Source organism: Amblyomma americanum, chromosome 3 (genome assembly GCF_052857255.1).
Source record: "Amblyomma americanum isolate KBUSLIRL-KWMA chromosome 3, ASM5285725v1, whole genome shotgun sequence".
Classification (NCBI taxonomy): domain Eukaryota; kingdom Metazoa; phylum Arthropoda; class Arachnida; order Ixodida; family Ixodidae; genus Amblyomma; species Amblyomma americanum.
Window position 1 is genome coordinate 119086107 of NC_135499.1, and position 144179 is coordinate 119230285.

Sequence of the window (144179 nt, forward strand, 5' to 3'; positions counted from 1 at the left end):
AGACCAGTTCGGAGGTCCTCAAAGGCCTGCTGTTGCTCCAGGTCCAGAAGGACGGTTCTGCACAAAACGCCGATAATAGGCGCAGGGACCCAGAAAGCGGCGCACACTTCGCTTATCGGGGGCACAGGAAAAGCAGCCACGGCGGCTGTCTTATCGGGGCGGTAGCTAACCCCTTTAGCATCTAGGTGGCGGTTAAACTAATGATTGGTCTAGCTACCTGGATCGTACAAATTTTAAAGGTGGCAGCATCCCAGGGCAGTGGTGCTCCACTTAACCGCTGCAGTCCTGCGTCAGGATTGGCATGAGGTCTCCTAGGAATCTATGAATGTTATATGTCCAGCACATTCTGGCAAAAGTTTTGAAAATTAGAAACTTGTAAGATACTTGTCTGGAAATTATAAAGGCAGTGGTCTATTCTTCTGATATGTAGTAAAATAATTTCTTAAAGTGTTTCCATCGATCGCATCGAAAATTTAAGACTACCCTAGAAAACCATACAGGAACACGTTTGACGATAGGAAAATCGTTAAAAAACTTCAAAACTGCGGTCAGGTGATACGTGCATACATTAATTGCTATAATTATATCTTAATAATATAAATATTAGCGTTCATAAAAGGTTTCTCTCTCGAAAATGCTTTTATCCATAATTTCTGGGCACGTGTAGAGAAAGGCCAATTATATATTTTTAGGCATTAACTCATTACCAATCGGTTCACACTCTTAAGTTGGAGCCTGGGTCCCGTTAGGGCGAAGACTGCATTCACGAAGTTTGCGCGCAGATCGGATGTGGTGCGGCGGCGGTTACATATAGCCATGCAGACGTTGAATCGCTAGCTGCGTGGCATGGGGTTACAGCACGTAGCAGTGCACGGCGACGGCACTCACAAACTAAGAGATGGGCTTACGCCTTCTTATATGTAAGCAGTCTTAATATCTATGCCGGCTTTTTTGTTAATTTATTTATTTATAGTTTGGCTCGGTTTCAGCCACGGCGGCGACGCGGCTCCGTCCGCGAATGGGTGCTTAAGAGCTGCGCTCGCTCTGAAACTGCATCTACAATTCGTTCGCCTTGGAGAGACCCGAAGAGGTCGGCTGCTGCTTCAAGGGCTACGAACTAAGGCTCATAGTCACTTCTCTGCAGCCCTTCGCAGCCTAAGCACAGTGGATTTGACAGTCACGGGACGCAGATCTCAGCAGAACGAGCCGTGGTTTTAAGATGGCATTCACTGCCGCCTCGACATTCCAGGCTAACGCACAAAATGTTCGCTGCATCGCGCGGAAGAACAAACCCTGGATCTTGAACATCTGCACAGCGTCTAAAATGACCACATACATGTTTACAATTATGGTTCTGTGAGGAGGAATCAACAGTCCAGCTGCATTTGTAGTGCCTGGCCTTCGTCTCTCTTGGGCTGGGAACCTGCGAAACGTAGTGCCCTCTGCTTCGGATGAATTACTAACCATTGCGACGCCACTTAAACGTCTGTATTTCTGCACAGCACAGAGAGTTCTTATTTGGCCTGAATCAAAGTCTACACTACAGCGCCTGACAAAACGGACTCCCGATAATAAGTTCCGCCTTTATGGTCTCACTTGTCAGAAGAAGCTCTAGTTGATAGGGTATACAATTTGCTTCCAGTGGCTACCATCTCACGTTCAAGCCACTGTCAACACGGTGGAAGACCTTCTTGCCCAGCGAGCCAGGCCATATCCATCTTCTGTGGCTGCGCCTAAGGATGAGATTTTCACTAGGCATTTAGTGGTGGAACACTTTTCTCCACTTCGGCTGCCGTTTCACCTCTTTTGTGTTATGCAAGGCTTGTCGCCCGACAGAGGCACTCTGTTATATCGACTGCGTTCGAAACATAGAACGTTTCGCTAATGTTTATAGTCGTTAGAGGTGTTTTTTTACGCAATGCCTTCCTACAGTTGTGGAGGTGAGAAAGTTTGCTAACTTTTGTACCTCTTGCGTATGCGTAGACCCCCGTAATGTAGTCGTGTTCCTGAAATTTAAACCTCGTACTGTAGAATAAGTTATTTTGCCACTCTATCTAAAACAATACAGTGGTGAGAAACGTACCGTACGAGACCGGTGGTGGCATTACTGCTGTATAAATCTCAAGCACAGAAAACAGTTGAACCTGCAATCCAGTGAAATTTCCGTCATCTAGGTTGCAGCATTACAAATAATTGCCAAAACAAGGGTACCGGCTTAGTTAAACATTCGGTCGGAGCGAGAGAATGGGCCGCATTCACGCTCGCGCTTCCTAAGGTGTCGTTCAAGAACGGCTGTGTCAGCACGAACCTCGTTCGAGACTGCAGTTCCGGAAGTTTACGGTTCGCCCAGTACGCGTTCTCGCTATCATCGCTCTCGATACTGCGAGGTGTTCGTCTCCCGTGGTTCCTCGGTCCGGCTACGCCGCCGATCGGCTTCTCTTCTCGGCGGCGAGCAGAACTGAGCGAAGCGACCGCGGCGATTTTTGTCCGCATGACCCGTAAAAATAAGGCACATCAGCGGCTGCGCCATTCGGCCGCGCTCGATTTTCGGACGGTTATTTCGTATCACCTGCAATCCGCAAATGTATTCCTCAATTTGGTTCCTTTACCCGAGCACCTATCCTCCGAGCGGTTGCTGCTCTAACTGGAGGGAAACACAACGGACTAGACCGCCTCACATGGCCGATGGACTTCGCAGGCCGATAGAGATCGGTGGATGGCATTGCGCAGCGCAATTGTGATTCAAATCTATTTCTCTGTCCGCAACAGCGTCCCTTCATTTTTTTCCTCTTCTTTTCATCGCTCTTCCTCGGTCGCCAATAATGTTTTTTCTTTTCTATATCATTTCTCTCCTGGCCACCTTCTTTTAATCTCTTCTTTGCATGTCTCTGTCGAGTGCAGCATCCGCCTTTGCCGCCCCTCCCCGCTTCCCGTTTTCCCCCACTGCCGCACTCAAATTTGTTATTTCAGCTTTCTCTCCTGGCCACTTCAATCGGTGACTATTTAGAAGCTTCATCCACGTGGCGGCTCGGGATCCACCACGTATAGCGGCTCTTGCAGTAATCTGCAAATTGTTTGGATATATGCTATAATTACAGTTCTAAATCCCATCCTCTCTCCTGCTTGCGAAACATAAAGTACTGGTGACCATTAAAAATGGCTAGCTTATTCGAGCAGTAGTGTAATTTGTATGTCGTATGGGTGAGTTATCTCCTAAGCAATATCATATGCGCAACAGGCGCAACCACTATTACAGCAAAGATGTGACCAGTATGCACTGCACAGGTTTAAGGTGGTACCGCCAACAGGAAGCGGCGAAGCTTGCCTGTGTTGCTGCTGACTGACATCAGGGATAGTGTCTGGACCGCAGAAAAAGAGACCTGGATTTTGTGGGCAGTAATACTGTTATTTCCAACCGCAGATATTATGGAGAAGATAGAGGACAAAATCAAATGGACAGCGTATTACATTGTCTTCATTCTTTTCCAGAAGTAACGAGGTGTCTAGACTGGTGATGTCAGTTCTCTCCGGCCAGTCAACGATTGAGATCGCTCCGATCATGTGACATCACTACATTACAGCCAGTCATTTAGGAAAACTTATGACTACTCATCTTCTTCAAAAATGAGGATTTTTATGCCATCGCATTAAAAGCCCTGCGATAGCGTTGACATGAACCCTCACTGACTGCTGGCCCAGGGCTAGCCACATTCATCCGAGCGTGGTGGAAAAAGCAGAAGCTGCTGACGGAGAAGTGGAGGGAGAGTAATAATGCCGTTGTTACACAGGCAGAGTTAACCGCGGTTAACGTAACCATGGTTATGCGTAACTACGGTTGACGTTTGTTACACTGCATATGAAACCACGGTTACGCCGCTAACCGCGGTTGCGGCGAACCGAGCTTCGCAACCTCAGTTAGCTCGCTAACCGAGAAGATGACGGCGTCCGTGGAGGGAGTGTGCGAGTCGGCAGCGTCGGCGTCCGCGTGCGATAAACGCATGAGCTGGTCACCCCCAACAACAGAGAGCCTAATCAGGCTATTGGAAAGTAATTTGCGCCACCTGCGAGGGACGGCACACAACGCCATGGTGTACGCGGCGATTACGGCCGAATTGAACGCCGGACTTCCGTCATGCGTGCAGCCCTTCACCGTGAAGCAGGTTCGCTTGAAGGTGGATGACCTGAACAAAAAGTACCCGTAGGTACAAGAGTATATCTTGTGGCCCATCTAACACGTTTTGCTGGTTGCTGTTTAATTTACGCGGAGCTAACTGGCAACAGGAGCAAATTTTTCAAGCGGCCAAACTTTGACGGTCGCCCTAGTGCTGGCTCTTTTGTTGTGTTGCATGAGTCTGAATATTTACCTCAGTTACCGCGTTCGTCCTGTCTTTGACCTGGGTGAAGCAACGCATTGTGCAAGGCAGCGTTGAAGCAACGCATGGTGCAAGGCCGTGTTTAAAAATATTAACAATAGTAAACAATTACGCCAAACTGGTCCCTGCCGGTTCCGCTGGGATAACGCTCTCGGCGCAGGTTAACTAGCGCTGCATTGCATGCGGTCAAAGCGATTGGAATGTAAAATCGGGGTTGAATGTCTCGAAAAAACAAATGTACTATGAGGGAAGGTGCAGTGAAGAGCTCCGGATTAATATAGACCACTTTGAGTTTTCCAGCGTGCACCGAATCGCACAGCACACGGGCGCATTCTGCGTTCCGCTTTCATCGAAACGCGGCCTCTGGGGCCGGGATCAAGCTCGGGTACTCCGCTCATTAGCCGAGTGCCATAGCCACTCAACCAATGCATTAAGATGTAATGCTAGGTGTTACTGCCAATATGAACGTTTAAGACATAGTGTCATGTTTTGCTTCCGTTTCTACCTATTTGTTTGCCTGATGCTCAGCAAGTATGCTTTCACATTTTTGTTAACATAGCACCAATCGGTTCTAAAGGAGGTTGTCTCTACAGTGAGTTTTCTTTTTTTCTTAGGAAACTCAGGCGACAAGGTAAGACAATTGGCTCAAAAGATATAGAGTGGGAGCACTATTTGAGCCTGCACAAATTTTTGGGCGCCCTGGCGACCAACGACGACCAGTTGGTTGAGAAAAGTTTCCAGGTATTCAGCATTTATGACCTAATTTTGAGTGTATTTTGCTGCCCTAATTAAATAGGGCTGGAATATTTAGCACACAATGCCAGAAAGTATGCATTGCTTGACTTTTTTCTTTATAGTGATGGCTCGAATATTACTGAATAAGAATGCTGGCACCAAATACTTTGTGTGGTATTTGACTGCACATTTAATTGCTAATAACGTAATGGCTGATATGTGATGGAATGGTTTGGTTTATGGGTGTTTAACGTACCAAAGTGACTCAGGTTATGACGGATGGCATAACTGAGGGACCCTGGAAATTTCGACCACTTGGGGTTGTTTAACCTGCACCAACATCGCACAGTACACAGACCTCTAGAATTTCGCCTACATCGAAATTCAGCCACCACAGCTTGGATCGAACCGGCGTCTCCAGGTGAGAAGCCGAGAGCCATAACCACTGGGCCACCACGGCGGCTATGAGATGAAATAGACACTAAAATTAAGCACCAAGTGGCAGCCACCCTCGGTGCATTATATTGCTAGGCCATTGATATTTATCTTATTTAAAGTGCTTGCATGTGTCTGCATAAGCAAATGAGGCGTCATGATTGTGTTAAACCCTAATCCAAAGTTTTGATTGTGCAGGTTGAAGCAGCCACAGATTTTGCAGAAGGTTCCCAGCTGCTGGCCAGTTGGGATGGCCCCGTCGCTGCGGCCAGCACAGATGGTGGGGATGTGGGAGGCGGAAGCAGCAGCACCATCCCTCTTCCTTTAAATTCCACTAGTGCAACAGAGGCACGAGGCAATGTTGCAGTTGAAGACAGTGCCACCACCAACGAAAGGAGAAAGCGACCCGCTACTTCCATCATGCAGCAGCTGCTGGATTTGCATAAGCATGAGGCTAGCACTGCTGGAAAAGCAGCCAAAAATCCAGAAAGCTGATGAAAAAAGGCTTAGAATTACTGAAAGAGTCGAATGAATTGCAAGCTGCTATGCTAAAGCTCATGCAGCATCATTTTGCTGCAAAAGCAAATAAAGAGCAGTAATCAGCGACGAAAGCATCATTTCACCTTTATGACAAGGACTTCGAGCAGAGAAGTTGCCATTTTGGAGCATGCATTGATGCAAGTTGGTTTGCTACTTAGTTTTAATACGTAGAAGCAGCTCGAGTAGCAATACCCACAAAAGTCAAAAAGAAAGGAATGTAACAGTGCAGTAACACACAAGTGAGACTTAAAGCGTTACTTTTTCAGATGACAAGTGCTTATCAAATATGCCGACCAGTCACGTATCTTCATTTTTGGTTTGGTTTTAAGAGAGTCACCCGCCGCGGTGGCTCAGTGGTTAGGGCGCTCGGCTACTGATCCGGAGTTCCCGGGTTCGAACCCGACCGCGGCGGCTGCGTTTTTTTGGAGGAAAAACGTCAAGGCGCCCGTCTGCTGTGCGATGTCAGTGCACGTTAAAGATCCCCAGGTGGTCGAAATTATTCCGGAGCCCTCCACTACGGCACCTCTCACTTCCTTCTTTCACTCCCTCCTTTATCCCTTCCCTTACGGCGCGGTTCAGGTGTCCAAGGACATATGAGACAGATACTGCGCCATTTCCTTTCCCCAAAAACCAATTATTTTTATTTTAAGAGAGTCAAAATGCCAAAGCGACACAGGTTATGAGAGCTGCCGTAGTGGAGGGCTCCGGAATTTCTACTACCTGGGGTCGCTGAGCAAGAGCTCTTTCTGCTGAAGGCGCGGTCTTGAAAAGCGGCCGAAAGGCTTGCTCAGCATTCATTTAGTGCGGCATTAAAAAGCATCTTTTTTGCTCGTGATGTTTAGTTTGCAGGCTCTCATCTTGGGCATTTTGGCTGCTACTGGTTTGGGTTCCTTGGCTGACCGTGCTTGATAAGACCTGTAGGAACACTTCACAACCCTAACCAACTCTGACTTCAGTGCATGTGCACGTGCATTTTTGAGCGCACCTCTCGGCAAGACTAAGTGGTGCACAAACCATTTGTACTTTCTGGGGAGATGTTGGCACAAACACGCAGTGTTTGGTGCGATTGGAGCTGCACTTCTACCACTGAATTTGTAGTTGCCACTGAAAACTGTGCTTAGATCTCTAGGCTTTTTATACAGAAATACATGTAAACAGTTAGAGTTGCATTAATATTAGAAATGTTCAAACACGCTACACAGAGAGAGGATGCCATTAGTATCCACGCACACACACAAGAAATGCACAGCTGCTGATCTGTTCTTTGTACACAGTGTGGGTCACTGCTGTAGCACAAAAGATGACAATAGCCAGTCTCAAACATCCTTTATCCCAAAGTACACTGCACTTCTGAATGGTTCACCCAGTGCGAGCGTCACAGATGTGGAGTTTGAGAGCACAGCATAAAGAACAATGGGCGAGATCTGCACACCGAAGTTGGCAGAGGAAATTCTTGTACCGGTTTTAGTTGCCAGCAAGGAATGCGGCTAAAGCCTTTCGGACTTCTGCGCCATCTGGCTCAGGGCGGTTAGTTGTGCACTGTGGTTGAGGCCTGCTTGCATCAATGGTGCGTGCAGTGTCAATCCAGACTGTGTCACATCTATCACCGAGGTCTTCACAAATATTGTGCAGCACACAGCAGGCACGGATAATGCGTCTCGTATTACCGATCTTGTTTTCCAGGCGTCTGTGTAAAATTCTGAATCATGCTTTTAAGCGGCCAAATGCATTTTCCACTACTCGTCTCGCACTAGACAAGTGATAGTTGCGAAAGAGAACCTGTAGCTCCTGGTAGAGGAAAAGCCTTCATCACACCCTTTTGAAGCGGGAACGTTTGATCAGCAAACAGTACAGGGCCAACTGTTACTCCATGGAACGTTTTTGTTTCAAGCCTGAACAAGTCGCTTGACAAAATCTTCACTAGTTTAGACTTTTGAAAAACATCAGCATCATGGTTTCATTCCGGATGTGCCCACATTTACATGTGAACTTATAGGAGTGGTCTACCACAGCCAATAGTATTGTGCTATACCACCCTTTATAATTGTAATAGTCACACGCTTGCTCTTTGGGTGGGCACACTTCTATATGACAACCGTCTAGAGCTCCCACACCTTGGGGGAACCCAGTGAGAGCTGTTAACTGCCTCATGTGTTCTGCTAATTCATATCGTGCCGGGAAGCGCACGAAACGCGGCTCGAGGACACGAACAACAACTTGGCAGAACTCGCGGGAGATTAAGTTCACGGAGGAACGGCTGACTGACACCGAAGAGGTTGCCCACTTTTCTATCTTCCGCAGATGACGCCAAGCGGTACGTCGCGGTGGCTACCCTTTTTTCCAATGGGATGGCTTTACGCTTGTTGGTGTCAACGCGCCTCATACACTCGCAGATACCCAAGGCATAGCGGAAGGTGCTTCGAATCATTCTAAACTTTACTCTGAAGTCTTCATCCGAAAGGTGAGTCTTGGTCGTCTCCCACCACGATGGACCCCGCGGATATGACCACAGGCGCCTGTCACGCGAACACAGTCGCGCAGCAATCACCATAAGCCGTTTACACCGTCTTTTCGCTCTTTTTCGCACGGCGTCCAACTCCTTAGCTTCACTGAAGGGGTTGCGCGCTCCGATTCGCCGCTGTTGCAGCAATACCTGTTGGGCCCCCATAGAAGAAGCCCAGAATGCTCCATCGTCATCGCTGCTTTCTACTGTAACCCCAAGCGAAGGCTTGCTCAGGGCCATCGCCGCTCATAGAACACTACCTGCGTCAGTCACTGCTACACTCAACGCGCACGAAAACCTCGGAGCACAGTTTATCAGAAGCAATTGAAAACAACGCAGCAGATGCAGCTTCAGCTGCTGCTACGCCCCGGGTTCGAACCCGACCGCGGCGGCTGTGTTTTTATGAATGAAAAACGCTAAGGCGCCCGTGTGCTGTACCCGCCGCGGTGGCTCAGTGGTTAGGGCGCTCGACTACTGATCCGGATTTCCCGGGTTCGAACCCGACCGCGGCGGCTGCGGTTTTATGGAGGAAAAACGCTAAGGCGCCCGTGTGCTGTGCGATGTCAGTGCACGGTAAAGATCCCCAGGTGGTCGAAATTATTCCGGAGCCCTCCACTACGGCACCTATTTCTCTCTTTCTTCTTTCACTCCCTCCTTTATCCCTTCCCTTACGGCGCGGTTCACGTGTCCAACGATATATGAGACAGATACTGCGCCGTTTCCTTTCCACCAAAAACCAATTATTATCGCCCGTGTGCTCTGCGATGTCAGTGCACGTTAAAGATCCCAGGTGGTCGAAATTATTCCGGAGCCCTCCACTACGGCACCTCTCCTTCCTTTCTTCTTTGACTCCCTCCTTTATCATTTCCCTTGCGGCGCGGTTCAGGTGTCCAACGATATATGAGACAGATACTGTGCCATTTCCTTTCCCCAAAAACCAATTATTATTATTATTATTATTATTATTATTATTATTATTATTATTATTATTATTATGCTACGACGCAGCACAGGCAGTACGAGAAAAGCAATGTTGAAAGACTTGTTTTGCGTGCCGCCCATTTTCGCGCAATCCAGAAACAGCTCGTGTTACGAACTATTTCAGACGATATTTCTTCTACCCGAAACATATTTTTGAATAAAATTATGTTTCGTAAGAGATATCTTGTAAATTACGCGCATATGTGCATACGGCAGTCTATTCCGCCGATCTACAAGTCAGTTTGTCTTTTTCAGCCAAGGGGGCGCTACTTATCCTAGCCGAGAACGCTGGCGTGCCGTGTAACAACGGCGAACCGCGATTTTAGGTAACCGCAGTTAAGTTCGGTAAACGCGGTTACGTTAACCGCGGTTAACTCTGCCTGTGTATCCAAGTTATTAGAGTGTCCAGGAGGCTGTTGTGGGCTGGCGGATAGCACATTTGGGCGATCCACATTAGCCGACTGTGTAGTACATGTCCGGAGGGCAGCGCAAGGACTAGAAGTAGGAGCTGCGTTGATGGGTGATGTCGCATGTTCGTTCTAAGAGCGAGAACATATCTGTTGGTCCCTCCCTAAAGAGTATAGCGTTCAACCTCGAGAATATGTGGTGGGATGGCGGGCACATGAGGAAGATTTCGCGGCGTCCGTGTTAGCATTCCGCGGTGAAGTACATGCTGACCCCGTCCTTCGTTATGGACCCAACGATCCGTTCAGCATCTGCAACTCAAACTCGTTGCGTTTCCGGGCGCATTCTGGAGGAAAAATGAGTGCCCTAGCGTCAGATGATACGTTGCCAGCAGGCGGAGATAGAAAGTGCGGCACTTGTAGCTAGTTCTGCGCTTTTGTTGAGTGTGCCTCGTTGGAATCGTATGCATTCTTTCTATCAGTCTAGAATGTTGATGGCTGTTTCGGTGGTCAGCTGGGGGACAAAGTGTATGCATCTAGCTTTGAACAGCACCTCCAGATGTGGGGCTGTGCTGGCGTAAACTTTCATGGTGCCACTTCTCTAGGAGACACTGGTCTCTACCATCGCACGACTTTCCCCCGTGCCCTAGTCGCTGGTACCGGTCTGGGCGTAGCGCGCGCGCGGCCATGTCTCGTCAGCTGTAGGGCTTCTGGATTCTGCGCGTGCGGGCTTTTCTTCGAGATTGATGTCAGTCATGGGTCATATTTATAGACACAAAAGCAACGTAGGTCCGGCCACCGTCTTGACAGTGCCTGTGTATGTTACTTTTTTCTCTGTTCCCTTCTTCGCGCTGTTTCAGCGCTTCCGTTAAGTGCCAACAGCCCAAGCCAATAGTTTATCGCCGCAAGTGGTATTTTTTTCCCGATTAGTCCTGTCGAACTCGTCGCCTAGGCATGATAGTATATCCCATCTCTTGGAAGTGTAATGTTGCCTTTGCAATTTGTTCTTTGGGAGTGCGCTTTCAATTTGCGGTGTCCAGTAAGGAAGGGCTTGCACTTTTCTTGGAAAACACGGTTCAAGAACCACCTTCCTTTAATGCCACTACAGTAACGTCGACCCCAGTGTTGAAACAAAGGGCAAGAATTATAATAAAGGTTACATCAACCAAGTATATATAACTGGTTCATGACAAGAAAATGGCAAACAATTCCCTTCTCTGGTACTTTCAGAGCACCATTGTATCAAAGTTCTCACGTTAGCCTTCCGAAGAGGGCACTTTGGTTAATAACTGCAAACTCTTAAAGCATTCTTGTGTTTCAAAGCCCTTTGATTGAATTCATACGTGAAGTCAACTTCTAAGATGTCGCGCGGAATGGAAAGCAAAAGAACAGCCTGGTAACTCACACATCAAAGAAGAAAGAAGCTAATGCCCTATTTGGACTATAAACACTGGTGTTGCCATTACGTTATTGAGAAGATTTTTGCACCTTTAGCTGCTCCTATCTTTTTTGTTTAATTTTTCAGAATACACTTACAAATTGCGGCGTTGTCGTTAACCCTACTGTGATGCATGACCGATGCATGAGCAATCACTTACTGCATTTGTTTTTCCTTCCTTTTCGCTCTTGGTGGAATGTATCTAGAGTGTGAATGACCGATTGGGAAAATACGCGAGAAGAAAAGGATTTAACGCTTCTTATTCATATATAATTGAAGTAATATATCACCCGGAACGGCATTCTAGAACAACAGCTTAACTTTTCTGGTGTCGGTGGCATTATTAAACACAAAAAAGATACATTCTTGCCTACTGTGAACATCTTCAATTGCTGCGCGCTCGCTATTTAACTGCGCGTCGAGAGAGCCATACGAAAAACCAGTCGAGGTAAGCCTCCGAAGGAAAAGGAATGGCTGTTCTCGCAGGGCTGATTTTGTGCACACTTATTTTCAAAGCATTTGCCACCGAAGCTGCCGTTACTTGCCCAGAACCCAGAACTGCTGAACAGAGCATAACCAATGGCTACCAGGTAAGCAAATGTTCATGCCTCTTATATTACACTTTTTGTGCTGATTTAAATTCGCGAGCTAGAAATGCGCGAAGCTTTTGATGAAGGGATCCACCACAGACCACACATGCCATGAGACTGTTGCGAAATGAAAAGATCGCGCCTCGTATTGTAAAAATTGCGCCCTGAAGTACCAACGAAACAGGTATTTATAATTTTGTATTGGTATTGAAAATGGCACAAAATCCCATCATGCGCAGTATCTCCCCATTATCAGGGTATCCCACCACGTGACGAAATGTCGGTAAAATATCGCTGATTTTTTGAACTGAGCAGTGCTTTTTCTTTTCTTCCACGGGCGTTCGTCAGACTTTATTATAATTTACACTCTCTCAAGTGTCTCCTTCGATGGACAACAATGCTGCGTTCACATCATCGACCATGCTCTGTTAGCTTTTTTCACTCGATGGCGCAACAGTGTTTTGCATTTCTTAGATGCAGCGGCGATTATGCTCCACCAGAAATTTCGTCAACGACTAGAGCATCACTGAGCCGCGACAGGTTGGCGTGTGGAAGAGCAAACGTCTGGACAAGTTGCTGCAGATTCATGATGAAGAAATAGCGCACACTTGGACTGGACACAGAGTACAAAAAGGTTGGTGAACAGAAAGGGAGACACCACCACGGGCGCTGGTAGTGTCTCCCTTCTTGTTCTTTGTGTTCTGTCCAAGTATGCGCTGCTTTTTTCAGTGTTTGTGTGGAAAACTAAAACGGTCGATAATCTGTACAGTAGATATCTGGCGGGTGAGGTATGTACTTATTTTTGGTGCAGAACTTTCGCTGATACGCAATCGCCATTGCGGTCACTAATCATGTTTTCCAGCTTCCGGATACATAAAAACGGTCCCATGCGCCAATTGAAACATTCTCAGTAAAAAAGCAGCTTGGACAGCAAGCTTGCACCAAAAGTAGCGTTGTGCCTAAAATTACAGAGTGCTTAAAATTCACTGTTTTGTACATTTAATGATTTGCTTACTAATGTTCCGAAATTGGAACGTATGAAGCTCTCGTATAATTTGCGATGATTATGGAAAACATCGCAACAATAATATTTGTACTGTCTTGTGGAAGTCCCACAATGGGCAAGAATACGAAAAGCATGGACGAGGAGGTTGAAGTGTGTTGGCCCCATTCGACCATTCAAAAGTCTGAATTTTTGGTTAAGAAAACCAGGGGCGCAATCACGAACAATTGCTGGAATGATGAGTGCACGCGTGCATATAGAGGACGGAAAGCAGCCTGGACGAAACTTCTGATCAATCAATGCCCGAAAAAATTGGTTCGATTATAAGTATTTTGCAGCAACATTTAGGCACACTGTCGCCCATGAAAATGAGAAGTGTAATTCAAATCATTATGATTTCCTCTCGCAATCAGGAAATAAGCGAGGTTTTCTTAATTTAATGAGGCGCAAAACAGTGCTTCCGCCGGCTGTCAACAATGAATCCCTCGTTCAATCTCCTGCTGACACCGCAAAGGCCTAAGAGGACATTGTGTGTGGTCTAGAGCTTCACTTTACATCTGCTCTGCCTTCTCCAGCTATATTCACATGCACCTCAAGTGATTTCATTGAGGTCTTTATGCCTGAGCTGTTGCAAATTGTTCTGCCCTTATCCCCAGCGGCTCCTGGCCCCGATAAGGTTACTTCATTTATGATCAAAATTTTGTTTAATTAATCTCCTGAAAACCTGTTGGCCCTAGTTAACCGTTCCATTAAAGGCTTTTGAATACCTGATGAGTGGCGTATTGCTGAAATAGTTCCATTGCTTAAAAAGCAAGGGGAGGGCTTAACTTTAGACAATATACGCCCTATTTCGTTAACATCAAACCTTGTGAAATTGGTGGGAAGGGTCCTTCTCAGCCGCGTCGTGTCATTCATTTCAGAAAATGCTGTATTGAATCCATGTCAAATTGGTTTCAGGCCAGGTTTTTCAATTTGGTGTGCTCACACTGACCTAGAGAGTCGTATTAAATTAGCTCGCAATAGAAAATATTTTGCTGCGCTTGTCACCTTGGATGTCAGTAAAGCATACGACAGCGTTGAGCACTCGAATCTGTTACTCAGATTACAGGAACTCAACTTCCCAAGCTATCTTGTAGCCTGAATTTTTGCTTTTTTGGAAAGTAAAAATGGTGTTTCCTCAAGGAGATTTCAACAGAGAAGAGGTGTACCAACGGGATCAGTTCTCTCACCTGTTCTCTTTAACATTTTTGTAAGCTCAATTACGTGCACTAAAATTGTGAAAACTTAGGTGTATGCCGACGATCTTGCATTTTTTGCATCAGCAGGTTACATTCACACCTTTATCGAACTCTGCAAAGTTGAATTAATGTTCTTGACAACTGGTTAGGAAGAATTCCTCTGTCTCTTAATGTCAAGAAATCCGCATTGTGAGTATTTCCGGTTTCTGTTCCTGTAATTATCTGCCTGGTCTGTACAAATAACATAATACCTCAAGTTCAGACGGTGAAGTTTCTCGGTGTAATATACGACTCTACTCTATCCTGGCGGCCACACATTGGGCAAGTTTCTGCCAAACGAGTTCGGGCCATTGGCATCCTGGACAGGCTTTGCAGTGCTAGGTCAGGCATGAGAAGGCATACACTTGTGATGATTTATAAAATGTACGTCCACCCAATTTTGGAGTTCGGCTGTGTTTTATTCTCAGGAGCTCCTGCCTATAAACTTCTCGCTCTTGTGTTCTTGGAGCGTGAGGCGTTGCTCCTCTGTCTGGGGCTTCCAAAATATGTCGCCAATGCTGTTCTGCACTTTGAGGCGCGAATGCCTTCGTTATCAGCTAGGTTTCGCCTTTTAACGGTTCAAACATTTTTAAAATTGCGTGACTCACCTCTTCACGCCTCCAGTTTAATATTTCTTAGTTAACCTCCAACCGTTTTAGTGCTGCCTGGTCTCGTTTTCGCACTCCGCAGATATGTATCGTGCAGTCCCTCCTTGATCCAATAAACATTCATTTCACAGATGTCCGCAAAATGTATAACAACTCATCTTCTATCCAGATTGAATTCTATGATATTTTTCCATGGAATGCAGAGCTCCATCCCTTTCCTCTTCTTCAGGGTTTGTTGCAGGACCACCTGAGGTCATTTCCCTCTCATTTTCTTATTGCTACCGATGCCTCGCCGGATCGCAAGAAGGCAGGTGTGGAAATTTTCTCGCCTTCACTGGGTTGGTCTTTTTCTCTACGTCTTCCTGACTTCACTGCAATTTATCTGGCTGAAATATTAGCAGTAAAGTTAGCCTTACGTAAATTAGAAACTACCGTTTCCCAGCTCGTGGTTAGGACGGGCTCTCTGTCCATTTGCTCTTCATTATACTCACCCACTGAGTCTCGGGCATCACGCCTCCTTAAGTTCCTGATTCCGCTCCATCTAAATTCGGTAAGGTTGCTTTGGGTACCAGGTCTCATGGGATTTTATTTAAATGAAGTTGCAGATTCCTTAGCAAGGACCTCTCTCTGCGGCCTAATTATTGCTGTCCTGCCAAGCTGTGCATATATAGCTGCGGTGAGGCTTCGCAACTACACAATAATTCAGAAATTTCCTGCCTCGGCTCTTACATCATCTCCCGAATATCACCACCTTCGGCATCCGTGGAGTAGCAAAGACTGTCGCTCGCGCTGACTAGAGGTCTCTTTCACGCGTTTGCATTGCCGGGTTCCCTTTCTAAATTTCTCCTTCACAGATCTGGCCTGGCGGTTTCCCCATTGTGCCCTTTTTGTGCCGAACCTGAGACTATAGATCACTTGCTGCTGTCCTGCCGCCGCTTCTCTCATTTGAGGAAGCCCCTTTTGCAAATTATATTTCATCAACTGGGTTTGCCTGTGTCCTCCGCGGTTGTTCTTTTCATTGGCGCTTCTTTGCTTGGACGAAGCGACGGGAGTGTGCGCTCTGCTGGGCAAAATTTCCTTCAAGAAACGCAGGGACGCCAATTTTAATTTCTTTTTCCCGCTCTCAGTCAGTACGACATTTTAACATTACAGGGATTGTATACTATTATGCACATTAAGCCATTGTCTCGTCTTCGATCTCCAAGTTAACAGAACCCCTGTCCTTGCGTCTTCCAATCTATTAGCCTACATACTATTACCGCTCCTTTTCCCGTCAAAACTTTCCTGCATCCAGTAATTAACCACCTGTTTTGGTCACTCCCCCGCAGTGGGTATGTGCCAGCATTGCTTGAGGCCAAGATACCTACTTAACTACCGTTTGACCCTGCTTTGCGGCACCTGGGTTGCTTCCTATTCACCGGGTGTTACTGGCCTGCTAGACCAGGTAGAACGTCTTTGTAGTGACGTTACGGTTGTAACATTGTGCTGCAGGATCCAGGTAACGATCATAAGGCCCTCCCAACGGCGCAGCTGCAACTGGAGCCTCTCCGGAGTCGTCGCCTTGCTGGCTTGGGACCGCGGACAGGCTCCATGCAACCAGGCGATCAGCCATTAGTACTGCGATGTGGCACTGAGATATAGGCTGCATACGGCCTGCGGGCGCCGCGAACGGTTCTTTCCAGCACTATCGGGGGCCTCGTAGTTTGGCGGGAACGGCAGGCGAGGACTTCGACGAGTCGTTCACCCACTACCAATGTGTGAGCCGCTGTAATCAATGGGACGCAGCCGCTCAGCTTGCCTACGTGATTTTGCTTCTTGCTAATAATGTTCACGTCTGTGTTGAGAAACATGAGCACTCTCTCATGTCCTGGAAAGGCTTCAATAATTGTGGCAATGTTTCGGAGACAGTCTCGTGCAACAAAGTGGGAGGAACAAACCCCTGCACATCGGGATCGGTTACCAGGCGAAACCTGCACAATGCCATATGTTCAAGGGAAATTAATTTAGACATCTACAGAAGGGAATTGCCTACAACGTTTATAATTTTATGATTGCGAAATAAGACTTTGGAGCGGTCTCAGTTCTCATTCAGCATGTTCGCACATTCAATATGCTCAACACTCGTTGCGTTACGCCCACATTTGGCCGTCTGGACGAGGTCCCAACTTTTGCCAGAGTTAAAGAGAGCTTCATGGATCTGTCATCAACGATCCGACAGATCATGCGCGAGGAACGCCAGAGGTTAGAATGCCATCGCTGCTCAGGATCAGTGCCCTCTGACCGAGTTGCTTCCCGAGGGGCTCCCTCCGTAGTCCCCTTGATGTCCGGGCTGAGGTCAGTGAATGCCGCTCACAATGATGCCTTTCTCGATGGCCACGCATCAAGGTTCGTTGGCCGTGGTAATCAGACTCCCTGCGACTCATCCCCAGCTGACTTCCAATCCCACCATTATCCGAACAATGAGTAGAGTTCGCGACCACCTGCCCGCTTATCCTGGCGGGCAGGTCTTCTCGGGAGCAAAGACGTCGTCGCACCGCTCCTGCGTTTCACCAACACAGCATCGAGGGGCACATCGCTCACTACTGCCGCCGCCATTCCCACACTAGCTACGAGCGACCGGTAAACCGTACTTCACTAAATGAATCGAACTACTATTTGCGCAACGACGGCCAACGCAGGCGCTCGCGACATCTGACTGCAGTTTCTCTACCGCCTTCCTTGTCTGTACGCTGTTCTTCGTCACCGCGGCGGCATTTCCTATTGCCTTGGCCAAGGAACCGGTCAGCTCGGCTGCTGGATGTGAGACCGTCTGAAACTCTGCGCTGCCTCCATAAATTCCTTGATGAGTCATTATGTCAAAACACCCTGTTTATCTGGTTGTCTACGATGTGCCTGCAGTGGTTTTAGTGCAAACGGGCGCAACCATCTTCATTATGGGTTTATCGTATAGGAACCTAATAACCGCAAAGTTATGTTTCTTTGGGATCAAAAAATATCATCTTTCATGGCTCGAGCGGCGAGCTGTCGCGAACTATTGAGATGTGCAGTGTTACGGTGCACCTCGGCGGATTGGCATTCAAGGCGGAGTTTGTTGTGCTTCCGAGATGTACACATGTCGTTATTCCGGATGTCAATTTTTCGTGCCTATCTTGGGCTACTGTTGACAGCCATATTAAGGAACTCTGCTTTGACGGTCCTCTTTCGTCTGGACTCTTAGAAGATTCGCTAGGTCGTTTGCAGATCCGGGATACCAGTGCCTCCTCGCTGTCTGTTATGTGCGTCGCAGTTTTGTACCATAGCCTTACTTCCGATACCTTTGGTGCTGAAATGGCGCCGCTCTATTCTAACTGCGCCGAGAAACTCATTTTGGCTCCGCATGGGGTAGTGCCAATGTCCCAGGGTTGCGCACGAATGTGGCCATCAATTATTTTCCTCAACATGCGGTTTTGCCTGCTAACATGCAGATTGCTACGTGTAAACAAGCAGGTGCTGCGTCGGTGGGTTTGGTTTAGGACGCACCAGGCGAAACTGTTTCTGGTCCATCCGCTTGCTCTTAGTTCTTTTGCATTATTAGCAGATCCCTGAAAGTGAACAGCGTGATGCCTTGGGGGCGTTGCTGGTTATGTATTCGTCCACCTTTGAATTTGTGGAGCTCAGCGGTTCTCTAAGCTGCAGCAGCCCCGTTCCTCATTCACTCGTCACGCACACCAACACGTTTCCACGGCGACCTCTTTGAGGACGTGGAAGATTGCCTCTATCACTATGACCTTGTAATCGCCTAGAATGACTGAAACGTCCGCCCTTAGTTTCAGAACGTATACTATGGTTTTAAGGACTCCACCTAGATCTGGATCGAGAACCATGAGGCGGCCCTCCGTCCATGGAGAAATTTCGTAGTCAGCTGCTGCGTGAATATGGCAGCCCTTAGCGAAAAGAGAAAGCCGAACAGTCCATTCAGTGTCGGATTCAGAGGTCCAACTAGAGCAACAAAATATCTGTTGAGGACATGAACAGACTTCTTCGGTGCGCTGAACTGACCATGGCCGAAAATAAATGGTGTGGTGCATAAACCTCGTAATTGTAGATCAGCTGTTTGCACGTCTCTTTCACAGGACACCTACCACTGTAGATAAGTTTGTGCGCTAAGCGACCACAATTGAACAGGCAGTCCAGCAACGGGACTTTCAATATGTCATCACGCTGCACTTTCACGCATTGATTGTCATGGCCTGGCACTTTGGAGAGCGACGATCGTCTCAGCGAACTCGTGTGCTGTATTGCGCCCAGAGAATTACAACGTCATGCTGTGCCCCTCCAAGCACCTACTGCTGGCGTGTTCAAGATTATGCCTGATGAGATATGGCATGTGATGCAGCCAATAGTGCCTCCACGTCCTGACCCTCCTCCTCTGTCGTGCGCTGAAGCACTGCGCTCCCCTTTACCTACTCTGAGCCGCTTTTCTTCAAAGCCCGAACCACCCCGGGAGCGCTTCTGAACCTCAGAACCCCAAGACCAGGCCTGGCAGCCAGAGACGGAAGGCAGCCATTTTGTGGTACTCTGACAACCACCGTCCCCTCTGTTATCATAGCGGAGAGACAGGCCATCTGTTTCGCAACAGTTGTTACCGCCGGATGGGCTCCAGAGTTTCACGGTTGACGAACCTCGTACTCTTTATGGCGAACGCCGGCAACAAATTCAGGGGTACCTATCGGCAATTCCCTTCCTCCTATTCGTCAACCCGACAGTTGCAGTCGCCTATTCGTCGACGTTTTCCATCTAACTTTCCTGTGTATTCAGAGCCAGCTCGACCCGCTCCTCCAGCCCGCGTTGCCGAGACTAAGACAGCGAATTCAGGGGGTGCGGCCGCTGTTGATCCCACTTTCGAACATCCTCCACCGACGCCCAGTACTACATCGACCGCCTCGCTGACGTTCTTTGACGGTACAGAAATCTTTTTCGCCCACCTATCCGTGTTATGCGGTGATATACGGAAAATAAAGAGCTCTAAAATGGTGTCTTGAGGAACACGTACCATTATGACTTATTGTACTGACTAGCAATGCATAATTACCTATCCTAAGCAATGTTGGTATTACTGTTTTCTAGAACAGACGAGATTTTGCTTATTTTTCAGCCGTTCGAGTGTTGTGCTGAACAATAGGGACTGGGTATGCGTTGTTATTGTAACAGTAGAGCTGTAAAGGTTTCGTCAAAATTTTAAAGTGGGGTAAGGTAACTTGTAATAAGTCTAGTGGCCCTCCTCTAGGAGTCGTGGTAGTCCTACCTAATAGAGTGTTGTGTGGTCTAGAGACAAATCCCCGAGTTTTAAACCTGACTAAGGTCACGCTTTCAATTAGACGGAGCACTTCTTTTTAAAAGACGGAAAGTCACTGTTTGCGGGGCATTCATGAAAGCTGGCAGCAAAAATGTCAAAAAAAGTTGTTAGTTTCGCTGTCTTACTTGCATATTCCTCTTTGTCATAAAGTTGTAGCGTTTTCTTAGCCTTGTTGGTTTTGAACATACTGGAGTGAAGGGAGGCGCATCTTAGCGTCATCACTTGGGAAAAAGGAGAAAAGTAAGCATAGAAAAGATCTTGCGTGTGTTCTTACAATGAGGTCGAAAACACGGAATGAATAACCAGTAATGCGGTTATGTTCTGTGAGTGCTTTAGCTAGACCAAAACCAAGATACATACTGCAAAATGAAAAATATATAAGAATGACAATTTGATGATTGTTAAATTGTGTAAGAAATTAAGACTCTTGAGAACCTCAGACCACGAGTCAAGGCTCCATATTGAGCTATTGGGCTCTGTGCATGAGCTCTATTTATTACACAGCCGAGCATTGAGCACAGCTTTTTGTTCATGGTGCCGAGAAAGCCACTGCTTCCATCCGAAGAAATGCTTGTATCGGCACCTATACTGTGCAGTCGCTAATGAAGCTGAAGCTGGAGGGATACACCAGAACCAAACACGTCAGCAGCCGTTTTGGCAGGGCAGCGTTCTCCTGACCTCTTCAAACCGGCATAGAGTTTCTCCAGTGGCTGGACATACTCTTAGAAGAATTTTTAAATGTGACAGCACTTCAAGCGCTGCTGCCGTGTACCTCCAAATCAAATACAAAATTACAGTAATATCAGAGTTTCTTTTTCCTGGCTCGAAGCAAGTATTTCACTGCGGATAAGAAGAGATTGATCTGAAAGTGTTTTACTAATATGTCGAAGAATGTTGCTGAAAGCAGGAGGGTCAGTCCAGCAGAACAGAAAATAATTTGCATAAAAACTCACCGAAATTGCTAAAAAAACGCATGGCACGTTAATAACCTGTCTCACGCAAACTCCTTAATCTGACTTTCATTCGGCTCTAGCTTTTACAGGGGCAAGGCCTGTACCGTTTGACACACATAAATTTCGCGGACCGGGAATATGAATATCGTTGTATCTCTGCCAGTACGATCGAGAAGGACGAGAGCAAGCATCAAGTTACAGTAATGGTACAATTTATGGCTTCCAGTTCAGAAAACTCGTAAGTTGTTTTTCAATTTGACATTTCTATAGCACGGAGAGAAATGCAGTCGCATTTTAGCAACTATTGGAAGCTTCTTTGAAAGCTCAGGGCGTGCTTTAATTATTCCTTGTTTTATCGCGCAAAAAGAACGGTACAATAATTTACTTTCTGAAGCGCTGTCTCTATTTCATATGCTTTCATACACAGGTAGAGCAATTTTGGATGCTGAATTATAAGATTTTCGAGTTTGAAGCTTTCCTTCTCGAAATCTATGCTCTGTGAAAAAAAAAAATTGAATGTCCTGCTTAGAACAGCTTACAAGAAAAAACACATAAATGCAAAGATTTTTAGGTAATAAAACGAAAAGATCATATTTATAAATTCTTTTACCCGTCTACCCTCTAACCCTAAATAATTGATAAATCATTCTGAAGGTTGTGGTGGATATAAAAGTTACTTCACAAACCAAGGGCTAAGACAAATCAGTTTGCTTTTCCGCTTGTTTGTGAAAATCGGAATAGAACGATTTTACTGGCCCTTGAATGTTTTAGGAAAAACCCCTACTGAACAAGCAGAAAGTAGAGTAGTGATAGTGCTCCTTTGGCGCCACTGGAATATGTTTCCAGGAACGCTGTAGGATTTTTATCAGCTTATATGTTGCCCGCGATTGAGCATCACCCATGAAAACTTTATTTACTAAAGAGGACACTCTGAAACTTGGAGCGGAAAACAGTACGGATTTCCTGGCATTAATGTGTCAGGTGTATAATATTTTGAAAAATTATGAACACAGGAATTAAGATATTATTAACCTTAAATCTCTAAAACTCTTAATAAATTGATCACCAACCTACCGCAAAACATTTAAAGCTGTTGCCCTGCCTAATGAGTAATCATGATGGCGTGTTAATTTGTTGCCCGTACTTATTCGAGATTATTTGATGTTCACTGAATGCGCTCGTACTAACTCCATCTGTAAAGGCAAATTTATTTCTATCTAACGGAAGACTAGTCGTCTTTTTAGCTATCCTGCGCACGGATGCACCAAAAGCACGACAAGAAAGCTTCGGATTTATTTCATCAAACTCACTATTGTAACGTTAGCAATAATGAGAATATCAAGACCATAACTTGCAAAAACGTATTTTTATTTGTTCACGTGCATCGGCTCTTATGCTAAAATCTGCAAAACATATATGTTGACCGTGTAAAACTAACTGAGTAACCTTTAGGGAGGGCTTTTTCCTCTAAATGGATAAGGTGTAACGCCCTTAGATACGGACGGGAAAAAAGACAACTTTATGCCAAGGGGTTAAATCATACTCTTTGCATAGTCTGTTATCATAGAAGTGGGATTTATCTGCGATGGTGGACAGCATTGCACTTGGCCTCCTAAACTATTGGGTTAAACTGGCAGAGCGGCATGCTATGCCTATGTTCGTGGTAAGAATAGAACGTTCATGAGAATTTTGTGAATATGTGCCTCTAATCACAGACATTCGGAATGCACCGACATGTATACTATGTATTCCAAAAAAAAAAATTGAACTCGAAGAGCTTTTAGAGGCATATATTTACTCGCCGGGTAATTATGATCATACCATTGCGCGCTATGGTTTCCTAAATTTAAGTTTCGATAGCGTGGCAGCTAGTGTAGACGTAGAGCTGTGGCCTCGCGTGCAAGAGGGCCCCGCTCCAAATTCCCCAGCGAGCGCAGTTCTCCTCGGGATAAAAAAGAATCCACGTGTTCATTGATTTACATAACCTTCCCCTGGTCACGGACTGACCTAGTTGACTAGAGCCGACAAAGCACTCCATTACCTAAACAGGGCTTCGCAACCATTTTGTGGTTCCTGGACACAACCTCCAATATGAATATCTCAAACTAACCCTCGTCCATCAGTCCACAATGGCTTCGATGTAACTGACCACTGCGACAACTGGCCCGCGACGCAGCGTAGGGTGCTAAAAACTTCTGCCATCTGACAGGCCGCCATTCGAAACTGCACCTGGAAACTTCTAACGCCAGATCACGACCTAATGAGGACAGTGTAAAAGAGCTGATCCAGCAGCTAGCGGGTATTCAATGCGTGCTCATGGGGCTTACTAAGGCTTGGAGGACATGGCAGGCTAAAGGAATAAAGGACTAAAGCGCTATAGGGCGGGCACATACAGTGTTGTTGCGGGATAGGGGACAGACTAGAACAAGGTGCTTTGTTGCACAGTTTCATTCTTTTGTTGTTTTGTTTTTCGGTATGAGGGCAAAGGTATTCGGTGCAGAGAAAACGAGCCGTGCTCCACGGCGACTCGTAACTTTTTTTCAAATTGTCAGCCACTCGATGCACAAAGGGCATCAACGCTAGTCTTAACTCTCCTCGAGGGACCTCTAGCCTAGCTCTACCAGTACCAATCTTTGTGTTTTTTTGGGAGACTTTCGGCCACCGGTGTCACGAGCGAACGGGGCACCCGGCTGCAAAGTACATAGCCAGTAATTGACTGAAACTCCCCCGCATTTTGTGCGAGCATGGCTTTCTGAGTGCCGATTCAAGGAAACGCAAAATAATTCCACGTGTGAGCAATTTAGAATGAGGAGAATCAAATAGCAGTAGCTTCTTTTTTGCGCAAAAGTAATACGACCAAAATACCCGATCAACTGAGAACTAAAGCCCAAAAACAGGAATAAATTATGGTTAGGAAGTTCATGTGAGAAATGCAGGCCTTTTTCATTCTCTCTAATGAAGATAAACACTGTCCACGGTTTCCTTAGGGTGTTAAAGCATCCTTTAGGTAAAACAATCATAAAATCATCGCTATACGTAAAAATTTTAAAACACCTTGTTATTGAGTAAAAGTAGCTGTAGGGCTTGGTTCACCTCAGATAACATATGTGACTTTGCACATATGCCACACAGAACCCAAAGCGTATACCGCATTTTGCAGAAAAGAAAAACTGCTGTAAAAAGTGATAAAAGCAGATGCAATTAAACTGTGGTAACGTTAAAAAATTATCAATGGAAACACCAGCTGAGTTCTTAAATGAATTCGGGCCATTTTATATAACGCACCCTCCAACAGCTGAGAATAAGGTGGCATGAGGAACAACGCACACTGGAAAGCACTCCCAATATAAAATTGGTTTCAAGAAAGTCATAAATTTCACCCGTGTTATTACTCGAAAACGAATCCCTTACATGCTGCTTGGACAAATGCTTGTTGAAATGCATGCTAATATTTTTCTGCCAAGTGCTCTCCTCAGTTACAATTGTTCTAAACGGCATGCCTTGCTTGTGAGCTTTAACAGTATGCTGCTTGACTGATATTTCATAGTTAACTTTTTAAATATTACAATGAGCTTTTTAATTATCGAGAGGCTTGTAGCCCACCATAATTGATATCCATATCAGTTTTACTATGTCGAAAGCGCGGTTACGCTCGGCGCTGTCGCCCAATAAATTTTGCGGGCATCGCACCAAATAACATGCGCTTTCGAGAAGCGTACATGCAAAGCAACCTCTCCAGCGCAGGTAACTCGTCCAAAACAGCCAACTTTGTTGCGCCACAAAGCCGAGGATAATAGCGTTTTGCAAATTCTAAAAACTGATATGGATACTACTTACGGTGGGCATACGCCTCTCTGTAATTATAAGATATGAACAGTAATAGTTAAAAGTTGACTATTTTGAATTTTAGTTCCCCAGCCTGCTAGTTAACTCGCCTTAGTTTTATCTGGTGTACTTAATTGCTGAGAATGCCACAACGAAAAACGCACACTACTAAATTAAAAAGCCAGTGTTTAAAAAGTGTGTGCAGTCTTAGGTCAACCACCCTGTATGCCAGGTGTTACCGAGAAGGCGGCGACTAATACTAAAAAATACCGATAGTCACCTGGTTGCAATGAGCGATTTGTAGCCACCCGTTCCTAATAACCTTACATTTTTTATAGTTTTGAAAATGCTATTAATTTCGCCGCTGTGGCTCAACTAATTTGGGCCATTTCTCCCACCATTCGAAAGCTGTTCATTTAAGGGAGGGCGCAATGTGACGTGAATCAACACGCGACCCTCCCTGAGGCACGTGCAACCTGACATTCTCTACCCGCCCGCGCTGGAGTAGCGTAATTGCGAGGAGCGGGGCGGGGCGCACTGCAGCTGTGGCGGAGCTGTGCTTGTGGAAGGTGCATAATTGCAGTTCTCAATTTTGCCTCAATTCTGCACCAGTTAACAAAAATGCAGTGCCAGTGCAGCGCTAGCTCTTGCGGCATCAGCGTAGACTGACGCTATTGCTCTCGGTGCAGCGGCCAAATCGAGTGCAAAATCCGTAAACATTCGACTCCTGCATTCGCGAGCTGGTGTTTGTCTCGTGGCTTCACATATGGGAGTTATTGTGCCAGTTGTATGGAACGCTGTGCATTTGTTCGAAGTGGCACATCTCGTGGAGCGGCTATGAAATTTGTTAATTTTAAGAAGTGCTTAAGAATTTGACACCGCCCTTTCTCTTGCGTTGTGCAAAGTGGATCAAAAAGACACTCACCGAGTCAACAACTACTTTGAAGAGTCAACAAATTTAAATTAATGAGGTTACCCAGACTTCTGCTGCAGGCAATATTTGGCAGTTTATATACGTGATTCTGACTGTTGCTGTTCTATCCGAAACGTGACTGCGTTTGTCAGCCAATTACAGAAGGAAAGAGCTGCCTGATAATTTGGACATTTTTGAACTCAACAACTCGAGTTAACTGTCGGCGGACGGTGCCGGCAGAGGTCTCTTGCTATCCTGTAATTGGGGGGGGGGGGGATTATGTCGCAGTGAGTCATCACAAACGTTGCGATCCTCCACGATTTAATACGTAGATGATCGCCTATTGCGTGCATCACGGGTACATAGAAAAAGCATCATCGTGCTGCGTGTAATAATGCATTCCACACAAAAGAGAAATGATGTAAAGCAATGTGCGAGGGTAGACAGAAGCGTCAGAACACATACGCAGTGTGCCGACGCCAGCCAGTCACGCGCGTATACAGGCACGTACGCGCACTGTTATTTCGGCTGTTTGGTGAAAGCAGGCCGCAAATGATGGTGAGTCTAGCACAGATATGCGGTGATCTCAAGCACTGTCTAAACGTCCTTCACTAATGAAAGCATGGCAGCGGAGCCGTCGGCTGCTTTTCTGCTACGGAGGGCGCCAAGCACATTGCAGTACTTGCACGCGAAGGTTTGGTTCAGTTTGGTTTATGGGGGTTTAACGTCCCAAAGCGACTCGGGCTGTGAGGGATGCCGTTGTGAAGGGCTCCGGAAATTTCGACCACCTGGGGTTCCTTAACGTGCACTGACATTGCTCAGTACACGGGGCTCTAGAATTTCGCCTCCATCAAAATTCTACCACGGCGGTCCGGATTGCAGCCGTCGCCTGTCGCGTCAGCAGCCGAGCAACGTAACCACTGAGCCATCGCGGCGGCTCTTGCATGAGAAGAGAATTCGCCCGGCGGATAGTGCAGAAGAACTCGCGCAGCACGCAGTAAAGTTGAGTAGCGAAGTGCAGGTGGTTCTAGCTGCACTTTCAAATCGAGTTCAAGTGGTGCGGCTCCTGAACTGGTGCAGAAAATGCAGCTAAATCGAGGAGACCTGAAGTGTAGAGAGATTTTGATTTACATAAATGAAATTTCTGCTAATATAATGTCTACCACCAGGTTGTTTGCCCAATGATTAGTTATCTATAATTATGCTGATTGCCTGAAGTTGCAGTCTCGTCTACAGAAACTGGACGAACGGTGCCGCTCTTGGCAGATGAGAATTAAGGAAAAAAGCTTAGCTAATAGCTTTAGTAAACGCGTCAATATATTGCTCTTTAAGTACACGATTAACAACGAAGTGATAGAGGCAGTAGGTTCCTGTACGTACCTGGTGGTCTACCTAACGCTCGACTTACCGTGGACTGTTCACATTGAAAACATGCTAGCCAGCACCTACAGAACACTCCGATCCATTCGCCGCTCAGTTCATAAAGCAAACATGGATATTAAACGCGTCAATCTATTGCTCTGTAAGTATACGACTGAAAACAAAGTGATAGAATCAGCAGATTTCTGTAAGTACATGGGTGTCGACCTAATCCCCCGCCCATCGTGGACTGTTCACATTGAAAACATAATAGCGCGTACCTACACAACACTCGGATTCATTCTTCGCTTATTTCATCAAACAAACAGGGACAAAAAGCTTATTGCTTATACTTCATAAGTCAGCTCTAAAATAGACTATGCGTCTTTCATACGGAGCCCCCATCACGTGCTAGTGCGATCGAAAGAGACGGGATCAACGCAGCACTTATGCCCTTCGCTGTTTAAAACTATTTTGATCACGCATTTACCTAAGTGTTAAAAAAGACGCTAGAGCCGTCCTAGAATGCATCACGGACATCTCTAGCGTCATTTTGCTACCACCGAAGTAAAAGCTAGATGAAAACAAATCCACACAGCGGAGTGCCTAAGGCTTCGCTCTGTTCGCCATTTCTTTCCATCGTCCCTGTCCACCTTATATACAAGCTAGAATCTCTACAAAATATGGCTGCCCAAATTATCTCACTTCAAAATTCACCTAGCGCTGGTATCTCTTCTTAGACTTAAGCTCTACCTTCTTTCTTTAGACAGTAGACGCAAAATATCGCATCTCTTGTTCAACCGTAAGATTTATCATAATCCGTCTACCTACACTGCAACGCATATTACACCAGCTCCTCAAATTTTCCATCGTATTGACCACAACTTTAAACTTAAACCTTCGTTTTCACGCACTGAGCTAAATCGGTTTTCATTGGTGCACTTAGCCGCAAGAGAATGAAATCGGTTACCGAAGGAGATCGCCGAGACAACAAACCCTGAAAAGTTCAATTCATAGCTTGATGATTGTGTCGCAGCTGGGACACGAAAAATATGTGCGCATTTTTGCTTTTGTCTTGAAAGTTATTCCTCTCCGTTCTCAAAAATGTTCAGAGTTCGTCGGCAGATATGAGATGTTTTGCTTTTATATGTTTTACATCATCAATTTATGTGCTTACACAGAAATGCGACTCCTCTTGTAGTTTGTGATAATCTTTTCTTTTTGTGCGATTTATGTCTTCCACCTCCTCCTAATGTAATGCCCTGTTATGGGCTCTTAGGGTAAATAAATTAAGTGAATTATGATTGACGTCACTTTGCTCTCTCCTGCAAGCGCACGGTGTTCGAATGGCGCGAGGAATGGCTAAAATATGTTGACTCACAGCGGTGAGGGTAATCGCGTTTTCTAAATTCTAAGAACTGATACGGCTCTTAATAAGGGTAGGCTACAAATCTCTATTTTAAATCAGATGCCTATAGTAAACTGTTAAAAAGTTAACTATAGTAAAGAACGCCTTACACGCCTTACAAGGCGCTGCGTCGCGAACAACTAGCGGTACAGTCCGGATCCAGGATAGCGGCAACAGTCAGTCCAGAGCACGCGCAAGTGTCGGACCATTCAGCGCTTGTCATCGTTTTCGTTAAGCGCAAGCCGCTGAAGGTTCCGGAGCAGACAGCCAGTTCTACAACTTCCCCTGGGCGAAAAGGCGCCATCTTGGCGGCATAGGGCGATGTGACGACGGCGGGGTCGCAGTATGGTTTGAGGCGGGCCGTGTGGACAAGTTCACGACCTCGGCAACGGTGATCAGTAGACGGCGTAAGAGGTCCGATGAGGTAATTGACGGGGATGTCTGCTGAAGATTGCGGTAGGAGCCCTGGTACTTGCTATGAAGTTTGGAAGAATGGCCAGGACTTCAAAAGGGTACCCATAGCCAAACCAAAAAGTCAGGAAGGTAAGCGGGAACAAGTTCAGAGTGATCACGGGTGCTTTTCTACTTCTGCTGGACGTGACATGTGTAGGACCGGACAAGCTGTTGGCACCCTTCAGCATAAGTTGCGGCTTGGGAAAGCGTCGTAAATTTGGAAGCATCAGGGCAGTATGGCAGAATGGTGTCCATTATGCAAGAAGACTCACGGCCATACAGGAGAAAGTACGGAGAGAATGCGGTGGTGGCTTGAGCTGCGGAGTTATTAGCAGAGGTGAAGAAAGGTAGAACGCGGTCCCAGTTAGAGTCACCGGAAACAACACTCATTGCCAGCATGGCGCCGAGGGTGTGGTTAAAACTCCAAACCATGCTATTTTTCTGTGGATGGTAGGCGGAGGTGGGGCGGTGACCGATTTTGCATTCCTGAAGGACAACTTCTACAACTTGAGAGGAAGGCGGTACCTCTATCACTGAGCAGCTCTTTTGGAGCCCCATGGCAAAGAATGATGTGATGGAGGATGAAGGAATCAATGTCGTGGAGTGTAGCAGATGGTAAAGGCGACGTTTCAGCGTAGCGTGTAAGATGATCGATGGCAACAATGACCCATCGGCTGCCGGCTGATGTGGTGGCAAGAGGGCCGTGCATGTCAATGCTAAAAGCTCGAATGGCTGGGCTGGGCAGGGCAGCGGCTGCATAGAAGCTGAGTTTCGGCGAGGTGACTGTTTTCAGCGCTCGCATTCGGGGCAGGACTGGATGAACTGGCGAACATAACGGTACATCCCACGCCAACAGTACAGATGTCGTAGGCGGGTGAATGTTTTAAGTAAACCACCGTGAGCAGACTGAGGAACATCGTGGTAGTAGAAACAAATGACGAAGCGCAGATGGGTCGGAATGACAAGCAGCCACTTGCTACCACCCGCGAGGTAGTTCTGCCAGTAAAGAAGCTCGTCTCTGATGGCCAAATGATGTTACTGGCGACGGAGAGCACGGGAAGGAGGTTGTTACGATTGGCCAGATAAGAAAACCAAGAGGCAAGCGATCCTGGCGTCTCTGCGTTGCACGGAAACCATATCAGCGGGCTCAAATGGCAAAGAATACAGTACGGATATTTAAGGAACTGCCTCAGGTGACAGAGAAGAACGTGAGAAGGCATCATTATCTGCATGTTTGCCGCCGGAACGATAGAAAACGTGAATGTCGTACTCTTGGAGTAGTAGAGCCCAACGCGCCAGTCGACCGGAGGGAATTCTCAAACCGGACAGCCAGCAGAGGGCGTGGTTATCAGTAACAACGTCAAAAGGGCGCCCGTTCAATTGGGGGAAAATTTAGCGATTGCCCAATGGATGACTAAACACTTGATCTCGGTGACGGAAATGCTGGCTTCTGCTTTTGCTTGTGTCCGACTGCTTTTTCCCGTTTTTTTTATTCTGCTAGAATAATTCAGTAAAACTTCTTTTTGGGCTAGTTGGTGCATTGTGAACCAAGGAAAAGGAGCAGCGCACAAGCATGCAACCACACAAGAAGAAAGGACAAGACACTAGCGCTGTGTCACAATAATGTTTCTCGCAAGCGAGAGGACTGGGAAGCATTATTTTTCTTTCTTTTTTCTCTGCGCATGTCGTAAGCGAAACATATTCCTCAAAGCCAGGCTTGCGCTGAGCGAGTGCTGCACCGACGCCAACGCCGCTGGCATCAGTGTGCATTGCCGTGGGATAACGACGGTCGAAATGGCGCAGGATTGGTGGAGTCTCCAGAAGGCGACGTAGTGTCCTAAAGGCTTCGTCACAGGTGGCGACCAGGCCGAAAGGTCGTCGCTGGAAAGGAGCTTGGTCAGGGGGCAATGATGTGGCAAGATTGCGGAGGTATGGCGGAAATAGGAGCAAAGGCCGACGAAGCTGGCGAAGAGCATGACGGTAAATTCATAGAACCCGTCGGGTGCGGCGAAAGGGGGATTTGGGAGTCGGTCTCTGCAATGAGCACCTGCCCGTAACTGAGCGCCCTGCAGTCAGGGGGAGGCTTCGTCGATAAGAGGAAGAGGGTAAACGTCCATGCGTGTAATCTTCTTCAGACGACGGTAGTCGACGCAGAACAGGATTAAACCGTCTTCTTTCTTGAGCAGCACCACCGAAGGTGCCTATAGCTGGGCGACGGCTGGATCAGGTGGCGCTTAAGCATGTCGGTCAACTGTTTGTCAGTGATACGGCGCTCAGGGGCTGACACGCGGTATGGACGTCGGCGCAAAGAGGCATGGATGCCAGTGTAAATACAGTGGGTTAAATTTATTGGGCGGCACAAGCAAGGTTTCTCGTAGTCAAACGAAGCTTCAGAACGGTGTAGGACGCGACAAGTTGGGCTCGTTGAGTAGACGTCAGGGTGGCGTCGGCGGATCGGTGAAAAATATCGAAACAAGAAAGATAGGCGACGGGAACAGGCGTGATGGCGCTATTGTGAAGACCGGCCGCGCTATCGACGAGGGGGTATGACGCGGCTGGATCCAGCAAGGCGACATCATCAAGCGATTGGCCACGGAGTAAAGTGGTATGGAAGAGAACGGGTTGGACACATGAATAGGGTTTCCACCACGAGTAATTGTCAGCACGGCATGAGGCACCAACATGGATTTCATCTCAGCGTATCGTAAAGAGGGCTTATAAATTACAGTTGCGTAGGAGAGAGCAGCACAAGAAAGGGGCAACAGCACAGAAGAGAACGTCTGTGTCCTCTGAGACGACCACAGAAGCGGCAGCAGCAGCTTTACGTCCAAGGGAACGTCACTGAAGGGCGATAACTCAAGGTGAGCACGGGCGCAGTTAATAACGGCGTGATGTGTGGAGAGGAAGTTCCAATCAAGGATGACGAACGAGGACGATGAACTCTATTGTGCATGGAATGTCCTCGAAAAGCAGGCGGGCGGTGGAGGCGGCTAATGCTCGAATGTCATGAGCGCTGTCGGTGCGTAGAGGAGCGGCACAAAAAGACGTCGTCGCCTTTTTTAGTCCGCGACAGAGGGTATGACTCAGAACGCAAACGTTGTGGGAGTGTCGGTGTCATCAAATGCTTCAACGACTACTGCCTCAACGAACACAGAAATAATATTTCCGGGCACGGAAACAAGTCTTGAGTGAGTCGATATTGGCGCAGTTGTTGCCTCGGGAAATGCGGCCGTTAATTTCCACGTGGACGGCGGGTTGGCGGTGGACCATCGGAGAACGGGGACGACGGCCAGGAGACAGCGAGCGGTGGCAGCAGAGATGGTGACTAGGAGAAGAGGAATCCGGAAGCGGGACATGTCACGCTGGCGAGTAGCACCGTGGAAGGTCTTTGTCACCACTTCGCGCACTTTTGCGTGCACTCCCAGACACCCTTAGAGCGTGTGGGGGTAGTGGTATCGGCCACAAAGGAGATGCCCTCGATTCAGCGTGGCAAGCTCAGCCGGAGACCAGCTACCAGGTGACAAGGGGGTTGGTCGTTTGGTCCCCAGCTTTCGCCGGTCGCAATCCAGAGAATGGGTCGCAGCCAAATGTTCACAAAACAAAACAAATTTTATACAGCTAAGAGACACTACAAAGGATTTCACTATTACACGTACGATCACATACAAAGTGATTCACAAATACCATGCAACGCGTGCAAAGAAACACTTGAGAGAGATAACAAATCAACAAAATCTTTGCACCTTAAGTGCACTAACACAGAGAGAGACAAATAAACAAAACACAATTTGTTCACCGGGCACTGCGACAGTCCGACGACTTGAGGAGCATGACGGGGCCGATCCTCAGACTGGCGCACGTTGTCTCGCTGGTCCGGGCTGGGCGAGTGGTGTTCTCCCGGGAGTCGAGCGGGCGCGTTTCTCGGAAACTTGAACGGTGGCTCGGGCTAACAGACGGCGGTTGCAGCCCCTCATTTATAGGCGCGGACCGCGTCTGTTTGTTCTTCGCGCCGAGGCAGGCGCGCACATACACGCAGCTTCAACCGCACAAACTCCTCCTTCTTTCGCCGGGCGCGCGACCCCATTGGTGAGCGCGAAAACCACCTTCTAGAACAATCGACGTCATTCGCGGCACGCTGAGTCATCGGCGCCAGAGCGAAGGGGGGAGGGTATCCCTTGGCGCATGCAAGGTTACCCTTTTTCCGTCGACACAAGCAATAACTTCTCCAACATTCGAGAAAAATCGACGCCGCGCGGGGCGCAGCACCGGCGAGCTGAGTGGAAAGTTACGCAACCCCCGAAATTCCTTCCCCGCTGTTTTTTTTTGTTTTATTTTACCGCGCGCGGGCGCGATTGCTTACGCGCAGCGCCGGGTTTTTCAAAGATGCGCCGAATTTTGTGACACTGCCCTTCCTTTAAGAATACTGTGCAACAATATTCACAAAAACACAAAATTCGTGCGCACATGCTTGCGCTCACAATCTATATGGCGAATGCCAGAATAAACACATCAGTAAAGTGATGTCTGCACGCACACCACACTTGACAAGCGTCAATATTGACTTCAATACATGCCGGAACTCGGCAACACATTTACACAACGCAAAGAGCGAGCACATAAGTTCAAGGCATTCCAGCGCCTATGTTTGCAAATTCGGCGTATGCAGTCGGTTCGGCATAAACTTGCCCCGCTCGAGATTTCGGAAGCGTTGGAGTTCGCTTTCTAACGCGACTCTGGGTTTTCCTCCTGTCGCGTGTTCTGCTCGTTTTCCTCTTTCTACAGTTTTCTCTTCCGAACGCGGTTCTGGCTCTGTTTCGTACTCGTAGTCCTCTGAGTGTTCCTGCTCAGACTTCGAACCCTTCCTCTTTTCCTTCGGCTAGGGCGTCTGTTAGGAACAGCTTTTAGGCCAGTTCGCTCATGTCGCTTGCACTTGTGTGTTTCATCTCTGCGCGTGCTCTTCTGTATCCGCTTCCACACGGAGTCGCTTCTGAAAGTTGGGCTCGTTTGTCGCACCCTTTTTTTTCATTTTGCTGTGATGTTTTTGCAGCTTGCTTGCACCCGACTCTGCTTTCTTCATCTAGGTTCTCTTCTGTGCCTTGCCTCGTGTAGCGTGCTGAGGGCACGGCTCACCAGAGGTTGGAGGCGCATTCTCCTTTGTTTTCAATTCAGCTTCCGGTAATTCGTTCTTGGGCTCATCGGTTTCAGTGCAGCCGTGCTTCATTGTTTGTACTGCTCTTTCGCCTTTCTCACGCTCGCTACTGCAAGAATCAGAAGTGCAGCACTCTGACTTCTCAGTGAAGCTTCTACTTTCTTCCTCAAGTTCAGGCGCCTGCTTTAAGGTCCCATCTGACTGAAGTGTCAGGTTGGCCTGCGCCACACTGCCTACTACGTCAGTAGCAGCCACACCCTCACTTTCCTGAGAAAGCGACAATCCGGTCTGGTCTTCACTCTCTCTAATTTCAGCTGCAGGAACTGGCCATTCCTCGACCAAACCATCACTAGTGGCACTCGTTACAACCTCCTCCGTGCTTGCTCACAACTCAACAGGTTAGTCTTCCACCCGGCCTCTCCGGGGGTAAGCTCCACTGGCTCCCTGACGTTGTTCAAACGCCGAACTTCAGCAAGCTTCTTAGCAAGGATTGCATACTCTATTTGAAATTCTTTTTCTCGTTCTTCTCGTTGTATTTGTCTCTCTTTCTCGGCGGCTTCTCTAGCACGCTGTCTTTCTCTCTCTCTTTCATCTCAAACCTCATTCCATTTCTGATCCACCCACTGAACAAGTTTAGCTCCCTTCAGACCTTCCTGAAGGCCAAGCTCGGCTATATCCTTGAGATTCATACTGAGCCTGAAATTTTCAGGTGCAGCACATAACCTTTGCTCTGTGGACCTCTCCAACCACTTCAGCGCGGCACCTCACAATATCGCTCTGCTGCTAAACACTCGTTTACGACCTCATCGTAACCCCCTTCCGACTCTTTCTCCGTTCTCTGAGCTCACAAAGCACCAAACGTCCTGCCGCGGACGCCAGAATGTCACCACTTCGCGCACTTTTGCGTGCACTCCCAGACACCTTTAGAGCGTGTGGGGGTAGTGGTATCGGTCACAAAGGAGATGCCCTCGATTCAGCGTGGCAAGCTCAGCCGGAGACCAGCTACCATGTGACAAGGGGGTTGGTCGTTTGGTGTCCAGCTTTCGCCGGTCGCAAGCCAGAGAATGAGTCGGAGCCAAAGGTTCACAAAACAAAACAAATTTTCTACAGCTAAGAGACGATACAAAGGGTTTCACTATTACTCGTACGAGCACATACAGTGATTCACAAATAACATGCAACGCGTGCAAAGAAACACTTGAGAGAGATAACAATTCAACAAAATCTTTGCACCTTAAGTGCACTAACACAGAGAGAGACAAATAAACAAAGCACAATTTGTTCACCGGGCACTGCGACAGTCCGACGACTCGAGGAGCATGACGGGGCCGATCCGCAGACTGGCGCACGTTGTCTCGCTGGTCCGGGCTGGGCGAGTGGTGTTCTCCCGGGTGTCAAGCGGGCGCGCTTCTCGGAAGCTTGAACGTCGGCTCGGGCTAACAGACGGCGGTTGCAGCCCCTCACTTATAGGCGCGGACCGCGTCTGTTTGTTCTTCGCGCCAAGGCAGGCGCGCACATACACGCAGCTTCAACCGCACAAACTCCTTCTCCTTCTTGCGCCGGGCGCGCGACCCCATTGGTTGAGCGCGGAATCCACCTTCTAGAACAATCTAGGTAATTTGCGGCACGCTGTCATCGGCGCCGGAGCGAAGGGGGAGGGTATTCTTTGGCGCACGCAAGGTTACCCCCTTTCCATCGACACAAGCAAAAACTTCTCCAACATTCGAGAAAAATCGATGCCGCGCGCGGCCATACCTCCCGCGGCGCAGCACCGGCGAGCTGAGTGGAAAGTTACGCAACCCCCGGGGTTCCTTCCCCGCTGTTTTTTTTTGTTTTATTTTACCGCGTGTGGGCGCGATTGATTACGCGCAGCGCCGGGTTTTTTGAAGATGCGCTGTATTTTTTGACTGTCGTACGTGTGCTGATGCCTGCAATCGTCCTGACAATGGTCACGACTGCGACACAAACAACCACGTGGCAAGTTACTCCATGGCGTAGAAAATAGAGTGGTTGTGCTGTGTGAGCCAGGGGTTCAGAGGCTGCGGCTGTGATCATCGGCTGGTAACAGGACGATAAGTTGAGGTTGCAGGTCGCTGGGGTTCTAACAGTTGGTGAGGCGGCCTATAGACAGGGGCAACAGGTGAGGGTCGCGACCGCACCCCAGCATAAGCGTACGTTAGAGGAGCCGCCATCAGGGGTGGCTGAGAAGGATGTGGTAGGACCTCAGCGAGCTGCTACTTTATGAGACACTGGAGGTTGAGAGTGAGCGACAGCGCAGGTACAGGCGAGCATGTAGACAAGGAGAGCAGGCATGCCACTTCCTCACGGAAAAACTGGCGAATGTTATGCAGAAGCGATTGGTGGTCCATAGCACCGTCCCCATGGTGAACCAAGCTAGAAATTTTGGCCTTTTGAAGGCTGACACGCCCGGTGGAAACACGCTGTTTGCGCAGATCATCGAAGGTTTGGCTGTTTCTGATAAGATCGCACACAGTCCGGGTTTTTTGGCGACGAGTATCTAGAAGGCATAATGTTCATTGCCTTTTGATAATTTGTAAGATCTTGTCGGCATTTTTGATCGAAGGGTTGATATCGTTGCAGAGGTCCACGAAAGCTTCTATAGTATAACTGGTGAAGCTTTCACCGGTATATTGTGCCCGACATCAAAAAAGCGTAACTGGGCTTGAAGTTCGCGCACAGTGGGACGGCCAAGACTTCTGCCAGGCTGCTTTTGACAGCCACCCAACTGTAGATGTGAGCCTCGTGGTTTCGAAATCCACCGATTGGCAACGTCGCTCAATTAAAAGATAACAGTTGTGAGCTTGAATCTGTCCAGTCGTTTATTGTATGCGCTTACGCGTTCATAGGAGGCCAACAAATGCGCCACAACCGTGTCATCTGTGCCGCTGAAGATGGCTGGGTCATGCTGCCGCGCTGCGCCGGATGTGAAGACAGCTGACGGAAGTGGTGACGCAGGTTGGGTGACGGTCTCAGGCCTTGCGAAGGCGGTAGGCAATGCTCGGCTGCGAAGCTCCAGGCCGAGGGGATCGTTGTCACTTCCACCACTAGCAAAAAGAATGTCTTACAAGGTGCTGCGTGGCGGACAACTAGCGGTACAGTTTAGATCCAGGGTAGCAGTAGCGGGCAGTCCAGAGCTTGCACGAGTGTACGAGCGTTCAATGCGTGTCTGTAGCTAAATGCCGGCCGCTGAGGGTTCCAGATCCGAAGGCCTGTCTTCCATAAGTGTTGGAATTAATTTAAATAACTTATTATTTAACATTATTCACCTATTTTTATGTCCGTCTATGCTAGTCCTCTTAGTACTATTCTGCAAAAAGCTTCTCTTTAGCTCCATAAGTGTTGGAATTAATTTAAATAACTTATTATTTAACATTATTCACCTATTTTTATGTCCGTCTATGCTAGTCCTCTTAGTACTATTCTGCAAAAAGCTTCTCTTTAGCTCCAAAACAATATTATTAAAAATTAGTACCCGGCTTTCGTGAAAAACGTGGTACATCTTGTTGCAAGCGAGATGACTCCTTATCATTTATTTGTATATTTTTTTCTCTCCTCAAGGTACACCTATAACCGAACCTTCCAATTTAAAAATGAACCTGAGGATTTAAATACCATGACCAGCGTTGAACCTACCGGTAAGAAAATCTCTTCTCTCGAATAGTTGCTGGCATTGCCACTGAGGGAAAGGTAACAGTTAACAACATAAAAGGAGCGTCGGTCAACCTGGAATACCCTGGAATATGCAGCAGCCGTTTGGGATCTGTACATACAAGCAAACATAATCATAAACTTGAAATTGTTCAAAGAAAATTGGTTACATTCATTTATAATTCGTATAGGTTAAGACCATCACCGTGCCTTCGTTAAGACAGAACAAACCTAGAAACAATCCAGGAACGAAGACGCCGCGAGAGACTGAAATATATGCACTTAATCTACCATGGTGCAATGAGACTAAAAAGAGAGCAGTACATCCAAGACGCCTGTCGAAGCCCAAAAATCACATCATTATAAATAAATTGCAGACTCTACTTGCAGAACTGATGGTTTCAAAAATTCCTTCTGTCCGCGAACCGTTCGAGTGTGAAATATTCTGAGCCGCGTTGTCATGGAAAGTCCCACACTCGAGCATTTTTTGAAGATGCTTGGCGATCATTTTTTATGAAATTTGGTTCTTCCTTGTCATTGCTTGTCAACGTGAATTTTCCTTGTCAACGTGCATTTTATGTTGCACCCTGTTCTTAACTTTTTTAACTCTTAACTGAAATTCATTTGAATAACCAATATTGCGTATATAGGAAGCGTTTCTTCTGTATAAATACAGCTAAATAAAAGTGGAATAACAATCATGGGCAGCGTCATGCTAATGATGGCTATTCCAAGAGTACACGTATTTTCTGAGGCCTGTTTTCTGCTCCTTTCTTGTTTGTATCCTGTGAATATTGTTCACTACTGTGCCAGTAATTTAATGACCGAGAACATATAATGTTTCACTGTTTAGAACTTTCCATTGTCATAATGTTTTTCTAATGGTCGGGAAACATGTATTCCGCAAAGAATTTCCCGCAGGTACATATAAGCTGCCATTTATTTAATCCTAGGTGTCTCTCCTCTATCTTACAAGTTCTTGTCTGCGGCACCAAACTGCATTGTCCTTAAAGATATCAGCGTTACACCATGGCGTTCCGGTAAGTTACACCGATATGTGAAATCGCATTCTATGAAGCATGCAGATGAAGTTCGAGCCTCGTTATGACATATGTCATACTTCGATGATTTTTTATTCTACAGGAATGTAATAATTTAAGCGAAGAGTTTGAAGTTGCGTGCTCCTTTGCAAGTGTACAATGTCAAATCGTGAAAGGAAAGAGCGATGCAGCGGGCCGCATTGCGCCAGTGCGCTTTTTGAAGTAGTTTCTTTGACTCTCTGCGTTCGACAGCACATAAGATACGCGCTAATAAAATCGGCTCTTCCAACACAAATAGTAGCTGTTTCCACCAAGTGTGGGTGCTTTTTTCACGTAGATAATTTACGTAGGTAAATAGCCTGGCCGGTAGTCAATGATGAATCCTGAAGAATTGGCACTGCAGCTGTCAGCAAGAACGGTCCAGGAGCAAACACGAGCCGCCCACTTCTTTCACGGAAATCTCTGTTGCCCTGTTTAGCGCTGACGGCATCAGCCCCCCCCCCCCCCCCCCCCTTCCGTTCGGGACGCATCGACGCGATGCAAGGATGCCGTGGCAAAGGTCAGTGCTTCCTAGCGTGGTAAGTTAGAGGCGGACAACGTGTACCACCTCAGAGCGCGTGCGTCGACGGAGTTCGGGCGTCTCGTTTAGAACAACCGCATTGTTGAGCGCGCCGACGCGACGAACCACTCGATAGAGACCAACATAACGGCGCAGGAGTTCTTGTTCAGTGCATGACGTCGGATCAGGTACAAAACCCAAACAAGGTCGCCTAAGAGAAATTCGGCGTCTATTCAGCGCAAGTTGCAGCGGCGCGCATCGCGGTCTTGCTGATCTCAGAAACGCACCCTGGCGAGCACCTTCGGGTCGTTGGCGAAAAGCGGCATGTCGTAACTTATGTGGTCGTCTAAATGGGGAAGCATGGCGTCGGGCGTTGTCGTTATCGTGCGTCGGTAAACTAGAGAGAATGGTGTCTTGGTTGGTGGTTTCTTGGACGGCGGTATTGTACGCGAACGCGACATAAGGTAAGACGTTGTCACACATTTTATGCTATACGTCCAAGTACATCGACAGCACGTAAGCAAGTGTCTTGTTGAGGCGTTCCGTTAGTCCGTTTGTCTGGGGGTTGTAAGCGGTTGTCCTGCGGTGCTGCGTGCGACTCAGAACAACAATGAGATGTATTTGCTCAGCCGAAAAGACGGGTCCTCGACCTGCAATAAGAACCTCTGGTGCGCCGTGCCGCAAGATAATCTGATGAACGAAAAATTTGTTGATCTCGATGGCAGTGCCACTGGGGAGAACTGCCGTTTCCGCGGAGTGTGTCAGGTGGTCCGTAGCTACTACAGTTACCCTTTTTCCAGAAAATTTGATGCAGGAAACGGCTCTGAAGGCGTCTGATGGTGGCGCGTGCACTTTTAAGCAAGTGATGTACGGCTCGGCCATTCGGGGCAGTGCGCTGTTGGCCGGCGTAGCCGGTGGGACGGAGGGCGTTCTTAAGGGCGTCGCCGTCAACAGGGGCTTCTAGAGCTGGGTGCACGAGAGAGCTGGAAAGGCAGTTGGCGTCTAAATGTGTACGGCCTGACTTCTACGTCACAGTAATATCACATTCCTGAATGAATCCGCTCTATTTTGAGAGGGCCGCTAAGGGATCCCGGGCGCTGGCTAGCCAATAATGTTATGGTGTGTCACGACTTTGAAAGGTCTCCAATAGAGGTATGGACGGAACTTCGAAGTTGCCCGTACGATATCTAGGCATTTTTTTTCTGTGGCAGAGTAGTTTGCCTCCGTATTGGGCAAAGCCGGACTTGCGTAGGCAGTCACTTGTCGATTCTCCTCCTGAATCACAACAGCGCCCAAACCAACAGTGCTCGCAACGGTGTGTACCTTTCGTCCGGCAGTTTTGTGAAAATGCTCGAGAACGGGTGGTGCATGAAAGAGACATTAGAGTTTATGAAGGAGTGCTCCTGCAGGATAGGACCAGTTGTCGGCAAAGTTGGTGCTAATCTATTGTTGTTGACAGCACTTAAAAACACGGACAGAAGACAGACAACATGGAAGACATCAGCGCCTGTCACGTCGTCTTCCATGTTTTATGCCTTCTGTCCATGTTTTAAGCGCGGTCAACAAAAGTGGTTCTGCGGGATACCCCAGGTGAGCGGCAGATCAGCCTTGGTGAAGCGGGTAAGCGGTGCTGGAATTTTTGAGAAGTGTTTCACGAACCGGCGGTAATATGCACATAAGCAGAGGAAGTGGCGAACTTCTTTCAGGTCACTGGGCAGCGGGAAACTCGCAATGGCAACGTATTTCTCTGTATCCGGAAGTATGCCGTCCCTTTTGGCTACGTGGCGTAAGAACTTCAGTTCTTCGCAAGCAAATTGACATTTTTCGGCTGTAAGTGTAGGGCCAGACGACATTATAGCTTGCTAGACCACGTCGAGTTAACGAAGATGCTCCTTGAAATTTGGAGCGAAGACAATCACGTCGTCCAGGTATACACGATAAGTGTGCCACTTAAGATCAGCGAGAATGGTGTCCATGACCTTTTGAAAATTGGCTGATGCGGAACAAAAACCAAAAGGCATGACCTGGAACTCGTATAATCCGTCTGGTGTGATAAAAGCCGTCTTCTAGCGGTCCCTCTCGCCGGGCTCGATTTGCCAGTACCCGGAATTCAGGTTCATGAAAGAAATATTCGGCGCCGCCGAGGCGATCCAAGGCGTCGTAGATTCTTTCCAGATCTTTTTTGTGACGTTGTTCAGGCGACGGTATTCGATGCAAAACCTCATTGTGCCATGCTTTTTCTTTAGAAAGAACACAGGGGATGCCCACGGGTTACGAGATGGGGGTAATCGTTGGTATCCAGCATTTTCTTATCTTAAGCCCTGATAGCGACGCGTTCCTTAGGGTAAACGCGATAATTGACTGACGAAGGGGATGGACAGTGTCATCAGTAATAAAGCGGAGCTGTGCAAGATGTGTGTGTCTGACGCATGCCAACGATGCAAAGAAGCTACGGTAGTGGTTGAGCAGGCTCCGAAGTTCTTGGCGGTGGCGATTCATGTCCGCATACGCGACGTAGTTCTGCTCAGTAGAGCCGATGAATGCAGTTCGCAGCGCGCTGGTTAAAGTATGCGAGCACTTCGTTTCTTTGGTGGCTTCAAGATACAGTCACAGTCACCCACATACTCAGTAGTTGGTTTTCAATGCTTAATTGGCAAGCAAGACATGAATCTTCCTATCCGCGAGGAGAACTGCCTGGGCATCAGAAATGCCTGTTTGCTGAAGCAAAACCTGCTTGCACTCGACGACACCTTCTGTTGCTCGGAGTATCACTGTACCGAAAGTCACCATGACACTAGAAAGTGACGGCCGGCTCACGTGCGCGTCAAACATGTGTAGTGCAGCTGGCAGTGTGCTATTGATTCAGATGGCACAATAAACAAAAACTTGACAGCCTTCGCCTGCATGTCGATGATTGCACCGTGTTCCGTTAGGAAGCCCATACCGAGGATGACATTGCGGGAGCGATGGGGTAGCAAGACGGACATTTCCAGGAATGTTTCTCCTTGCACTGTGACTCGCGGCGCGTACTCTGGCGGTACGTGTCTGCGGTCCGTCCCAACTGGTAGTAACCGTTTTGTGCGCCGCAGCAAACTGCCCACTAAGTATCTACAAGTGCGGTAACGTCGGTTGCTTCGAGTGTGATCTGTAGGTTCGGCAGTGGGTTGCGTGGTGTTTCGACAATGTTGAGGTGTTCGGTCGCGGGTTTGGTGATACGAAGGAGTGCTACGCCGGAGATTGGCGTCTGACTGACGGCGGGCGTCGTCGGGTCATTGTGGTGTCTGGTCGACCGATTTCTGAGTCGCCTGGAGCTCCGTGTTGCACGGCAGTAGCGGAGAAGTGCCGGGCTTCATTGGAGGATCTTTGGCTGCGTCGTAGAGCAGCCGCACTTCTGGAGGCTTCTGGGTCTAGTTTCTCCTAGGGGGATGTTGAGATTGGTTCCGCTGCCCAGGAGAGCTGTATCTGCTAGGCGGGGGGGGGGGGGGGGGGGGATTGCGAGAAGCGGCTGGGCCCGGGATCGACCTGCTCGATCTCCCGCGGCCTGTGACCAGACCGCGGACGGCGTGCATCGAAACAGTATCCTCAAAGACCCAGTACCATGTACAGACAGCGGCGACAGATGTGCCCAACTTCGCCGCAATGGTAGTACAACGGCCTGCTGTGTGCGGTTCGCCAAACGGCAGTCAGTCTAAGACCTGCACGCTGCACTACATTCGGCCTCGAAGGTGAAACACGAACGGCTGGTGGGGGTGGCTCGTAGCGCGAGGGTTGGCGGTGCCACGTAACGGATTGCAACGACGGTATAACTTAAGATCTGGGGAGGCGAAGTGGCTGTGATGACTGGCGAGACGCCCTGTACCTGCTGCGCTTCTTCCTGTACGACACCAAAAACGTTGCGGTCCACCTTCCCTAGCCAAGCCTGGGCAACTTCATGTGGAAAGCCGTACAAACGAGGTGGGTCCCGCGGATGGTGAAGCAAAACTTATGCTGTTAATGCTGCAGATCCATTGTGTCAACGCTGACGCTTCTTGTAACCTTGTGGTCAGGGAGAGGTCCGAATTGGGGAAGCAGGCCTTTCAGTCAGCGACTGGCCAGATGAACAGGTGCTTCTACCGTTGGTGTGCGTCCTGGGCTGGATTCCCTGCTTGTAGGGGGCTCCGGTACATGAACGCCATACCCGTCACCTACACCAGATGTCCCGTAGGCCATTTACGCAGGTAAATGGCCTATTTACGTATATAAGTAGCCTTGCATTGAGTCAAGGGCAAAGACCGTAGAATTAGGCACCGCAGCGCTCAACAAGAACGGCTCAGGAGCAGACACGAGCCGCGCACTTTTTCCTCGGAAATCTTAGTTCCTGTCTTCAACTTTGGCGGCACATTCACACCAGCAAGACACCTCGGGGATGTCGTCGCCTTGATTTTCGTTCAGCGTGAAGCAATGAGGCCAGAGAAGGCCGCCATAAAAAACTATATGTCAGCGTAAAGGTAACAGGCAAGATGCCCAGAGGCATGAAGCACCGTTCATTGTGGTTAATTCCGTCACGTCTTGGTCGGCGCATAGTTTAGTTTTCTAAAATGTAAACATCGCAGGTTTAAAAAATTCACAGCCTATATTATCGCCAATAGCAGATGTAATCACTAAAGGCAATGCAGGAACGGCGTACCGTGTCCCAGGAAGGCTCATAGATACTGATAGCTACACACTACTATTTGGTAACGTCCCTCATCACCCGGTGTTCTTCTCTTAGCTTTTCTTCGCGGGTCACAGCGCGCCCAGATTTCTTTGCCGCATTTCATGTATGGCGACCCGCATGATCAGCAGTTGCCGAGTTCCGTAGAGGGGATGGTGCCAGCGGAAGCTACACCGAATTCTTAGACTCTCCTCGGCCGGACACCATTGTAGCCGCCTCGGTCTACCATCACGTCTAAAAATTGATAAGAGCTGATTACTCCAAAGGCTGATGGCTAGAGGCACTGTACTAATGCATAATGTATTGACGGCAACCCACGCGGTGCTCTCTCCTCGCTGATTCAGTGCCGCCAGGATTGCACGTGCGTCTCTCGGGCTGCAGTGCAGAACTTGGGTTCCTTCGAACTACGCGCTGGCTTTTCTCCCCACGACACCACAAAGACACTGTTGCTGTTTTCTGCGCCGGTGGAAGCGCAACGTAGATACCAGCGTTAAAATAAATATTCCGCCATGGCCCGTTTAGGTTCACACCCGTGTCCTCCCTCTGTCCTGCCCCAGGGAAACCCAAGTAGCGCCGGCAAATTCTTAAAACTAGCAAGGCATTTATTTCTGTGAAGCCAAATTTCATCCCAAATTACATCTATTGTCGTCACCAGAACATTTCGTGCAGTGAGGTCTTTAGCGCCGTCATTTCAAATAATTTGAGGGCTTATCTAGAGCTGAGCAATAACTGTAAGTGGGATATGTTAGGGTATATTCAGGAAAGATGCAGGAGCCCAAAGTACGATCTCAGAGGAAGCGAATGGACGGGAGGAGCTGTTCTCGTTCTCTCATATCACTCAAATTTCTTCTTCACACTTCTTTATTCATTAACTTCTGGCTTATGCCTGAGGAGGGAAAGAACGAGCAGCTGACTCGGATCTAGGCAAGAATTAAACAGCTTGCAGTAGCTTCACGTGCTGCAGCCCCGCGCCTTCTTTATTTCCTTTCTCGGACGCAGGTGCTTTGGCCGTGCTCAAGACAAACCCAAAAAAGTGCGATACAAGGCCCTCCGCCTAAACTTCAAGTCGAAACCGCACTGAGGGGCTGCGGCGCAGGCGAGGAAGTGGATAGAGACTGCGGACGAGGGGAAGTGAATGCAAGGGGAACTCCGACGCACTCAGTTGAGGTCTTCACGTAGGCAGGCTTGAGATGGTCAATACTGACTGTCTCTCGCGGCCATTTTGAAGGAAGTTGGTAGTTTTTAGGCAGCGGCGAAGGACGCGGAATGGTCCGTCGTAAACCGAAGTGACCGGTGCTCGGACAGCGTCGCGGTGAACGAAAATATGGGAGGAAGTGGCAAATTGCTGGTGAACAAAGATGGTGTTGCGGCGCTGAGGGCGAGGCGGAACACGGCGGAGGCCTTTAACATTGTCGACCAGATGCTGCAGGAACTCTGGCAGCTGGGCAGGTAGCTGCGCTGATGTGAAGTCTCCGGAGAGACGCAGAGAACTACCGTACACCAGCTTCGCTGCAGTGCACTGTAGGTTTGTCCGGAGAACGGCCCGTAAACCCAGGAGCGCAACGGGTAATCAATTAATCCAGTGGGCGCAGTTGGGACGGGTAGCAAGGGCGGCATTCAGCTGGCAGTGACGGCGATCCACCATGTCATTAGCGCATGGGTGCTACGCTGTGGTGCAGCAATGCCGGGCGCCAAGAATGCGGTTCATGGAAGTAAACAGGGTGCACTCAAATTAGCGCCCAAGGTCCGTTGCAAGGTGTCAGGGCAACCAGAGCGAGGCACCCACTAAGAAATGAAGGTTCGGGTAACAGTCCAAGCGGTGATATCACAAATGGGTACAGCCTCCTGCAAGCTTGTGAAACGGTGGACCATGGTGAGGATGGAAATATAACCTTTCGAGACGGGTCGAGTACCCACGATGTCGAGATAGACATAATCGAAACGACGGCCGTGGGGAAGGAAGGCCTTGGAAGGAGCCTTTGTATAACGGTAGACTTTTGTCGACTGACATGTGTGCGTGTGCGCGCGAGCAACCTCATTAATACCGAGGCCAGACATAGCGCTCGGTGAGAAGGCGTTGACTAGCCTGAATACCTGGGTGACAGATATCGTGGTGCGAGTGGAAAATGGTGCTGCAAAGTGCAGCAGGAACAAAAGGACGGTGGAGGCGTGCTGAGAGGCCGCACCACAGAGAGTCAGGTGAGCACGGATGAGGCACAAGCCGTAGTCGGAGGGAACGGGGGTTCTCTAGAAAAGCCTTGAGCTCGCGGTCATCATGCTGTGATAAAAAAAATGTGGTACAATCGATGGTTCAAGCTGGAGAGTCAACCGCAGCTGTACGCGAAAGGGAGGGCATCAGTGGCGCTGAGAACGGCAGCCTTTCGTGATGGATCTCGGTATTAAATTCCGAGATGTGAGCTGGCTGGTGGTGCTCGCGGGACACGCATTTCGATGAGCTGGTGCGGAATACGTATGCCAGTGGCTCGTGATTGGTGTGCGTAAGAAACTTGAATCCTTCCAGAAAATGTGGAAAGTGCTGTAAGGCAGCGTAGACAGCGAGCAGATCGCTGCCGAAGATGCTGTAGTAGTTTAAGTAGCTTACGAGAGTAAAAGGAGAAAGGCTGCCACTCACAGTTAATGAGCTACAGTAAGACGGCTCCGACTGCCACGATAGAGGCATCCGCCATCAATCTAGTAGGCGCGTTGATGCGCGGATGGATCAGAAGCGCAGCACCCGCGATAGCGTGCTTGGCAGCAGTAAAATCGGCTTGAGCTTCTGCTGACCAGAAAATAGCAAAGGACGTGGCACCGGTTGACCGAAATGAGGTCGGTGAGCGGGTGGAGCAGCTCTCCACAATGCGGTACAAAGCACGAAGAAAAACTTACCAGCCCCAGGATTTCGCGTAACTGGCGCAGTGTAGTAGACTGGGGATAATCCTAGTTGGTCTTGAAGTGGGACCGAAGAGGGCGGATACCATGCGATGATATATAATGTATCAAAAACTCGAGATCAGAGGCGCTGAAGACACACTTGGTTGTGTTCACGACCAGGCCATACTGCTGTAAGCGTTAGAAGAAGGCACGTAGGGGGCACACATGATCTTCAGGTCTAGGGCTGGCGGTGAGGGCATCATAGATATATGTACGCAAACACAGGAGGCCCGGCGTGACCTCTGCAATGAACCACTGGAAGGCTTGAGCCGAGTTGCGGAGCCCAAAAGGCATCCGCACGTACTCAAACAGACCAAAGGGCGTCCTGATGGCGGCCTTAGGTATGTCGGCGGCCTCCACGGTTATCTGATGGTACGCCATAAATAAGTCCACTTTGCTAAACATGGTGAAGCCATCGAGGCGCGATGTAAAGTCCTGGATGTAAGGCAGCGGGTAGCTGTCGTGAACAGTCTTAGCGTTCAATGCGCGATTGTCTCCGCATGGACCCCATTCCCAAGGATCCCGCTTGGGCACTGTAAGCATCGTGGAAGCCCACGTGCTGGACGGCGGGCGTATAGGGACCCCAACCTAAAGTTTGCCGCGCGACGACAGCGCCGTGCTCCTCCCGTAGCGGCGGAATTCTGAAGCGTCGAAAGGGCACGACGGCGCCGGGGCGCTCTGACTGGCCTTGTTCGCGTGCTGCGCGCGCTTTCTCCCTCCGCCTGCTCCTCGTGCCCGTCTCCTCGCGGGCGCGGCGGATGCGAGCACAGCCTGACGACTGCACAGTGCGCCGTTTATGTCCATCGCTGGGCAGTTTTTTACGCGGTGATCGAAGTGACACGCGGCACCGTGGTTGCATAAAGGTGGGGAAGCGTCTTGCTTGACTTGTGGGCTTCTATGGAATGACGCATTTGCTTACTGACGTGTGTGCTGTCAACAGAAATTACCCAGGTGGCAGGAATCGTTCAATGCGAAGTACCGGTGCATTATCGCGCGCTGCAGTATTGATTAAAAATAGTACTACTTATCTGTCACCGGCAGCAACAGGAGAGAGTGCTGGCGGGCACTTAATATATGTGCACTTACTCGGCCGACATCATGTAAAGTGGCAGCGCATACAACTGCAAAGGCGAAGATTGCAGACGCGATCCCACAAGTGAACTAACCTTGTGTCTCTGTCGTACACACGAGTAGCAGTGTGGCTCTGCAAATTACACTGTACCTAGACCACTGTTGTCCGTAACGCGTTACAAGTAATGGCGTTACCGGTAACGCATTACTTTTTTCGGTAAATTTGTAACATAGTCGTTACCAATTCGGAACTGTAACGGGTAACGTACTTACGTTAACATTTTTCGGTAACGGGAGGTGCCACGTTACTAGTTACTTTTTGTTCCAGTCGTGCCCCACTCCGCCCTATTTTTTAGAAAAAGAAGCGCAGAGCACCTAAAGTGATGTAAATAAACAAAATGCACAGGTGCTCCCGACAACCCGTGTTGGGGTTCGCATGCATGCCAAAAAACAGCTGCCCTTGACAATGCACCCTACTAAAAAAAGACGGAATGGCCATAAAGCACAAAACACCTGCACGAACACGCATTCACACACTTGCCTTGACCTACCTCCCCCTCCCAAACCACTCACACACACACAACTTTCTACAGAGTGAAAGCATGCCGATCATTTTGGAACATCACATTTTTCAGAATTACTCTAAATTTGTTGAGAGTTCAGTGATATTTTCTTTGTGAAGTTAGAATTGATGATGGAGTGTCATTTTGTGTTTAATGCCACATTCATAAGATGGCTTCATCATGTAGTACAAAGTTAGAATCGAACACATGTAACTCTTCAGGCATCTTTACGCGACTATAACATTGCGAAGCTCCTGCACATTTGTGCAAAGTTTTCTCTTTAAATCAGGATATCGCGTAAAAACCGTTGTTTAGGCTAGTTGTTATTTGGGAAATGTGGGCTTTATAAAATTGTTATCGTAAGTTCTTAAGGTGACGAAAACTTAACATTTATGGCTATGATGTAACGGCAAAGTAACGTACGGTACTTCTTTTCGGTAACGGTAGCGATTACGCGCTACCTTTTTTGTAGGTAATGTAGGGCGGTAACGCGCTCCTTTTTTACGTAACCAGTAACGTATTTAGTTACTTTTTTCGGTAACGCCAACAACACTGAGCTTAACCTCGGGCGGCCGCGCAATAGTGTTACGTGCCCCGTCGATGCGCATCAAAACTGAGTTGTGCCAGCGGTTTGCGAGTTTAACGTCCTAATTCTGTACGTAGATTGTGCGCAAAGCCGTTTCTTATTTTTAGATATCCGTATGGTAAATACGCCATATGCTGTAAATACGACCATATGGCAGAAGCGGCTAAGCAAGCGCGACACCGGTAGGAAAGGCAATGCGTTACCATATTGGTGGCATCAGCCGCACGCACATGCTAACACTCTCAAAGCTCAACAGAATGGGATTAATTAATGTGCACCTATATTGCGAAATACGCTTTCGTATTTCGCACAAATCTAAACGCGGCGCGATTTGATCTGTGATACTGGGGTGAGCAGCATAGCGCCAAATAGATTGAAACACCGCGCAAAGGGAAAAGGAAAAGGTAGCAGAAGCATGTCACCAGCACGCACGGCGGAAGCAAGCAGATCGAGCCGAGCTAGCACTATTTGAAGACACGAAGAAAAAAAAACGCGAAACGCATTCGTGCCGCAGCTTCGTTGGAAGGTAGGCTAAATTTCTGTTTTCACTTCGTACACCACGTGGTTATGCGCTATGGGCACAAAACTAGGGCGTGACGAAAGCAGCGCCCTTTTGGACTGTTTGCTTGACGCCGCGCATACGAGCTGCTCCCTCTCTAAACCACGAAAGCGCGCGCAAAATTTTCGTAGCAGTGTCAAAGCGTGCGGAAAACCCTCGAGTGGGCGTGCTCTTCTCTCACAACGGCGTCCATGCACGAGCGGAGCGAGCATAGCGCGCGCGAAGCAAGCTCCGCTCTCAATGGCGCCGAAGCGCGAGCCAGAAATAACGAGTGCGTGCGCGCGAAACTCGTTTCTTCACGTGCGGGCCAGGCAACCCACACAAGTCAGTGGCGAAGCTCGTCGTCCTGCCCTACCAATTAGGAGGAATCGCTCGGAGAGGGCGCTGTTCACTGGCGTCCGCAGCGCCCTCTGGCCCAGGTTGTGTCACCTATAATGCCGCACTTCAGGGTGTGGTCGAACTCCCGTTTGGCGATAGCCGGATGGTCCCCTAAAAAGCGTCGTGGACGAGCGGCGACTTGTGAGCCGCGGATGAAGATGTGATGGATCACCATATGCTTAGGCGGCTTAGTAAGGTGGCAGGATTTCATTAACTCCGGAAAATCTCCAGGATTTTTTCAAATGGCGAGGTGGAGAGATGAGTCAAACCATCGCTAAAGCGATGACGCCGCACTCTGACGTCCGAGCCGAAGTAGGAGAAGAAATCCGAGCCGATGATCGAGTGGACCACGTCAGCGATGACGACGACCCATCGGAAAGCCCGGCGAACTCCGAAGTCAAAGGGAGCGAGGACAGTATGTGGCTAGAACGACTCGTTGGCAGCACGGAGCGAGTGCCCTGTTGACTTGGAACGTGAATAGGACAAATTGCCGGGCTAGTTGGTAATGATCCATTCTTGTTGACAGCGCGTTAAAGCACAGGGACAGAAGAAACACAGAGGACGACGTCACAGGCGCCTGTGACGTCGTCCTCTGTGTTTCTTCTGTCCCTGTGCTTTAACGCACTGTCAACAAGAATGGACTTGGAGCGGTCAGCCTTTGACTTGGAACGATCAGCCTTAGTCGGGGGCAAACGCTTATCTCCGCGTCCGTGTCTACGAGGGACTCGGTGCCAGATACCTGGTCGTTAGTCATAAAAAGGCCTGATTAAAGATACACAGAGCGTAACTTAAAAGAGACAAACGCAAAGACCAGAGCAGACACAGGCTTAAGCGCTCGTCTGTCTGCTCTCGTCTTTGTGTCTGTCTGTTTTAAGTTGCGCTCTACATATTTTTAAACATGGATTACCGACAGCCTTCACCGTTACCCTAGTAAAAAGGTCCACAGACTGCGACATATTACTGGCGTCAAAATACACGCAAAGGAGAGTGAGCAAAAACACACAGGACAGACGCTTATTTCTTCAACCACGCAAGTAGTAAAAAGACGACATACTTCATCTCACGCCACCGTCAGTGATCTCGGCGGGCGTTTTCCGACCCTGAACAAGGATATGTGCACCTTCGTTGCGCGGTATCGGAAGCGGCGGTGGCACTAGCATAAAGACGGAGTGCTGGGGCTCCGAGCATGATGTGCGAGTGAAATAGAGCGATAGCTGGGAAGAGGTGAATGGTCCACCCTGGGCAGGCGCAGGCGCGACCGAGGCGGTGAGCTCATCGATGCGCGTATCAATGCGCGAAATCGCCGTCTCAGTAGGCGAAAGGACCGGAGAGACGGACGGGGAAGCCACCTCATGAACACGATCAGCGAGCTCCGGCAGGCGGTCGAGGGTCAAGTCGCCAGCCGCCGCGAGGACTAGGCGAATTGACTGAGGGAGGCGGTCGAGAGAGAGCTCTCGAAGCAGCGGAGTTGTGGGTGCGGACGTCGCGCTCCCCGGGAACCTGCCACATCCAGTGCCGCAGTTGGGATGGGCGCCGGTCGCTCAAGGTTCTCTGCGGTAGGGAGCTGATGGAGGCGAGCACGGTCTGACAGCATGAGTCTCTACACCACCTTGGTCTTGAGGTGCTGCTAAGGTGTATCGCCCGTGGGTTCGGAGAGAAGATCCATGAGTTCGCAGGCCACACCAGGAGGAAGCGTCCAGAAAACATGGTTGTAACGCGTCGTTTCCGAGGTGATGTATTAAAAGCTTAACTTCGCCTCAATCTATAAAAACCAGATGTGCGGGTTCTGATACAACAAGGGAGAGAGGCGAAGCCGCAGCGACGGGACATCCTGTGGGTGCGACTCCCGTTCAGTGGAGGGGTCGACCGCCTCAGTCATGATGTTCGTCCTGAGTCATCACATGTAGGCTTATGCCTTAGGAGCGAAGGACGAGCAGCTGAGTCGGATCTAGGTAAGAATAAAACAGCTTGTCGTGGCTTCCCGTGCCATTGTCCCGCGGCTTCTTTATTTTCTTCCTCGCGCGGGCACGTTTTTTCCATGCTCTGGGCTCAGCCAAAGGAGGGCGCTACAAACTATAGCAGTTGCTACCATGAATTTTTGTTTCTTTTTCGATACATTTGTTCCTTTACTAGCACGGGAATAGGTCACCGTGCTTATCATTTAAAGGATAATCTTTCACGCTTCAGCTGACAACGTAGAAAGATCAACATGTTCACCATTAAATATACCCTTAGAGGCCCTGGGTGGCGATTACATATGGCTGCGGTGTGGCACATAAAAACAACGCGAAAATGGAGGGCCAAAACGGAAGTCATAATCTATTTATCAATTTACAGCACTTAATTATAAACTTATAGGTAACAAAAGGCGCTCACAGAAAAATAAACAGCTAGCAGTTTTTTCAGTGAAGACGATAGATATCTTACACCCTTTTTTGAACCTAGCGGCAACTCGTTCGATAGCATGCTGCGCTTTATTCTACTGTGAAATTTACATTACCGACACATAATTTTCTTGGTATACTCACTCCTCGCAGCCACTAGGTTGCTGATAGAAGTAATTGCGTCACACGAACTCAGAGTTTACCAGGTTTTTCAATGGAAGCTAACTCTTCCCATAGCTAGGTACAAAAACACTTCTTGCGATGCAATTTCCAACTTAAAGCTTTTTACCATAAGCGGAGTAACGGCACAAAGTTTTTGGGTGTCCGTATTTCTGCCTTAAAAAATTCTACACTCCTAGTAATTATATAATGAGTTCAAAAAACGAGTCTTCATTGGTGAATAATTTGTTACAATCAATTTTGTCCTAGAAGTTTTGGTCCCTGTCGACTTCAGCCTTGAGGTGCACTTGACGTCACGATCAAGCAGCCAACCTTGGCTGCCCACGTCGTCGGTGTACCCGTCAACCACTTGTTTTTCTTGTCTATAACCACTCTGTTCGGTGATGTAACAACAACTGGGGAAAGTGCACACTGGCGTCACTCAATGCGAGTGGAAATCCCCTGCATCTTCGGACAAGATTTGAAATCGTATTACGCGGTGTTTCCCGCGCGTCCTACGACAGAAATTACCTAGAAGGCATCTCATTCCAGCCATGCGGCAAATAATAACTGTTGGTGGAGTTCGAAGTCATGTCTTCAACATTTTAAAGTGTTTCTACTCTTTCCGTTAGAACTCCTACTACTACAACTTCTACTACTGTATGTTCTGAATTTCATAATATATAACTCGGCTGAAAGCTGGGGACCTTGAATAGTAAAAGTCATTCAATATGAAATTTGAGACACAGTTTTAGAAACCCTATCCTGGATCCCCTGCAACTGCGACTGTTAAAACGCATGACTTGTTACTGCAATAAGCTCTAGAACACGCTCAGGAAGAGAAATGGCCTATAGCTTAGCTGTCGGATAATGGAGTTCAGCAGCACAAACGGCACTAACATGCCACTTTCCAGCCCTGAGCTATTGAACACTTCAACATGTCTCAGAATTTCGTAGTAACTTCAGTCTCACTAAATTTTGTAATACCGCCTGTATGAAACACTAAGCGAAATTTTCATTCTCCTTTTTTTCCTCTTTTGTTTTCTTAATTAACTGCACTCCTTCGGCAGGAACGATTCTATCCCCTCCCACAGCTACGATGTAAAAAAGAGACTCTTTTCCCCAAAAATAGCAGTAAAGAAGGCTGGTTGGCCAATTTGCAGGTTTTTAAGTCAGAGTAGCTGGGTTCCAGAGCACACCGTGAAGCGGTTAAAAATACGACGGACCGTAAAAAGGTGAGATCAGGTTAGCTGGGTCAAGCATTAAAACAGACGTTCCGCCTACATGACTCAAAGCAATGGTGGAATGTTTGCGGTAGTATAACGCAAATCAGGGTACTCTTAATCATGCTTAGTTAGACCTTAGCTATAATATCGGTTGCAATACTGGTAATCTCTAGTTTATTCCGAAGCGCATTTCTCTACGCTGTTGCAGGGGTTCAGAGGCAGCTCAATTTGTTTAGTACAATAACGTGCCTCTTTGCGGAGGCCCGTTTTAGCTTGCAGCAAAAAAATGCCTTCAAGGTTCAAGGTTCGTTTATTACATGTTTATGGTACAAGGTTAGAGAAAAACATTGGAATACAGAAGGAGGTCCCAAAGTCAGAGACTGTGGACGGGACCTCCTGTAAGAACAACTGTAAAAATGGATTACAGACAGCAGATGCAAAAGAAATTTAAAGTTTTTGGCATCATAAATGAGCAGTAAGTGAAATACGAGAAATAATGCAAAACCTTATTTAAATGAAATATGATTACACACCTAATATCATACAGACCAATACAAAAGACAACTCATTGAATAATATAAATGACAAAACTAGTACCATATACCAAGTAAAATACTATTAGGGGGATTGTAAAAACTGACGGAGAGCGGATTTAAAGGCAGAGATTTTAGGTGATTGCTTAATGCTAACTGGTAATGAGTTCCATAATGTGGTGGCAGTGAAACGAACTGTTTGCTTTCCATAATTAGTGTTAGGTTTAGGGAGTAAAAAGTTAAAGTTATTAGCAAAACTCGTGTCGTTGCGACGCGGATTTTGATCAATGCTAGTTAACGAAAAAGGAAGTAGATTTATAACAGATTTTTACATAAGGGTACATAATTTGTAGTCGATTATTTTGGGCACTGATAAAATATTGTATGATAGGAGCAGACGAGGGGCATTTGCAGAGTTGTGACTATAAGTGATAATTCGAATTGCTTGATTTTGAATAGTTTGCAGTGAAGATAAATGCGAAAGATACTTGTTTCCCCAAGCTCAAATGCAATACTGAATACAGGAGTGGATGAACGAATAATAGAGGGAAATGAGAATAGGAACATTGAAATATGGGCGAACTTTAAATAATACTCTAATACCATACGACATTTTTCGGGAAATAGATGACATGCGGGTCTGAAATTTATGATGTTTATCCAGTACTACGCCTAAAAAGGATACGTGATCAGCTGAAAGAATTGAGTTTGAGCCTATGCTAACAGACGGGTTTTCGCAAAGAATTTTTTGAGGTCACCTAAAAACTATAAAGCTGGATCTGGATGCATTAATGAACAGCAAATTATTTCTGCGCCAATCCAATACATTCTGTGCATCAATAATAAGTTTATCGACCACTTTATTTATATGTGAATCTGAGGTTAAGATTGTTTTGTCGTCAGCATGAAGAAAACAGTTGGAATTAAAAAGACACCTAGGGAGGTCTTTGATATATATTAAAAAAAGAAGAGGGCCAAGAAGGGAACCTTGCGGAACTCCAACATTAGTAGTCTTGAATTTTGAGTATGTTCCCGAGATGAACGCGGCTTGTTTTCTATTGAATAAATAGCTTCTGATTAGCGAAAGTGCAGGCCCAGTTATGCCGACAGCGTCAAGCTTACTGAATAAAATAGCATGGTTGAGGGAATCAAAAGCTTTGGAAAGGTCAATAAATAATGCACCTGCAAAGTTACCTGCGTCGATGTTGGATTTAATTTTATCGGTGACAGCGATCACAGCTTTTTCGGTGGAAAATCCCATTCTGAAACCGAACTGGTTAGGTGAGAGAATGTCAAATTTTGTTAAGTAATTGTTTATTCGGATAACAATGGCTTTTTCAATAAATATACTGAAAAACGATAAAACAGCGATTGAGCGGTAATTAGTAATGATTCGTTTATCTCACTTTTCGAAGACTGGAATTAGCTTTGGCTTTTTGCAATGCAGTAGGGAAAGTGCCCGATTTCAAGACCAGATTGACAATATGGGCGAAGACATCGCAAATGAGATGCGCAATTAACCTAATATGGGATGATTGAATATTATCGAGACCTGGACTGGTGTCTTTCAGGTTGCGTATTATTTCGCCGATTTCATCTGGGGAGACAGGGAAAATGAAAATGCTATGAGGAGATCGTTGTAATGTTTGATTAGCGGCAGTATTTAATACTCCTGAGGCTAGAGGAAATGAATCACTAAAGGCTTCAGCAATGTCTGAGGGATTGGTATATGTTACTTTACCGGAAGTAATTGTTGATACGGGAGCTTTCGAGTTGTTTCTGTTTAGGAAGGAATTAATAACTTTCCATCGCTTATGAACGTTATTTCCAGCGTGATTTATTTAAATCTCTTTCATAGTAATTTCTCTTCGCTGTTCTAAGGAGCAAACCTAATACATTAGAATATTTCTTATAACGCGCTAAAAACCTTGAGTTGAATGGTTGCTTTTTGCATTTTCTATATAGGTTATCTTTCTTTCTCAAACTGCTTAAGAGGCCAGAAGTCATCCAGGGATTATTCGGAGTTGAAAACCTCTTATTGCAATTATATATAGTAGAACACTCATCGATAGTATTAGAGATAACAAGAAAGAACTGATTGAATGCACTATCGGCGTCATCAAGAGCCTTAACCACTGATTAGTCAATAATAGCAACCCGTTCAAGGAATAATGCAGAGTCCAATGTTTTTTAAATGAACTGTGTATGCCTAACATAATTAACACAGTTATTCAACTGTATGAAAATAGGGTACTGATCTGTTATATCGGCTTCTATGACACCTGCATCAGGGGCGGACATTAGGTTTGATAAAGCGTGATCTATGAGGGAGCTTGAACCAGTAGCGTAAATGCGTGTGGGAATGTAGATAAGATTTTCGAGGCCATGAATATTTAAAACTTCTATATAATCTGCATATGGGGAGCAGTCGGGAACTAATGTGTTAATATTGATGTCACCCATTAATATAAAATTTTTGCGTTCCATTGACAATACCGCTAAGACTGAGTGCCGAGCTGAGCAGTAATCTTTAACATGGGACGAGGGCGATCGGTATATGCAGCCAATGACTATATTTTTTCTATCTAGTGAAAAGAAAGATTCGTCTGGTTCGATCCATAAAGATTCACAACTTCCCACTTTTAGCGATAGATCAAGTCGGCGACGATAGTGATAGCAAGAAGAAATAAAGATCGCTGTGCCACCGTGCGCGCTTTCGCTACGATGGCAGTATTTAGCGCTATATGAAGGCAACGTGTACAGGCTCTTGTCGGCATCCGACAGCAAAGTTTTGCTCACGCAGATTACGGAGAACTGGTGTTGAGTGGCTGATAATAGGTTATTAAAGTCGTCCGAATGTTTTCGTAAACTTCGTGCATTGAAATGAATAAAAGATCTGCAAGAAGGGGAAAGATAAGATTTTAGATTAGAAGGCGCGAAGTATGAGGTCATACTGACGGAAGAGATTAGAAGAAAAATGCAGAATCTTAGGTGAAAATGGAAAGGGCGCATTCAGATTTAATGCGGAAAACATGACTGGTCTCTGTCTTACGTGCCAAAATTTGGCAGTTTTTCGTCCAGAAAAACAGCCACCCCTTTTCTTTCTTGAGTGTTCGTGCCTTACTGAGAAGTTTCTTGTTTTCCACAGTAAGGTGGTCATTTACATAAACTGGCTCCTTTGTTGCACCTGGGAAACCCAACGTACCGGTGTCAAGCCGTGACTTACGAGCTTTATCCAAGAAATCGTTTCTTTTAGCGCGGGAAATAAAGCGAGCAATGATGTTCTGCCCTGTCTGAGCGGGCACCCGATGAACTATGTCAAGGTCGGCAGTGTCAGCAGGGCAGCTTATTTTCTCTCCAACCGACGCCACAATTGCAACACAGTCCTCACCATGTGTGCAAGGGACACCTTTGAATTCAGCATTATTCATTCTGGAATATTGATCCTGATTGGCGATTTGATTTTTTAGCATTTCATTCTCGAGTTTAGGCGCGTTGTTTGCGGCCAAGAGATCCGCTTGACTACTCTGAACTTTTTCTACTATGTCATTCAAGAGCGTGAGACTAGCATCCATGTCAGACACATCCTTAGCCAGTCCACCTACGTCTAGACCAGATTCTTGAAGCTTGACAGTTACTTTTGTGACAAGTTCATCAACTAAATCATTCATTTTGGCCTCAAACATAGCCTCCAAACTCTCAATTTTTTTAGCCAGCTCGACATTAGTGGGCATCATGAGAAAAGCCAAGACAGTTAGCACATCGAGGCAAGCAAAATTGGCAGCAGCAGTGGTTGCAGTCAAGGTAGTCATAATTGCAAAAGATTAAAGGCACCAACCTGGGTGAACAAGGAACGATGCTTAGGGGTAGGTCCAATGCTGCAATGAAGCTGGGGGTCTCGAGGTAACCGCTTTTAAGGCCAGAAGGATGCTTGCGCAGGCGCTACAGTGAAGGCACGGTTCCGTGGTATACGTATCAATGAAGATAGCGTAGTACCGCCCCGTTGACGCGAGGCAGGAATCAGACCAGCTTGGAATAACCAGGCAGACGCCTGGCAGGCACTTTGGAATCTGCAGAGGCTTGGAAACTTGGGTGAACAAGGAACGATGCTTAGCGGTAGGTTCGATGACTGCAACCACTGCTGCAATGAAGCTGGGGGTCTCGAGGGGACCGCTTTGAAGGCCAGAAGAAGGATGCTTGCGCAGGCGATACAGTGAAGGCATGGTTCCGTGGTATACGTATCAATGAAGATAGCGTAGTACCGCCCCGTTGACGCGAGGCAGGAATCAGACCAGGTTGGAATCACCAGGCAGACGCCTGGCAGGCACTTTGGGATCTGTAGGGGCTTGGAAACCTGGGTGAACAAGGAACGATGCTTAAAGGTAGGTTCGATGACTGCAACCACTGCTGCAATGAAGCTGGGGGTCTCGAGGTGACAGCGTAGTACCGCCCCGTTGACGCGAGGTAGGAATCAGACCAGCTTGGAATCACCAGGCAGACGCCTGGCAGGTACTTTGGGATCTGCAGGGGCTTGGAAACCTGGGTGAACAAGGAACGATGCTTAGCGGTAGGTTCGATGACTGCAAACACTGCTGCAATTGTGATAGCACGCCAATTAAGTAGGGTCTTGCGCTACCCTATTGCACCGCTCTCAACCGACTTTTCAGCGAAAAAGCATGTCTGTAGAATGTCTTAATACAGAATTTTTGCGTAGCACATCGGCGCTAGTTTTAGGCCTTGAAGAAAGATTTCAGTGACTCGCTTGTTTTCCTCCTTAACTGGTGTAGTTTGTGAGCGTTTAACGTCGCAAAGCAAGGTGTACTTCAACGTGCACTGACGTCACATAGTGCACGGGCATCTAGAAATTCGCTTTAATCGAAATTCGACCGCCGGGGCCTGGATCGAAGCCGCGTGTTTCGGGTGACAGACGAGCGCCATAATGGCTCAGCCTCCGTGGCGGCCCTTTCCTCCTTAATTGGCATTCCTTTTAAAAATTATTCCTCTTCCTTGAGATTGCGGCGCCAAGCTTTTTGAATAAAGAAATTACCTTGGCAGGCAGGATAGTGATAAACGTAGAGTGCATTTATGGCGACATTAATGGCAAAAAATATAGTAATTAGGTACAGAATTGTTCGTGAATCTTAGGTGCCGAATACACTGGAGGGCATTTGGGAGGCGTCCATCTGATTCGACGCCTTTCTGCAAACACTCTCCAGCGTCCTAGACAAGAACTATGTATGCCTTCCCTGGAAGTAGAGTAGTCGTTAGCACGCACAGCTGCGGAACTGAAGGATGGTGGTTCGACTCCCACCGTGCGCAAAGATTTTTTTTTATTATCGAGTTTTCGAGTGTGACGGACTGACGGACGGATGGACATCGCGAGTATAAGCCATTAAAGGCTTTCGCCTTAATACTCCATTGCTTTAAATAGGTAAAGAATCGATAATGCAGCGGCGGAAAAAGTAATTTACGCAGCAACAGCTCTGCTCTATTAAGTACAAGGAAACGAGGATCTCCTAATAGTGGTTTTTCATTTCTTGCATATTTTTTTCTGCGACACAGAAAACATACGATCTCCATTATAAGTTTTAAAAGCATGCGGCAGCTCTGTGATCTGTGCTCAAACTATTTCTTTGCCTTGCTTAACAATCTGAAGAATTTAGCAGCCCTAAGGCACATTGATGAAGGTTACAAGTTGACGCATATTAGTTATTTTCGTGCTTGATTGAGAAGTAGCCTCCCATTCCTGAATACATATATTGGGATAGAAAGGGCAATCAACTGAAATGCATCTGTCGGGCGCTGCCACCTTTTTAACGAGAAAAGTTCAATCACATCAAGTAAGTTTGTTTTCCGGAATGGGTGCGCGCAGGCCTCACCGCTCAATACTTCTTGTGAGCCATCACAGAGTCCGCACTTATCTCAACTTCACAAGTTTGAATCTATACTTGCGGTAAAAATATTTTATTTTTCGCTTGAAATTCATTTCTAGTTATTAACACTTTGGCTGGCAATACAAACAGAAAATGGTAAAAAATAACCAAATGAAGAAGTGGTGCTAAGAAGAAAAATTTGATTCTTTCTCCGTTAGTGCCCTAAATACAATATTTACAGTGAAATTCAAGCTCAAAATAAGGCAGAAATATGAGAAGATGAAATGAAGAGGGCAGAACAATGTACTTATTTTTGTTTTTATTATTTTAGTGTTGAAGGATTGGGTGAGTAAATCACATACATAAACAAAAAGAAAGCGAAATGTCCTTATAAAGAATCTGTAAGCACTAAGCAGGCACTGAAGTACATAAAGAAGCTGATTTTATTAGCAGGAACAGAAAATATTCACAATCTGAAGCAATGTGCAGAAACAAGATAACAGTAGCCGGGACCAACATACTTCCCAAAAGGAATACAAAAATAGGAGAAATACGCAGCAATATATCCAAAGACAAAAGCGAAAACAGCGTTATGTACGTTTCAATCGAGGCTAGACAACTGCAAAGCGGAGATGTTGAGAGATGAGGAGTTAACCATATGGTAGGGTAATGAATTCCTGTTTAGAATTGGTTGTGGAAAATAGAACACTTAAATGTATTGCTGTGTGTTTTAAATTCTCATAAAAGTTTTGAATGTTGCGTCCTACTATTCCGAGTTGTCGAAGTTGATGAATATTCGGTAGAGTCAATCTTTAGGCCCCAGACAAAATAAGATAAATGAATTTTTACCGGGCATTCTTTGCTCGAATACTGATAATGGGGAGGCCAGCCTGTATGAGCAGTTCAGGTGGAAAATAGCGGCGGCAATATTTATTAAAAACAAAACTGATATGCTTCCGTTGTACGGCTTCCAGTTTAAGTATCAAATATTTTGGGCCAGGAAACCAACATAGTATGTTATATTCAATAACCGATCGTACAAGGGAAGTGTATGCAAGCAATATGGATTCAGGTGAGGCGAATATGAAGGAACGTCTTATTGAGCTTACAGTAGCAAATAAGTTTTTTGTTACATGTGATACGTGTTTCTCCCGCCTTAAATCTGAAGCTAACTATTCCGAGGTTCTTAAACTCCGGAACACTCTTTAATATCTTGGCTCTATATTTATAGGAGAAAGTAAGTGTCAGTTTTTTTGGTTGTTTTTATGACCGCAACTGATTTTTTTCTAAATAAACTAACATCTCGTAATATTCCCGCCGATATCTTGTTTTTAAAGCGCTTTATTAAACAGAATTTGATCTTCGTTTCTGGTTTGTTTATAAATAATACTATCATCAGAAAACATGTGGACTTTGGCATCTAGATTTTTAGTTATATCATTTGTGTACATTAGGAACAACATGGGTGCTAGTACTCTGTGCCTCCAGATGTTGCTTCTATTTTTTCTGTAGAATAGACTGCAATATGAGCAAACAGTCGGTGGTCTAAACGTAAGATCCAGCGAGGGATTAGGTTTGTAACGAGAATGTTTTGAACTTTGAAGATCAGTTTCGGAGGTGACACATAATAGAAGACTTTTGACAAGTCAAGAAACAATATGTCAGTCTGCCCGTGCTTATCGATGTCAAATTCTGAGCAATGAATGCGTTCCGCCAGCTGCGTAGATGTGGATAACCATTTCTCAATTTTTTTTTGATTTTTGTTAAGCCGTCAATTCTGTTAATTGTAAATCACGGTGTGCTTGATTATAAAATATTCCACGATTTCCATGCTACGAAGGTAAGAAAAATTGGCGGGTAATATGTAGGGTTGTTAGTGTTGCTTGATTTATGAATGGGAATTTAGCAACTTTCTGTTTCGTAGGTATGCCTGAAGCAAACAATGAATTCTTTTAAATTAGAAGCAGAGATTTTGACACTCATTAGGCATATGGTTTAAAAAATTGGTTATGAATATTGTCGGGACCACTAGATTTCCTCAAGTCAATTTCATGCCATAGGGATAGAATGCCTTATTCTGTTAATGACAACTGCCTAATTAGCCACTGACAATCTCCTGAAATTTCAACGTTTCTTGAACGTTTCGCAACGAAATTCGTCTTCGCCTTCGCCTGAGCAAGCGTTCCTCAACCTCCTTTCCTTCTGCTCTTTTTCTAACTCACCCTTTTTCTCTTTTTTTAGATTATGTGACATGAAAGAGGCATTTGCATGAAGCTCGTAAACCTCCACTTTACTGTTGTTATCTACCTTTACTTTTATTTTTTTACTGTCAGTGCTTCTCATATGCTTAGTCTCACTTTTTTAGACCAACTTCATTCACCTACTCTGTCTCCGGAAGCAGTTCTTCACACCTGCAAAAAGCCCATTTCAAGTCGACGTTCAATATTTCGCCCCACCTCCATTTCATTCGGCTCATCTGGCATTTCTCCTTATTCTGTTCATTGTGTATCTCTTTTGCATTAACTGTTTTCCTTGTAGCTTACTCTTGCTTTCAAATAAACCCTTAAAGTGTCAGCCACACGCGCTTTGTAGCGAAGATTGCAGATTTTTAGGGAGTTGATAAAGAAAAGAAGGGGACACTTGAGCTCCAAGTCAACGGATTGACGCCATAGCATTAATGGGCTAATACCGATATTTGCAGAATTGGTCATTCTCTACTTTACATTCATGAATCCCTATGAGTCCCCATACCCCTCCTGGCCCAGTGGTGCAGTGGTTACGCGACGCAACACTCCTCTCCGATGGCAAGAGCTGCTACCAGCAGAGCTTGTGAAACCCACCTTGCTCTTCCCAACCAACATTTAGCAATCATTTATTAATTTTACCGCAACCTGCCACGGTGTGCATTTTACTTACAATAATATGCACAGGTTCCCAAGCAGTACAGGTAATTGGCCGAACGTTTGAACCGTATTGGCAAAGGCCGGCCCTAAAAATAACCACGATGGAACCATACTGTTGCAAAATTGGGCCAATTACGTGTGCTGCCTGGATTGTGATGATGCCGCAACCTGGTTAGAGATGGCCCAACGTGGTTAGGTGGCCAACCTCCCTACTACTTCGATTCTCTGGGGATATTGTGAGATTTTTCGCTAGCGATATGACGTTAACATAAGAAGTCGTCCAAGATCTCCCCACTCACTCTAAAGCAGTTATATATTCGCAACGTATAACAGTGGAAAAATAGGTGTTGCCTCTTCAAAGAACGTATTTCACTGTGGAGATATTTTAGGGTTCTTGTCAGATTATATTTTCAGTTTTTCGCAACAAAAATCGTGGAAACAAAAGTGTCCCGATAGCACGAGAGTTCATAATTTTGTGAACAAGGATTTTTCCTGGTTCGAAAAAATTCTTGTAGTCAAAACGTCTGGAAGTCTCTTTTTTTGGGTCATCACACTAAGAGATCAAAAATAGATAATAAACCACAGATATTTAGATTCCGAGCATGAGCCTCCCCTGACACTTTTTCCCTTATCAAGTTGTTAGAAAAGATGATTTAATTTATTTCGCAACTGACAATGTTCCTAAATTCTAAAGCATATGTAGTGCTGGTGCTTATTTCTTATCTTATAATTGAAGAATTTCCTAAGTAGCGTGCAGGGAAGAGAGAACGGGCCCCGCCCTCCACGCTTTTTGTTTATTTTCTGCGCTTCATCTGCTCGTCATCGGCGGCCCGTTCACGAAATGTACAAACGGAGAGAAAAGCGTCTAAGACACGAGGTGCAATTCACATTCACATGGCTTTTTTATGAGCCGGTCATTGCAAATAATACTTGTGGAGATCGGCCTAAACTATGGACTGTATAATGTGTGCTAGTTAAATCAGCCGAACAACAGCACACTTCGCACCTATCAGGAAATATCTTTAGTTGTGCGTCCTGGAAAATTTTAACCCCTAGAGTAAACATTACAGGACAGGGCGTGCTCCGGATTCTCGAGAATTCCGTAAATGTTAGAAGAGACAGAAACCAGATAGTAGCGTAAGTTGTTGCTATATGTCCGTGTTTTTCTCAAACGTTTAGAGTTATGCTTTTTTTTTTCAAGTTCTTTTTGTTCTGGATATGCATTTATTCTCTTTCAGCCATTGCTCGCGTGGAACAAAGAGCATCCGAAGCGGAAGACACAAAAAACAACAAGGGCGACTGCATGTTGTTTGTGCAAGGAACTACATGCGAACCCAATGAACAATGCAAAACGAGTTTCGAGACACTTTGCGGCGGCACTACTATACGTCAGCATTTTAGCAGTGCAGGATGCACTTTAGCAGACTCTATCACTAAATAAAGCAGTAAATCTGAGCCGGAAGTGGGTGCCTCAGAAAACTAAACAGATTTTTTTATCTAACACCAACGACTGCATGCACTATTCAAGAAGTTGAGAATTCCACAAAACCTAGATTTGTATCATTGCCAAAGAAACACTCCCTGCAATTTTTCGTTACTTTATATATTTGTTGGCGGGTTTTCATATGTAAACAACGTATAAACGGCGCATCTTTTCTAAATAACGTGCTATTTACTGTGTGCTGCTTAATGTGCCGAACTTGCTTGTGGTTTATACGAAACGGCGGAAGCCAACACCAAAAGTAACTTGGATCACGTGTTCTTTTTGGAAAATTTGGATGAAAAGTCACAGGGCGTTTTCGCAATTTTAGCGCGCCAGGGTGGCTTCGTGGTTAGAGCGCTCGGCTAATGATCCCAGACCGCGGCGGCCACGTTTCGTTGGAGGCGAAACGCAAAAGGCGCATTTGTGCTGTGAGATGTCAGTGCACGTTTAGATCACCAGTTGGTCTAAATTATTCCTGTGCCCTTCACTACGGCACCTGTTACTCTTTTCTTCACTCCCATCTTCCAACTTTCTCTTAAGGCGTTGTTCTGGTGTCCACCGGTGTTTGAGACAATTACTGCGCCATTTCCTTTCCTCAGATCAATTTTCAAGTTTCTCACTTTTTGTCCCAGCCAGCATGCGGTGGCCGTGAACCGGATTTTAACTCGTCGGCCTTAGCGTCAGCCACCAAACGCCGATGCTCTTGAGGCACACCTACGACTCAGTAGAAAATTGCTTTCTGCCATTCATGAGAGCTATTTGTTACAGCTGCACTTTAAGAAAAAAAGGGGTAAAAAGGGTGCATCCTCACGATTTTTGCTATCTGAAGACGCATGGACAAAAAATGACTCTCTTGCATCCATGTGGACGTCGTAAGTCTGTTAAGGAAAAATTCCACCTTTTTCTTTACACTCTTTAAAACCAGCTGTGCTCCCCCTGCGGGAAGACGCCGTACAACAAAGTATGCAACCCGCACCCCCTCCTCTCTCTAAGATGGCCCTCTCCCGAAAGTGGGTTGGCTGGGTTATTTTGAGGAGAATATTTAAGAGCTATGCTGTCTTCGCCTCAGCCGGAACAAGTAGGCGTGAGTCATTTGTGGACACACGCACCTCCCTGCATTGATCATTTTGATCAGTGACTAAAGGACGCTTGCGAAACTGAAACGCGCCTCCTCGCTTCTTCAATGGCCCAGAAGGTGCTAGCACTAAAGCCCGGAAGCGTCTTTCGTTGATGAACACGTACAGTGATCTCCTCCTCCTTTTCGTCTAACATGGTCGGCAAAAATGGCGGACGAGGAGGCTGGGGCACGCGCAGGACATTAATGGGAAAAGGTGCACTGGCCCTTGATCGGCCATGACAACCATCACGCATGCAAACATTATCTTGGCTGCTAAAGATCAAAATAATAACTAATACTCGGTGCTTGTGCTTTCATACTTATGACTGGGTATCGTTTTAAAAGAGCAGTAAGTTGGCAAAGACCAACGACATGATAGGTTCTGTGTCACTCCGTTGACCAATTGCAGCTGTGAACGAAATAAACATTTTAGCGCCTCACTCCAGCAAACACACCAGAGGCATGAAAATTATTTCAGTTTTATCTTCGGCTTATGATAAACCTTTCATTAAGGCAGAAATAAAAGCTTTCAAACAAACTGCTTTGCTTCACAGCTCTATTCGTTAGTGCTGCTCTTAATTTTTTAATAGCGTAAGATAAACACCAGGACGCTTATTTACCCCAGTGCCGTTGCGTATCAGGTGCGCTGCTTTTCGAGCAAACCCTCTTTATGGCACGTGTTTCTTGAGCAAATAAAGCGACGTAATGCTACATGAAATAAGCACTATCCTCTCTCACCAGACTCATGAGACACGAGCCAAATCGTATCGTACACTCGCCAAGAATCTCCTCGATAGTGCTTTGCTCGTTACAGTCGCTCGAGTCTTTAATTTAATATCAACAATTCCAGACTATAAAAAGAAGGGATTCACTGTGATAATGCATACAAGTTATTAAATCGTAAGCTGATGAGCGTGCGATATTGTTTATGTAGTAATTTTATGTTAACTAAAGATATATTGTAATGTAACTCAAATCCCGAATAAATTGCCCTCTCTCTGGAGTAGTATGCCAAGCCGACAACTAGACGTCTCGTGTTCTATTAAAGTCCTTCCGTCCTGCACACTCATATTTCTGCTCCATTTTGTCAAAAACGAGCCTTACTCGCTGATAAATGGGTCATCTTCACCACTAATACTAAGAAGGCCGTAAAACAAAAACTATAGGAAGGAATAATTCAGCAGCTTAGGTGCATTGTGAATGTGAACTGAACGTTCCATATAGTACGTGGGTATATATATATATATATCTATATACATATATATATATATATATATATATATATATATATATATATATATATATATATATATATATATATATATATAATGCTACGCTACTAACTACTCTAGTGGCGCCATACAGCGGCTAAACTACATTGGCAAGCCTTGAGCCATCTCGGGCCTAGATGCTTCGTCTTCATCACCTCTCGTGCTGCCTGCTGCCTTGCGCGTTCGAACGTCTTGCGCGTATATTTAAAGCAAGTAAACCAGCCCTGCTTACGTCAACCGTTTCTCAGTGACAATATATATATATATATATATATATATATATATATATATATATATATATATATATATATATATATATATATATATATATATATATATATATATATGTGTGTGTGTATTGTAAGACGTACAATTGGGGTTTGCTGCCCCAGCGGCCAGTGCCGCCAAAGGAGAGAAAGCTGAAGAAGACGAAGCTGACGCTCTCCAAATCTTGGCTTGGAGCTACGCTATGTCAACAAAGATTTTGCCTGTCCACATTTCTTGTGCGTCTGATTTGCGTCTTTAGATTTGGTGGAGATGCTGCCTGTTCCCACCCTGGAGATACAGACCTTACGGATCTACACCCCTTACCAGCCTCTACACCCCTTACCAGCTTCTACCACGATGACTGGCACCCAGCCCCAGCCTGGCTCCACTGTTCCCGCCACCGCCGTCTGTTCCGGTCCCGTGCGTCAGCTCGACCCTGCGATCTTCAGCGGCACGGACGACACCGACGTCGAAGACTGGCTGGCCTCCTAAGAACGCGTAAGCGCCTATAACAAGTGGGACGACAGCGTCAAGCTGACAAACGTCATCTTTTATCTGACCGACGTCGCCAACTTGTGGTTTCGCGACCACGAAGCCGATTTTGCTACCTGGGCGGCCCTCAAAACAAGTCTTACCGATGTCTTCGGCCGCCCCGCTGTCCGAAAACTTCGTGCCGAACAACGGTTGCGCAGTCGGACCCAGCAGAGCGGCGACAATTTCACAAGCTATATCGAGGATGTCGTTGGTTTATGCAAGCGTCTGAATCCATCCATGAGCGACGCGGACAAAATCAAACACATTCTTAAAGGGATTGAGGACGATGCATTTCAGATGTTAGTGTCCAAAAATCCTCAAAAATTCTCCGACGTCGTTTCTTCGTGTCAGAGCTATGACGAACTCTGGAAACAGCGTCTTTTCACCCGCCGTACCATTTGCCCGGACGACACCCTTTCGAGCTTGGCTGTCGGCGGTCCTGCTCACGATCAGTCGACCGTTCTTCAGCAGATCCAGCAGTTTGTGCGGGAGCAGGTCGAACGGCAGCTATCGCTGGTTACCTGCCAACCCGCTCCAACGCCAACGCTGTCGCCTTCCCTTCACCGTGTCAGTCATCCAGGAGCAGGTTGCAGAGGTCCTGCCGCCCGCTAATCCACCTCCTGTAGTCACTGCGCCGCTGACCTATGATGAAGCTGGCTGTCGTCGGGCCACGACCTCAGCCGGTTGTTCCTGACTATGCGCCACCTTGCACCGTCTTTCTTGACCCGCCGCTCGCTCCTAAAATGCCTCACCCTCACCGGCCTTTGCCTCGCACCGCTCCACGCTCTCTGAATCCGTGGCGCATGCAAGATAACCGCCCGATTTGCTATTCTTGCGGCCTCGCTGGTCATGTGGCCCGTTGGTTCCGCACCCGCGGATTCCGTTCTCACGACTGCGGGCGAGCGCTGACGACGTACGACGTTCCCGTGCCCTCCGCACCTGACTCTTCAAATCTGCCCCAGCATCCCTCTACCTATCGCTCCTACTCCTACCACCGAACCTCCCGGTCGCCGTCTCCTCGCCGCCGTTCGGCCTCTCCTATGCGCAGCCGGTCGCCACCCCTCCAAGCGGAAAACTAGGCGCCGCAGTTCCGGAGGCAAGAACTGCGCCGTCACCGACCGTCTCAAGTCCTATTGCCGCTCCTGTGAACATTCTTGAAGTGCTCGTTGAAGGTGTTCCTGTTCATGCGCTCATTGACGCTGGTGCTGCCGCGTCCATCATTAGCCGCAACTTGTGCCGCGAACTAAATAAAGTGACGACGCTGCTTTCTGAAATTTCCATTCGAACCGCCAGCGCTGACCCGATTCGACCTCTCGCAGCGTGTACCGCTCGCCTCATCATCCAAGGCCTCTCTTACACCATTGAGTTCTTCGTTCTTGCCCGCTCCTCTCACGACATCATCCTCGGTTGGGACTTTCTCTCCGCGCATCACGCAATAATCGACTGTACACGTGCTCAAATTGATTTGTCCCCGCTGTGTGATACTCTTGTGGACGCCTCCCCTGCTACTGCCGCGCATATTCTCGCCACCGACGACACCGACGTGCCGGATTTCTCTTCTGTTCTTGTGCCCCTTACTTTTGCTGCACTCTCTGACGCTACTGTCCTTTTTTCGCCCTCACCCCTTTGTGCGCACCGCAAATCTCTCATGCTCCCGCATGCTGGGCTCACAATTTCTGGTGATTGTAGCGCCCTGTATGTTGCGAACCCGTTGCCTATCCCGACCACTTTATTTCGGGAGAATCGCTTGGCACGGTTGATGTCATCAATCTCGACGACGATTCACCTGTTCCGGATGACCCTCCCGCGTATGACATCAGTGCCCTCACTCCTCTCATCGTCGCAACCGATCAGACCTCACCCGACCGGCTCGCCGGCTCTGCCACCTCTCCAACGCACCCAGCTTGTCGCCTTGCTTCAGCGCTTCCGCGCGTCCTTCGATTCTCATCAAAACACCTTGGGTCGTACAACAGTGGTTCGCCATCATATCGACACTGGAGCACATTGACCTTTGCGCCAGCACCCTTACCGCGTCTCCTCCACTGAGCGCCGCATAATTGATGATCAGGTGAGCGACATGCTACACCGTGGAGGGATCCAGCCCTCTCACAGCCCGTGGGCTTTTCCCGTTGTACTCGTCAAGAAAAAGGACGGTTCCATTAGATTCTGCGTCGACTACCGCCGGCTAAACAAAATTACTCGGAAAGACGTCTACACCCTGCCTCGTATAGATGACGCGCTTGACTGCCTGCAGGGGGCAGAGTACTTTTCTTCGTTAGATCTGCGCTCTGGATACTGGCAGGTGCCAATGGCCGAAGCTGATCGCCCGAAAACAGCCTTCATCACGTCTGATGGGCTGAACAAATTTAATGTGATGCCCTTCGGTCTCTGCAACGCGCCTGCTACTTTCGAGCGCATGATGGACAACATCCTACGCGGGCTGAAATGGCAAACATGCCTCTGCTACTTTGACGATGTTGCCGTATTCTAACCGAATTTTCCGTCTAATCTTCTTCGTCTTGAGTGTGTCCTTCAGTGTCTCAGTGACGCTGGCCTGCAGCTTGATTTGAAGTGTCACTTTGGCGCCCGACAGCTATCTTTGGCCACGTCATGTCCAAGGATGGTGTCCTCCCGGACCCCGCCAAGCTACGAGCAGTTGCTGATTTCCCGAAGCCCACCTCCCTGAAAGAACTTAGAAGCTTTATTGGACTTTGTTCGTATTTCGTCGGTTCGTAAAGACTTTTGCTGCAATTATCGCCCCACTGACACAACTTCTCGCCGGCGGCCACGACTTACCGGCCTGGTCCACAACATGCGACGAAGTTTTTGCCATGCTGCGCCATTTTTTCACCTCCCCTCCGATCTTGCGCCATTTCGACCCTTCCGCCCCTACAGAACTTCACACGGACTCCTGCGGCACCGGTTTGGGTGCCGTTCTTGCTCAGCGGAAACCTGGTTTCAATGAACACGTCGTTCCTTATGCAAGCCGTGCACTCACAAAAACGGAGACTTATTATACGGTCACGGATAAAGAATGTTTGACAATTATTTGGGCGATCACGAAATTTCGCCCTTACTTATATGGGCGCCCGTTCGCTGTCATCACAGATCACCATGCCCTTTGCTGGCTGTCGTCACTCAATGATCCTTCTGGCCGCCTCGCTCGTTGGGCTCTCCGATTACAAGACTACGACATTCAGGTCATTTACCTCTCCGGACGCAAACACTCCGATGCTGACGCCCTATCCCGCTCCCCTGTGTCAACTCGACCAACCCTCTATTTCCAGCCTCACATCTTTCAATACCATTGATATGGCTTCTGGGCAGCGCCAGGATCCTTGGATAGCTTCTATTCTCGATATCTTAGCCAACCGCTCTGCCAGCCCCCCTTCTAGAGCATTCCGTCGTCAAGCCCGTCACTTTGTCGTGCGTGACCAGCTGCTGTACCGTCGCAACTACCTACCTATGGTCGCAAATGGCTGCTCGTGATTCCCCTGCATCTCCGCTCCGCTATTTGTGCCAGTTATCATGATGACCCGCAATGCGCTCATGCCGGTCTGCTGAAAACTTTTACCCGCCTATGTCTTCGGTATTATTGGCGAGGCATGTACCGTTCTGTCCGTCAATACGTCCGCTCTTGCTTCGAATGTCAGCGGCGCAAAGATCTACCACAGCATTCACCGGCTCCTCTGCAACCTTTACCTTGTCCGGCCCGCCCTTTCGACCGTGTTGGAATGGACCTTTATGGCCCACTTCCTAGCACTTCTGCTGGGCACTGTTGGATCATTGTCGCCATATATCATCTCACGCGCTATGCGGAAACTTCCCCGTTACCAGCTGCAAGGGCCTCCGACGTCGCCGGTTTTATACTTCAAAACATCATTCTTCGCCACGGTGCGCCTCAGGAATTGCTCAGCAACCGAGGTCGCGTCTTCTTGTCCGGCGTCCTGGAGGACCTTCTTCGGGAGTGTCACATCGTTCACCATACAACTTCATCTTACCATCGCCAGACGAACGGCATGACCGAGCGCTTTAACCGGACCCTCGACGACATGATGGCCAACTACATTCCATCCGATCACTCCAACTGGGACCGCATTCTACCATTCGTTACCTATGCTTACAATTCTGCAATGCAAGCAACTACTGGTTTTTCCCCGTATTTTCTTCTCTACGTTCGGGAGCCATCTTCAATTATGGACACCATGCTCCCTTACCGCCCACATTCCTCCGAATTTACAGCCGTCTCTCAAGCCGCTGCGCATGCCGAAGAATGCCATCAACTAGACCGTTCTTTTACTGCCCACGATCAGTACCGTCAAAAAAGTGCCGCGCCACTTCTACCTGTCTGCCGCCGGGTTACCTTCCTGACTTCTTAGTTTGGATTTTGGTGTCCTCCTCCAGCCCGGGCCCGTCGACAAAACTGCGAAGCGAATACCACGGCCCCTTCAGCAGTTCAGCAGACATATCCAGGTAACTACCTCGTCGAGCCCCTCACGCTTTCGCCTGATCATCGACGCCGCGGCCACGAAATAGTCCACTTCTTCTGCCTGAAACCCTACTACGACCCCGCTATCATCCCGTGCCCTTAGGCCGCCAGGATGGCGCCTTTTCACCCCGAGAGTATTGTAAGACATACAATTGGGGTTTGCTGCTCTAGCGGCCAGTGCCGCCGAAGGAGAGAAAGCTGAAGAACACGAAGCTGACGCAGTTCAGTTGGCGAAGAACACGAAGCTGAAGCTCTCGAGCTCTTGGCTTGGAGCTACGCTGTGTCAACGAAGATTTTGCCTTTCCACATTTCTTGTGCGTCTGATTTGCGTCTTTACATAAGATATATTTATCTATAAAAAGCAAACCTTAAAGAATACCGATTGTAATAGTGAGTGCTGAACAAACTGGTACAGGTTTCGTTTATAAAAGTGCACAAGTTACCTTACATACCTAGAACCACTAATGTAGTTTGAATGCACCCTGAACTCTGCTCAATGCAGCTTCTAACCATCTCTTGCACATTTTTAGCCATTTGTGGCCGCATACGCATTCCATCACGTATCCAGCTGCGCCGAACTACAGCAACAGCATCTCCTTCGCCAGGAAACTTGACAATGGTTTTGAAGAAGAAAATAATATACATTAGTGAAACTTTCATGATTCGCCTCTTTACAAATGATATGCCCTCAGTGGCAAGCGTAAGAAATTACACTGATAACTGAAGATGCATAGTAGTCTCATAGCAGTCATTCATATGAAATGACTGTCACCTTTCTGAACCAATGAAATGAATCCAATATGGAACGAGATGTGAAAATGCAACATACAAGCAACTGCAAAAAAATTTGTGGAGTGGTATATTTAGCTAGAGCAAGAAACATCCTCGCTTAGGCAAAAGGGAAGGACTATTGGTTATGGTTGCCACAATGACATTACAAACATTCATGTAGCCTTTGCTGACTTCACACATCCTTCCCTGTCCGCTTGCTCAACTCCGTGCAACAAAACAATCATAATCATAATTAAAACCACTGGTTTTTAAACTAATTTAATTGCAGTGCATCAATCCAATCATTTAGTTTCAGTTCCATTCTTTCTTCGTAATAATAGCAAATCCTTTTACAAGCATAGTTTAGAGTAAAACAACCGTAGGTACATTAAATATTGATATAGCAACTGTAAGGGCTCACAGATATGCCGAGATATACTCCAAGTATCTGTTAGAATAACATATTTTATCAGTGGGGAAAGACATCAAGGCATCCCTAGGAAATATTTGCCGAAAAAAACCAGCTGTTGTATAATAAATACGAAATAAAGTCGACCAAATTGTCATACAAAGAGAAAAGTCTATACCATATTTATAAGCTGCACTGCCGGCTGAGATTTGCCCTTATTAGTAAACATGGCTTCACTGATTTTTCTCCCAAAAAGAGGCATATCCAGAACAGTAAAAAACAATTATAAATGAGACACTAGGACAACAATATTCACAGATGACACGGATTTCTTCCGACTAAGACACGCTGTGCAAACTTTAATGCGGGGGCTATATTTGAAATGCCTCCGTACATCTCCAAATGCAGCTTAAATGGTCTTAAACGGTATGCCCCAGAAGTCGTAACATAGGTGTGTTTGTGTGTGTGTGAAGGATGCCAACAGTCACCGAAACAAAGGTGCATCGGGGAACGTTTATTTTTTTAAGATTATTTGCAGTGCTGAGAATAACACTTCGATTAATATGTCGCTTAAAAAAAAGTACTTACAAAGCAGCAGCAAAAGAAATATGCCGCCGGTGGGATCTGAAGCCACGACCTCCGAATATAGCATTCGGTGCGTCCGGATATTCGGTGACTGTTGGCTTCCTTCATGTTAGTCAAACGAGCCCCTCATTTCCCTTACCTTGTCTACTAATATATATTTATATATACGGTCGCGCGGCCGCCCAAGCGGGTCAAGAATTCCCGCCAAACAGCACAAATGGCAAAGGCCCTTGGGAAGCCGGGGCGGCGCTGCGACAGAATGACAATGATTAGTCACCCAGCCTCCTCTCTGTTGCCTGAGGCGGGAGAAAGGGAAAGAGGAGAACAGCGCGTGTTGTCGGCAACAGCCGCGCAAAGACAACGGCGGGAAGCCGGGATTCCCACAAAACGTAAAACTGGATGCAGACTACTTGCGAGAGAACGATACCAGGGTCGGAACAACGCTTAGGTATGCGAGTGTAAATACAAGATATCGCGAGCACGGATGAATGCACAAAATGTAAAATGACTTCTGGACCAGGTCGTTCATTGCCTGGACTGCGACCTCGTTTCCCTTGTGCGACATCATGCGTGCGAACCAAGACTAGAAACAAACGGCCACGGGAAACGGCCTCGGAGCAGCGTGTGAAATATATTTTGACATAACACACGTTTTACATCTAAATACATTTAACTGTAAAATATGTTCACATTTAAAACAAAAAAGAAAGCTCTACAGCATACAACTCGCCGCTGCCACCAAAAGGGAGACAGTGAAGCACAGGACGCGGCGCAACCAGCTGAAGACCAACCGCCTCCTCCTGGTTGGGTCTCTCACTTCGGCAGATCCAGCTTAGTGTCCAAATCCGGCACTTCCAGGGCACTCCACGAAATCCGGCGTCCCATGCTATGTCGTTTGCGCTGGCCCTGCGTCCATGTTCGCAGGCACTAGTTAGAAAACTAAATGGAGCATCAACGTCTTCTATATACGTGAAGAGAAGACCATCATAGCGAGAGACCTTAAGGCGCCGACAAGCTTTATGAAAAGTGAAAAGCGCAAAACGCAGGTGACTGGTATCTTTGGTGAGTTTGGGAGTGTCAATAAAAGCGCAAGAATACGCTTAGCAAACCACCTTCATCCAACTTTCGTAGGATAAATGAAAAGTGTGACCGCTAAAAATAAATCCACAAACCCTCCATACTCTATGCACGGGTCATTTTACATTCATAACTGAATACCACCCTTAATATCTCATAAAAACAGAAGTTATGTGCTCTCTTCTTGAAACATCATTCATGGGATCTATGTTTTGCAATACTAATAATGGGATCATGTAAAGCGATATCCAAAAGTAGAACACAGCTTGCATATGTATACAACCACTGGCGGTCACATATCCTTGTGAGGTGCCTGTTCACAGTCCTCCCTAGGCGCTGCAATTTCATGGTATATACGCCATCTTTCGATAGGCGTAGACACAAAGCAAATTACTTTGTCGCATTATTATTACTACAGAACATAGCTGCGATGTACCATGTTTCAAGAAGAGTGATTGAGTAAACGTTCAATAAATCTTTACTCACTCCTCATGAAAGACCGTTCATCAGATCTATGTTCTGCAGTACTAATACTGGTTACTCACTCTTCTTGAAACATCGTACATAAGTTCTGCAGTACTAATAATAGGCCAGAGTAATTTGCTTTGTGTCTACGCCCATTGAAAAATGACATACATCTGATTGTCATGCATCAGGAATTTACAGCGCTGAGGGAGGACTGTGATCAGACACCTCACAATGATTGACCGCCCTCGGTTTAATACAGATGAAAGCTATGTTCCCCTTTTGTATACCGATTTGTTTCTTCAGACATTGTCGCTGCTCTTGCAACAGGCTGAGGGTCTGTTCAGACAGCATAATGTTGCGCATATATTTGTCAGATTCAGTGCATTGTGCGCTATGCATTTTGCGGCTACGAAAATTATCGTGGACAGAGCCGAGAAAAAAGGACGAGGCAAAGCGCAAACTTGAAATGAGATCCATCTGCTCCACGGACCAAGTGTGCGCTTCATTGGAGAGCGTGATGGCTACGTCCCTTGTCCCCCCGTTTCTTCCCGCCTTTGTCCAAGTTTTTTTTTTTGCGCGGTCAGTCACCAACTATAGCCCACATGCCCGTGTTAACTACATTCAGCACATTTTGCCAGTAAAATAACTCAAAGGGCTATTACGATATTCGGCAATGCCAAATTCAGCGCAGTTGTGGAGGGGTGTTTTCTGACATGTTTACACAAGGACCGTGCACATTACTCGCTGCAGCATGTCTTCGCGGTGGTGGCGCACAGCAGAAGCGGACAGGCACCAAAGCGGTATGTTGCCCCCCGGTGGAGCACGGATCACGCGACCACTCCACACGTCCTGCCTCAAGGACGCTTTTTGAGGAAGAGACCCGGGATCCTGTTAACCGCTCGTTTCTGGGTTGAGCATCGGTGGCGGTGATGATGTAACCGTGAGAGAACGAGGAGGAAGGCATCACCGCCGCGTATCCGCCAAACAGGCCATTAGAAGCCGCGCTGTAAAAATTAAAGCGCAGCCCCGTACATACGCGTTCTTCACGCTCGATGATGATGGACCGCGATGAAGGCGCGGAGGAGGGCGCTGCGCCCCCTGCTTGCACCAGCTGCACAACGGACCACGTATGGATGTCAGTGGGGCGGGTGATGGGGGCGCCTTTAAAGTCGTACAGCTGTCCAGTTGGAGGCGTCATGACTCCCGCGTAGAAGTAGCGGTGGTACCGAGGGTCGCAGTAAGCAGCCAGTTCCTCCCCCGAAGGCACAGAGGGCGTCGGCTTGGTCGCAGTAGCTGCCATAAGGATGCCGAACCTCAGGAGCGAACGAAGACCAAGCTATAGCACCGGCTGCATCAAGGAAGGCGTACAAAAGGACCTTGGTGACCGTTTAGGTACGGCGCGTGTACGTACCTCGCGTCGCGCTCGTCTTCATCTTCCTTTCGACACTGCCCGGTGCATCTGTCGCTATGCAATAACGGTGATGGACGGTGCACCGGTCGAAATTGAATATCATATACCTGTAGCGTATCGCGTTTGCCGCATTCGCATTACATCGTAATATCCCTTTAGCGGGATACTTGTATATAGCTATAGATGTATTGGACTGCTCATATATTGCAGAATCAGCATTTTCTGGGATTCAGCGCCTAAAGGCGGTCTTTCTTAGGTGCTGTTCCAAGGCTTATTTTTCCATTCTGTCAAAATACTAAGGAGGCTATTTCAAACCTAATTTTCGCAATTAAGGTTGCTGTAGACCTTGTGGATATGGCCGGCAGGCGTTGCCAGCGTCGGTTCCAAGCTATCCGCGATGTACTGTAGCGTTAATGTGAGTCAGTTTTAATTTTTACTGAAAGCGCACTAAAGGCGGGAAGAAAGACGAAAGTATGACACGAACGAGCAGTGACAACAAGCGCTGAACAAGCTATGTGGCGCATGAGTGATTTGCATATTCATGTTTGCCTATGGTAAAACAGCATATCTTTGAGGTAAAAAAAGGCGGAGAGACAATGGACGACTTTGGCGAAGCGAAGAGTATATACGTAGAAGCTCGGACTTCCCGGAATCGGCACAAAGGGTGAACAACATACAAGTCCCTATTGCGACATTATCGCGGCGCGCATAGAGCTACGTGTCCAGCATTGAAGCAGCAATGACTTCGCAGTGAAAATAATAACATCCAAGGCATGTCCTTGGGAAATCTTGAAAGGATATGCGGATATCCCTAGGACGTGCTGAGAAACTCTCTAGGACATCCCTCGCATATCTTTTTGACCGCATTTTCTGTATCCCATGGAGGTCCGCAGGAAATCCTAGTGGATATTCATAGATCTTGATGAGGACATTAGTCGACTAAGAAATGTCCCAGAAGATTTTTACAGGACTTGAAGAGAACATATTGGCCCTTTTTATGGAGTGGTATGGGATGTCCATGGGAATTTTTACTGGACTCTACAGGGACATAGTCGTAAATGATCCTTCTAGACAAACAGGTGTTTTTTCCGGCAGCTCGGAGGCATTAAAGGCGCCCAAGGCTACCCAGGAAGACAAAGTAGTCTGGGCGGTTAAAAGGAAATAGAAATAATGTTGCCTTACCTGCACCACTCGAAGAACAATGGGTTTCCAGAAAAACAGGACAAAGCACATTTACAAATATACCATGTCGGAAGGCTGCTTCAGTCACTAGAAATGCAAGATAGTTGCATGCAAAACTGGCACACATGAGTACATATCTTTTCCAGCAGTCATAATTCTTTTCATAGAAGTGTACTGTTGATAGCAGACTTCCAGTAAACTTTGAGGTATATACACCACGCTGAACAGAGACAGCTTCAACATCAAATATAGATTTATGTTAGAAATTACAAAATTCTCAATCAATCTTACAGACATATATTCTGATAGAAGCCTTTGCACATAACTTGTGCACTTTCATTACGAGTAACCAGTCATTTTGTAAACTGCACAAGGATATTTCCACAGAAACAGATTTCAAGACAGCATATATATAACAATATTGTGAACAAGACTAGCGTCTGAAATCTTACCGAAATAAAATTGTAAGAAAATATGTATAAACCTAGTTCACCTTGGCATTGAAAAGGGGTACATAGATTGTGCACACATCATAAGGGCCCTTGTTTCATTGGCAGTGATCCACACGCTTGTGATGTAAATAAATGCATCAACAGTTCACAAGAGGCGCAAAGGACTAGTTTCACGCATCACAATGACACTGTTTTCATGTCAACAGCATAAGGCTAGCTGCCACAAAAAGAATTGATCTGGCTAGGAGTGGGGCGCCCACGGTAAAGAGAGGGCCGAAAGACAGCAACACTTTTTCTGGCTAGCAAAAGCAGACCAAAATCTGTGCATACCTTGTGAGAGAAGTAAATTTTACGGCATACGTAATTTCAAGATGTAGCAGCTATATTTCCTCTTGTGATATGCCAAAATGTGACATTCCTGGCGTATTTCAAAAGCCTAGCAGCAAATGTGCAAGAAAAGGACAACATTGAAAATACAATGCTAAAAACACATCAACTGAATAAAAACTGAATTAAATTATCTGAAATAAAAACAATCGATACAACTACGAACACAGCGACGAAGGACATTCAAAGGAAACCTTTCAGCTAATGGCATCGACCAGTTCTGATGGTGTCGTGATTAATACCCCCCACATGAAATCGCAGGTAACTGCATGTAGCTCGGTGGCGGTAAATGGGAATAATGGGAATGATTCGAGATATGGTCGACACCGTTGATTGGAGGGCCTTCATCGAAGGCTATATACGACTGCAATCTTGACTAGCATCATGCATAAAAATAAGAAAGGCTTTACAGAACACTTGCAAGAGCTGGCACGCTTTTAGTATTCAGGTGTGGGACATTTGCTAGTTTGGGGCAGCCATAAAAGTTTAGAAACAAGCCTTAACCTGATCCACTAATAGGAAAACAGGCTATGGTGCGGCACAAGGTGATGAACACACACTGTGCAGTACAAATTGTGTTATACTGCCAGTGATCTTGGCAGTCTGTTAGGAAGCACAAGAAACCGCTGCAAAACAAGGAGACAAATGTGGAAAAAAATTCAAAAGAAGCAGTTTATCACGTTTTGAAAAAATAAACAATAAGTAGAAAGTAATCAGTACACTGTGGGGCACTCAAGAAAATGTGCAAAGCACAAGGAAACAATAATGCAAAAAATTCAAAAGAAGCAGTTTACCACGTTTTAAAGTAAACAATAAGTACAAAATAATCAGTACACTGTGGGGCGCCCAAGAAAATGTGCAAAGCAAGATTGTTTGCAAAACATTGTCCAAAACAAATGGCATACAACATGGAAAACACTCGGCTAAATTTACAGGTCAGAATAGTCACTGTCCGCTGGTATATCAAGCAGCCTGTGAGATGTTCCCTCCAGGATTCTTGCTTCTCCCAGGTCAGTTGGAAGTGCTGTTTCGTCAGTGGTTCTTCAGGTTAATATCAACATTTGCATGAGGCCAATGCTATAAGTATTTAGCTGTGTTTCAACAAAGTAAATTTAAAATACAATTTTCGACTTGACATATTAATTATGTAATCGTGTTTTAAATCAGAGAATTTCTGCATTTTCATTCCAATACAAAATCCTGAAAGGGGCATGAGACACATTTTTCACATGGCTTCACCTTGAGTTTACATGCTTTTGTGAACAATTATTGGCCAATGACATGCCGCCAATGATTTAAATGCTAATGAATATATATTTTTAATTTGTACCAAATTAGGTATTCTGTACCTGTACCACTATGTGTCAGGTGAAGAATAGATTGCGTAGTGCATCCACTGTCACCTGTTCCGCCACTGGCATGTGCCGACTCTACGCTGTGCCTGAAGATGACGAAGTTGTCCCACACTCTTGGTGCTCGATACACCTGAGCAAAGTGCAAGATCTCACACCGCGTCTCCAAGGACACATAATAAATGGACCGCTACAATTGCAATGGATGAGCCTTATTAGCTGTAAACTGGACACATCACCATCATCATCAAGCTGACTACACCCACTGCAGGGCAAATGCCCCTCCAAGTCTCTCGAATTAACCCTGTCCTTTTCCAGCTGCGCCCACCCTATGCCAGCCAACTTCTTAATCTCATCCGCTCATCTAACCTTCTGCTGCCTCCTGCTACACTTGCTTTCTCTTGGACACAGAGTCCCACAAAACATAGCATAACGCCTGTCTCTCCGTTGTGTGTTAAAGCATTAACGGACTGGCAATGAAGAAAAGCAGGCAGTAATACTAGCATTTGCAAGTTTTGGTGCCAGCTCACTAGATTTATATCCATACCTGCCGTTATCTCGGAGTTTAAGTGTCTTGCGCTCCATTCTTTCTTTTTCGTGTCGCAACCATGACTTTGTACACTTTCTCTATTTCAGCCACTGTTCCTTCACAAGTAGTTCTGCTTGTTAAGACATCTAAAATAGTAAGGAAGACGTGCTTCACTTTCCTGTTACACGACATTCTTCCTGCACAATGATAGCGAATGGCTTGAGAGCACCTGCTTGTCTTGAATATTACCTAAATTGTAGATAATTTTCATAACATCATCTAGTTTGTAGCATCAGGACAGAAAATACATTTTTGAAATGAGTGCTACCCTCATTTAAACTGATACATGGAAATATAAGGTAAAAAAATCAAGTTTAAGCTATATGCATGAATTTCCCACATTACTGTATAAGATTTATTTACAGACGGAGTGAAACAATCATATCCAAGTCTGCACAGTCTGCACAGGCGTCAGGGAAGATGAGCCAACTGCTGAAAGTGGTTTGCCATATAGCTGTCTACCTGGTCATGGCGAATAACGAAAGAATGCAAATCTGACCTTTGTACTGTCTTGTGAACCGTCGATAAAATTCGGTTTTCCCTATATCAGTCATGGCATGCAAGCAGAAGAAAATTATTGCTTGTGTTACGGCTGCCTAAAGCTATCATATTTTGTTTGCTATGCATTTGATAACTGTTAAATAAGGTTATCTTTAATAATGCATATCCTGTTAACTTAAGGCACCCGTTCCTCACAAATGCAACTTGCAGTTTTCTATCAACCTTCAGGGCTCATAAAAGCAGTTATGCTGTACCGTCATTTTGAATTTCTGACAGCTTGGGAGTGACAAATTCTTTTACGAATCAGCAAATTTATTACATGTGTATGGTCATACTTAGCATTATTTCGCCGCGTGCTGTTTCCCTGAAGTGGCGCTCGCCTTTTCCTCCCTATCAACTGTAGTGCATAGCCACTTGATCAGCAAGCAGGTCCTTCAGGACTCTCCTTGTAGCATCAACGATGCCAGTTCCCCCTAATTTCTTCCATCGTATCTTCTGCAAAAAAGTGCATCATAGTGAGTAGACGGAGTTTACACTGACAAGAAAAAGCCTGCATAAGAAAAACACTACCAAGCACCCACTTACAAATCAATGTTCCAAGCCTTCCTTTAGTAAATTTCCGTTATCCAGGTATTTATACTGTATAAAATCTCGCCACACAAGCAGTTTCATTTTTCTGAGTCAAATATGAAGTGGTTTTGGCTCTTGTGCTTACATGATGGCCAGAGCTTTAGATGCTGTGCCATGCTAGCCACAGCTTTCTAGAGAAATATATTTCTTAAATAGGAATTGTGTCCAAGAGAACATATTCATGTCATGCAGTTATTCGTTTTTAATTTAAAACTACAACAACTACTACTTAAATTACAAAATTTAAAGTGTAAATGACAGGATAAAAAAAAACTAAAAATTGAGTCAGGAGTTTATCGTTTTAATCATCTCTTTCTTTCACCCCCTTCTACACACTTTCCCCATGACACAGTCCACGTGTCTATTCTTTAGAATGCCAAGGCTTTAGAGGAATCTCATAGGCAACAATCCAACTCAGCAACGTTGAGTAGTGACCTAGTCTGCAGTATTTCTGGATTTGAAAAAGTAGTTGCTAAAAAAAATTAACTTTATTGACTGGGTTCATGTATAGAGAGTTAGGAAAATGAAATCACACTGAGAAACAGCAATATAGGATGTTTCCAACCCGGTACCATTGAAGCAGGTCTTTTCTGGTCTTAAAATAATGTGCACGAAATGCACAGCGGCTGCCAATGCCACTGCCAAACCACTGTTTTTGTATGCTGCAAACAGACGAGTAATGGGTACCTTCTTAAAAATATTTCAACGCAATGTTTCTTAATGTGATCCCCAACTTTATATTTATGAAACCAAAAATGAGAAGAATTCTTAGTTTGCTGCTCTCACCTAGGACACGTCCTTTTTAAAACCTTGGTTCAGCTTGGTATAACAGCAGGTATGCAAAGGTTCACGCAATAATATATTGTGTGTACGCATCTAATACTACATTTTTACATTCTTTTAATTGCCTGAAATGCACTGAAATTGCAGATCCTTACAATTTAGCAGTTCACAGGCTGCAAAGGGCATTTTGGTAGGTGTTGGTGGCGTTGGAAGACTGTATGGCTCAACAGACTCATCTGAGCTGCTATCGAACTGTTGTTGTTGTTGTTTGCCTATCCAAAGATGGCACATACCCACACTGGGGTTCCGCTTTTTGTTCCTCCTCCTTGGCTCGTCAGGGTCTGTATCTAAGCTCGATGTGAGCTCTGCTTTGGAGAGCTTAGTTCTTGCTTCTTTATAATTATCTAGAAAAATATAAGTGTAAGAAATACAATTGGGGTTTGCTGCTCCAGCGGCCAGTGCAGCCGAAGGAGAGAAAGCTGAAGAAGACGAAGCTGACACAGCTCAGTGTGCGAAGAAGACGAAGCTGACGCTCTTGAACTCTTGGCTTGGAGCAACGCTGTGTCAACAAAGATTTTGCCTGTCCACATTTCTTGTGCGTCTGATTTTCGTCTTTACATTTGGTGGAGGTGCTGCTTGTTCCCACCCTGGAGCTACAGACCTGAAGATATACACACCTTACCAGCTTCTACCACGAAGACTACCACACAGCTCCAGCCTGGCTCCACTGTTCCCGCCACCGTCGTCTGTTCCGGTCCCGCGCGTCAGCTCGACCCTCCGATCTTCAGCGGCACGGACGACACCGAAGTCGAAGACTGGCTCGCCTCCTATGAACGCGTAAGCGCCTATAACAAGTGGGACGACAGCGTCAAGCTGATAAACGTCATCTTTTATCTGACCGACGTCGCCAACTTGTGGTTTCGCAACCACGAAGTCGATTTTTCTACCTGGGCGGCCCTCTAAACAAGTCTTACCGATGTCTTCGGCCGCTCAGCTGTCCGAAAACTTCGTGCCGAACAACGGTTGCCCAGTCGGACCCAGCAGAGCGGCGAGAATTTCACAAGCTATATCGAGGATGTCGTTGATTTATGCAAGCGTCTGAATCCATCCATGAGCGACGCGGACAAAATCAAACACATTCTTAAAGGGATTGAGGACGATGCATTTCAGATGTTAGTGTCCAAAAATACTCAAACCATCTCCGACGTCGTTTCTTTGTGTCAGAGCTATGACGAGCTCCGGAAACAGCGTCTTGTCACCCGCCGTACCATTTGCCCAGACGACACCCTTTTGAGCTTGGCTGTCGGCGGTCCTGCTCACGATCAGTCGACCCTTCTTCAGCAGATCCAGCAGTTTGTGCGGGAGGAGGTCGCCCGCCAGCTATCGCTGGTTACCTGCCCACCCGCTTCAACGCCAACGCTCTCGCATTCCCTTCAGCGTATCATCCAGGATCAGGTTGCAGAGGTCCTGCCGCCCGCTAATCCACCTCCTGTAGTCACTGCACCGCTGACCTATGCTGAAGCTGTTGTCCGGCCGCGACCTCAGCCGGTTGTTCCTGCCTATGCGCCACCTTGCACCGTCTTTCTTGACCCGCTGCTCGCTCCTACAATGCCTCACCCTCACCGGCCTTTGCCTCGCACCGTTCCACGCCCTCTGAATTCTTGGCGCACGCAAGATAACCGCCCGATTTGCTATACTTGCGGCCTCGCTGGTCATGTGGCCCGTTGGTGCCGCACCTGCGGATCCCGTTCTCTCGACTACGGGCGAGCGCCGACGTACGATGTTCCCGCGCCCTCCGCACCTGACTCTTCACATCTGCCCCAGCATCCCTCTACCTATCGCTCCTACTCCTACCACCGAACCTCCCGGTAGCCGTCTCCTCGCCGCCGTTAGGCCTCTCATATGCGCCGCCGGTCGCCACCCCTCCAAGCGGAAAACTAGGCGCCGCAGTTCCGGAGGCAAGAACTGCGCCGTCACCGACCGTCTCAAGTCCTATTGGCGCTCCTGTGAACATTCTTGAAGTGCTGGTTGAAGGTGTTCCTGTTCATGCGCTCATTGACGCTGGTTATGCAGTGCCCATCATTAGCCGCAACTTGTGCCGCAAACTAAATAGTGACGACGCCGCTTTCTGAAATTTTCCTTCGAACCGCCAGCGCTGACCCCATTCGACCACTCGCAGTGTACACCGCTCGCCTCATCATCCAAGGCCTCGCCTACACCATTCAGTTCTTCGTTCTTGCCCGCTCCTTCACGACATCATCCTCGATTGGGACTTTCTGTGCGCGCATCACGCAATCATCGACTGTGCACGTGCTGAAATTGATCTGTCGCCGCTGTGTGATGCTCTCGTCGACGCCTCCCCTGCTACTGCCGACGCATATTCTCGCCACTCACGACACCGACGTGCCGGCTTTCTCTTCTGTTTTTGTGCCTCTTACTCTTGCTGCACTCTCTGACGCTATTTTTCTTTTTTCGCCCTCACCCCTTTGTGCGCACCGCAAATCTCTCATGCTCCCGCATGCTGTGCTCACAACATCTGGTGGTTGTAGCGCCCTGTACGTTGCGAACCCGTTGCCTATCCCGACCACTTTATTTCGGGGAGAATCGCTTGGCACGGTTGATGTCATCGATCTCGACGACGCTTCACTTGTTCCGGATGACCCTCCCGCGTATGACATCAGTGCCCTCACTCCTCTCATCGTCGCAACCGATCAGACCTCACCCGACCAGCTCGCCGATTCCGTCGATGCCGCTCTGCCACCTCTCCAACGCGCCCAGCTTGTCGCCTTGCTTTCGCGCTTCCGCGCGTCCTTCGATTCTCAAGACACCTTGGGTCGTGCAACAGCGGTTCGCCATCATATCGACACTGGAACACATCGACCTTTGCGCCAGCGCCCTTACCGCGACTCCTCCACTGAGCGCCGCATAATTGATGATCAGATGAGCGATATGCTACACCGTGGAGTGATCCAGCCCTCTCACAGCCCGTGGGCTTTTCCCGTTGTACTCGTCAAGAAAAAGGACGGTTCCATTAGATTCTGCGTCGACTACCGCCGGCTAAACAAAATTACTCGGAAAGACGTCTACCCCCTGCCTCGTATAGATGACGCGCTTGACTGCCTGCAGGGGGCAGAGTACTTTTCTTCGTTAGATCTGCGCTATGGATACTGGCAGGTGCCAATGGCCGAAGCTGATCGCCCGAAAACAGCTTTCATCACGTCTGATGGGCTGTAAAAATTTAATGTGGTGCCCTTCGGTCTCTGCAACGCGCCTGCAACTTTCGAGCGCATGATGGACAACATCCTACGCGGGCTGAAATGGCAAACATGCCTCTGCTACTTGGACGATGTTGTCGTATTCTACCCGGATTTTCCGTCTCTTCTTCTTCGTCTTGAGAGTGTCCTTGAGTGTCTCAGTGACGCTGGCCTGCAGCTTGATTTGAAGTGTCACTTTGGCGCCCGACAGCTATCTTTGGCCACGTCATGTCCAAGGATGGTGTCCTCCCGGACCCCGCCAAGCTACGAGCAGTTGCTGATTTCCCGAAGCCCACCTCCCTGAAAGAACTTAGAAGCTTTATTGGACTTTGTTCGTATTTCGTCGGTTCGTAAAGACTTTTGCTGCAATTATCGCCCCACTGACACAACTTCTCGCCGGCGGCCACGACTTACCGGCCTGGTCCACTACATGCGACGAAGTTTTTGCCATGCTGCGCCATTTTTTCACCTCCCCTCCGATCTTGCGCCATTTCGACCCTTCCGCCCCTACAGAACTCCACACGGACTCCTGCGGCATCGGTTTGGGTGGCGTTCTTGCTCAGCGGAAACCTGGATTCAATGAGCACGTCGTTCCTGATGCAAGCCGTGCACTCACAAAAGCGGAGACTTATTATTCCGTCACGGATAAAGAATGTTTGGCAATTATTTGGGCGATCACGAAATTTCGCCCTTACTTATATGGGCGCCCGTTCGCTGTCATCACAGATCACCATGCCCTTTGCTGGCTGTCGTCACTCAATGATCCTTCTGGCTGCCTCGCTCGTTGGGCTCTCCGATTACAAGACTACGACATTCAGGTCATTTACCGCTCCGGACGCAAACACTCCGATGCTGACGCCCTATCCCGCTCCCATGTGTCCTCTGAACTCGCCCAACCCTCTATTTCCAGCCTCACATCTTCTTTCAATCCCATTGATATGGCTTCTGAGCAGCGCCAGGATCCTTGGATAGCTTCTATTCTCGATATCTTAGCCAACCGCTCTGCCAGCCCCCCTTCTAGAGCATTCCGTCGTCAAGCCCGTCACTTTGTCGTGCGTGACCAGCTGCTGTACCGTCGCAACTACCTGCCTATGGTCGCAAATGGCTGCTCGTGATTCCCCGGCATCTCCGCTCCGCTATTTGTGCCAGTTATCATGATGACCCGCAATGCGCTCATGCCGGTCTGCTGAAAACTTTTACCCGCCTACGTCTTCGGTATTATTGGCGAGGCATGTACCGTTCTGTCCGTCAGTACGTCCGCTCTTGCTTCGAATGTCAGCGGCGCAAGGATCTACCACAGCACTCACCGGCTCCTCTGCAACCTTTACCTTGTCCGGCCCGCCCTTTCGACCGTGTTGGAATGGACCTTTATGGCCCACTTCCTAGCACTTCTTCTGGGCACCGTTGGATCATTGTCGCCATATATCATCTCACGCGCTATGCTGAAACTTCCCCGTTACCAGCTGCAACGGCCTCCGACGTCGCCGGTTTTATACTTCAAAACATCATTCTTCGCCACGGTGCGCCTCAGGAATTGCTCAGCGACCGAGGTCGCGTCTTCTTGTCCGGCGTCCTGGAGGACCTTCTTCGGGAGTGTCACATCGTTCACCATACAACTTCATCTTACCGTCGTCAGACGAACGGCATGACCGAGCGCTTTAACCGGACCCTCGACGACATGATGGCCAAGTACATTCCATCCGATCGCTCCAACTGGGACCGCATTCTACCATTCGTTACCTATGCTTACAATTCTGCAATGCAAGCAACTACTGGTTTTTCCCCGTATTTTCTTCTCTACGTTCGGGAGCCATCTTCAATTATGGACACCATGCTCCCTTACCGCCCAGATTCCTCCGAATTTACAGCCATCTCTCAAGCCGCTGCGCATGCCGAAGAATGCCATCAACTCGACCGTTCTTTTACTGCCCACGATCAGTACCGTCAAAAAAGTGCCGCGCCACTTCTACCTGTCTGCCGCCGGGTTACCTTCCTGACTTCTTAGTTTGGCTTTTGGTGCCCTCCTCCAGCCCGGGCCCTTCGACAAAACTGCGAAGCAAATACCACGGCCCCTTCAGCAGTTCAGCAGGCATCTCCAGGTAACTACCTCGTCGAGCCCCTCACGCTTTCGCCTGATCATCGACGCCGCGGCCGCGAAATAGTCCACTTCTTCTGCCTTAAACCCTACTACGACCCCGCTATCATCCCGTGCCCTTAGGCCGCCAGTTGTATTTTCACCCCGGGGGTATTGTAAGACATGCAATTGGGGTTTGCTGCTCCAGCGGCCAGTGCAGCCGAAGGAGAGAAAGCTGAAGAACACGAAGCTGACGCAGTTCAGTTGGCGAAGAACACGAAGCTGAAGCTCTCGAACTCTTGGCTTGGAGCTACGCTGTGTCAACGAAGATTTTGCCTTTCCACATTTCTTGTGCGTCTGATTTGCGTCTTTACATAAGATATATTTATCTATAAAAAGCAAACCTTAAAGAATACCGATTGTAATAGTGAGTGCTGAACAAACTGGTACAGGTTTCGCTTATAAAAATGCACAAGCTACCTTACATACCTAGAACCACTAATGTAGTTTGAATCCATCCTGAACCGGGCTCAATGCAGCTTCTAACCATCTCTTGCACATTTTTAGCCATTTGTGGCCGCATACGCATTCCACCACGTATCCAGCTGCGCCGTACTACAGCAACAGCATCTCCTTCGCCAGGAAACTTGACAATGGTTTTGAAGAAGAAAATAATATACATTAGTGAAACTTTCATGATTCGCCTCTATACAAATGATATGCCCTCAGTGGCAAGCGTAAGAAATTACACTGATAACTGAAGATGCATAGTAGTCTCATAGCAGTCATTCATATGAAAAGACTGTCACCTTTCTGAACCAATGAAATGAATCCAATATGGAACGAGATGTGAAAATGCAACATACAAGCAACTGCAAGAAAAAAATTTGTGGAGTGGTATATTTAGCTAGAGCAAGAAACATCCTCGCTTAGGCAAAAGGGAAGAACTATTGGTTATGGTTGCCACAATGACATTACAAACATTCATGTAGCCTTTGCTGACTTCACACATCCTTCCCTGTACGCTTGCTCAACTCCGTGCAACAAAACAATCATAATCATAATTAAAACCACTGGTTTTTAAACTAATTTAATTGCAGTGCATCAATCCAATCATTTAGTTTCAGTTCCATTCTTTCTTCGTGAAAATAGCAAATCCTTTTACAAGCATAGTTTAGAGTAAAACAAACGTAGGTACATTAAATATTGATATAGCAACTGTAAGGGCTCACAGATATGCCGAGATATACTCCAAGTATCTGTTAGAATAACATATTTTATCTGTGGGGAAAGACATCAAGGCATCCCTAGGAAATATTTGCCGAAAACAACCAGCTGTTGTATAATAAATACGAAATAAAGTAGACCAAATTGTCATACAAAGAGAAAAGTCTAAACCCTATTTATAAGCTGCACTGCCGGCTGAGATTTGCCCATATTACTAAACATGGCTTCACTGATTTTTCTCCCAAAAAGAGGCATATCCAGAACAGTTAAAAACAATTATAAATGAGACACTAGGACAACAATATTCACAGATGACACGGATTTCTTCCGACTAAGACACGCTGTGCAAACTTTAATGCGGGGGCTATCTTTGAAATGCCTCCGTACATCTCCAAATGCAGCTTAAACGGTCTTAAACGGTATGCCCCAGAAGTCGTAACATAGGTGTGTTTGTGTGTGTGTGAAGGATGCCAACAGTCACCGAAACAAAGGTGCATCGGGGAATGTTTCTTTTTTAAGATTATTTGCAGTGCTGAGAATAACACTTCGATTAATCTGTCGCTTACAAAGCAGCAGCAAAAGAAACATGCCGCCGGTGGGATCTGAACCCACGACCTCCGAATATAGCATCCGGTGCGTCCGGATATTCGGTGACTGTTGGCTTCCTTCATGTTAGTCAAACGAGCCCCTCATTTCCCTTACCTTGTCTACTAATATATATTTATATATACGGTCGCGCGGCCGCCCAAGCGGGTCAAGAATTCCCGCCAAACAGCACAAATGGCAAATGCCCTTGGGAAGCCGGGGCGGCGCTGCGACAGAATGACAATGATTAGTCACCCAGCCTCCTCTCTGTTGCCTGAGGCGGGAGAAAGGGAAAGAGGAGAACAGCGCGTGTTGCCGGCAACAGCCGCGCAAAGACAACGGCGGGAAGCCCGGATTCCCACAAAACGTAAAACTGGATGCAGACTACTTGCGAGAGAACGATACCAGGGTCGGAACAACGCTTAGGTATGCGAGTGTAAATACAAGATATCGCGAGCACGGATGAATGCACAAAATGTAAAATGACTTCTGGACCAGGTCGTTCATTGCCTGGACTGCGACCTCGTTTCCCTTGTGCGACATCATGCGTGCGAACCAAGACTAGAAACAAATGGCCACGGGAAACGGCCTCGGAGCAGCGTGTGAAATATATTTTGACATAACACACGTTTTACATCTAAATACATTTAACTGTAAAATATGTTCACATTTAAAACAAAAAAGAAGGCTCTACAGCATACAACTCGCCGCTGCCACCAAAAGGGAGACAGTGAAGCACAGGACGCGGCGCAACCAGCTGAAGACCAACCGCCTCCTCCTGGTTGGGTCTCTCAATTCGGCAGATCCAGCTTAGTGTCCAAATCCGGCAATTCCAGGGCACTCCACGAAATCCGGCGTCCCATGCTAGGTCGTTTGCGCTGGCCCTGCGTCCATGTTCGCAGGCACTAGTTAGAAAACTAAATGGAGCATCAACGTCTTCTATATACGTGAAGAGAAGACCATCATAGCGAGAGACCTTAAGGCGCCCACAAGCTTTATGAAAAGTGAAAAGCGCAAAACGCAGGTGACTGGTATCTTTGATGAGTTTGCGAGTGTCAATAAAAGCGCAAGAATAAGCTTAGCAAACCACCTTCATCCAACTTTCGTAGGATAAATGAAAAGTGTGACCGCTAAAAATAAATCCACAAATCCTCCATACTCTATGCACGGGTGATTTTACATTAATTAATGAATACCACCCTTAATGTCTCATAAAAACAGAAGTTATGTGCTCTCTTCTTGAAACATCATTCATGGGATCTATGTTTTGCAATACTAATAATGGGATCATGTAAAGCGATATCCAAAAGTAGAACACAGCTTGCATATGTATCCAACCACTGGCGGTCACATATCCTTGTGAGGTGCCTGTTCACAGTCCTCCCTAGGCGCTGCAATTTCATGGTATATACGCCATCTTTCGATAGGCGTAGACACAAAGCAAATTACTTTGTCGCATTATTAATACTACAGAACATAGCTGCGATGTACCATGTTTCAAGAAGAGTGATTGAGTAAACGTTCAATAAATCTTTACTCACTCCTCATGAAAGACCGTACATCAGATCTATGTTCTGCAGTACTAATGCTGGTTACTCACTCTTCTTGAAACATCGTACATAAGTTCTGCAGTACTAAAAATGGGCCAGAGTAATTTGCTTTGTGTCTACGCCCATTGAAAAATGACATACATCTGATTGTCATGCATCAGGAATTTACAGCGCTGAGGGAGGACTGTGATCAGACACCTCACAATGATTGACCGCCCTCGGTTTAATACAGATGTAAGCTATATTCCCCTTTTGTATACCGATTTGTTTCTTCAGATATTGTCGCTGCTCTTGCAACAGGCTGAGGGTCTGTTCAGACAGCATAATGTTGCGCATATATTTGTCAGATTCAGTGCATTGTGCGCTATGCATTTTGCGGCTGCGAAAATTATCGAGGACAGAGCCGAGAAAAAAGGACGAGGCAAAGCGCAAACTTGAAATGAGATCCATCTGCTCCACGGACCAAGTGTGCGCTTCATTGGAGAGCGTGATGGCTACGTCCCTTGTCCCCCCGTTTCTTCCCGCCTTTGTCCAAGTTTTTTTACGCGGTCAGTCACCAACTATAGCCCACATGCCCGTGTTAACTACATTCAGCACATTTTTCCAGTAAAATAACTCAAAGGGCTATTACGATATTCGGCAATGCCAAATTCAGCGCAGTTGTCGAGGAGTGTTTTCTCACATGTTTACACAAGGACCGTGCACATTACTCGCTGCAGCATCTCCTCGCGGCGGTGGCGCACAGCAGAAGCGGACAGGCACCAAAGCGGTATGTTGCCCCCCGGTGGAGCACGGATCACGCGACCACTCCACACGTCCTGCCTCAAGGACGCTTTTTGAGGAAGAGACCCGGGATCCTGTTAACCGCTCGTTTCTGGGTTGAGCATCGGTGGCGGTGATGATGTAACCGTGAGAGAACGAGGAGGAAGGCATCACCGCCGCGTATCCGCCAAACAAGCCATTAGAAGCCGCGCTGTAAAAATTAAAGCGCAGCCCCGTACATACGCGTTCTTCACGCTCGATGATGATGGACCGCGATGAAGGCGCGGAGGAGGGCGCTGCGCCCCCTGCTTGCACCAGCTGCACAACGGACCACGTATGGATGTCAGTGGGGCGGGTGATGGGGGCGCCTTTAAAGTCGTACAGCTGTCCAGTTGGAGGCGTCATGACTCCCGCGTAGAAGTAGCGGTGGTACCGAGGGTCGCAGTAAGCAGCCAGTTCCTCCCCCGAAGGCACAGAGGGCGTCGGCTTGGTCGCAGTAGCTGCCATAAGGATGCCGAACCTCAGGAGCGAACGAAGACCAAGCTATAGCACCGGCTGCATCAAGGAAGGCGTACAAAAGGACCTTGGTGACCGTTTAGGTACGGCGCGTGTACGTACCTCGCGTCGCGCTCGTCTTCATCTTCCTTTCGACACTGCCCGGTGCATCTGTCGCTTGGCAATAACGATGATGGACGGTGCACCGTTCCAAATTGAATATCATATACCTGTAGCGTATCGCGTTTGCCGCATTCGCATTACATCGTAATATCCCTTTAGTGGGATACTTCTATATAGCTATAGATGTATTGAACTGCCCATATATTGCATATTGAGCATTTTCTGGGATTCAGCGCCTAAATGCGGTCTTTCTTAGGTGCTGTTCCAAGGCTTATTTTTCCATTCTGTCAAAATACTAAGGAGGCTATTTCAAACCTAATTTTCGCAATTAAGGTTGCTGTAGACCTTGTGGATATGGCCGGTAGGCGTTGCCAGCGTCGGTTCCTAGCGATCCGCGATGTACTGTAGCGTTAATGTGAGTCAGTTTTAATTTTCACTGGAAGCGCACTAAAGGCGGGAAGAAAGCAGAAAGTACGACACGAACGAGCGGTGACAACAAGCGCTGAACAAGCTATGTGGCGCATGAGTGATTTGCATATTCATGTTTGCCTATGGCAAAACAGCATATCTTTGAGGTAAAAAAAGGCGGAGAGACAATGGACGACTTTGGCGAAGCGAAGAGTATATACGTAGAAGCTCGGACTTCCCGGAATCGGCACAAAGGGTGAACAAAATACAAGTCCCTATTGCGACATTATCGCGGCGCGCTTAGAGCTACGTGTCCAGCATTGAAGCAGCAATGACTTCCCAGTGAAAATAATAACATCCAAGGCATGTCCTTGGGAAATCTTGAAAGGATATGCGGATATCCCTAGGACGTGCTGAGAAACTCCCTAGGACATCCCTCGCATATCTTTTTGACCGCATTTTCTGTATCCCACGGAGGTCCGCAGGAAATCCTAGTGGATATTCATAGATCTTGATGCGGACATTAGTCGAATATGAAATGTCCCAGAAGATTTTTACAGGACTTGAAGAGAACATATTGGCGCTTTTTATGGAGTGGTATGGGATGTCTATGGAAATTTTTACTGGACTCTACAGGGACATAGTCGTAAATGATCCTTCTAGACAAACAGGTGTTTTTGCCGGCAGCTCGGAGGCATTAAAGGCGCCCAAGGCTACCCAGGAAGACAAAGTAGTCTGGGCGGTTAAAAGGAAATAGAAATAATGTTGCCTTACCTGCACCACTCGAAGAACAATGGGTTTCCAGAAAAACAGGATAAAGCACATTTACAAATATACCATGTCGGAAGGCTGCTTCAGTCACTAGATATGCAATATAGTTGCATGCGAAACTGGCACACATGAGTACATATCTTTTGCAGCAGTCATAATTCTTTTCATAGAAGTGTACTGTTGATAGCAGACTTCCAGTAAACTTTGAGGTATATACACCACGCTGAACAGAGACAGCTTCAACATCAAATATAGATTTATTTTAGAAATTACAAAATTCTCAATCAATCTTACAGACATATATACTGATAGAAAGCTTTGCACATAACTTGTGCACTTTCATTACGAGTAACCAGTCATTTTGTAAACTGCACAAGGATATTTCCACAGAAACAGATTTCAAGACAGCATATATATAACAATATTGTGAACAAGACTAGCATCTGAAAACTTACCGAAATAAAATTGTAAGAAAATATGTACAAACCTAGTTCACTTTGGCATTGAAAAGGGGTACATAGATTGTGCACACATCATAAGGGCCCTTGTTTCATTGGCAGTGATTCACACGCTTATGATGTAAATAAATGCATCAACAGTTCACAAGAGGCGCAAAGGACTAGTTTCATGCATCACAATGACACTGTTTTCATGTCAACAGCATAAGGCTAGCTGCCACAAAAAGAATTGATCTGGCTAGGAGTGGGGCGCCCACGGTAAAGAGAGGGCCGAAAGACAGCAACACTTTTTCTGGCTAGCAAAAGCAGACCAAAATCTGTGCATACCTTGTGAGAGAAGTAAATTTTATGGCATACGTAATTTCAAGATGTAGCAGCTATATTTCCTCTTGTGATATGCCAAAATGTTACATTCCTGGCGTATTTCAAAAGCCTAGCAGCAAATGTGCAAGAAAAGGACAACATCGAAAATACAATGCTAAAAACACATCAACTGAATAAAAACTGAATTAAATTATCTGAAATAAAAACAATCGATACAACTACGAACACAGCGACGAAGGACATTCAAAGGAAGCCTTTCAGCTAATGGCATCGACCAGTTCTGATGGTGTCGTGATTAATACCCCCACATGAAATCGCAGGTAACTGCATGTAGCTCGTAGGCGGTAAATGGGAATAATGGGAATGATTCGAGATATGGTCGACACCGTTGATTGGAGGGCCTTCATCGAAGGCTATATACGACTGCAATCTTGACTAGCATCACGCATAAAAATAAGAAAGGCTTTACAGAACACTTGCAAGAGCTGGCACGCTTTTAGTATTCAGGTGTGGGACATTTGCTAGTTTGGGGCAGCCATAAAAGTTCAGAAACAAGCCCTAACCTGATCCACTAATAGGAAAACAGGCTATGGTGCGGCACAAGGTGATGAACACACACTGTGCAGTACAAATTGTGTTATACTGCCAGTGACCTTGGCAGTCTGTTAGGAAGCACAAGAAACCGCTGCAAAACAAGGAGACAAATGTGGAAAAAAATTCAAAAGAAGCAGTTTATCACGTTTTGAAAAAATAAACAATAAGTAGAAAGTAATCAGTACACTGTGGGGCACCCAAGAAAATGTGCAAAGCACAAGGAAACAATAATGCAAAAAATTCAAAAGAAGCAGTTTACCACGTTTTAAAGTAAACAATAAGTACAAAATAATCAGTACACTGTGGGGCGCCCAAGAAAATGTGCAAAGCAAGATTGTTTGCAAAACATTGTCCAAAACAAATGGCATACAACATGGAAAACACTCGGCTAAAATTACAGGTCAGAATAGTCACTGTCCGCTGGTATATCAAGCAGCCTGTGAGATGTTCCCTCCATTATTCTTGCTTCTCCCAGGTCAGTTGGAAGTGCTGTTTCGTCAGTGGTTCTTCAGGTTAATATCAACATTTGCATGAGGCCAATGCTATAAGTATTTAGCTGTGTTTCAACAAAGTAAATTTAGAATACAATTTTCGACTTGACATATTAATTATGTAATCGTGTTTTAAATCAGAGAATTTCTGCATTTTCATTCCAATACAAAATCCTGAAAGTGGCATGAGACACATTTTTCACAAGACTTTACCTTGAGTTTACATGCTTTTGTGAACAATCATTGGCCAATGACATGCCGCCAATGATTTAAATGCTAATGAATATATATTTTTAATTTGTACCAAATTAGGTATTCTGTACCTGTACCACTATGTGTCAGGTGAAGAATAGATTGCGTAGTGCATCAACTGTCACCTGTTCTGCTACTGGCATGTGCCGACTCTACGCTGTGCCTGAAGACGACGAAGTTGCCCCACACTCTTGGTGCTCGATACACCTGAGCAAAGTGCAAGATCTCACACCGCGTCTCCAAGGACACATAATAAATGGACCGCTACAATTGCAATGGATGAGCCTTATTAGCTGTAAACTGGACACATCACCATCATCATCAAGCTGACTACACCCACTGCAGGACAAATGCCCCTCCAAGTCTCTCGAATTAACCCTGTCCTTTTCCAGCTGCGCCCACCCTATGCCAGCCAACTTCTTAATCTCATCCGCTCATCTAACCTTCTGCTGCCACCTGCTACACTTGCTTTCTCTTGGACACAGAGTCCCACAAAACATAGCATAACGCCTGTCTCTCCGTTGTGTTAAAGCATTAACGGACTGGCAATGAAGAAAAGCAGGCAGTAATACTAGCATCTGCAAGTTTTGGTGCCAGCTCACTAGATTTATATCCATACCTGCCGTTATCTCGGAGTTTAAGTGTCTTGCGCTCCATTCTTTCTTTTTCGTGTCGCAGCCATGACTTTGTACACTTTCTATATTTCAGCCACTGTTCCATCACAAGTAGTTCTGCTTGTTAAGACATCTGAAATAGTAAGGAAGACGTGCTTCACTTTACTGTTACACGACATTCTTCCTGCACAATGATAGCGAATGGCTTGAGAGCACCTGCTTGTCTTGAATATTACCTAAATTGTAGATAATTTTCATAACATCGTCTAGTTTGTAGCATCAGGACAGAAAATACATTTTTGAAATGAGTGCTAGCCTCATTTAAACTGACACATGGAAATATGAGGTAAAAAAATCAAGTTTAAGCTATATGCATGAATTTCCCACATTACTGTACAAGATGTATTTACAGACGGAGTGAAACAATCATATCCAAGTCTGCACAGTTATTTTGATGTCTCAGGCGTCAGGGAAGATGAGCCAACTGCTGAAAGTGGTTTGCCAAATAGCTGGCTACCTGGTCATGGCGAATAACCAAAGAATGCAAATCTGACCTTTGTACTGTCTTGTGAACCGTCGATAAAATTCGGTTTTCCCTTTATCAGTCATGGCATGCAAGCAGAAGAAAATTATTGCTTGTGTTACGGCTGCCTAAAGCTATCATATTTTGTTTGCTATGCATTTGATAACTGTTAAATAAGGTTATCTTTAATAATGCATATCCTGTTAACTTAAGGCACCCGCTCCTCACAAATGCAACTTGCAGTTTTCTATCAACCTTCAGGGCTCATAAAAGCAGTTATGCTGTACCGTCATTTAGAATTTCTGACAGCTTGGGAGTGACAAATTCTTTTACGAATCAGCAAATTTATTACATGTGTATGGTCATACTTAGCATTATTTCGCCGCGTGCTGTCTCCCTGAAGTGGCGCTCGCCTTTTCCTCCCTATCAACTGTAGTGCATAGCCACTTAATCAGCAAGCAGGTCCTTCAGGACCCTCCTTGTAGCATCAACGATGCCAGTTCCCCCTAATTTCGTCCATCGTATCTTCTGCAAAAAAGTGCATCATAGTGGGTAGACGGAGTTAACACTGACAACAAAAAGCCTGCATAAGAAAAACACTACCAAGCACCCACTTAAAAATCAATGTTCCAAGCCTTCCTTTAGTAAATTTCCATTATCCAGGTATTTATACTGCATAAAATCTCGCCACACAAGCAGTTTCATTTCTCTGAGTCAAATATGAAGTGGTTTTGGCTCTTGCGCTTACATGATGGCCAGAGCTTTAGATGCTATGCTATGCTAGCCACAGCTTTCTAGAGAAATATATTTCTTAAATAGGAATTGTGTCCAAGAGAACATATTCATGTCATGCAGTCATTCGTTTTTAATTTAAAACTACAACAACTACTACCTAATTTACAAAATTTAGAGTGTAAATGACAGGATAAAAAAAAACAAAAAATTGAGTCAGGAGTTTATCGTCTTAATCATCTCTTTCTTTCACCCCCTTCTACACACTTTCCCCATGATACAGTCCAGGTGTCTATTCTTTACAATGCCAAGGCTTTAGAGGAATCTCATAGGCAACAATCCAACTCAGCAATGTTGAGTAGTGACCTAGTCTGCAGTATTTCTGGTTTTGAAAAAGTAGTTGCTAAAAAAATACTTTATTGACTGGGTTCAGGTATAGAGAGTTAGGAAAATGAAATCACACTGAGAAATAGCAATATAGGATGTTTCCGAGCCGGTACCATTGAAGCAGGTCTTTTCTGATCTTAAAATATTGTACACGAAATGCACAGCGGCTGCCAACGCCACTGCCAAACCACTGTTTTTGTATGCTGAAAACAGACGAGTAATGGGTACCTTCTTACAAATATTTCAACGCAATGTTTCTTAATGTGATCCTCAACTTTATATTTATGAAACCAAAAATGAGAACAATTCTCAGTTTGCTGCTCTCACCTAGGACACGTCCTTTTTAAAACCTTGGTTCAGCTTAGTGGAATAGCAGGTATGCAAAGGTTCACGCAATAATATATTGTGTGTACGCATCTAATACTACATTTTTACATTCTTTTAATTGCCTGAAATGCACTGAAATTGCAGACCCCTACAATTTAGCAGTTAACAGGCTGCAAAGGGCATTTTGGGAGATGTTGGTGGCGTTGGAAGACTGTATGGCTCAACAGACTCATCTGAGCTGCTATCGAACTGTTGTTGTTGTTTGCCTATCCAAAGATGGCACATACCCACACTGGGGTTCCGCTTTTTGTTCCTCCTCCTTGGCTCGTCAGGGTCTGTATCTAAACTCGATGTGAGCTCTGCTTTGGAGAGCTTAGTTCTTGCTTCTTTATAATTATCTAGAAAAATGTAAGTGTAAGAAATACAATTGGGGTTTGCTGCTCCAGCGGCCAGTGCTGCCGAAGGAGGGAAAGCTGAAGAGGACGACGCTGACGCAGTTCAGTGTGCGAAGTAGACGAAGCTGACGCTCTTGAACTCTTGGCTTGGATCTACGCTGTGTCAACAAAGATTTTGCCTGTCCACATTTCTTGTGCGTCTGATTTTCGTCTTTACATTTGGTGGAGGTGCTGCTTGTTCCCACCCCGGAGCTACAGACCTGAAGATCTACACCCCTTACCAGCTTCTACCACGATGACTACCACCCAGCTCCAGCCTGGCTCCACTGTTCCCGCCACCGTCGTCTCTTCCGGTCCCGTGCGTCAGCTCGACCCTGCGATCTTCAGCGGCACGGACGACACCGAAGTCGAAGACTGGCTCGCCTCCTATGAACGCGTAAGCGCCTATAACAAGTGGTACGACAGCGTCAAGCTGATAAACGTCATCTTTTATCTGACCGACGTCGCCAACTTGTGGTTTCGCAACCACGAAGTCGATTTTTCTACCTGGGCGGCCCTCAAAACAAGTCTTACCAATGTCTTCGGCCGCCCCGCTGTTCGAAAACTTCGTGCCGAACAACGGTTGCGCAGTCGGACCCAGCAGAGCGGCGAGAATTTCACAACCTATATCGAGGATGTCGTTGATTTATGCAAGCGTCTGAAATCATCCATGAGCGACGCGGACAAAATCAAACACATTCTTAAAGGGATTGAGGACGATGCATTTCAGATGTTAGTGTCCAAAAATCCTCAAACCATCTCCGGCGTCGTTTCTTTTTGTCAGAGCTGTGACGAGCTCTGGGAACAGCGTCTTGTGACCCGCCGTACCATTTGCCCTGACGACACCCTTTCGAGCTTGGCTGTCGGCGGTCCTGCTCACGAGCATTCTACCCTTCTTCAGCGGAGCCAGCAGTTTGTGCGGGAAGAGGTCGCCCGCCAGCTATCGCTGGTTACCTGCCCACTCGCTCCAACGCCAACGCTGTCGCCTTCCCTTCAGCGTGTCAGTCATCCAGGAGCAGGTTGCAGAGGTCCTGCCGCCCGCTAATCCACCTCCTGTAGTCACTGCGCCGCTGACCTATGCTGAAGCTGGCTGTCGTCCGGCCACGACCTCAGCCGGTTGTTCCTGCCTATGCGCCACATTGCACCGTCTTTCTTGACCCGAAGCTCGCTCCTACAATGCCTCACCCTCACCGGCCTTTGCCTCGCACCACTCCACGCCCTCTGAATTCTTGGCGCACGCAAGATAACCGCCCGATTTGCTATACTTGCGGCCTCGCTGGTCATGTGGCCCGTTGGTGCCGCACCTGCGGATCCCGTTCTCTCTACTAAGGGCGAGCGCCGACGTACGATGTTCCCGCGCCCTCCGCACCTGACTCTTCACATCTGCCCCAGCATCCCTCTACCTATCGCTCCTACTCCTACCACCGAACCCCCCGGTCGCCGTCTCCTCGCCGCCGTTAGGCCTCTCATATGCGCCGCCGGTCGCCACCCCTCCAAGCGGAAAACTAGGCGCCGCAGTTCCGGAGGCAAGAACTGCGCCGTCACCGACCGTCTCAAGTGCTATTGGCGCTCCTGTGAACATTCTTGAAGTGCTGGTTGAAGGTGTTCCTGTTCATGCGCTCATTGACGCTGGTTCTGCAGTGTCGATCATTAGCCGCAACTTGTGCCGCAAACTAAATAAAGTGACCACGCCGCTTTCTGAAATTTTTCTTCGAACCGCCAGCGCTGACCCCATTCGACCACTCGCAGCGTACACCGCTCGCCTCATCATCCAAGGCCTCGCCTACACCATTGAGTTTTTCGTTCTTGCCCGCTCCTCTCACGACATCATCCTCCATTGGGACTTTCTGTCCGCGCATCACGCAATCATCGACTGTGCACGTGCTGAAATTGATTTGTCGCCGCTGTGTGATGCTCTCGTGGACGCCTCCCTTGCTACTGCCGCGCATATTCTCGCCACCGACGACATCGACGTGCCGGCTTTCTCTTCTGTTCTTGTGCCCCTTACTTGTGCTGCACTCTCTGACGCTACTGTCCTTTTTTCGCCCTCACCCCTTTGTGCGCACCGCAAATCTCTCATCCTCCCGCATGCTGTGCTCACAATTTCTGGTGATTGTAGCGCCCTGTATGTTGCGAACCCGTTGCCTATCCCGACCACTTTATTTCGGGAGAATCGCTTGGCACGGTTGATGTCATCGATCTCGACGACGCTTGACCTGTTTCGGATGACCCTCCCGCGTATGAAATCAGTGCCCTCACTCCTCCCATCGTCGCAACCGATCAGACCTCAGCCAACCGGCCCGCCGATTCCATCGATGCCGCTCTGCCACCTCTCCAACGCGCCCAGCTTGTCGCCTTGCTTCAGCGCTTCCGCGCGTCCTTCGATTCTCATCAAAACACCTTGGGTCGTGCAACAGTGGTTCGCCATCATATCGACACTGGAACACATCGACCTTTGCGCCAGCACCCTTACCGCGTCTCCTCCACTGAGCGCCGCATAATTGATGATCAGGTGAGCGACATGCTACACCGTGGAGTGATCCAGCCCTCTCACAGCCCGTGGGCTTCTCCCGTTGTACTCTTCAAGAAAAAGGACCGTTCCATTAGATTCTGCGTCGACTACAACCGGCTAAACAAAATTACTCGGAAAGACGTCTACACCCTGCCTCGTATAGATGACGCGCTTGACTGCCTGCCGGGGGCAGAGTACTTTTCTTCGTTAGATCTGCGCTCTGGATACTGGCAGGTGCAAATGGCCGAAGCTGATCGCCCGAAAACAGCTTTCATCACGCCTGATGGGCTGTACGAATTTAATGTGATGCCCTTCGGTCTCTGCAACGCGCCTGCAACTTTCGAGTGCATGATGGACAACATCCTACGCGGGTTGAAATGGCAAACATGCCTCTGCTACTTGGACGATGTTGTCGTATTCTCCCGGATTTTCCGTCTCATCTTCTTCCTCTTGAGAGTGTCCTTCAGTGTCTCAGTGACGCTGGTCTGCAGCTTAATTTGAAGAAGTGTCACTTTGGCGCCCGACAGCTATCTTAGGCCACGTCGTGTCCAAGGATGGTGTCCTCCCGGACCCCGCGAAGCTACGAGCAGTTGCTGATTTCCCGAAGCCCACCTCCTTGAAAGAACTTAGAAGCTTTATTGGACTTTGTTCGTACTTTCGTCGGTTCGTAAAGACTTTTGCTGCAATTATCGCCCCACTGACACAACTTCTCGCCGGCGGCCACGACTTACCGGCCTGGTCCACTGCATGCGACGAAGCTTTTGCCATGCTGCGCCATCTTTTCACCTCCCCTCCGATCTTGCGCCATTTCGACCCTTCCGCCCCTACAGAACTCCACACGGACGCCAGCGGCATCGATTTGGGTGCAGTTCTTGCTCAGCGGAAACCTGGCTTCAATGAGCACGTCGTTGCTTATGCAAGCCGTGCACTCACAAAAGCGGAGACTAATTATTGCGTCACGGATAAAGATTGTTTGGCAATTATTTGGGCGATCACAAAATTTAGCCCTTACTTATATGGGCGCCCGTTCGCTGTCATCACAGATCAGCATGCCCTTTGCTTGCTGTCGTCACTCATGGATCCTTCTGGCCGCCTCGCTCGTTGGGCTCTCCGATTACAAGACTACGACATTCAGGTCATTTACCGCTCCGGACGCAAACACTCCGATGCTGACGCCCTATCCCGCTCCCCTGTGTCCTCTGAATTCGACCAACCCTCTATTTCCAGCCTCACATCTTCTTTCAATACCATTGATATGGCTTCTGAGCAGCGCAAGGATCCTTGGATAGCTTCTATTTTCTCGATATCTTAGCCAACCGCTCTGCCAGCCCCCCTTCTAGAGCATTCCGTCGTCAAGCCCGTCACTTTGTCGTGCGTGACCATCTGCTGTACCGTCGCAACTACCTGCCTATGGTCGCAAATGGCTGCTCGTGATTCCCCGGCATCTCCGCTCCGCTATTTGTGCCAGTTATCATGATGACCCGCAATGCGCTCATGCCGGTCTGCTGAAAACTTTTACCAGCCTACGTCTTCGGTATTATTGGCGAGGCATGTACCGTTCTGTCCGTCAGTACGTCCGCTCTTACTTCGAATGTCAGCGGCGCAAGGATCTACCACAGCACTCACCGGCTCCTCTGCAACCTTTACCTCGTCCGGCCCGCCCTTTCGACCGTGTTGGAATGGACCTTTATGGCCCACTTCCTAGCACTTCTGCTGGGCACCGTTGGATCATTGTCGCCATATATCATCTCACGCGCTATGCGGAAACTTCCCCGTTACCAGCTGCAACGGCCTCCGACGTCGCCGGTTTTATACTTCAAAACATCATTCTTCGCCACGGTGCGCATCAGGAATTGCTCAGCGACCGAGGTCGCATCTTCTTGTCCGGCGTCCTGGAAGACCTTCTTCGGGAGTGTCACATCGTCCACCATACAACTTCATCTTACCATCGCCAGACGAACGGCATGACCGAGCGCGTTAACCGGACCCTCGGCGACATGATGGCCAAATACATTTCATCCGATCACTCCAACTGGGACCGCATTCTACCATTTGTTACCTATGCTTACAATTCTGCAATGCAAGCAAGTACTGGTTTTTCCCCCTATTTTCTTCTCTACGTTCGGGAGCCATCTCCAATTATGGACACCCTACTCCCTTACCGCCCAGATTCCTCCGAATTTACAACCGTCTTTCAAGCCGCTGCGCATGCCGAAGAATGCCATCAACTCGACCGTTCTTTTACTGCCCACGATCAGTACCGTCAAAAAAGTGCCGCGCCACTTCTACCTGTCTGCCGCCGGGTTACCTTCCTGACTTCTTAGTTTGGCTTTTGGTGCCCTCCTCCAGCCCGGGCCCGTCGACAAAACTGCGAAGCAAATACCACGGCCCCTTCAGCAGTTCAGCAGACATCTCCAGGTAACTACCTCGTCGAGCCCCTCACGCTTTCGCCTGATCATCGACGCCGCCGCCGCGCAATCGTCCACTTCTTCTGCCTGAAACCCTACTACGACCCCGCCATCATCCCATGCCCTTAGGCCGCCAGGATGGCGCCTTTTCACCCAGGGGTATTGTAAGACATACAATTGGGATTTGCTGCTCCAGCGGCCAGTGCCGCCAAAGGAGAGAAAGCTGAAGAACACGAAGCTGACGCAGTTCAGTTGGCGAAGAACACGAAGCTGAAGCTCTCGAACTCTTGGCTTGGAGCTACGCTTTGTCAACGAAGATTTTGCCTGTCCACATTTCTTGTGCGCCTGATTTGCGTCTTTACATAAGATATATTTATCTATAAAAAGCAAAGCTTAAATACCGATTGTAATAGTGAGTGCTGAACAAACTGGTACAGGTTTCATTTATAAAAATGCACAAGTTACCTTACATACCTGGAACCACTAATGTAGTTTGAATCCATCCTGAACCGGGCTCAATGCAGCTTATAACCATCTCTTGCACATTTGTAGCCATATGTGGCGACATACGCATTCCACCACGTATCAGGCTGCGCCGTACTACAGCAACAGCATCTCCTTCGCCAGGAAACTTGACAATGGTTTTGAAGAAGAAAATAATATACATTAGTGAAACTTTCATGATTCGCCTCTTTACAAATGATATGCCCTCAGTGGCAAGCGGAAGAAATTACACTGATAACTGAAGATGCATAGTAGTCTCATAGCAGTCATTCATATGAAAAGACTGTCACCTTTCTGAACCAATGAAATGAATCCAATATGGAACGAGATGTGAAAATGCAACATACAAGCAACTGCAAAAAAAATTTGTGGGGTGGTATATTTAGCTAGAGCAAGAAACATCCTCGCTTAGGCAAAAGGGAAGAACTATTGGTTATGGTTGCCACAATGACATTACAAACATTCATGTAGCCTTTGCTGACTTCACACTTCCTTCCCTGTCCGCTTGCTCAACTCCGTGCAACAAAACAATCATAATCATAATTTAAACCACTGGTTTTTAAACTAATTTAATTGCAGTGCATCAGTCCAATCATTTAGTTTCAGTTCCATTCTTTCTTAGTGAAAATAGCAAATCCTTTTACAAGCATAGTTTAGAGTAAAACTACCGTAGGTACATTAAATATTGATATAGCAACTGTAAGGGCTCACAGATATGCTGAGATATACTCCAAGTATCTGTTAGAATAACATAATTTATCAGTGCGGAAAAATATCAAGGCATTCCTAGGAAATAATATATTGCCGAAAAAAACCAGCTGTTGTATAATAAATACGAAATAAAGTCGACCAAATTGTCATACAAAGAGAAAAGTCTAAACCCTATTTATAAGCTGCACTGCCGGCTGAGATTTGCCCATATTACTAAACATGGCTTCACTGACTTTTCTCCCAAAAAGAGGCATATCCACAAAAGCAAAAAACAATTACAAATGAAACACTAGAGCGACATATTTAACATGTAAAAGAGGAAAAATGGCAAAACCATTGCCAAATGGAAGCTTCACACACTTGCACAATACTTCAGAGAAGGGCCACACATGGAGAGGAGAGGGGTTAGAGACCGAGAACACACTGAGAAGTGATGACAAGCAAGGGTTGTCTTAAAGGTTACGTTTAACGGAAAACTTACGACTAACAAGTAGCACATCTCTAGAGTGATACTCCACAACAATGTTCACAACATCAATCACTGTTCCATCCAACAGGAGACACGTGTTGTTAGGGCATGCCACAATCAAAGTGAAACATCTGTGTGTTACAAGTGTGTGTTACAAACATTTGTTGGCCCTCCAAATGATCTTTTAAAGGACCATCATCATGAGGGAAAAGCAATGTTTGCTCCAGCTGATTCGTTCCTGCCTGTGCACTGCTCGACGCAGCCCTATCCTCATTAACTCTCCTGCAGAGCTGCTCTAGTGCCTTACGGGGCTTACGGATAAGCCTCATTAATCGCTGTATAAAATTCTCAAACGGGAAGGCACTCCAACTGTCTAGATGCCCCAAGTTTCTAAAATCTTCTGCCAGGTGTATAAGACCATGGACATTATGAGACTCAAAATCTATACCGTATATGTCTTTAAAAGTGTTCACAATGTGCTGCATCAACTGTTCATCATAGTCTACAAACTGCACACACAATCTGGGGGAAACTAGGATTGTAACTGCAAAATGTAAAACCATGAAGTTTCCATGCAAATCACTTATTACACGGTCATAAAAAGCTACACGCCCCAGGTAAAGCAAAAGGAGTCGAAACACTGTTGCCTTCCACCTGTCTAGCTCACTCATTGGCCTTGGTATGCGGTTTAACTCGCATGAAATACATGGTACAAGGATTTCTATTCTTTGAGAAATCTCATCCTTTACTAGACAGGCCATTCTGAATGAATATTGACCTTGAAACCAGAGCCGCAGCAGCTTATGCATGACCCCTGTGCACAACCAAGTGCATGCAGTCAAGAGGAACCTGTTTGACTAAGTCAAATGAGAGGTTCTCAAGAATTGATGTGCCAATATGGTGGTCCTCATCACTGTCCTCTCTAAAGGTGACATCTGTTCTAGGGGCCGCATTCAGCTCTGGGAAGCACATTCCGCCATTAACAAACCTACCCTCTGTTACACAGTTTGTACAGCTGCTGTATCCACTGTGTCCTTTTACTGAGTGCACAAATGCACGGGCAGGGGCATCACAATATACAGCCAGGGTTTGTACTTCGACGACTCTTCCCCTCAAAAATACTCCTGCTTCTTGTGCTTCACTGAGTTCTGAAACAAACTTCTTCAAGAACTCATTGCTGTTTGCAGGTTTGCTGTGCCCAAAGTAAACACCAATGGGAAAAGGCTCACTACTTTCAACGTTTTTCAATTGACACCGTATGGGCCTAAACTGCGCCTTGGTGCTCTTAGTATAAGAGGCAAGCCGTCTATGTTAACAACGAGTTCTAGAAGTTGAGCTAAGGTGCATGTTTCCCTCAAAGCATCTTTTAGGTCAGCCACGAGACCAAAATGGTAGTACTGTCCGTTTCCAATACTGACTATTCCTTCAATTCGCCTGGGAGTTCCTAGCAACGACACAGCAGACCTCGGCAGTTGAGTAAGATCAGCTGGAGATGAATTTCGGAGGTCTTTCAGAAGCGCTGAGAGGCAGTGGTGTGAAATGTTGAATTTAACTGGCCAAGAATTCAAACGGTCTTTAAGGCACCCTGTTTTGCTGTCACTTACAGTACACTCAAACATCGCCGCCGGCAGCACATGAGCGCATTGAAGAGCACCAGGCGATAAACATGCATCGAGTTCATGCTGGGGAATGCACGCCACTGAAACGTGCGCTGAGGACGGCAAGGTCTGAGAAAGAATCACATAACTCAGGTTCCCCCATCTGAGTGGTCCAAATCAATTCCTGCTTCGCACGGCGCCTGCAAGCTCGTGCACAATAGCTGCGATGACGCAGTTTGGAGGCTGACATCTACAGCGTCTCTAACGCGACGCCGAAATGAACGTCCAGAATGACCCGTGTCGTGCCCTGCGTATCAATCAAGGTTGCTCTTAAAGAGGAAGTGGCTTTTCATCAGAAATGTCTATAAAAAGATCAGTTTTCAAAAACTGAAACCTTTCTCTGTGCGAATTGCATGATATCTCATTCAAGGTGAAATTCACCAGGAAGTGTTTGCAAAAAAAGTCAACAGCAGTGGTCCAGTATATATTAAGCGCTCGAAAAATTTGCATATTCTACATAATTTTTCAGTGCAGCATCCGAGCGGCATTTATCTTAATTGTGCTCGGCACAAAGTTTACGATCCTACACTTTCATATCTGGCGCCACAGTTCCATGCCTTACGGCGCGGTTCAGGTGTCCAACGATGTATGAGACAGGTACTGCGCCATTTCCTTTCCCCAAAAACCAATTATTATTTTTATTATTATTATTCCATGCAAACGGAGAACCGTCGTTATTTGAGAGACATGCATCCCTGTAAAATGCGCCTGATATGAAAAGTGAACATATTGTTACGTGGCGGCCAGCCGAAGAAAGAGACACGATGATCGATGGAAATGAGATGATTTAATGGCTGCCGGCCTAGCGCGAGCGCTCCTGCTCGCGCCACTGCGCAGTTCGTCGTCTTCTTCGTCACACTACTCGGAGCCACCGAGCGATCGTCCCGATCGCGAACGAGAAGATCGGCACTGAAGATGAAATGCTGCAGATGGCGATGGGCTTGTAAAATGGTTGGATACAGAAGAAGGAGGTGAAGGGCTTGCCGCCACGGTGAATGAGACGATCGGCGAATGAGTCCCGGTCCACGAAGCATCCGGGCCGCAGGTTGCCAGGAGCCGACGGCCGAGGTCCTTGGACGCACCGAACGGCAGAGGCAGGGGGCGGGGGGGGGGCGGTGTTCTCACGTGTGGGCAGCGTCTCGGGTCGGTCGGGTCATTCCGGTCGCGGCAACGTGGTCAGTTCGTCATGTCTTGTGGTCGGGGCGGTGGACGGGGCTGGGGTAAGCGGCGAGGTCGGTTCAGGTCTGGCGGGCTGGGCACAGCCGGGCTGTGCGGACCAGGCACACACGGCCGACGACCACGGCAGGCGCAGGACGCCGAAGCTCCGGGACCAGGATGGCGATGAAGGGACCCCAGCACCTCACACCAAATGTTGCGTGGCGGCCAGCCGAAGAAAGAGACACGATGATCGATGGAAATGAGATGATTTAAAGGCTGCCGGCCTAGCGCGAGCGCTCCTGCCCGCGCCACTGCGCAGTTCGTCGTCTTCTTCGTCACAATATATCGAGGTAAAGAAAGATACTGCAGGAGCAGCTCTTACAAAGATTTGCACAAAATTGCAGTAAGAATGCATATCAAGTAAGCGTCCACATTATGACCCGAACGGGAGATCGAGGAGATAACAGGTCAGGAAATCTAAAAGGAGGACTTCCCACGGACATCCGGCGGAAGTACGCAAATGAGGTGGGATATGCGGATATGATTCGGATATCCCTGGGTCCTGGTATTGTCACAGGGTTTTGTCTTTTCCTGCGAACTGTGTGACAGGACAATCAGTACTTCCAGTACACGCACCAGCAGACCCTTAATTGGCGTTAACTTCCGCTTCAGTTCCATTCTCTGCGATTCACAGATGACGCGGATTTCTTCCGACTAAGACACGCTGTGCAAACTTTAATGCGGGGGCTATCTTTGAAATGCCTCCGTACATCTCCAAATGCAGCTTAAACGGTTTATGCCCCAGAAGCCGTATCATAGGTGTGTTTGTGTGTGTGTGAAGGATGCCATCAGTCACCGAAACAAAGGTGCATCGGGGAATGTTTCTTTTTTAAGATTATTTGCAGTGGTGAGAATAACACTTCGATTAATCTGTAGCTTAAAAAAAAGTAATTACAAAGCAGCAGAAAAAGAAACATGCCGCCGGTGGGATCTGAACCCACGACCTCCGAATATAGCATCCGGTGCGTCCGGATATTCGGTGACTGTTGGCTTTTTTCATGTTAGTCAAACGAGCCCCTCATTTCCCTTACCTTGTCTACTAATATATATTTATATATACGGTCGCGCGGCCGCCCAAGCGGGTCAAGAATTCCCGCCAAACAGCACAAATGGCAAAGGCCCTTGGGAAGCCGGGGCGGGGCTGCGACAGAATGACAGTGATTAGTGACCCAGCCTCCTCTCTTTTGCCTGAGGCGGGAGAAAGGGAAAGAGGAGAACAGCGCGTGTTGCCGGCAACAGCCGCGCAAAGACAACGGGGGGAGGCCAGGATTCCCACAAAACGTAAAACTGGATGCAGACTACTTAAGAGAGAACGATACCAGGGTCGGAACAACGTATAGGTATGCGAGTGTAAATACAAGATATCGCAAGCACGGAGGAATGCTCTAAATGTAAAATGATTTCTGGACCAGGCCGCTCATTGCATGGACTGCGACCTCGTTTCCCTTGTGCGACATCATGCGTGCGAACCAAGACTAGAAACAAACGGCCACGGGAAACGGCCTCGGAGCAGCGCGTGAAATATATTTTGACATAACATACGTTTTACATCTAAATACATTTAACTGTAAAATCTGTCCACATTTAAAACAAAAAAGAAAGCTCTACAGCATACAACTCGCCGCTGCCACCAAAAGGGAGACAGTGAAGCACAGGACGCGGCGCAACCTGCTGAAGACCAACTGCCTCCTCCTGGTTGGGTCTCTCACTTCGGCAGATCCAGCTTAGTGTCCAAATCCGGCACTTCCAGGGCACTCCACGAAATCCGGCGTCCCTTGCTAGGTCGTTTGCGCTGGCCCTGCGTCCATGTTCGCAGGCACTAGTTAGAAAACTAAATGGAGCATCAACGTCTTCAATATACGTGAAGAGAAGACCATCATAGCGAGATACCTTAAGGCGCCGAAAAGCTTTATGAAAAGTGAAAAGCGCAAAACGCAGGTGACTGGTATCTTTGATGAGTTTGCGAGTGTCAATAAAAGCGCAAGAATAAGCTTAGCAAACCACCGTCTTCCAACTTTCGTAGGATAAATGAAAAGTGTGACCGTTAAAAATAAATCCACAAACCCTCCATACTCTATGCACGGGTCATTTTACATTCATAACTGAATACCACCCTTAATGTCTCATATGAACAGAAGTTATATGCTCTCTTCTTGAAACATCATTCTTGGGATCTATGTTTTGCAATACTAATAATGGGACCTTGTAAAGCGATATCCAAAAGTAGAACACAGCTTGCATATGTATCCAACCACTGGCGGTCACATATCCTTGTGAGGTGTCTGTTCACAGTCCTCCCTAGGCGCCGCAATTTCATGGTATATACGCCATCTTTCGATAGGCGTAGACACAAAACAAATTACTTTGTCCCATTATTAATACTAGAGAACATAGCTGCCATGTACTATGTTTCAAGAAGAGTGAGTGAGTAAACGTTCAATAAATCTTTACTCACTCCTCATGAAAGACCGTACATCAGATCTATGTTCTGCAGTACTAATACTGGTTACTCACTCTTCTTGAAACATCGTACATATGTTCTGCAGTACTAATAATGGGCCAGAGTAATTTGCTTTGTGTCCGCGCCTATCGAAAAATGGCATACATCTGATTTTCATGCATCAGGAAATTACAGCGCTGAGGGAGGACTGTGAACTGACACCTCACAATGATTGACCGCCCGCGGTTTAATACAAATGTAAGCTATGTTCCACTTTTGTAAACCGATTTCTGTTTCTTCAGATATTGTCGCTGCCCTTGCAACAGGCTGAGGGTGTGTTCAGACAGCATAATGTTGCCCATATATCTGTCGGATTCAGTGCATAGTGTGCCGTGCATTTTGCGGCTGGGCAAATAATCGTGGACAGAGCCGAGAAAAAAGGACGAGACAAAGCGCAAACTTGAAATGAGATCCATCTGCTCCACGGACCAAGTGTGCGCTTCATTGGAGAGCGTGATGGCTACGTCCCTTGTCCCCCCGTTTCTTCCCGCCTTTGTCCAAGTTTTTTTACGCGGTCAGTCACCAACTATATCCCACATGCACGTGTTAATTACATTCAGCACATTGTTTGGGCCAGTAAAATGACTCAAAGGGCTATTACGATATTCGGCAATGCCAATTTAAGCGCAGTTGTCGAGGGGTGTTTTCTGACATGTTCACACAAGGACCGTGCACGTTATTCGCTGCAGCATGTCCTCGCGGCGGCGGCGCAGAGCGGAGCGGACAGGCACCAAAACGGTATACTGCCCCCCGGTGGAGCACGGATCATGTGACCACTCCACCCGTCCTGCCGCAAGGACGCTTTTTGAGGAAGACACCCGAGATCCTGTTAACGGCGCGTTTCTGGGTTGAGCATCGGAGGCGGTGATGATGTAACCGTGAGAGAACGAGGAGGAAGGCATCACCGCCGCTTATCCGCAAAACAGGCCCTTAAAAGCCGCGCTGTAAAAATTAAAGCGCAGCCCCGTACATACGCGTTCGTCACGCTCCATGATGATGGACGGCGATGAAGGCGCGGAGGAGGGCGCTGCGCCCCCTGCTTGCACCAGCTGCACAACAGACCACGTATGGATGTCAGTGGGGCGGGTGATGGGGGCGCCTTTGAAGTCGTACAGCGGTCCAGTCGGGGGCGTCATGACTCCCGCGTAGAAGTAGCGGTGGCACCAAGCGTCCCGGTAAACAGCCAGTTCCTCGTCCGAAGGCACAGAGGGCGTCGTCGGCTTAGTCGGGGTAGCTGCCATCAGGATGCCGAACTTCAAGTCGAACGAAGACCAAGCTATAGCACCGGCTGCATCAAGGAAGGCGTACAAAAGGGCCTCGGTGACCGTTTAGGTACGGCGCGTGTACGTGCCTCGCGTCGCGCTCGTCTTCATCTTCCATTCGGCACTGCCTGGTGCACCTGTCGCTTCTCAATAACGATGATGGACGGTACAGCACTCCAAATATAATATCATATACCTGGAGCGTATCGCGTTTGCCGCATTCGCATTCCATCGTCATATCCCATCAGTGGGTTACTCGTATGTACCTATAGTGGTATTGCATTCCCCATATATTGCAGAATGAACATTTTCTGCGATTCAGCGCCTAAATGTGGCCATTCTTAGGTGCCGTTCCAACGCTTATTGTTTCTATTTTGTCAAAATAGCAAGAAGTCTAGTTCAAAACTGATTTTCGCAATTTATTTTGCTGTACCCCTTGTGGATATGGTGGGCAGGCGCTGCCAGCGTCGGTTCCCAGCGATCCGCTATGTATTGTAACGTTAATGTGAGTCTTCCATTTTTCACTTTTACTCAAAGCGCACTAAAGGGCTGCAGATGCACATCTTGTCGTTGTGATTAATGTAGAAGGCCTCCGAAATCTCGCGTGTTACCTTATTGTTGTGGCGAAACACGATGGGCGTGTTCTTGTAATTTGGGACGAATTTACACTTTTTGCATAGAATGTGGACTGAGCATAACGGACACCCTTTGCTCTCTCTTATTGAGGGGACTGAGATATTGTACTCCCCGTGACTTTTAGATAACTTTCTGGTAGCGATAATTTCTTTCAGAGTCTATACGTTTCGTTCTTCAATAAACCCAGTTTATAGTCAGCGCTTGTTCGTATCATATTTTCTTCCCGCCTTTGGTGCGCTTTTAGCAAAATATGAAAACGTACCAACTCTCCCAAATTTCTGCTCCACTAATTTGAATCTCCCAGCTTGAGCTTAGAATAAAGCGAACAGTTAAGACTGTGCGTAAAATGAGCCACCGGCTTCAATGGGCAAAGCCGCATGAACAGCGCTGTGAGTTTATCGGCGGGGCGGCAAAGGCAAAAGAAGCAATGGGTCGCAAAATAAAAATACCAGCAGGAGAAAAGCGCGCAAGGAGGTCCGTTCGGGTATCCTACATGCACGGCTATCCCGACGCGGGAAGAAACGCCGGCGCACGTCGGCATTTTCTAGAGCCCACACCCGTGGAAAATTCGCTTTACTCCGGCGGTTGTTAGGCATCATCCCAGGAATGTGGGTGAGCAAATTTTGTTGCTTAAAGGCTCATTAACAGTGGAGTTATAGCCACCGCGATCAAGCAACTTCGTCACGCTTCTCTCTGCCATTTCCACTGGCGAGTCTGTTTTTCTGTCATCCGGTTGACAAGCCTTCGGAGGCGACATTAGCCGTTCTACGTCGCATCCTTGCTTTGCCAGGGTCTTCCATGAGGCTATTATCGACAGCCATGTAGCCCACCGTAAGTAATACCCATATCAGCTTTTAGAATTTCGAAAATACGTTTACCGTAGGAGCTGTGGCGCAATAAATTTTCGCTACATCTCGCAAAAATACAAGTGCTTTCGAGCAGCTTTCAGGCAAAGCAACTTCTCCAGTGCACCTAACTAGTCGGAACAGCCATTCGTTTGTCCACTGCGCCGAAGGAAACTGTGTCTTCGAAATTATAAAAACTGATATGGATACTACACGGCTGTGAATAATTAATGAGCCTAACAGTAATAGTTAATAATTTACCTACTCAATATTAGTTATTCAGCGTGCTAGTTAGCTCCTCTTAGGCGTATTCCGATGTACTACATCGATGCCAACAAAGCGTTCTTCTAAATCAAAACCCGCACATTTAAAATATGTGTAAAACCTTAGGTGAGAGACCCTACAGTTGGTCTTCCCGAGCAACCTTTCGCGGCCACTGTTAATTTAAATGCCACTGTGAACAGGTTCTGATGACGTCGCAAAGTCCTGTGACCTAGGTGGTTGGTGGGCCACCTACTTCTCGGGAGACTTTTCGCTCATACCGCCGCCGACGACGACGCGGGGTTTCCCGCTGAACGGCACCATTGACGCTATCGCGTTAACAGCGGTAGCAGTTACCAGATGATCAGACGTCGTCCGCCATTCGCCCGTAAACCATACCAGTGAAATGTTTATTGTGGCTGTGCTGTCACAGGCTCGCCTATAATGTCAGCGGAGCTTTTGAGGAGATTGGCTGTATCGAGAGAACGCGCTTTGTGAATGTAAGTTGTAAACTTACGAGGGATGCCGTAGTAGAGCGCTTCAGATTAATTTAGACAACTTGGGGTTGTTTAACGCGCGCTGGCACGGGCGCTCTTGTGTTTCGCTTCCATCGAAATAAGGCCGCCGCCGCCGGAATCCGATCCTGCGACACTGGTGCCAGCAGCGACCGCTAAGCCTCTGAATCAAATCAACACGGTGGGTCGAATGGGCTTTGGTCCGAATTTCCATCTCCTTTCGGGGCACTCATATGAATCAACATTTTGGAGAGACCATCATAAGCGCCCTCTCTATGCATTCGGCTTGCTTATTTGAAACGTCCAAACGTTGTCGGGGCCCTCTAGGGTTGGAAAGAATAGGTTTTGAAAGAGAAAATATATAGCAAAGCATTCTGAAACTAGCGGTGGCCGCCGTCGCCCAGGCACAAATCCGTCCGTCCGGCCACCGTAAGGCCGCTTTGATATACCTGCAGTTAACCCTGCCCTGTGCCAGCTGTGGCCACCTTATCCTCGCAAACTTCCTAATCTCCTCTGCCCACATGATTCTCTGCCGCCCTCTGCTACGTTTACCTTCTCCATTGCAATCCATATCTTTGCACTATGGGGCCTTCGCATATGTTGCCTTTGCATTACGTTTTTTTAAAGAGAAATTTATTGCCCCAGGGCATCAATGATGGGCGAAGGTGTGATGAATGATGTAGAGATTAAATAAATTGAAAAAGGTTAGCTGATTTGATGAAGTCCAGTAGAGAACGATGGTACGGTCCCCGCGTCCAGACAATGTATGAAGCAGGGTTGCTTGGTGAAAGACCTGCTACCATCAAGTGCCGGATACTTGTAGGCTTGAGAGCTGGGCAGTCCCACTGTAAGTGACGAATGTCGGCCTCAATGTCCTCTTGTTTACATATCGGACACCATGGCCGAGGAGACAATTCTCGATACTGAGGCCACTTCCGAGTGATGGCTGGTGTGAGGGCAACCCTGACCCGGATCCTCCTAAGCGCAACCTCCTCTGCACAGGAAAGACCGCGGGGGAGGGTTACCGCACACGGAGGTATGAGAGCACGTGTGCCGCGCCGGAGGAGTTCCTTTCTTGATGAAAGGAGAGTAAAATTGTCCAAATGAAGGAGCCGAGGCAGTGATGAGTTTGTATTCGCAAGGCGGGTCGCTAAATCTGCCTAGCTTTTATAGGTCAGCAGATCCCGTGGGACGCACTCAATACGTACTGGCTGCGGGATGCGGCCCGCGAGCCGGTGGATATCCTGACATATCGTTGGACAGCGGCTAACACGTCGTAGCAACCGGACAACTTGAAGGGCGTCAGTGCGGATGACAACGCAGGCCGCAGGGAGCATAGTTATGTCGGCCACGGGGCAGAGTGCTTCTTGAACTGCAACGAGCTCAGCACAAAAGGACGAAGGGGGTCCGTAAGATGAAACCAAGAGGTTTGATTCAGGGCACTTCTGCGCGGGCACTAGCTAGCTGTTGTTGCTTTGCAGTCTTGTATGCTTGCGTCTACGTAGACAACAATGGATCCTTCAGGCAGGCAAGCACCTTGTTCCTCAAATTTCTGGTGAAGCAACGATGCCGAATGAGCAGATGTTGGCCGGCGATTATCTGTTGGCTTGTTGTCGATGAGCTGTACAAACTTCCATTGGGGAAGAACTGGCGTTGGCGGCTGAAGAATGGAGTGTGACGTTGCCTAAGTCCTCAGTGCATGGGTAGAGTGCGATAGACTGGCCTAAGCTGCGCGCTTCACGGCCCTGCTGCACCAGCTCATCAATGGTATTGAGCTGCCCATTCTCTTGTGAAGCTATGACCGGTGTGATGCATGGAAGGCACGTAAGGGTCCTCATAGTCTCTCGGTTCACGGCTTCAAGGCGATCCCATTGGGCTCTTGTAAGATGTTGAAACTGAGCTTTAAAAACAATACGTGGCTGCAGAACTGCCCTCATCAATTGCCGTGCAATAAACGAGCCTGCGCCACCATTTTTGGGGGCAATTCTTCTAATCAAACCCAAAGTCTGAATAGCTTGCATTTTTGCCTCCGAAAGCCATGCGGTCGCTGATCCTGATTGGTGAATCATTAAGCCAAGGATTTTTACACTCGGACTTTCCTGTACTTTGTTTATGGTGTCAAGTAGTTGAGGGAGTGCAGCGCTACTCAGGTTCTTGTACACCTCGTACTGAATATTGTCCGGGCCGGGCGCTGTTTTCCGTTTCGCATCATCTATTGCAGCTAGCAAGTCAGGCATAGAGAAAGGACACGCAAATCCATCTACGTCGACATCAGATGGCATTTGATATACATGCGCTGGGAGGCCTGCCATATTTAAACTTGCGGATGAAGAAGGCAAAGCATCGTATTTTGAGAAGAACTTTCGCGCTGCTTCTTTGGCGAAATCATCTGGTGACAAGTTAGCCGCGAAGCACGCTGTTGCTGCAGCGTCAGTCGAACGGCGACCGCGTTCCGTTGTATGGAATGTTCGCCAGAGAGGGGCACTCGAGGATTTTGCAGAAAATTGTTCGCCCCACGCATGCCACTGCCGCTCAGAGAGGTCACGTTCATATTTGCGTGCCTTAGCTGTAAGATAGTGGAATCGCGTACGTGCCTGCGACGAAGTAGGGTCTCACGTAGCAGCCAACTCGGCTTGACGGCGTGCCGACCAGAAGTTAAGAAGGCCGAGGTCTGGTGCCGGTCGACCAACATCAGTCCAGGTGGTAGTTGTAGCACTGTTGATCGCTGTTTGTATGTGCTCAACAAGGATTGCCGAAAAATCTGAGGAGAGATTGTGCATACAGGTGCGAAAACAGTCCCAGTTGATCACAGAACATTTGTACCGTAAAGGTCGGAAATGTGAGGTGTGAAGACCGATGATGATAGGGTGATGAGTCTGGCTCCATGTGCCAGGCGGAAGTACCCGGACCCGACCACCACGTCAAGTCTGGAGCATAGGAAGCACTGCGAGTTTGACGCACTGGCCGTGCTGCTGTCCCAGGATGGTTAAGCAGCACAAATTGGGCATCCGTGAAGGCGTCCCGCACACGCCTGCCACGAGTGCTCGAAGTGGGCTACCCCCAATCCTGGTGAGGGGCGTTAAAGTCGCCTCTGGCTAAAATCGGTCAGCCGGGTATACTGCCGGCGGACACTTGTTAACAAGCCAAGATTAAGACGGGAGGAAGCACCACCAGCTGGTCTAACGTAAAATGAAACGACCACAACGGTTCCCTTCTTAAGTTTCGCAGCCACTGCCACTACCTCTGGATACAACATGCACCAGTTTTCGAGAGCAAGGCGCACACGCGGAAAACGTGAGTCCACATACACCGCCGCCTTTCCCGGGGAAGCAGCAGTTTGTACACGACGGTCTATCATTGAAGGAGACATGTAGGCACTGATGCCTGGAATCGATGGCAAGGCGTTTGTTTCCTGTAGCAGCATGGCCCATACCTGGAGCTTGTGAATTTGCAGTCGGGTCTTGAGCTCTCCCACCTTCGTGGAAAGGCCTCTGCAGTTCCACTACAGCACACCAGTACGACTGGAACTTGCCATTTCTAGTTACTAGCCCAAGCGCTGTAGAATCACGGACATCAGGTTGGACAACTGGTTCATCATAAACCTGAGCAAAGAAGTCGCAGAGTTGTCCAGGCGGCAGGAAATCACACTGGTGGGCGGCAGGAAGGCGATGTTGCTGCGCCATTGACAGATGTGGCGGATGATTCCGCTGCCCGTCTACGTCGAGCGAGCAGTTCACGGTGTTGCCGGAACTTTCTGACCTCCGCTAAAAGACGTGCGATTTGTACGTCGACTGCGGCACTATCGTCCTGCGGTAGTTCAGACACACTGGGCTGCTTTGTTGGCTGTTTTCGGAGGCGTTCTTTTCGCACAGCACCGTTAGAAGGCTGCTAAGCTGAAGGATCATGCGAGGTGTGCTCAGGGAGCTCCGGCAACTCGTCGTCATCCCACTGGAGAGCTGCGAACCGATTGGATGTCTGCAATGAAGTTATACTATCTTGTATTGGCTAATGCTTAGTCATTCGACGACTAGCCTGTTGTGATGCCTTTTGTTTTGTCGGACAGCTTGGAGATGTCATCTCGTGGCCTTTGGATTTACAAAGGCCGCATCGATAAGCCACTTTCTCTTCCGATGTACTTTCACCGGCAGCGGTGAAGGTGCAGGATTTGCACTTATGGCCAGTACGGAAGCAGTTATAGCAATATACCGCACTAGGTTTAAATGGCCGAGGCCGTAAAATACAGACATAATAGTACAGACGGGCTGGTATTGTCAGAGGGCCTTGCAAGGTCGCTATGCAAAAGCGCCCCTTTCCCATGCGTCGGGCCTGGATGACACGGTGCGTGGGACAGTACAGCTCACGCTAGAGTGCAGTTTGATCCTGTGATATCGACCTTGTAGACGACGCAGCGCTGCAAGTCGGAGCCTTCAACTAAATAGATTTGTACTGGCAGTGAGATTTCGCTTGTCAGTGAAATACTGGTAAGCGTTTGCAGCCGTTCTAAGGCAGTCAGATTCGGAAGCCACACTGCAATGATGGGGGAATTTGTCCTGCCTGTGAAGCCCCGAAACCATTGGTTCCCAGGCACGCGTCCAAGTTAGCTTGTAAATTCTTGTTCGGTACATCGGTGAGGCTTTTGCTGGCCAGTGATTTAATGGTCACTTTGTAAGAAGACGATCCGGGTGTAGTCTCCACCAAGTTCTCGTTCGTAAGACAATTAAGTGCGCTTACCTAGGGAGCCAACACATGCCGAAGATGAAATCAGTTTGTTGTCGTTTGAGGGACGCTTGTGAGTTGCACGAGGGCACTTTTGCACGGGTAGAGGTGCCGATAAGTCAATTGAAATGCCCGGTTCATCATGCCGTGCGGTTTGAAGCCCATCCGGTGGTGTAAAGTTGATGGCCATGTGTCCTGGTGGCAGATCACTCACCTACAGTCCGGCATTTCGGGAAGGCAGGAGGGGTGCATCTGCCGATGAACCGGGAGCGCAAAGCTGGACCTGGCGCCGTGGATCAGGTGTCTATTGCTTGGCAGGTGTCGCCAAAGAGGCGCCGGCAGAGCTACCTACGTCAGCGTGGCAGCTGAGGCACTAAGCCCAGCGTCAGTGCCCAGATCAGCTGCACCCATGCATGGTTCCCAGGAGGCCTCAGACGGTGGGAGGACGTCCGGAGCTTCTTCAGAAGGCGAGAATGCTGTTCTCTTCAAATAGGGCACGTATTTACGTGGATGTCGAGGTTTTTCTTAAGAGCGATGTGCAGCCATTTTAGCAGGGACACACTTCTTCTTACTCCCATTACATGTTCTGTCTATTTCTTCCCCTTTATTTCGACTATGACATCAACTCACGTTTCTTAGGATTCAGTATCAGCTCTGAAATTCTCCCCTTGAAAGCACTTCTCAACAGCCCATCTCAAGCGCATCTATTAACAGCAACTGTCCAAACTTTGCGTCAGGACACAACTGTTTTCTGCTGCCATCCACCGCAGCACAATTCTGCGTGCATTTTAATGCGATCGCGTTTAGGCTGTCGTCTCAGAAAACTTTCCTGCTTCTCCTTAACGACCTTCTCTGGTTGATCAATTCCTTGATGATGTCATCACAATCACGCGACCCCAATTGACCAAACTGAGAGCTCCGCCAAATTTGAAATTATCACGAAATTTCCCGATTAGTCGATAGAGATTACATCAGCTTGCGACGGCACCGCCACCTGGCTACCAAACGACGAAGGGCCCCCAAAATCTGGAAGTTGGCCCATCACCCAAAATTCAAAGTCGGCGCACCCCGAAAATGGAGGTGGGTTATTGGGTTCGATTAGTGTAATCCTGTACGATAATCCGATGAAAGGATTTCGAACATCTAGAAGGTGGTGGCTTGGGCTCACCGTGCTTACCAACCAAACTATAGTGCTGACCGACTTGGCCGACCCAAGAAGTCAAGGCAAAGAGGAGGACGATGAACCGTCAGCGGTTCATCGCGAAAGTGGACTAACAGCATCTAAATTTCTGTGACGTGCATTTTTAAGCACACAAGCCACAACCCTTTTAACATCGGCGGATTATGAGCACCTTAAATATTATTGGAACAGGAAAATTTGTTGCTCTCGGCAGCTTGAAGTATCACTGACGAGGCTGCGCTGCCGCATCCCCCCTCTGAATTTCTATTTACACAAGTCGGGTTTGGTGCTCTCTCCCCTTTGTGCATTTTCCGTGAGCCTGAGTCTATAGAGCATTTTTGGCCGTATAGTCGCCGATTCCACTCTCTGAGAAAAACGTTGCTGGAGGAGCCCTTGCAGCATCTTTTCCTTAGTTTGAGCAGCCCGCTCTTGCTATCATTTGGCGCCACCACATTTGGGTTCAGCCACAGATCTGTTTGTACCGCTGCTCTAAATTTTCTGATAGAATCTCACCGACTGCCTTGCTAAGTGTTCCAAACTTTTCTATCAATTATTACATTTTGACTTAATAATTATTATTTAATCCCTCTCTTTATTATTATTCGTATAATTTTGAAATCAAAACTCGCATCCCTTTTCTGTTCATGAGGAAGAATTCACCAGTGTTGCGCTCCCACGTGCTTTTCCTTTATATTAACAGCGTTCAGGTGAATAGCCACCCGATTCTTGGCCGATCCACCAGTGTGGGTATGTGCCATCTTTTGATACGCTAACAACAACAACAACAACAACTCAGTGCGGAGAGAGAGGCTTACTGGAATGGACAAAAATCCAAATGGGATTGCTGGAACGCCGTTGCCGATCCAAGAAGCATCAAGCCGTCGAAGCAGTCGCCGCCGGTATACCGAGAGGCAGCGTGCCGGACGAGTCAGGCTGCGAATGCATCGACTCATAGGACGCGCTACGCGAAAGGCTTGGAACACCGAGAAGACGAAATTGGTGCCGATCGTGAACATCGCAAAGACAACGATGAAGTCAGGCTTAAGAACAGGAAGGTGAACGCCAGCGTATATCTTGCTCCTGTTTCGAGCAATTCACCGCCTGTGTCTTGGCTACTTCCCTGTGGTGGATGTGTGTCATTATTTTGAGCCAACCAACCAACCATATCGGAAGCGGAGCAACGAAGGGCGAAGAGAGAGGCCTACTGGAATTACAGCAAACCAAATGAGCAAATGCCGACGAATATGACCAACAGCAAGGTCTTTAAGAGAGGATATGAAAGAGATGCTTGCATAAAAATTACCGAACAGCATGTACACTGCGAACAATAAATGAATGTATCAATGGAAACAATCTGATTTGTGTTACACCGTAACAGTAATTAGACCCGCTAGAAGGAACGTGTGGTCGAGGAGTGGTCGGGAGTGCGGCTGAAACATCGTGCGAACACGCATAGACGCAAGCTGAAAGCAAAATACGCCATTTACTCGCAGGAAAGACATTGGAATCACAACAAAGACACGTCAACCTGCAAAGTAAATGTTGCATTTCCTTCATTAAGATTTCGTTAAAACTACAAGTTTTTCGGTTTATTAGATTACTAGAATGGTTCGTCAAATGGACTTGATACCGCGCAATTAATTTATCCACTTTCGCTCCGCGCTTAGTTGAAACTCATTTAGGACGACATCGATCGTTAGGCGCGCCCTAAGGATTCGAATGCGTTACTCGTGATCGCGTCGCATCGCGCGGATGATGTGCGCCTTCGGCAAGAAGCCGATACCGAAAGCGTTTTGCGCGTGCCGAAGCAGTTTCCGGGCATAACTATGCATACAAATACAAAACTTCAGAGCATTCCACCGATAAATCAGGAAGCGGTCCCATTGCGATATGGGGAGTTCGCACTGGGTCGAAGCGGCACATTAAGCGCAGATTAAAGGCGTTCAAAACGCAGAGGTGAGACTGACTGAAACGAAAGGGCAGCGAATTCGGCTGTGAATAATTAGTCATCGGGGCAAATTAACCCAGTCGACCCACGCTCCGCATCGTACGTGGATGTCTCACTCTCGTCTGTGAAGGGCACCTGGCGCCTATTTGAATTGAGTTCTCCCTGATAGCTGCATCGTCATGAACGGACTCACTTTCGCTAAGAGCGCGCCTTTTCTACTGCACGCCACCTCGAAAGAAAGAAGGAAACCGGAAAACAGAAAAAAAGAAAATCAGCGCCGCTCACGCGACTATCCTCATAATCACGCTCAATTTGCCGTGAACCCGAATCTAATGATAATTTTTTGGCTACATTATCGTCGTTTCACCTCTTTGAGAAGGTTGCTGGAGGAGCCCTTGCAGCATCTTGGCCTTAGTTTGAGCAACCCGCTCCTGCTATCATTTTCCGCCACAACACTTGGGTTCAGCCCCAGATCTGTTTGTACCGCTGTTCTAGATTTCCTGCCATAGAATCTCATCGACTAATGAATAGAAAAGAAAATATCGTAACACTTAGCAGTGTTACGATATTTTCTTTTCTATCCATTATTACATTTTGACTTATTCCCTTCTTATACCTCTCTCTGTTTATCTTTACACTTTTATCCCTTTTTAGTCAATGCTCTTCGTGAGGTGCAATCCACCGGTGTTGCTTTACTGCGTGCTTTTCTTTTGCCTTTACTGAGTCCCGGTGATTAGCAGCCTCTGCCTCCCGATTCTTGGACGATCCCCCAGTATGGATATGTGACATCTTTTGAAAGGCGAACAACATGCTCATAGGAGCTGGAAGCTGCAGCCACTGCCCTCCAGGTCGTATTTTCGAGCACGGCCACTGGGCGGCTTTCAGTGGCGTATAACATGAGGCGTGGAGATAGTGTACAGGGTTCATGGTAGTCACGTGATAGCGGGGGACTGCGCGAGCCTCGGGATTGTGTTATCTTCCACGCACTCATTTCAGCCTCCTCCGAGGACGCCGGGATGGGAATGTTGAATAAAGAATTATTGCATCAGCGCTTTGGAAACTAGACAGATAGTAGCTAGCATCTAGGACGTGCACGATTGCGCCCTGTCCACTTACGCTAGCGGTCATGATGCGGTAATTCACTATACACGTACCTGATATCTTGCCGTATACCCCTTATATATATATATATATATATATATATATATATATATATATATATATATATATATATATATATATATATATATATATATATATATATATATATATATATATATATATATATATATATATATATATATATATATATATACGCACCGGACGCGATATTCGCAGGTCGTGGGTTTCGGATTCCACCAGCGTATAAGTAAGTTTCTTTAAGCGACCCATGACATTACTAATTGATGTAAATGATGTGACCCTCGCCTTCCTTCTGTACTGCCACTGTCTCAAGGAGTCGGGACCTCCAGTCAAGCTGTTACCACAGCTTTTAGTCCCGGCTCCTCCTTTGTAAGAAAGGAAAATAAACTTGAACTTGAACTTGAACTTATCAGCACTACACATTAATTCTCTCCACCAGCTTCACACAGATGGTAGAACAAGACGACTTCCACACAGAAGGTACAAAACACCTTTCTCAGAAATCCACAAAAGGGCTTGGCGCCCTGGAGACGTGACACATGGTAAGGGCTGGATGGCTCTCCAGTTCGTGAGCATGAGTTCGAGCGCGGTGTGTGCTCGACGCCAGCGTAGGTAGGTCATGTAGAGCAGACGGAAGCGGATGCACCCGAAGGCGACCCAAAACAGAGAGGATGAAAAGCGCCGAAGCCTGCGACGCCGCAGGCAGCCACGAGCTTGAGTGGCACTCGAACAGGACGTACGTCCACGCCATGCTCAGCACTCCCACGTTGCCCACGCTGAAAGCGAGGTTAGCCAGGAACAGAGTGGCGTCGTCCCGAGACTCCTGTTTCCAGAAACAGCGCCACATGGGATTAGTGCGCCGCTGCAGCGGATAGCGCGCGGCGCACAGCGGAGACGCGCAGTCCTCCGCTTCCCTGTACAGGACCTCCTCCAAGCAAGGCCGGTGCGCGAATGCTTTCGGGCAGCGACAGGGACTGCGGTAGTCTGTAGAGCTGTTCCAAGAGCTCGAGACCGTCGTCCGGGCAGATGCAGCACGATATGCCGCGGCGGGCCGGCGCCTGACTCGACGATGAAGCACCGGTTCCGGTGATACTAGAGCTTCTCCTGCTGCCAGCACTTGTACTGGAAGCGTCGTCTGCCCCTTCGGTACCACAATCAGGGTCCACGCAACCATCCGCGCCATCTCCGACGAGTTCGTCCTGTGGCGTTCGCTCAGACAGGTTGTCGTGTCCGCTGCCCGTATCAGCTGCCTCAGGGCTGACTGGCTGAGAGTGGGCGTCCGCCATATCATCTGCGCTGCTACTCGACGCCGAGCTGATGAAGAGGGCCATCGCCTCCGAGGGCGACCTGAGCATCTCGAAGAGGCTACGCCGTTTAAAGAAGGCCAGGGCCGAACGTTCGCCAGGCAATGGACACCGAATGGAATACGTGGCCCTCGTGGGCTTCCTCTTCCTTTATCCTCGCGCCTCTGCGAGTGGGGCGCCCTCAGGTGGTGCATGTGCGTGGAGCGAGTCGGCAGGAAGACGAAGAACAAATGCAAATTATACGCTTTTCGGGTGGCTAAGTAATGAATAAATTTGTGAAAGCATAGCGCCAACCTCGAGCTCACTTCGCTCCTAATGACGGCTTTCTTGGGAAAACCAATTTCACAAACACTTTCACTACGCCACCGCTGTCGTGGAGGATGCCGATGGGCGTTCCACTGGTAAACTATGCTCGGAGGTGGAAAAGGAAGATAAAACATTTATTTCGTCAAATTGCTTGAAGTGTGAGAGGTGACTCTGTGGCACCAGATCTCCGGGAGCTGATAGCGCCGAGCGACCTCAAAGGTTCGTGTCACGACGCGTAGTTGCTTACCCGGGTCGGAGCTGAGCAGTGCCACCTGCCACTCATCGGAATTAAGAGAGCTGTAGCGCCATATGGGGCTTCCGAGGGAGAGGAGTGATGAATGTAGGATAGTGTGGCCGACGGGTAGTGGCATAGTTGGCATGAGGGAGAGTTTGAGTGGTAAATGCGGAAGAGGAGGGGGTGGGAAAGAGTGGTCTTGTAGTTGTCGCCAGGCGACTATGGTTTTGTGAGGGATTTATGAGGCGCGGGTGTTACTATAGTGGACAGGTTATGAAGAAAGGAAAGAGGCGCTAACTCAGGCTCTGGATGGAGGGAATGGATGAACTCAGGCTCTGGATGGAGGGAATGGATGAAGGGCGTGAAAAGAGCCCAGAAAGAAGTGCGGGAACGTACCACGCACGAACAGTTGGGTACAAATACCCACGTACCCAAGTAACAGATTTGAAAGGTGAGATTTTTTCTTGAACAAAGTTGGTTTAGTCAGAACTTTTAATACATTTCTAATGAAACGTAAAATTTAAACTATATATTACAAGATGACAACGAGTATGTAACGCCAATTTTTGAGGGTTAGGTGTGCGTGACAGCAAATAATTGTTCAGAGACACTTTTTTTTTCTCGCGAGTTAAGATAGCCACATGTGAATCCAGACTTGACAAGGACTGCATTGATACTCTAAAGTAAACTTCTTTCGAAAGATCGCTTACAGCGGAGCCAGTTAACCTGTAGGTCAGTTTAGAAGCGCTGGTTAGAGTGTACGAAGTTGAATCCCATGTGAACACGGTTTTGCAACCAAGTTGCTGTTTTGCAACCAAGTTTGCCCCCGAAAGGGCGTAGCTGGGTTTGCAGAGTGTCTTCCCAGTGCAAACCCGAAAGCAAGCCGAGCGCCGTATTTTTACAGACGTAGCTGTGCTGTAGTTTAAATTGCAGGTTTATGGCCATGCAGCTTTTCTGACGATACTGCTAAAAACTACAGCTCAATTTTTTGCATCTGTTGCAATTCCACCTAATTGAAACGCTTTACAACAAATCGTTATTTTTACGCTGCGTTTTGACCATATGGGCTTCGGTGGAAGGGGTCTGAGGGGGGAGGGTTGCGCCGGTGAAACCTGACTCCCCCTGATGGAGAGCCTTGCACATGCCCATGCAAACAGGGACGTGTTTTACATGCGCTCCTCTCTCTTTATTGTTACCTACCCTTCAATATACAAGCTAAAAATCTACACACAACATCCCGCAACGTGAGTTCAACAATGAAAATAAGCGGCAGAATTACCTGCATGCGCGAGCTTTATCCATTGGCACGCCAGAGACCTCAAGCCGGCGTCGCCTATCTTCATTTTCATACTTTCTAAATAATTTTTTTATCGTGCCGCAAACATTTTTTGAAACAGACATACGGACTACTCGGGTTTCATTCCACAGAAGTTTATTTCAAAAGGAACGCTTCGTAGAATTGCACTACAGCAATCCGAAACTACCGAGTGACATCGCATTGCTATCCGAAACGCTATGCGCTTCTCCGGCTTCCGCATTGATCAGATTTCCTACCCAAATATACACGCGGAAAAAATGCGAACTATTTCCTACAGGCAGAGTTTATGGTGAGATGTAACCAGAATTCTGGAAGGCGAGCAGCCGTCACCATTTGCTTCCCTTATTTGATTTGTTTAGGTTTTGATTCTGCTCGTTTTTGTCTTCTCCTGCGAACTGTGTGACAGGAAACCAGTACTTCCAGTTCACGTACCGGCAGACCCTTAATTGACGTGAACTCCCGCTTCAGTTCCATTCTCTGCGATTCACATAGGGCACTTACGACTTCTTCCGACTAGGACAGGCTGTGCAAACTTTAATGCGGTGGCTATCTTGAATGCCTCCGTACATCTCCAAATGCAGACTAAACGGGCTATGCCCCAGAAATCATATCGTATAGTGTGTGTGTGTGTGCGTGTGTGAAGGATGCCAACTGTCACCAAGCAAAAGGTGCATCGGGGAATGTTTATTTTTTTAATATTATTTGTAGTGCTGAGAATAACACTTCGAATAATCTGTCGCTTAAAGAAAACTACTTACAAAGCAGTAGAAAAACATGCCGCTGGTGAGATCCGCACCCACGACCTCCGAATATCGCATCCGGTGCGTCCGGATATTCTGTGACTGTTGGCTTCCTTCATATGTTTGTCAAACGAGCCCCTCATTTCCCTTACGTTATCTATTAATTATATATATATATATATATATATATATATATATATATATATATATATATATATATATATATATATATATATATATATATATATATATATATATATATATACACACACACACTGTCGACCGGCCGCCCAAGCGGGTCCCGAATTGCCGCCAAAAGGCACCCATGACAAAGGCCCTTGGGAAGCCGGGGCGGAGCTGCGACCGACTGACAGTGATTAGTCACCCAGTCACCTCTCTGTTGCCTGAGGCGGGAGAAAGGGAAAGAGTACCGTGCGGGATGCCGGCAACAGCCGCGCAAAGGCAACGGCAAGGCCGGATTCCACAAAACGTAAAACTGGATACAGACTACTTGCGATAGAACGATACCGGGGTCGGAACAACGTTTAGGTATGCGAGTGTAAATACAAGATATCGCAAGCACGGATGAATGCTCAAAATCTAAAATGATTTCTGGACCAGGCCGCTCATTGCCTGGACTGCGACCTCGTGTCCCTTGTGCGACATCATGCGTGCGAACCAAGACTAGAAACAAACGACCACGGGAACAACCTCAGAGACGCCTGAAATATATTTTCATATAACACACGTTTTACATCTAAATACATTTAACTCTGAAATCTGTTCAGACTTAAAACAAAAAAAATCTCTACAGCATACAACTCGCCGCTGCATCCCGTTGTCAGTCATGCTTCCTCAGACCCAGCACTGGTCTCTCCACACTCGTGAAGCCCATATTTTAAGAATAAACTGATCGAACCTATGCAAGTTGATGAGGGAGTGTGGGCCAAAATATCGATAGCAAACCTTCTCGCTTGAGACGAGCTCTGGTAGAAGACTGCCTGCCTTCCATCGCAAGCGTACGTGTTGCACTTGTTCCAAGAGGTCTTCCAAGAAGCATTCCACAGGTGGCACAGATCGCAGCGCTCATCAAGTCTGCGCGAGAAGGTAACACGCCAAAGCGTCGCTTTACGAGTCTGTCTCGTTCACCGTGGTCTCGTTCGAGGAGCGACCGCGGGCTTCCTGCGGTAGTGGCCAACTGACGGCGGCAGCAATCTTCCAGAACAAGGAAAAATCTGGGTAGAACAGCACACTGTGTCGGGCCTTCAGGATCTTCCGCTGAGTTGTTAAGCGATCGGCTTCCGAGAGCCCCGGTGCCAGGAAGAAGCCCAAACTGTAGTTTTTCTTCTGAAGCCGTGGGGCCACACCAGCAGCCAGGCCTACGACAAAGTCGTAGAAGCCGCGTGCAGAGCGTTCGCGCCATGGTGCCAGCAGACGAACGCCGTCGAACGTGCTTGCTTTCACGGCGCGGATCACAGCTCGAGTGAACTTGGCTCTGTCGCTGCCCGTGGCACGGCGCCGCCAGGCCGCGTCGTCCGCCAGAATCCCAAGGAGTTGGCTCGCCGCGCGGCGGCCTTCCGACGTGGGGCGCGCTTGTGTGGCGTTCTCTGCAACGGCTCGCACGCGGTTGCCGCTTTGCAGATTCAGATCCTTATCAAGTGAATAGCAGCAGTGAACGACGGCGTCACATAGACGGCAGCACGAATATTCACTGAGGCTGCTGTTCTCGATGCATTCCATTTCTTCTAGCTGCGGTGGTTCGCCCGATACGACACAGATGAGGTTCACAATTTCCGTTTCACGGGAGACGCTGTACTCAAAGGCAGAGTCCAGGTACAGACTCCCGGCCGTGTTGACAGGATAGTCGGCAACGTCGCCCATTAAGCGGCCTTCAGTTCGGACTGTATACAGAGAGACAGCGGGAGACAACGGCGTGTGCCTTCCGAAGAATGGTTGGAGCATCGGGCCAGGCTGGGTAACGGGCTCCCCCTCGAAAAACGAGCTGCTAGTGGTGCGGCATGCAGTTTCGTCCGTGGTGCCATCTAGCCAGTAGAGGACAGCAGCCGCCATTTCCACCAAAAGAGAGACAGTGACGCACAGGACGCGGCGCAACCAGCTGAAGACCAACCGCCTCCTGCAGGTTGGGTCTCTCACTTCGGCAGATCCAGCCTTTGTGTCCAAATCCGGCACTTCCAGGGAACTCCACGAAATCCGGCGTCCCTTGCTAGGTCGTTTGCGCTGGCCCTGCGTCCATGTTCGCACGCACTAGTCAGATTACTAAATGGAGCATCAACGTCTTCCATACGTGAAGAGAAGACCATCATAGCGAGAGAACTGAAGGCGCCGAGAAGCTTTATGAAAAGTGAAAAGCGCAAAACGCAGGTGACTGGTATCTTTGACCAGTTGGCGTCAATAAAGGCGGAAGAATAAGCCTAACAAACTATCTTGATTAAACTTTCGTAGGTTAAATGAAATGTTTGACCGACAAAGATAAATCCATGACCGCTCCATACCCTATCCACGGGTCATTTTACATTCATAACTTAATACCACCCCTCATTTTTCATAAGAACCGAAGTTATGTGCTCTCTTCTTGAAACATCATACATGGGATCTATGTTTTGCAGTACTAATAATGGGGCTGTATGAAGCGATATAAAAAAGTATAACGCAGTCTGCGTATGTATCCAACCACAGGCGGTCGCATATCCTTGTAAGGTGCCTGTACACAGTCCTGCCTAGGCGCTGTAATTTTATGATGTCTGTCGATGGGCGTAAACACAAAGCAAATTACTTTGTCCCATTATTATTACTGCAGAACTTAGATCCGATGTTTCAAGAAGAGTCAGTGAGTAAACGTTCAATAAAAGTTTAGTGACTTTTCTTGAAACATCGTACAACAGATCTATGTTCTGCAGTACTAATACTGGTTACTCACTCTTCTTGAAACATCGTACACATGTGCCCACGCCCATCGAAAAATGGCATACATCTGAGTGCCATGCATCAGAAATTTACAGCGCTGAGGGAGGACTGTGAACAGACACCTCACAAAGATTGACCGCCAGTGGTTTAATACAGATGTAAGCTATGTTCCACTTTTGTATACCGAGTTGTGTTTCATCAGATATTGTCGCTGCTCTGGGAACACGCTGAAGGTGTAATCAGACAGCATATTGTTGCGCATATATCTGTCGGATTCAGTGCATAGTGTGCCATGCATTTTGCGGCTGCGCAAATAATAATGGACAGACCCGAGAAGAAAGCGTGAACTTGAACTGAGAACCACCTGCCCCATTGACCACGTATGCGCTTGGAGAGCATGATGGCTACGTCTCTTGCTCCGCCCGTTTCTTCCCGCCTTTGTCCAAGTTTTTTTTTTCGCTATCAGTCACCAACTATAGCCCACATGCCTGTGTTTACTGCATTCATCACATTGTTTTCGCCAGTAAAATAACTCCAAGGGCTATTACGATATTAGGCAGTACAAAATTCAGCGCATTTGTCGAGGGGTGTTTTCTGACATGCTCACACAAGGGCCGTGCCCATTACTCGCTGCAGCATGTCCTCACGGCGGCGCACAGCAGAGCGGACAGGCACTAAAGCGGTATGCTGCCCCACGGTGGAGCACGGATCACGCGACCACTCCACCCTTCCTGCCTCAAGGACAATTTTTGACGAACACGCTTTGCCCGGGATCCTGTTAACGGCCCGTTTCTGGTTTGAGCATCGGTGGCAATGATGATGTAACCGTGAGAGAACGAGGATGAAGGCATCACCGCCGCTTATCCGCCAAACAGGCCATTAACAGCCGCGCTGTAAGAAATCAAGCACGGACCCGTACATACCGTTCGTCACGCTCGATGATGATGGACCGTGATGAAGGCGCGGAGGAGGGCGCTGCGCCCTTTTCTTGCACCAGCTGCACAACAGACCACATATGGATGTCAGAGGGGCGGGCGATGGGGGCGTCTTTGAAGTTGTACAGCTGTCCAGTCGGGGGCGTCATGACACCCGCGTAGAAGTAGGGGTGGAACCGAGGATCCCAGTAAACAGCCAGTTCTTCCTCCGAAGGCACAGAGGGCGTCGTCGGCTTAGTCTGGGTAGCTTCCATCAGGATGCCGAACTTCAAGAGCGAACGAAGACCAAGCTATAGCACCGGCTGCATCAAGAAAGGCGTACAAAAGGGCCTCGGTGACTGTTTAGGTACGGCGCGTGTACGTGCCTCGCGTCGCGCTCGTCTTCATCTTCCTTTCTGCACTGCCTGGTACAGCTGTCGCTTTGCAATAACGATGATGGACGGTACACCACTCCAAATAGAATATCATATACCCGGAGCGTATCGCGTTTGCCGCATTCGCGTTCCATCGTCATATGCGATTAGTGAGTTGCTCGTATATACCTATAGATGTATTGGACTGCCCATATAATGCAGAATGAGCATTTTCTACAATTCAGCGCCTAAATGTGGTCTTAGGTGCAGTTCCTACACTTATTGTTTTCATTCTGTGAAAATACCAAGGCTATTTCGAAACTGATTTTCGCAATTTAGTTTGCTGTAGTCCTTGTGGATATGGAGGGCAGGCGTTGCCAGCGTCAGTTCCTAGCGATCCGCAATGTACTGTTGCGTTAATGTCAGTTTTTTTAAGCGAAATTTATTGCCCCAGGGCATCAATGATGTGAGAAGGTGTGATGATATAGTAGAGATTAAATGAATGGAAAAAGGTTAGCTGATTTGATGATGTCCAGTAGAGAATGATGGTACGGTCCCTTCGTCCAGGCAATGTATGAAGAAGGGTTGCTTGGTGAAAGACCTGCTACCATCAGGTGCCGGATCATTGTAGGCTTGAGAGCTGGGCAGTCCCACAGTAAGTGATGAATGTCGGCCTCAATGTCCTCGTGATTACATATCGGACACCCTGGCCGAGAAAACAATTCTCGGTACTGAGGCCACTTCCGAGTGATGGCTGGTATGAGGGCAACCCCCTACCCGGATCCTCCTAAGCGCAACCTCCTCTGCACGGGTAATACCGCGGGGGAGGGCTACCGCACACGGAGGGATGAGAGCACGTGTGCGGCACCGGAGGAGTTCCTTTCTTGATGAAAGGAGGGTAACATTTTCCAAATGAAGGAGCCGAGGCGGTGATGTTTGGATTTGTAAGGCGGGTCGCTAAATCTGCTTGGCTTTGATAGCTCAGCAGATACCGTGGGACCCAGTCTTTCATTTTTGCTCAAACCGCACTAAAGGCGAGAATAAAGACGAAAGTATGACACGAACAAGCGCTGATTATCAACTTGGTTTATTGAAGAACTAAACAGACTTATACAATTTGAAAGAAATTATCGCAAACAGAAAGTTATCTAAAAGACTCGTTGGAGGACAGATATCTCATTTCCCTCTCAGACAATGCCACGGAAGGGCTGCTGATGCACATCTTTCCCCTGTGATTAATGTAGAAGGCCTCCAAATCCTTCCGTGTTACCTCATTGCTGCGGCGAAACAAGATGCGCATGTGCTTGTAATGTATTACGCATTTACACTTCTTGCATAGAAATGTGGACTGAGCATAAGTGTCACCTTTTGTTCTCTCTTATTGAGGGGATTGAGATATCTGTCCTCCCACATGTCTTTTAGATAACTTTCTGGTAGTGATAATTTCTTTCAGAGTGTATACATTTCGTTCTTCATTAAACCCAGTTTATAGTCAGCGCTTGTTCGTGCCACATTTTCGTCCCGCCTTTGGTGCGCTTTTAGCAAAATATGAACACGTACCAACTCTCCAAAATTTCTGCTCCACTAATTTGAATCTCCCAGCTGGAGCAAAGAAGAAAGCCAACAATTAAGACTTTACGTCAAATAAGCCACCGGCTTCAATGGGCAAAGCCGTATGAGCAGCTCTGTGGGGGGCGGGGTGGCAAAGGCAAAAGAAGGAATGGGTCGCAAAATAAAAATACAAGCAGGAGAAAAGCGGCCAAGGAAATCCGTTCGGGTATCCTACATGCACGGCTATCCCGACGCGGGAAGAAACGCCGGCGCTCGTCGGCATTTTCTAGAGCCCACACTACCGTCAAAAATGCGCTTTACTCCGGCGGTTGTCAGGCAACCTCCCAGGAATGTAGGTGAGCAAATTTTGTTTCTTAAAGGCTCATTAACAGCGGGGTTATAGCCACCGCAATCAAGCAACTTCGTCACGCTTCGCTTTGCCATTTCCATTTCCGAGTCTGTTTTTCTGTCATCCGGGTGACAAGCCTTCGGAGGCGACATTAGCCGTTCTACGTCACATCCTTGTTTTGCCAGGGTCTTCCATGAGGCTATTATCGACAGCCATGTAGCCCACCGTAAGTAACACCCATATGAACTTTTAGAATTTTGAAAATACGTTTACCGTGGGAGCTGTGGCGCAATAAATTTTCGCTACATCTCGCAAAAATACGTGTGCTTTCGAGCAGCTTTCAGGCAAAGCAAATTCTCCAGTGCACCTAACTAGTCGAAACAACCATTCGTTTGTCCACTGCGCCGACGGAAACTGCGTCTTCGAAATTATAAAAACTGATATGGATACTACACTTCTCTGAATAATTAATGAGCCTATCAGTAACAGTCAAAAAGTTAACTATTCAATATTACTTATTCAGCCTCCTAGTTGGCTCGTCTTAGACGTATTGCGATGCACTACATCGATGACGAAAAAGCGTTCTTCTAACTTAAAGACACTATATTTAAAAATTGTGTGAAATCTTAGGTGGAACACCCTGCAGTTGCTCTTCCCGAGACACCTGTCGCGGCCACTGTTAATTTAAATGCCGCGGTGAACAGGTTCTGATGACGTCGCAAAGTCCTGTGACCTAGGTGGTGGGTGGGCCACCTGCTTCTGTGGAGACTTTTCGCTCATGCCGCCGCCGCCGACGACGACGCAGAGTTTCCCGCTGAACGGCACCATTGACCCTATCGCGTTAGTAGCGGTAGCAGTTACCAGATGGTCAGACGTCGACCGCCATTCGCCCGTGAACCATACCAGTGAAATGTTTGTTGTGGCTGTGCTGTCACAGGCACGCCTATGATGTCAGCGGAGCTTTTGAGGAGATTGGCTGTATCGAGAGAGCGCGAACGCGCTTTGTGAATGTAAGTTGTAAACTTACGAGGGATGCCGCAGTAGAGCACTTCGGATTAATTTAGACAACTTGGGGTTGTTTAACGCGCGCTGGCACGGGCGCTCTTGTATTTCGATTCCATCGAAATAAGGCCGCCGATCCTGAATCCGATCCTGCGACCCTGGTGCCTGCAGCCGAACGCTAGGCCTCTGAATAAAATCAACACGGTGGGTCGATTGGGCTTTTGTCCGAATTTCCATCTTCTTTCGTGGCACGCTTATGACTCAACATTTTGCAGAGACCATCAATAACCGCCCTCTCTATACATTCGGCTTGCTTATTTGAAACGTCCAAACGTTGTCGGGCCCTCTACGGTTGGAAAGAATAGGTTTTGAAAGAGAAAATATATAGCAAAGCATTCTGAAACTTGCGGTGGCCGCCGTCGCTCAGTCGCAAATCCGTCCGTCGTCCATCATAAGGCCGCTTTCATATCCCTCCAGTTACCTCTGCGCTGTGCCAGCTGTGGCCACCTTATCCTCGCAAACGTCCTAATCACATCTTCCCACGATTCTCTGCCGGCCCCTGCTACGTTTACCTTTCCATTGCAATCCATACCGTTGCTCTAAGGGAGCATCGCATATGTGCCCTTCGCATTGCATGTGCCCATTTCTTCCTCTTGATTTCGTTTATGACATCAACTCATGTTTCTTAGGATTCGGTATCATCTCTGAAATCCTCTCCTTGAAAGCACTTCTCAACAGCCCTTCTTAAGCGCATCTATCAACAGCATCTGTCCAAACGTTGCGTCAGGACACAACTGCTTTTTGCTGCCATCCACCGAAGCACAATTCTGCATGCATTTTAATGCGATTGCGTTTAGGCTGTCGTCCTGCTTCTCCTTAATAATATTCTCTGGTTGGTCAATTCCTTGATGATGCCATCAGAATTACGTGACCCCAATTGACCAAACTGAGAGCCCCGCTAAATTTGAAATTATCACGAAATTCCCTGATTAGTCAATAGAGATCACATGAGCTTTCGACGGCATCACCACCTGTCTACCAAATGACGAAGGGCCCCCAAAATCTGGATGTTGGACCACCACCCGAAATTCAAAGTCGGCCCACCCCGAAAATGGAGGTGGGTTAGCGGGTTCGATTAGTGTAATCCTGTACGATAATCTGATGAAAGGTTCTGGAACATCTAGAAGGTGGTGACTCGGGCCTACCGTGCGTACCAACCGAACTATGGTGCCAAACGCCGTAGCCGACCCAAGAAGTAAGTCAAGGCAAGGAGAAGGTTGGAGCATCAGCGTTTCATCGCGAAAGCTCACTAAGTGCAGAGAGAGAGGCTTACTGCAATCGGCAGCAATCCAACTGGGATGACGGGACTTCTCAGAATGCTAAAGTAAATGTTAAAACGAACCTGGACAAGCTCGAAGTGCAGCAATTTGTTTTCGACGTCCAACAAAGAATATGTGCCAAATTTAGCCCTAAAGCCAGGTGAATCGGCTCGCCCATCCCCGGCAAGGGCGACTTCTTTGCCCCTGGCATTCTCCAACAACTGCTCTTGCTGCTGCCTCCAAACCTTCAAAAAAAAAAGATTTTTGAAAGCAGTGAGCACTTGCGTGCAATGTTCCATAAGCATAACTTTTTAAAACAAATACTTACTCTGTCGATTGCAGACCAAAGATGGATCCACTGAATGTTGAAGAATGTTCTGTCGGTGACTACCTCAACACCAATTGACGACAACATTCTCAGATGCAATGGGGTTATTGCCCGAAAATAAAAGGGCAGCACGAAGTTGAAAGTTTACTACTGGCTGTTGTCTCACAACATCCTGAATGTTGCAGTACAATTGGTGCCCTGAAGGACACCAAGCATGTATTTCAATCAGCGTTCCTTCACAGCGAATGCTGTATGTGCAAGGTGCAAGGCACGTGCAGAACACTTCAAGCAATACTTTCAGGCGCTTTTTCTGAACTAAGACTATTCCTTTTTCAGAATCGTTCATGGCCGACTGCTGTTGCGAACATTGGTGCCCGTCACAATTGTCACACCTGGAAAAAAACCAGGATTCCTAAAGCGAAAACTTGTGAAGCAGTGGCATGGAGTTTATATTATTTGTGCCATCCCATAAGCTGCACAAAATGGTACCTCAAGCTATAAGGTATGCAGCAGTAAGAATAGCAAAATATACTCGTACCAGCAATCACTGTCAGGGCTATGGTCGTGATGTTCGGGCTCAGGCTCACAATCAGGCTGTCATCCTCTTCATATGGCTCTACCATAAAATTCACCTGAGTATCTGCATCTACCAGGAAGCTCCCAACCTGGACACCTTAAAAGAAGAAAACATGTATTCAACTATATATTTTAGAGCTCAGTGTCATAATTTTCATTGAGAATAAAGAAGAGATCCGTTCGCTTTAAAATATTTTGAAGCTCGCAGCTACAACTAAAATATTACGGTGAACATTCCATATGTGCTCGATATGAAGACATGCCCAAAAAACATGACAAGATTATCCCACCGACTGGTACACCTTGAGGATATGTCTGCGTTTTTCGTGATGTTTTCGGTGCTTTCACATCTGCATGCAATTCTTTGCAAGGTGTTGGTGGCCGCACCACAACTTGGAAGCTTTTATCAGCAGTGTCAGGAACATTATTTGTAACATCATCTGCCTCTGCCACACTTTCTGCTACATGCGGTTCGCTTGGTGATGGTGGTAGCGATGCAGCAGCTTCCAGAGGAGCTATGTTTTCGAGCATCTGTATAAGGACCTGAAATGGCATGAAATGCGGACAATACAAATGATTTGTTATGAACAGACACGCATGCATCAAAATGCATTAAAAACACAGACAGAAGCTTTTCTTTCTTCAGTATTGATGACCTCATTGTCTTAGACCACATGCAAAGAATAGGAGCCTCGCCGAATTTACTATACACAGACATGCCCTTTTGTGCACTCTGCTCTTTTGCATCCTGAAAGATGCAGCACTGTTTTCAAAAGAAGTTCCAACACTATGTTCAAAAGAACTCAAATTTATACCGGTTAAACAGCACAGGCTTGAATGCAAAGCACACAAAAAACTACTCCCATTGCACCGATGTGGTGCGATTTAAAGTACTGGAACATTAACATTTCAATTGATATATGATCAGAGGGTGAATCAAAAACTCCGACGAAAGGCGCTGGTTCTACGCTGCACAGCTAAACCTTCTCGTACTACAGTGCTGCTAGCACGCATTCCAAACCAAAAAAAAAATTGGTGGATGGCTAAGCTTAAAAAGTGCGACGAGACAGCGTGTTGCAGCGTTACGAAGGAGTCTACTGAACGCCATCACCCATTCGGCGCGACTCCTTGCCCGTTGGACAATTTATGGAAAAAAAAGGACGCCTCTCTCACATATCTAGGTGGACACCCGAAAGTAATATTTCCGACGCGCGGTGCCGGCAGCTACAACCACTACTACTACGACGCCGACGGCGTTTCGACCGAACGAGAGATACGATGTCACGTAAAATTGCCCCGCCGCGATTGCTCAGTGGTTATAGCCCTAGGGTGCCGATTTCTAGGACGCTGATTTCGATGAAGGGGGACCTGACCCAGCCGCGGCACCCGCATTTCAGTTTTGGGAAATGGATGATGTAAAAGCGGGTAGGCGAGCCCTTCGCTACTGTGTCCTTCATATGGCTGCACATGGTTCGCAGGCCTTCATATGGCTGCACACGGTTCGCAGAACGCTGAACAACAGAAACAAGGAACCGCTAAATACACAACCGTGCGCTAAAACACTTACCTCACGCCGCTTTCTTTTGGCGAAGGCCGCTCTTGGAGGTGGCGAAGCGCTTCTGTTGTTTGGGAACACTGACGGAACGACTGTGGGCTTCAGTTGCGCCGATTTAATTGAAATACCGAGTGCCCGCATCGTTACCAAGCTTCGATAATAGTCACTGTCGCGGAAATGGTCGGAGCACAGCACAGTTGATTTCATAGGCGCGAAATTTTTCCTTTTCACGGCAGTGACCCACCGCGCAGAAAGTTTCCTGTCCTTTAGGAACGTGTGGAACACCACGTCGTCTCGGCCGCCAGTGTTCGCGCAACCGAACACTGTGCAAAACGAGGGCATGATGACGACCAGTCGCTGCACGCACTCGGCACAGACGCCCGAACCAGAGAAAGTAATCGGCACTGGCAGATGATTGCGTTGACCCGTCGTTCACCAAAGCGCGGGCCGAAAAGCAAGACGGCCGGCAGACTACCTGTGAATGGAGTCACTTCCGCCAGTTCCCCCTTTCTGCCTTCCCCTCATTCGGCGCTTCCGGAAGCGAAGAGGGCGTGTCGGCGGCGGGTTTTTAACAAGCGATTGCGGCTCATTTTGCTAACAGAATGGAGAAAAAAATTTACACAAATGATTTTCAAGGTCCCTTCTTCCCAACCACAGCGTTTCATGCAATTTGAAAATCCTTTCAGTTTCCCTTTAAGCAACAACAGACTGCGCTGCCAGCCAAACGCCGTGACCGAGCCAAGAAGCATCAAGCCGTCGAAGCAGTCACCGCCGGTATACCGAGAGGCAGCGTGCCGGACGAGGCAGGCTGCGAATGCATCGACTCATAGGACAAGCTACGTGAAAGGCTCGGAACACCGAGAAGACGAAATTGGTGCCGATCGTGAACATCGCAAAGACAACGACGAAGTCAAGCCTAGGAACAGGAAGCTGAACGCCAGCGTGTATCTTTCTCCTGTTTCCAGCAATTCACCGCCTGTGTCTTGGCTACTTCCCTGTGGCGGATATGTGCCAACATTATTTTAGGCCTACCAACAAACCAACCATCTAGGAAGCGGAGCAGCGCAGGGCAAAGACAGAGGCCTACTGGAATTACAGCAAACCAAATGGGCAAGTGCGGACGAATATAACCAAGAGGAAGTCTTTATGATAGTGTATGAAAGAGATACTTGCTTAAAAATTACTGAACGACATGCACACTGCGAACAATAAATGAATGTATCAATGGAAACAATGTGATTTGTGTTACACCCTGACAGTGTTTATACCCGCTAGAAAAAACGTGTGGTCGAGGAGTGATCGGAAGTGTGGCTGAAGTATCGTGCGAACACGCACAGACGCAAGCTGAAAAGAAAATACGTCATTTACTCGCAGGAAAGACATTGGAATCACAACATAGACACCAGAACCTGCAAAGTAAATGTTGCATTTCCTTCATTAAGATTTCGTTAAGACCAGAAGTATTTCTTGTTTTTCGATTACTGGAACGATTCGTTCAAATGCCGTTTATACCGTGCATTTAATCTATCCACTTTTGCTCCGCGCTTTGTTGAAACTCTTTCAGGACGACATCGGACGTTAGGCGGGCCCTAAGGATTCGAATGCGTTCCTCATGATCGCATCGCATCGCGCGGACGATGTGCGCCATCAGCAAGAAGCCGATACCGAAAGAGCGTTTTGCGCGTGCCAAAGCAGTTTTCGGGCATAACTATGCATACAAAAACAAAACTTCAAGGCATTCCACCGATAAATCAGGAAGCGGTCAAATTGCGATATTGTGGAGTTCGCACTGGGTCGAAGCGCCACATTAAGCGCAGATTAAAGGCGTTCAAAACGCAGAGGTGAGACTGAATGAAACGAAATTTAAGGGCAGCGAATTCCGCTGTGAAAAATTAGCAATTGTGGCAAATTAACCCAGTCGATCCGCGCTCCACGTGGTAGGTGGATGTTTCACTCGTCTGTGAGGTTGGTAGGTCATGTAGAGCAGGCGGAAGCGGATGCACCCGAAGGCGATCCGAAACACAGAGAGGATGAAAAGCGCCGAAGCCTGCGACGCCGGAGGCAGCCCCGAGCTTGAGTAGTGCTCTATCAGGGCGTACATCTACGCCATGCTCAGCACTCCTACGTTGCCCTCGCTAAAAGCCAAGTTAGCCAGGAACAGAGTGACGTCGTCCCGAGACTCCTGCTCCCAGAACCAGCGCCACAGGGGCTTAGTGCGCCGCTGCAGAGGATAGCGTGCGCCGCACAGCGGACATGCGGCGTCCAACGCTTCCCTGTGCAGGACCTCCTCCAAGCAAGACCGATGCACGAATGCATTTGGGCAGAGCCAGGGACTGCGCTAGTCTTTAGAGCTGTTCCAGGAGCTCGAAGCCTTCCTCCGGGCAGATGCAGCACGATATGCTGCGGCGGGCCGGCGCCTGGCTCGACGATGAAGCACCGGTTCCGGTGCTACTAGAGCTTCAGCTGCTGCCAGAACTTGTACTGGAGGCGTCGTTTGCCCCTTCGGTACCACGATCAGGGTCCACGGAACCATCCGCGCCATATCCGGCGAGGTCGTCCTGTGGCGTTCGCTCAGAAAGGTTGTCGTGTCCGGTGTCCGTATTAGCTGCCTCAGTGCTGACTGGCTGAGAGTGGGCATCCGCCAGATCATCTGCGCTGCTACTTGACGCCGAGCTGAAGAAGAGGGCCATCGACTCAAAGGGTGTCCTGAGGATATCGAAGAGGCTGCGCCTTTTCAAGCAGGCCAGGACCGAACGTTCGCCAGGCAATGGCCACCGAACGGAACACGTGGCCCACGAGCGCTTCCTCTTCATTTATCTTCGCGCCTCTGGGAGTGGGGCGCCCTCAGGTGGTGCATGTGCGTGGAACGCGTCGGCAGGAAGATGAAGAACAAACAAATGCAAATATCACGTTTTTCGGGCAGCTAAGTAATGAGTTAATTTGTGAAAGCGTAGCGCCAACCGCGAGCTCACTTCGCTCCCAATGGCGGCTTTTTTGAGAAAACCAATTTCACAAACACTTTCACAACGCCACCGCTGTCGTGGAGGATGCCTTTGCGCTTACCAGTGGAACGCCCAAAGGCAAATCAGGTGTTTTCACTTTAAGTGTGTTGATTTCTGAACATTCACTGCAGCAAATGTGCGAGAGACTGCACATAAGAATGTGCTTTTTGCACACGATGATGCAATACATTTCAACAACCCTGGATCCACGAATCATTGATATACGCTGAAACTACAGTGCTCTGGTTCAAAGCAGAGAAAAGTTCGCAGGGAAATGCTCAGTGTGCACTGCCTACAATCTGGCCAACTTTACGAAAACAAATATATGACATTTGGAGATACTGCAATTTTTTGTGAAAGCTGAATATAAGGCTGCAACAATATAATTCTGAATTAATCTCATTAATGTATTTTTGTTAAAACACTGACATGTCCAAAACCACATATAACCATTGTTTGGAAGAACTGACGTCTAGCACAAACATCGTGTTTTGCTATATATTTCATTGCATTAGTCATTCAGCATTGAAACTTGACTAGTTTGTCTGATATCAGCCAGAAGCTCTACACCCATACAAACTAGGGTCTGAAAAATAAAGTCCAGTCAGCTGACAAGATGGGCATAACCTCGGACTATGTGACTTGAGTGGTATTGCCATCCGCCAATAGGAAATGACGGAAGTACTAGTACACTGCACAGCTGTCGAGGAACTGACCATTGGAACTTTTTCAGTAAATCTCAACTCAAGTCATTAAACAGTAGCTGCGCTCACTTTTCCGAGCATGGCTTAGCCCAGTTTCCAGAGTTCAATAGGCAGGAGCAGTTTTTCTATTGGGCTTAGCCAAATCTGACAAGTTTTGAAGCCTCAGTAGTTTAACAAAAAAAACTGCAACACACAATTTCTGTGTTGTGATTTGCATGCAAACAAGCCAATGGTACATGCAAAAGGGCGTGTAAGGTTGTTGTTGCAAAGAATGTGCACAAATACTATTTGTGAAATGAAGGGGTATTGGTTCCAGCTAAGAATACAGCTGCATATCAAGCAGCAAAATTTACTGTCTCGCATTCCGATTCAGGACGGTAGCCACAGCCACACAAAGCCACTCTCGATGGCGCACTTCTAAGCAAAAGAAAACATCGAACGAGAAAAATAATGATAATGTATAACTGCTTTAATCTGAGATTGAAGGTGGTGATTATTTGAAGATGTCAGTACAATACAAGGATATTTAAAAGAAAGAGAGAAAGCGCACAACTCCGACTAGTAACTAATATCTGATGCTGGAAGAAATGCACATATGTATGATATTAACGCACTATGTACCACTTAACGATTTTATCACGTTTTTAGATCTCTCACTTCAATTCACTTCATCCCATGTATGTTGGCCTTTTGAGCCACGTGGTCAAAAAGCCATCCTGTCTCACTGATCAGACCCATCGAAGCTCGTGAAAAGAGCAATTCTGCATTCAGGTTTTGAAAATGTCCTAAAGAATTCATGTCAGCACAGGTTGGAGTAAAGTTTAACCAAACCAAGTAGATCGTTTGACACAGGCCAGTTACCCTTCAGAAGTTTTGGTTTCAGTCGCGGAAAAACCGAAGAAAATTTGAGGTCTGATGTCAATAGCAAAATTAAAAAAGTAAAAAAGAAAAAGTTGCCATTGTGCCATATCTGCATCAGGTCTCGCACAACTTAAAGAGAATTGGAAAGCATGTGGGTGTTGATGTTGTGTTTTCGGCGCCTATTCGATTGTCCAGCCTGGTGAAGAAAGTTAATTCGGCCAACAGGGAACCACGCGGCTGCTTGAACAGGCATGCAAAACAATTTGTACCCTGCCAGGAGGGAGTCATGTACTCTTTGCCGTTATCTTGCGGGAAGCAATACATCGGCCGATATATCAACGAAAGATTAAAGGGGCATGATTATAATCTCTCCGTGGCCCCAAAGTAAGCCACGTAGCCAAACACTGGAGAGACTGCAAAAGTGATGAAGCTGATGACGAAGATGATGACATTGATGCTTGCAAGCCATTGTACAACGAGTGTGTTGTGATAGGTAGGAACCACGTCTCGCTGACAAGAGAAATTATAGAAGCACACATGATAGCAAGGCTCCCGGAAGAGTATAAGCGCACCCTCTGTATCGCGGTCAGAAAAAGAAAAACGATACCTCGACGGCGAATGCTGACACGCGTGTGCTTTATATCGAGATTTTTTTTATTTGTGATTTGTGTGCATTTGCTTTTCGTTTCTGGCCTCCAGTCGGGTACTTATTCCGGCTGGCAAAGATGTCGTTTGTGAGTCAGCGCAGTGTTGTGTCCTGCCTCTTTCCTTCTTCTAC

The 144179-nt window shown here is 47.4% G+C and overlaps 1 protein-coding gene, 1 long non-coding RNA gene and 1 pseudogene across 2 annotated transcripts; all 3 read left to right on the forward strand.

The window, feature by feature from the left end:
• The first annotated feature begins 3935 nt into the window (after positions 1–3935).
• Positions 3936–6154, forward strand: LOC144124050 (uncharacterized). Its single transcript, XM_077656723.1, has 3 exons — positions 3936–4198; positions 4967–5114; positions 5742–6154. Exons 1-3 carry the CDS (start codon positions 3936–3938, stop codon positions 6036–6038), a joined length of 708 nt encoding a protein of 235 aa, XP_077512849.1. The 3' UTR covers positions 6039–6154.
• A 31703-nt stretch (positions 6155–37857) lies between these two features.
• On the forward strand, positions 37858–65011 carry LOC144123264 (uncharacterized). The gene is made up of 3 exons (XR_013313057.1): positions 37858–37938; positions 38905–38991; positions 64648–65011. It is a non-coding gene; the product is annotated as an uncharacterized LOC144123264 (long non-coding RNA).
• Positions 65012–77184: 12173 nt separating this feature from the next.
• LOC144124051 (uncharacterized) lies at positions 77185–88583 on the forward strand (annotated as a pseudogene).
• The last annotated feature ends 55596 nt before the right edge of the window (positions 88584–144179 follow it).

Excerpts from the sequence above, each read along its gene's own strand:
- LOC144124050 (XM_077656723.1), top strand. The coding sequence starts at position 3,936 with ATGACGGCGTCCGTGGAGGGAGTGTGCGAGTCGGCAGCGTCGGCGTCC. Across the intron at positions 4,199-4,966 it reads GACCTGAACAAAAAGTACCC|TGAGTTTTCTTTTTTTCTTA; the intron begins GTAGGTACAAGA and ends TTGTCTCTACAG. Across the intron at positions 5,115-5,741 it reads TGGTTGAGAAAAGTTTCCAG|GTTGAAGCAGCCACAGATTT; the intron begins GTATTCAGCATT and ends TTGATTGTGCAG.